This window comes from Coregonus lavaretus, assembly GCF_964263955.1.
Source record: "Coregonus lavaretus genome assembly, chromosome: 14".
Classification (NCBI taxonomy): Eukaryota; Metazoa; Chordata; class Actinopteri; order Salmoniformes; family Salmonidae; genus Coregonus; species Coregonus lavaretus.
Window position 1 is genome coordinate 14,793,971 of NC_140001.1, and position 144,179 is coordinate 14,938,149.

A 144,179-nucleotide genomic window follows, 5' to 3' on the forward strand; every position below is an offset into this window, starting at 1 on the left:
GAGTTCCATCTTGGTTTCATCAGACCAGAGAATCTTGTTTCTCATGGTCTGAGAGTCTTTAGGTGCCTTTTGGCAAACTCCAAGCGGGCTGTCATGTGCCTTTTACTGAGGAGTGGCTTCCGTATGCCCACTCTACCATAAAGGCCTGATTGGTGGAGTGCTGCAGAGATGGTTGTCCTTCTGGAAGGTTTTCCCATCTCCACAGAGGAACTCTAGAGCTCTGTCAGAGAGACCATTGGGTTCTTGGTCACCTCCCTGACCAAGGCCCTTCTCCCCCGATTGCTCAGTTTGGCCAGCTCTAGGAGGAGTCTTGGTGGTTCCAAACAGCTTCCATTTAAGAATGATGGAGGCCACTGTGTTCTTTGGGACCTTCAATGCTGCAGAATCTTTTGGTACCCTTCCCAAGATCTGTGCCTCAACACAATCCTGTCTCGGAGCTCTACGGACAATTCCTTCGACCTCATGGCTTGGTTTTTGCTCTCACATGCACTGTCAACTGTGGGACCTTATATAGACAGGTTTGTGCCTTTCCAAATCATGTCCAATCAATTTAATTTACCACAGGTGGACTCCAATCAAATTGTAGAAACATCTCAAGGATGATCAATGGAAACAGGATGCACATGAGCTCAATTTCGAGTCTCATAGCAAAGGGTCTGAATACTTATGTAAATAAGGTATTTCTGTTTTTTGTTTTATTTTTATTATCAAAAATGTATAAGAACCTGTTTTAAAGCTTTGTCATTATGGGGTATTGTGAGTAGATTGCTGATTAAATGTTTTTATTTAATCAATTTTAGAATAAGGCTGTAACATAATAAAATGTGGAAAGGTCAAGGGGTCTGAATACTTTACGAAGGCACTGTATATACAGAAGTATGTGGACATCCTTTCAAATTTATGGATTTGGCTATTCAGCCACACCCGTTGCTGACAGGTGTATAAAATCGAGCACACAGCCATGCAATCTCCATAGGGAAACATTGGCAGTAGAATGACCTTACTGAAGACCTCAGTGACTTTCAACGTGGCACCGTCATAGGATGCCACCTTTCCAACAAGTCAGTTTGTCAAATTTCTGCCCTACTAGAGCTGCCCCGGTCAACTGTAAGTGCTGTTATTATGAAGTGGAAATGTCTAGCAGCAACAACGGCTCAGCCGCGAAGTGGTAGGCTACACAAGCTCACAGAACGGGACCTCCGAATGTTTGGGGAATGCCCTTTCCTGTTTCAGCATTACAATGCCCCTGTGCACAAAGCGAGGTCCATACAGAAATGGTTTGTCGAGATCGGTGTGGAAGAACTTGACTGGCCTGCACAGAGCCCTGACCTCAACCCCATCGAACACCTTTGGGATGAATTGGAAGGCCAACCGCGAGCCAGGCCTAATCGCCCAACATCAGTGCCCGACTTCACTAATGCTCTTGTGGCTGAATGGAAGCAAGTCCCTGCAGCAATGTTCCAACATCTAGTGGAATGCCTTCCCAGAAGAGTGGAGGCTGTTATAGCAGCAAAGGGGGGACCAACTCCATATTAATGCCCATGATTTAGGAATGAGATGTTCGATGAGCAGGTGTCCACATACTTTTGGTAATGTAGTGTATGTCAATACCACGGGAGTCCTCTTCCATTTGGGGACTTTACAGTCCTATTGACCATGAAAAGGTAGGCTCTCTCCCCCTCAGTTATGCACATCAACAAGATCAACAACTAATGCTAGCCAGACCAAGATGAGCTAAAATATAACGAAGGAACATTAGATAAACCCCCTCAAACTTTTTCAGCTAGCTGACCGTCAAAATTGAGCACTGATAAACGATGGGGAATTGTAGCCTACTCGTCCTTCTGCAGCTTTCCTGCCTGGCTAACCAAGCACCCAAGCTAACTGGCTAAAGTTGGCTAGCTTGCTAGCTAGCTACTTCCATACACAAATGAGAGAACACCTCACTCTGACCATTTTACATGCCATAGCAGAGCTGGTTGACATGTTATCTAGAGTGTTCGTGACTAACTATTGTTTTGCCTACGTTTACTGACACCGGTCATATTCAGCAGGTGTTGCGTAAATTCATCAGTTATTCTGTGCTCTGGCACACTCAGACGAGAGTTCTCTGAAATCGGAGTAGATAGCCAGAGTGAATTACAAAAATCAAGAGATATGCTAATTGGATGACAGTCGTTCAAGTTCTTGCTAGCTAACCAAATGGCACCTGCATCTCAAGCTGTGTATACCCGCTGAAAAACGATATGAGGGGGAAAAGTCCGTCACTCACCCACTCCTCCAATGACATGACATCCTCCTATTGTTAGCTAGATAGCTAGCTAGCTGTTAGGCTCTGTGTTGTTAGCTTGCTACATAAATAGATATGCTAGCCTATTAGCCACGTTATGACTGACTTGTGATCATTGCCCTTGCTTGTTTGAATTTATTGACATTCCCAGCCTTAGTTACATTCGTCTGGTTTTGTCCAAAATATTAAGTCATTTAACCTCTACGGGATCGGTGTCCCTATACCGGGACAGTTGCTGCTCAATATGCGATATGTGACAAGAATGGCGTTGTAAACAACAGCCAACTTTCCGGGACATAGACATGTCTTATATGGGCAGAAAGCTTAAATTCGTGTTAATCTAACTGTAGAGTCCATTTTACAGTAACTATTACAGCAAAAAATACCATGCTATTGTTTGAGGATAGTGTACAATAACAAAACACTTTTATCACGGCAACTGGTTTGATACATTCACCTCTAAAGGTAAATAATGTACTTACATTCAGTAATCTTGCTCTGATTTGTCATCCTGAGGGTCCCAGAGATAAAATGTTGTGTAGTTTTGTTTGAAAAATCAATATTCAAATGTAGGAGCTGGGTTCTACAGTTTGACCCCACTGCTGTCTCTGGCTCCACACCCACCCCCGCCCGGCCATCTAGAGGTGTGAAGGTTAGTGTCTTTTCTGTAGGGAAGCTAATGATCCATCATGTATGACATTCCTGGGAGTGTGTAAACTTTAATTTTTTATTACCATAGCATTTTTGTATGTTCTCTATAGTTATGTACATGAAAATGTATACATTTACCAATCCTGGCAGACTTATGTAGTGTAGTGATGTAATTCTTCACTGGATCAGTCTGAAACTTTGCACACACACTGCTGCCATCTTGTGGACAACATCTAAATTACACCTAGAATCCTACATCACTATCTGGCCTTTCTCTTGCATTTCAAAGATGATAAAAAAATAAAAAAATGATAATAGAAAACGCATGTTTTTTTGTTTGTATTATCTTTTACCAGATCAAATGTGTTATATTCTCCTACATTAATTTCACATTTCCACAAACGTCAAAGTGTTTCCTTTCAAATGATATCAAGAATATGCATATCCTTGCTTCAGGTCCTGAGCTACAGGCAGTTAGATTTGGGTATGTCATTTTAGGCAAAAATTGAAAAAAAGGGTCCGATACTTAATTAAACTGAAAGTGCATCCCGAATGGAGGCGGCAAGCAATGTACCAGGCCAGATGTGATTTACAATAGCAATATCTTTTGGACTACCAATAAATGTATTGGTGAATTATATTTATCATGCATCCATCTATTCTGCCAAAAATGCCTTAGTGTACGTCATGGAATGTTGAGTTAAATATAACCTATTTTTAAAACCTTGAATAAAGTTGATTTTGTAGCATAAACTGGGAATGTGATATTTTTTTACTGATATTATGATTGTCTGTTTGTTTCATATCTGCAAAGTAGTTAAACCGCTGTCAGTTCCACTTTAACTCTGAATGGTTAAGGTAAATGTGAAGGTTTTGGGATAGGCTTAAAACAAAAATATATTTATATCGCTGGATTTGAACATGCTACCTTTGGAACCACAGGCAGATGCTAACGCCCATCCACCATCCCCATCATCCTAGCAAAACCAAAGCCTACTTGAAGGTACCAGCGCTCACTGTTGCCCCTAGTGGCCTGTTTCCATGTCAACTCCTGATGTCCTTAGACAAGGATGGACGTGGAATACTGAATTGTATCACAGGTGACCTGCCTGGGAAAAGCTATCTGTGTGTACAGGACAAGTAAATAGTCAGCACAGAGTACACACTGTCCTCACACTGCTATATCTCGATGGCACATCATCCACACCCAAATAATCATTCACCATATTAGCTCCACACACAGACATACTGTACAGTGGCTTGCAAAAGTATTCACCCCCCTTGGCATTTTTCCTATTTTGTTGCCTTACAACCTGGAATTAAAATTGATTTTTTGGGGGTTTGTGTCATTTCATTTACACATCATGCCTACCACTTTGAAGATGCAAAATATTTTTTATTGTGAAACAAACAAGAAATAAGACAAAAAAACAGAAAACTTGAGCGTGCATAACTATTCACCCCCCCAAAGTCAATACTTTGTAGAGCCATCTTTTGCAGCAATTACAGCTGCAAGTCTCTTGGCCTATGTCTCTATAAGCTTGGCACATCTAGCCACTGGAATTCTTGCCCATTCTTCAAGGCAAAACAGCTCCAGCTCCTTCAAGTTGGATGGGTTCCGCTGGTGTACAGCAATCTTTAAGTCATCCCACAGATTCTCAATTGGATTGAGGTCTGGGCTTTGACTAGGCCATTCCAAGACATTTAGTTTCCCCTTAAACCACTTGAGTGTTGCTTTAGCAGTATGCTTAGGGTCATTGGCCTGCTGGAAGGTGAACCTCCGTCCCAGTCTCAAATCTCTGGAAGACTGAAACAGGTTTCCCTCAAGAAACCTGGACGGCAGGTAGCTTAGTGGTTAAGAGCGTTGTGCCAGTAACCGAAAGGTCACTGGTTCTAATCTCCGAGCCGACTAGGTGAAAAATCTGTCGATGTGCCCTTGAGCAAGGCACTTAACCCTAATTGCTCTGGATAAGAGCGTCTGCTAAATGACTAAAAAGTAAGAATTTCCCTGTATTTAGCGCCATCCATCATTCCTTCTATTCTGACCAGTTTCCAGTGCTGACTAACCACAGACTAGATAATAATAATATGCCATTTAGCAGACGCTTTTATCCAAAGCAACTTACAGTCATGCGTGCATACATTTTTTTTTTGTGTATGGGTGGTCCCGGGGATCGAACCCACTACCTTGGCATTACAAGCGCCGTGCTCTACCAGCTGAGCTACAGAGGACCACATAATCAGGTACAACAATCTCACTAATGGTTAGAACAAATCCACTTTTTGGCTATATCTGGTGTAATGCATCATATTTTAGCCTACATGTTGTAATTGTAAACTGTCCCTGACAAGTATATTGACTAAAATAAAGTAAAATACATCTTGCCAAAAGGCACTCCAGGAAATATGTTAATGAGACATGTATTTTAAGCTAACACAGTATTTTAAATTTGGTCATAGCAAAATAAACTATTTTGTGTGATCAACTCAGCTATATGTGTTGCAAAGGTAAACTTCAATATTTAAATTCACACAACATTGTTTTTCAAATTCAACTCACATTGAGCAGAAATCATTGGGTTAGAGGAGAATTTAATGTCAAGTCAACAATTTCCCAATTTTAAGTCCAGCCAACTTGAATATTTAAGCTACATGGACTTTTCTTAGTTGCATTTTTTACAGTATAGGTGGAGTGGAAAAGGAAGGATAAATTGGAGGGAGAGGAGGGAAAGGGCTGGGGGTAGTCGAGGACCTCTTGTCCCCATACAACCTCTCTTCTACAGAGCACCCCTGTGCCTCTCTCCATTGAGATGTTGTGTGTAGTGTGTAGTGTGTGTGTGTGTCCTAGCAGATGTGGTGCCTCCAATGCCAATGAAGGCAGTTTGACTGGAGCTCAAGAGAGACGGCTTAATGAATGTTCACAGCATCACCATGGAAACATTTGTTTGATACTTTTTAGACCAGAGAACGTGCAGTTGGCACTCTCTCTGTGTGTGTGTGCGTGTGCATCTGTGCACGCACGCGTGTGTCTGTGTCTGTGTTGGGAGAAGGCACTAGAACAAAAAGGTCCTTCAGTGTTAGAGAGGAAGTTAGAGACGCCACCTTTTGGTTGAAGTGAAAAGTCATCAGTTTACTATGAACGTGTTCCTCAATCTTTTACAGTTTCTTTTATCGCTTTAGTACTATTTTCACAAGTAATGTGGTGATGTTTTTAGGGGGCCCAGTGGGCCTGTCTAACTTAGGTGTTTTGCTAAATAATTATAATTATCTGGCTAATAACGGGGGCTTTGAGGGAAAAACATGGTCCGGTGTGTTAGAAATGACGGGGCCGATTTCTGGTCCCATTCCGCCCGTGTATGTACTAGGGCAAAAAACAAAACGTGCAACCTTGGGGTCCCCAGGACTGAGTTTGGGAAACGCTGTCGTAGGGTAAGAGTTGAGTACCCCTGGTATAGAGAAAGACAAGAACACTCCAACAGAAAGCAGAAAGTGCATTTTTATGGGGAAGGGGACTAGTCTATTGAAGCATTCCTCTGCCTTTCTGAGACTTTACTTTCTGACTGCACTTCTTTTGTAGCTTTTTAGGTGTCTTTGGTCAGTGCGGTTTGTGAGAAAAGCTCAAATCAAAGTCCACGCCACAGTACTCTCCCACCGAGCAAACATTGAACATCAATTTCAAATGCATAATTTCATTACTTGAAAATACAAAATCTTACAGACTGTGGCTTTATAATGAGACAAATACTGTGTACAAATGTATGTACTGAAAATATTAAATACATTTTACTGTATGCATCCATTTGTTTACCTTGTGACTGCTAAAAAGAGAATATAAATATTGAGGAGACTGAGAAAGACATGAAATCACCACGGCGACAACAAGAAGACGATGATAAGAATATAGATTGTCAGTGGACATGCACTGAACATTAGCAAGACTAGAGAGACAAAGAGAGAGAGAGGGAGGGATGGTCTTTTGATGGAGATTGATGTACACTGGTTATGACTGCCCTGTGCCAGGAACATAATGAGACAACTGATCAATGACCCGGTCGATGCGAGCTGTTTTGACATTGTACATTAAGCACTAACTAATTGCTAGATTGCTAAATGCTTTTAAAAAACATATCCAAGACAATCAATAATGCAATCTCACACACTCACACACACTCACACACACACTACCGCCAGGGACAGGCAAGTAGAGAGGGGTTGTTGTGGTCCATGAACAGAGTTGTGGTTTAGGACTAACTGTGATTTTGGTTGGGTTTCATTCTCAGTGGAATTGTTGATTTGGTTCACAGCTTGGGTTGACCGCCATCCATTTAAAGAGCTCAATGGAAGTGAAAGGTGGTTTAACGTTAAATGTGTGGTTGCGTGAGTGTATGAGTTCTTGATAATTGCGTACTGATGATATCGTAGGCCAGGGAAAGTGAGAACATGTTTTATCTGAGAGTAACAAGGTCAATGTGAGTAAGAGTGTGTGTGTAACATGATGAGGGACATTGTGAATTAAAGCCAGTCAATCCCTTTCCTTACAAGAAATAGGAATTGAAAAATCCTTTCATTTTTTTTACATTTTTAGTCATTTAGCAGACACTCTTATCCAGAGCGACTTACAGTTAGTGAGTGCATACATTTTCATACTGGCCAACCATGGGAAATGAACCCACAACCCTGGCGTTGCAAACGCCATGTTCTACCAACTGAGCTACAGTTGAAGCGGAGTGGTGCTTCAGTTGCTGGAGGACTCCCCCTATTTATAAATGTTTAACTGTACAAATGGCATTACAGTTCAGCTACACAGGTTGCTATTGTTGTTCAGAGGAGCACATAAACCAGCCTGTAAATAATGTGAAGTGCAGCTCGATTCAGTAGTTGATGACAGGGTGGGGGTTGTCAATTCATTTAATTGAAATTCGCTTCCTGAATGGAAAATTGCCCATTGTTTTCTATAAGGCTTGATCGAATTGAACATTTAATTTACTCCACCTTGCTTCATAGTGTGGCTGACATTTTTTGTTTTCAACATGTGAAAATCGTGTAACTTCCTGTGTTGCCGTGCCAGCATGTTCTGATCCGTGCAACAATCGATGAAGCCCCTCCCATCACGAGCCGCCCATCACGACCACGTGTACTATCTGTAACCCTCTTCATGGTCATGTTACGGTTGAGTTCCATGTGAAATTGGATCATGTGGTCACCTGGACCACTGTGAAGAAGCAGACAGAAGATTGATGCCAAGCTAAAGAAGGCTGCACACTGGAAAACCACCTAACCACTGCTGCCCTGGGAGAGGGAGGCTTCATTAAAACCCACACAAATAACACTGACCCATGGTCAGGTACAAGAGGATCACAGGAATGTAATGAAAGGAGAACCACACCTTTAGCACTGACTTGGGGTCAGATATCAAATGGATCACACAGGTTTATTCATAAAGGTCCAAAACAAGCACACAACACTGATTTGGCTCCATAATAGGCCTTACAACAATAACCTTGCTAATGTTGATGTAACATTGCTATCCCCATGTCCCCCCTCCCTTGTGTGCCTCACCCCACAGCCCCCACTCCCCAAGCTCCAAGTCGTCTCCCGTGCCTTACTTCCTCCTGTCTCCCTCCAGTAGCAATTACACAGATGAATTATTAATCATCATGATAATCAATCAATAATGCTCTTTCTATACCGCTTAATAATTGACATATCCAGAAAGAACCTCTACCCTTCGTGTGTGAATTTGTTCAAATGCTATTTTAAGCTTAAGGGTTAGGTTTAGGGTTTTGGGGTTAAAGTTAGGGTTAGGGTTTGTTTTAAGGTTAGGGTTAGGTTTCGGGAATATGGATTTTTAATGGTCTAACATTTTTACTCCCCAAAAGTCCAGAAATGTCATGAAAATAAAGCAGTGTGTGTGTGTTCATAACATAGTAAATGTTTCCAGAGTAATTATGTGATGTGTCATAATAATGAGATATTTCTATATTATGGCTCTAGGCCACATAAGCCAGAATAGAACCATGACACAGATGCAGGTTTCTCTAATCACAGCTAGACTTTCTCACTCTAACCGTCTAATCTGAGCAACAAACACATGCACAAACATCCACTGCGCCTCCCGAGTATCCAGGCTCTGTCGTAGCCGACCGCGACCGGGAGACCCATGGGGCGGCGCATAATTGGCCCTGCGTCGTCCAGGGTAGGGGAGGGAATGGCCGGCAGGGATGTAGCTCAGTTGGTAGAGCATGGCGTTTGCAACGCCAGGGTTGTGGGTTCAATTCCCATGGGGGCCCAGTATAAAAAAATAATGTATGCACTCACTAACTGTAAGTCGCTCTGGATAAGAGTGTCTGCTAAATGACAAAAAAAATTAATAATAGAGTCTAGAATTGCCCTCTCTATCTACTGTACCATCATGGTTTGTTTTGGAGGGACTGCATTGGCTCTTCTGAGGAGGGCCAGACACCTCAGATATGACAAACATCAAGACCCGTATGCATAAAGCATCTCAGAGTAGGAGTGGTGATCTAGGATCAGGCCCCACCTCATGCACGGATCAAGGGATCACGGGACCAGAAGTCTGGGTAATCAAAAATAATCTCAACACTGCCTTTTTAAACTCCTAACCAAACACTGTGATATCTAACGCAGTGAGAAGAAGACGACACTTGAACACCCCCAGGGGGAGCAGAGGCTTGTGGGAGATTAGTGATGTAATGACGGGTTCCTCTGGGGCTTCCTGTCACAACTAAACAACTGTAGGCTCAAGGAGATTTCAGCTCCAATACCAATGCCTCTATCAGACCAGCTTGCGGTAAAAACAAACATGTCCTCTCATTGACTCTAGCCGGCTTAATCATGGGGCGTCTGCCCAAGGATGCAATTCATGGGGTGAATAGTTATTTTGCTGCAAGCTGTGTGTACGAGGCCTCTGTCCCTGACCCTTCAACACTGCACCCTAAATGAGCTGCTAGCAGGACCTTTCAGACAATAATGTTAAGCTCAAACTAGGGCTCTGATTGTTGTGACTTGTTGTGATTGAAGTAAAGTGCTATTTGATTGACAACTCTGTAATTCCTTACTGAACATACTATATGTATATCACCTGTCACTCGTCCAGCAGCTACACTCTTCTTCCCTCACCTGTTATTCTCTGGCCAGTTAAAGACCTGCACATGTTTGATAGGGCTGGTGGTGGGAGTGGGTGTGAGTGAGTGAGTGAGTGAGTGAGTCAGTGTGAGTGTAAATGTGAGAGAGCGAGAGTGAGATGCTCTCTGTTACACTCAAAGTCTATCAGTCCTACTTTAACTCGCAGGTTAACTATGCTCATGAGAGGGTGTGTGTGTATGTGCGCCAGTGTCTCTCTTGGCGTCTGCTTTATCCTGAAGGTTATTGCTTTTAACTCAGACGGTGTCCATCGACATCCCAGTCGACCTGGGCAGGACCCGCTGACACAGGACTAGCCCATCAGTCGTCAGCTAATGTCCATCACTCACTCTCTCCATCACAAACATCCCAGCTAGCACATTTGGTTCCTTGGAAGTTGTGGGAACGTACGTTTTTGGTTTCCCATTGGTTCTGGGAACGAAGCCACAAGTTTACTGACCGGTAAAATTGAATTTTTTTTAAACGTTCTAAGAACATTCTCTTAACGTTACTAAAGTTTTCTTAACGTTCTCTGAACAATTTGAGAACATGGCTTTAAAAAGAACCATGAGGGAACCTGTAGGAAACGTTATGGTGAAGTACTGAAATTCCCACAGAAGAACGTTGTTTCTAATTTCAAACCAGTTGGAGAACGTTCCTAGAACATTTAAATTAAATGTAACCATGTTTGAACTTCTAGGAAACGTTCTGTTAAAGTAATGAAATACAAAGAAAATAATGTTTTTTGTCAAGTTCCTTAAATGTTCCAAAGCCAAGCAACTAACCTGCATCATTACCAGAAAGTTGTGGAAAGGTTGTATGCAAAATAACCATAATAGGACAACCACGCTCTCACCAAACTCTAAGAAACATATGGTTCTCAGAACGTTATGTGCTAGTTAGGATACATGTTCCTTTTTCTTCGCCTCTCTCTCTTTGGCACGCACACTCTTTCACATCTCAATATTTTCCTCATACTTAAATGTGAGTTTGACCTCTGGTACCCTAGACATTGGAAAGACTACAGAATAAATAACCAGCCCCTGGGTAATATCTTGTCTCATGAGTCTGTTTTGAACAGTTTTAAACTAGGGCACAAAAATACTACAGTATGTCAGTGTGCGTTTTATTATTTTTGACTGCCCTATCTATCACCAGGCCAGTGAGGCCACTGGCTATAGGGCACCACTTCCTGTTCTCCCACAATGACAACCCAATATGCCCGAGAGCGCAAGGGAGGGAGGGAAAGAGAGCAAGGGAAAGAGAGCGAAGAGATACCTACAGACACAGAAAGCGAAGAGCCCCAGCTCTTACGGTATGCACATTACAAAATCTAAGTAGTGTTTGTACTATACTGTATATGAGACAGGGAAAGAAAAGCTGCGTAAAGTCCATTCTAATGTCCTGCTCTGGTTCACTGGAAGACATAACTTCCTAGCTGAAATGGTTTGGTCAACAAAGTTAACTGTCATGACACCGTTCCCATCTCACACTACTCAGGGGCCTGTACTAGAGCTGGACGATATGGACAAAAATTCATATTGTGATAAATTGCCTGAATTTGTGCGATAACGATAAATAGAATGATATGTTTCTAACATTAATGTGCTCCACAGTTTCTTTTTTATTATCCTTTAAACTACTACTTCTAGTTTGATGGTTGTAGCCATCAATTGTCCCATTAACAATCACCCATATTAGCAAACTTATTTCATTTAAAAGGTCACATTTCTCTAGTATAGACTACTTATTGTAATGAACGATAATCAGCAAAATGCCTGCGATAAGTAATCGGTATGGTTGGTGTCGATAATTTTCGGTTTATCGTCCCAGCTCTAGCCTCTACCCAGTCCCTATCTCATTCCCACAACTCACGGGCCTGTTCCGTTCACATCCCATTTTAATTGGTCTCGAGAATTGGGTTTATCTGCATATGCATGTGAACAGGGATCGCATCGGAGGAGAGGTGGGTAGAATATAGATGGAGAGAAAATAAAACAATTTGTGAGGAGGCTGAATGAATAACACGCTGGACGGGAGTAAGTGTGTCCTAGAAAATTGGTCTACAGTTACCGTGGCAACGTGAGGTTGAAGTCAGCTCTGTTTTCCACATAACCAATTATGCACGTGAGTATGTCTGGGAGTGAAAGTGTGTGAGTGATGATTTTTTTTTTAAGCTTATGTTGACCCCCCCCCACCCAACTGGAAGAAGGTCTGATGGCCAGTTTGGCAGGGACAAAATGGACAGTTGGGCACAGACACTTATGTTAATTGCCCATGTCGTGTAAGGGCCTCAGCTTAGGCCAATAAGAGACTGTATGAGACTGAAAGCCGTGCATGGCGCCCAAGTGATTTGTGTGTGTGGGTGTGATGAACATGCGATCTTCGGGAGCAGCTGAATACCCACCTCCTTCCCCCATCGTCAGACAGAGAGAAGCCGGAACTGTAATTGGTTTGGGGGCGGAGGACGTCTTTTAGTTTTTTGTTCACCACACTTCCGAGTGTGTGATTGACACAGGGGAGGGCAGGCAGAGACAGGAAGTGGGGTGTAGGGCTGAAAGAGGAAAGAGGCTGTTGTTTGACGTTTGGCATCTCTGATTAACATTTTCCTCCACTACTCCTCCTCCTCCTACAACAACAAGGCTCTCTCAGTGTCCTGCAGCTTCTCTCTTCTCCTCCGCTGTCACTCTGCCCATCAGCGGCACAATGAGATGACAGAGAGAGGTTGACTGTATGTCCTCCAGACAGGTGGCTCTTTGGCTGATTTATTGACATGCACACTGTACAAATGAATTAATATGCACTGTCTCCAATGACTCCTTCTCTTTCATTCTAGATTTCCCTCTGTCCAATGTCATGGTGCCTGTGGGTTGTTGGCTTGGAGACACCACCCTCTCTCCATGTGTCCCCTTATGAACTCCGACCTTCTCCACTAGGCTTTCTTTGACCCCTGGAGAATGAGAGGGCTCTAGTGGCCAAAATAACTTTTCAGCATGGGCAGCGCTATTGATGGCTTCCACCATGCTTCTTCCATTTTAAAGTAGTCAAAGTAGTCAACTGGGTGGGTTTTCCTATGGCGCTGCCCATGCTATCACAGACGCTATAATGGCACAGATATAAAGCTGAGTCCACTTTCTCTCTCTATGGTCTGACCTCAGATTGGCATATATAGCCGGAGGGGCATTAGTGGTGGACACACACATCACTTGCACTCAAACAGAATCAACAAACACCTCTAAAAACACTAGAGATAAAAATAAAAAAAACATACCAAATATTCAAAACACATACACCACACACAAAACACAAGCGAAAAATCACCACTCAGGCTCAACACTCACATGACTAAATGGATAATAATACACAGCAAAATGATCCAGATATTTTCACATTCACATTTATTTAGCATGATTTCATAGCAAGCTTTAACTTATTTGTGTTACAATCGAATTAAAAAGGTTTAGCCAGTTAGCTTTTTTTACTCCCACAAACAGAGCGTTTGGCTGCCAAGCTCTATGGTGGTCTAGCATTTCCCTCTACTAAACAAACACACACACACACACACACACACACACACACACACACACACACAGGGATGCGTCTCACAAATAAAATAAATACGAAAAATAACATTAAAATAGCCATGCACTGACTGTACAAACACAACCAAAACGTAATACCTACTTTTAAAAAAGACAAGTAAAAAAAAAAAGGCATCTCTAAGCTACTCCCAGAAAGCACCATCCTTTCTAAAACTCAGTACCATTGCACTGTACGGACAACCAACTAAGCTTACAGACAGACTAGAGAAATACATGTACTTCTCAGCGGAGCAAAATAGTTCCAAAACATCAACGTCAGTTTTGGGCTGAGCTTTTGACCTTTTACTGTGAGGTGAGGATTGTAAAAGTGACTTTTCTTCTGTCCTGTACCTCTGTGTTCATGCGTATGGTATGCATGTTGTGTTACATGTGCAAATGGTTCTACTTTGCTTGCTACCTTTCTGGTATGCTAATTGTGCGCTACTGTTATTAGTAGGTCATTGAGTCATACTGTACTATTTATGCAAATACGACCAAGGTGTACATTCATCTCAACTTGTGTGTAACCATAGAACTACATATAGACATATGTAAATAGAGATGTATAAATTCTCTTTGTGTAACACTTTTGTCGTTTTCATGACAAATGGCGACATTGCACCAAAACCCTTATGTTAACGTGTTATTTGTCTAACGTGTCTACTCGTTGTGTAACACTTCTGAACAGTCTATCTAAATCTGTGTGAGATATGCAAGGCAGATATAGCATGGATGTGGTATCCATGATGCACCAAGGCCAGAGGAGTGAGTGACTTCAGAGAAAAACAGGGGGATATCTGGGGGGGGGTTAAGAATGTGTTAAGTAATGGTTGGGGTTGGGTAGTGATCAGGGGGTTTGAGCTAGGTGAGTGAGTCTCTATGGTTGTTGGACTCGGAGTCGGAGAGGTGGTTGTCGTGAGGGTCGGCGGTGTCGGGGTCGTTGTCGGCTTCGTCGCCACTCTCGGCGCTGTAGTCCACCTCCTCCATGAAGGTGTGCTCTTCATCCTCCAGCACGTACGTACTCGGGTTGCTGCTTGACAACAACACAACACACAGCCAGCCCATCATTCTAGGCAGGCTCAATGTGTGAAATAGGACAAATATAAAAACACCCTCCAAATTATTAAACACAAAGTATTTGAAAGAAAACAAAAACTATTTGACCACGGGTTTGGACAGAAATTAGGTATAATGATTTATACGATTTCAGAAAGAAATTCAGAAAGACAAGATAAAACTAGTGTCTGGCATGTAAAATGATACTAACCCAACAACAAAAATCTAATCAATCACTAATTGTGCTACGTTTTTGATAAAGACATAATTTTATGCATTGGTTTAGTGGTTTAATGGTTAAATGTCTCAGATGTTTAGTGGTTTTAGTGTTTTTTAATGGTGTGAGGTCTTTGAAAGAGGATCCCGTGGAGACCGTGGATGAGGGGGTTCAGATATTGACCTCTGCTCCCCCCCCACCCAACCCTCTCCCCACCCCAGAGAAAGGTAAAGTGGATTAGGGGAAGGGGGTGATGGGTTGTAATGGTCTGGATGGACAGAGTGCTGTCTGGAGAGGAGTATTAAGATCCCAGAGTGAGAGAGCTTGAGCCATTACAGTCCATTAGAGAAAGACTGCAAGGGCCGCACTTACACCGGACCGGCCACACACACACACACACACACACACACACACACACACACTTGCACTGTACACATAAAGTGCCTAGTGAAAGTCTACACACCCCTTGCATAGTCTTCTAATTTTGTTGCCTTAAAATGAAATCTAAAAAGGGATAACATTAGATTTTTTGTCCTACACAACCTAGCAATGTTGACAAAAACAATGGATGTGTGTCCCTGAGAGTTGTGCAAGGTTGGTAGAATATTATTCACAATTATTCACAGCTGTAATGGCCGCCAAAGGTGCTTCCACCAAGTAATAACTCTTGGGTGTGAAGACATACGAAATCAATACATCCTTATTTTGTATTTCTTAGTAATTTGGAAAATGTTTTATAATTCTTTCAAAAATGTGGAGTAGGTTGTAGGGAAAAAAACAAATGTAATTACTTTTTAGATTACATTTTATGGTAGCAAAATGTGAAGACTGTGCAAGGGGTATAGACTTTCACAGACACACACACACACCATTCCAATCATATTGTTATTATGATATCATGGTCTGATGATTCAATATTAAATGATAAAAAGCATAAAATCATAAAGCTGTGATGAGCCTATAGCCCTGAGGTCTCTAACCTGGTTACTTGATGGGCTTCAATGAGTACAGTACATTCAGAAAGTATTCAGACCCCTTGACTTTTTCCACATTTTGTTACATTACAGCCTTATTTTTAAATGAATTAAATAAATAAAAATCCTCATCAATCTACACACAATACCCCATAATGACAAAGCGAAAACAGGTTTTTTGAATCTTTCGGAAATGTATTAAAAATAAAAAACAGAAATACCTTATTTACATAAGTACTCAGACCCTTTGCTATGAGACTCGAAATTGAGCTCAGGTGCATCCTGTTTCCATTGATCATCCTTGAGATTTCTATAACTTGATTGGAGTCCACCTGTGGTAAATTCAAATGATTGGACATGATTTGGAAAGGCACACACCTGTCTATATAAGGTCCCACAGTTGACAGTGCATGTCAGAGCAAAAACCAAGCCATGAGGTCGAAGGAATTGTCCATAGAGCTCCGAGAGAGGATTGCGTTGAGGCACTGATCTGGGGAAGGGTACCAAAACATTTCTGCAGCATTGAAGGTCCCCAAGAACACAGTGGCCTCCATCATTCTAAAATTCTCTGGTCTGATGAAACCAAGATTGAACTCCAAGTGTCACGTCTGGAGGAAACCTGGCACCATCCCTACGGTGAAGCATGGTGGTGACAGCATCATGCTGTGGGGAAAGTACTGAGTAAAGAGTCTGAATACTTATGTAAATGTGATATTTCCGTTTTTTATTTTAAATAAATGTGCAAACATTTCTAAAAACCTGTTTTTGCTTTGTCATTATGGGGTATTGTGTGTAGATTGATGAGGGAAAAAACGATTTAATCAATTTTAGAATAAGGCTGTAACGTAACAAAATGTGGAAAAGGTCAAGGGTCTGAACACCTTCTGAATGCACTGTAAATACATTAACTATACATGGATAAATCAATAAATACAAGAGACTTGTAAGGAGCCACATTTATGAGGATGCTGTCATGAGGATGCTGAGGATGACAACGGACTGTGTGTTAGGATGTCAATATAAAGGAATGTATTTATGGTTGTTTGTCATTTTGTCTTGCCTTTTAATCATTATGTGTTATTGTTTTACCATCAAGGAGCACTTTGGAAACAAGCGTTTTAATTAATACTTTCAAGTGATATCCTCTGGGTCCACATTGTACATTTTGTTGTATATGTCTGTTACCCAAAATAAATTCAATTAAATTAAATGCAGCTACACTACTGTACTGAGTGTTGGCCATGCTGCAACTGTCAATCAAACTAGTGTACCATGTATGGTTTATTGTTGGTAAGCATGATTGTATGTGTGAACTGGTAAGCGTGTGAGTGAGTGAATGACCTCGTGAGCGTGTCTGTGTGTGTAAGTGTGCGTGTGAGTGAGTGACCTGGTGAGCGTATGTGTGTGTGTGTGTCTGACCTGGAGACTTTGCAGCGTGTCTCCATAAGGTCACTCTCGACGTCCAGCAGGTGTGCGCGTTTCCTCAGCTCCAGGGGGGAAGTCAGTCTCTTCAGCCTGAGCAGAGCCACACAGAACTGGGCTCCCATCTCCTCCAGCTCTCTGGTGCCTATCTGAAGACCCTGGACACGCACACACACACACACTATTAACACTTACTGTACAAACATTATATAAAAAAAACACACACACACACACACACAAGCATGCACACACACACACATTATTTTAGGGCTGTCCCTGACAAAAAAAATCTTGGTCGACCAAGAGTCATCTGTTCTTTCGACCAACCGACTGGTTGAAATTTTAAAACGTGTATTTTTCCATATATAGATACATCCTATGTGTTTTAATCAAATCAAATAATAATAATAATAATAATAATAATATGCCATTTAGCAGACGCTTTTATCCAAAGCGACTTACAGTGTGCATACATTTTTACGTATGGGTGGTCCCGTGGATCGAACCCACTACCCTGGTGTTACAAGCGCCATGCTCTACCAATTGAGCTACAGAGGACCACATATATGCACTGAGCTTGTCTGATGCTTTCAGCGCACTCTTTGATTAAATAATTAAGGACACACAAATGATTCGAGGGAGTCCGACTGCAATTGATTTGATTGTGCCGGGCCGGGCTCAGACTTGCTGTGCTGTGTAAAAAAATAATACAATAAGTGACTGTGACTAGCAACCGTTGTCTCTCTCTCCTCCCTCCTGCAGCGACCACCACAGAACATCAGTGTTAATCGCGCTGTCCGTGTTGCTGAAGCTGCAACATAATTACAGCCATTTCTGACTGAAAAGTTCTGTTACTGAAATCCCTAATTTGTTTAGGAAAAACATTCCCTATTCCCTCAACCCTTGCTGTCTTTACGTGACACGTATGCATCGCAGGCACGTGGCCAATAGTGCTTTTGACATTATCCATCACAGTCTGCTGCTGGAAAAACGTATGTGTTATGGCTTTACACCCCCTGCTATAATGTGGATAAAGAGTTACTTCTCTAACAGAACACAAAGGGTGTTCTTTAATGGAAGCCTCTCAAACATAATCCAGGTAGAATCAGGAATTCCCCAGGGCAGCTGTCTAGGCCCCTTGCTTTTTTCCATCTTTACTAACGACATGCCACTGGCTTTGAGTAATGCCAGTATGTCTATGTATGCGGATGACTCAACACTATACACGTCAGCTACTACAGCAACTGAAATAACTGCAACACTTAACAAAGAGTTGCAGTTAGTTTCGGAATGGTTGGCAAGGAATAAGTTAGTCCTGAATATTTCCAAAACTAAAAGCATTGTATTTGGGACAAATCATTCACTAAACCCTAAACCTCAACTACATCTAGTAATGAATAATGTGGAAATTGAGCAAGTTGAGGTGACTAAACTGCTTGGAGTAACCCTGGATTGTAGACTGTCATGGTCAAAGCATATTGATACAACAGTAGCTAAGATTGGGAGAAGTATGTCCATAATTAAGCGCTGCTCTGCCTTCTTAACAACACTATCAACACAGCAGCTCCTACAGGCCCTAGTTTTGTCGCACCTAGACTTCTGTTCAGTAGTGTGGTCAGGTGCCACAAAGAGGGACTTAGGAAAATTGCAGTTGGCTTAGAACAGGGCAGCACGTCTGGCCCTTAAAAGTACACGGAGAGCTAACATTGATGACATGCATATCAGTCTCTCCTGGCTCAGACTGGAATGGAGATTGACTTCATCACTGCTTGTTTTTGTGAGAGGTGTCGACGAGCTGAATGTATCGAGCTGTCTGTTTGGAATACTGGCACACAGCTCGGACACCCATGCATACCCCACAAGACATGCCACCAGAGGTCTCTTCACAGTCCCCAAGTCCAGAACGGACTATGGGAGGCGCACAGTACTATATAGAGCCATGACTACATGGAACCCTATTCCACATCAGGTAACTGATGCAAGCAGTAGAATCAGATTTTAAAAACAGGTAAAAATACACCTTGTGGAACAGCGGGGACTGTGAAGAGACACACACACAGGCACATACACACATACACATAGAAACTCACTCTACACACACGTACACATGGATGTTGTATTATAAATATGTGATAGTGGAGTAGTGGCCTGAGGGAACACACTAAATGTATTGGGTAAAGTGTTATGAAATATAATGTTATTTTAAATTGTATATAACTGCCTTAATGTTGCAGGACCACAGGAAGAGTAGCTATTTGGCTATTGATTATAGACCTAATAAAGTTGGGGTTTCCTCTCTCCTCACTTTTCATAGACAATTAAGGCATGGGCTGTCTTCTAACTCTGCTGCTGCCTCCACCGCATTGTTCACAACACCAATACGCTGGTTAACTTTGCTATTATACACATAGCAACATGGTCTAGTTTGTCCGGGATTGTCCGGGAGAGGTTGTGTTTTCTCTAAGCAGGAGGTAAGCTTGGCTTCTTTTATGGTGTTGAGTAAAGCTTAAACCATGTATTTAGATCGTAGGTAGGTAGTTGTAGTTAGGTATTGTAGGTAGTTTATTTAGGTAGTTATTTAGGTAGTTATTGTAGGTTTCCGTAGGTAATTATTGTAGGTAAGTATTGTTTACGGCGGAGCCCGGCGAAGCACGAGGCTAGCTAGCTAGCGGGTAGCTACCGGTAACGTTTAGCAACGGTGGAGAGTTGTTTCCAATGTTAATGTGCCAGCTAGCCAACGTTTAATTTTTGCTGCGTTATGAAAGGAACTAGACACGGACACGAATTATCTGTTTAGTGTGTTAACACACTACTGGTAGTTTGTTGTAACCAAGTATTGGTGCTAAACTGTGTGTTATTGGATGCTAGCATGCTAGTTAGCTATGGCGTCATAGTTAGGCATCGTGGGCTGTTGTGGGTAGTTACTGTAGGTTGGCATTGTCTTCGGAGGTGCCGGGTGTAGCACGAAGCTAGCTAGCTAGCCGTTTTTCGAACAGAGTCAACACAGTAGCCATTGTGTGCTGTACTGTGGCAGCTAAATACAATATATTTGTGCTAAGCTAGCCATCGTTTAATTATTGCTGCGTTATGAAAGGAACTAGACACGGACACGAATTATCTGCTTAGTGTGTTAACACACTATTGGTGGTTTGTTGTGACCAAGTGTTGGTGCTAAACTGTGTGTTATTGGATGCTAGCATGCTAGTTAGCTATGGTGTCATAGTTAGCTAGCTGAATAAAGTGGGTTGAGTCTATTCCTTTAAACATTGGACCGCTGTGGTTCACAACAATTCTGATTTCTAAAGGTGGAAGTTGGGAGAGTTTTTGTTCGGGTGGTTCAGTGAAACAATTATAGTTTCTGAGGTGGAAGTTTTGGTGAGGGAGGCCCTGCTCTCCCCTCTCCCAGATGTTTAGTTCATTTCATTCCGATCTCCTCTGCATTATTGTAGCCATTTGCTACAGCCTGTCAACTATGCCTCTGCCTATCCCTGTTCTCTCCTCTCTGCACAGGCTACACAAACGCCTCACACCGCGTGGCTGCTGCCTCTCTAACCTGGTGGTCCCTGCACGCACCCCACACCTGGAGTTCCAGGTCTCAGGCAGCCTCTGGAACTGCCGTTCTGCTGCCAACAAAGCTGACTTCATCCCCGCCTATGCTAACCTCCAGTCCCTCGACTTCCTGGCGCTGACGGAAACATGGATTACCACTGAAAACACTGCTACTCCTACTGCTCTCTCCTCGTCTGACCATGTGTTCTCGCATACCCCGAGAGCATCTGGTCAGAGGGGTGGTGGCACAGGAATCCTCATCTCTCCCAAGTGGACATTCTAAATTTTTCCCCTAACCCACCTGTCTATCTCCTCATTTGAATTCCATGCTGTCACAGTCACTAGCCCATTTAAGCTTAATATCCTTGTCATCTATCGCCCTCCAGGTTCCCTTGGAGAGTTCATCAATGAGCTTGACGCCTTGATAAGTTCCTTTCCTGAGGATGGCTCACCCCTCACAGTTTTGGGGGATTTCAACCTCCCTATGTCCACATTTGACTCATTTCTCTCTGCCTCCTTCTTTCCACTCCTCTCCTCTTTTGACCTCACCCTCTCACCGTCCCCCCCTACTCACAAGGCAGGCAATACGCTTGACCTCATCTTTACTAGATGCTGCTCTTCTACTAATCTCACTGCAACTCCCCTCCATGTCTCCGACCACTACTTTGTTTCCTTTTCTCCCTCGCTCTCCTCCAACACTACTCACTCTGCCCCTACACAGATGGTAATGCGCCGCCGCAACCTTCGCTCTCTCTCTCCCACTACTCTCTCCTCTTCCATCCTATCATCTCTTCCCTCTGCTCAATCCTTCTCCCTCCAATCTCCTGATTCTGCCTCCTCAACCCTCCTCTCCTCCCTTTCTGCATCCTTTGACTCTCTGTGTCCCCTATCCTCCCGGCCGGCTCGGTCCTCCCCTCCAGCTCCGTGGCTTGATGACTCATTGCGAGCTCACAGAACAGAGCTCCGGGCAGCGGAGCGGAAATGGAAGAAAACTAAACTCCCTGCCGACCTGGCATCTTTTCACTCCCTCCTCTCTACATTTTCTTCATCTGTTTCTGCTGCTAAGGCCACTTTCTACCACTCTAAATTCCAAGCATCTGCCTCTAACCGTAGGAAGCTCTTTGCCACATTTTCCTGGAAGGACTGCCCGTTCCATGATCTCGCCATCACGGTTGACAACTCCGTTATGTCCTCCTCCCAGAGTGCGAAGAGCCTTGGCGTGACCCTGGACAACACCCTGTCGTTCTCCGCTAACATCAAGGCGGTGACCCGCTCCTGCAGGTTCATGCTCTACAACATTCGGAGAGTACGACCCTGCCTTACACAGGAAGCGGCACAAGTCCTAATCCAGGCACTTGTCATCTCCCGTCTGGATTACTGCAACTCGCTGTTGGCTGGCCTCCCTGCCTGTGCCATTAAACCCCTACAACTCATCCAGAATGCCGCAGCCCGTCTGGTGTTCAACCTTCCCAAGTTCTCTCACGTCACCCCCCTCCTCCGCACACTACACTGGCTTCCAGTTGAAGCTCGCATCCGTTACAAGACCATGGTGCTTGCCTATGGAGCAGTGAGGGGAACGGCACCTCTGTACCTTCGGGCTCTGATCAGTCCCTACACCCAAACGAGGGCATTGCGTTCATCCACCTCTGGCCTGCTGGCTCCCCTTCCTCTGCGGAAGCATAGTTCCCGCTCAGCCCAGTCAAAACTGTTCGCTGCTCTGGCACCCCAATGGTGGAACAAACTCCCTCACGACGCCAGGACAGCGGAGTCACTCACCACCTTCCGGAGACATTTGAAACCCCACCTCTTTAAGGAATACCTGGGATAGGATAAAGTAATCCTTCTACCCCCCCCCCCCAAAAAAAAATTGTAAAGTGGTTATCCCACTGGCTATAGGGTGAATGCACCAATTTGTGAGTCGCTCTGGATAAGAGCGTCTGCTAAATGACGTAAATGTGCCCTTGAGCAAGGCACTTTTAACTCTAATTGCTCCTGTAAGTCGCTCTGGATAAGAGCGTCTGCTAAATGACTAAAATGTAAAAAAATGTAAATGTAAAAAGGCGGCAATTCAACAGTGCACTAATGTGTTTCAGAACCGTGGACAGCGACCACTATCCAACGCGGGATGAAAGCGCATCTGTTATAAAATAATAGTATTTTTATTAGTGTTGCACCATTGTTCTTATGTAATATAACCATATACAAATCTTAGAGTGATGGACTATGCCATCCCCATGGCCTCCACAATGATCAGTCCACTCAGACTGGCGCGAATCAGACAGGTGTCTTATACACCATTAATTATTTTTTGCTACTGCTCGACTTAAAAAATCTTGGTCGACCAACAGCCTATCGACCAAACAATCGACCAGTCGACTGGGGTCTGCCCTGCATTATTTACACTTAAAAACATATCACACACACTTGTGCAATCTCAAGTCTACAGTGGGCTTCCAGTAACATGTTTGTAGTAGAAACATGGTTGTGTTGTGGAGCGTTGTGACTCAGAGCAGAACTAAAAGAGGACACTGGCTTGGCGGGAGCATGACAAATACAACCTCAACTAAATGGGCTTCCTGCACATCTGTCCAAACACTTTCCCCATAAATACATAACCCAATCAGGAAGGATGAGGGCCAAACTGGCAACCCTAGCCTGCCCCTGGGCTCTGTAGATGTTGACATTGGCAACCCAAGTGCTGAGAGAGGGCGAGGAGCTGCCAGAGGTTTCTGCACTCACTGCACACTCACTGACAGACAGGCAGAACAACAGCTCAGCCATCATGCACACACATTTTCTTTTTACTATCCTAGTGGGGACCAAACAATTGATTCCCATTCAAAATCCTATTTTCCCTAACCCTAATTGTAACCCTAACCCCTAAGCCTAAAATAGCCCTTTTCCTTGTGGGGACAGGCAAATTGTCCTTGTTTTACCAGCCTTGTGAGGACTTCTTGTCCCCACAAGGACAGTAAAGCCACACACACAGTTTTGTACTGTGTTTAGTTTATATGATAAGCCTGATGATGCTGCTTTTTGTCACTAACAGTATGATTTACAGGACTATAGCTCCCCCTGCTGGTTGTTGGTCCACACACACACACACACACACCAGGCTGGATCGACACACACACCCACCCACCTTGTATTTGCCCTGGTCACAGCCGCAGAGTGTGCTCTCCATTGTGTAGCTGCGCTGGACTCCGATCTCCCTCCACACCACCACGCGGGCCGTGGCCTCCTTGGAGCGCTCCACCACAAAGCTACAGCTGGCCATGCTGAAAGCCGGTGCCATCTGGGACAGGATCTTAGGCAGAGTCTGAGGGACGGAGCACGGGGGAAGAGTTTGAGTGCAACACCCATAGACAATAGACAATGAGGGCATGCCTGTGTCGGATAGAGGATACGCTATGGATGGATGGATGTACTTGAGAGGATCTAAAAGAGAAACAGTCAGTGTGTGTGTGTGTGTGTGTAACTATCCACTGTGTCCGCATTGTTTCCAGATGGCCTGGTCCCTCCCTGTATGCAAATTATTTGAGAGATATTGTTGCTGAGCTGACCTGAGCAAGATTGAATAGCCATGAAAATTCCATGAAAAATTAGGAAAGCACATCTAGAGATTCTTATAAGAGGGATCACAGCTGTACTGATAGGAATCTGTTCTGATTTATCACCATGATCTAATCATCAGGGTTACATTGGCTAAATGCAATTAATATGTTTCTGAGCAAGAGCCTTAATACATTAACGAACATAAGGGAAGATCGTGTGTGATTGTGTGTGTGTGTGTGTATATGTAGGGCTGGCACAATTACCGAGCATTTCTGTGGTGACATGGACTTTAACAAGGTGATGAAAGTTTGTTGCTCCTTCCTGGAACAAGCAGGGTGTTGTAGCAAACCATAGAAATAGAATGAATAGAACGGACTTAGAACCTCTAACCCTAAAGTCATGGTTACACTCGCAATGGCTGCCTGGTATTGTGATGCAATCATTTCCATGGTAATGTAGAATGTTCATTCAAATGTTGTTAACTGATGTGGCTCATGCAATGGAATGTATTTTTTGTAACGTCAGCTGAGTTGAATCAAAAAATCACAGCACATATTGATGGGTACACTTCCTGCTTTTACTTCCTGCTTTGCTCCTATGTACACTCGCAAAAGACGCCAGTCCCACCCATTATGCCATCATTGTCTTCAATGGAGATGCCCGTTCTATACATTCTACTTCTATGGCAGCACATGCAGTCAGGACCGGAGGAGAAAATGCACGTGTTTTGCTATGCAAACGGTCATTACGGAGACCGCAGTCATTTGGCTGGCCAATTACTGTCATCCAAAATTCTATGACCGTCACAGCCCTAGGTGTGTGTGTGTGTGTGCGTGTGTGTTCTCACCCTATAACCGAGGTCTTCGTGTAGCTCACAGGATGTTGCGCTGATGTTGGTCTCCCATACGGTCTCCTTCAAACTGCAACCGTACATGAACACGTTCTTCTTCCGGGAGTGACCATGGTAGTCACAGAACACCTATACACCAGAGGGAAGGGGACAGAGATTACAGTGAATGTATGAAGACAATCAAACTTCATCAACCTGGCTTTCCTGCCACGACTATTAGGGAAAGAGACAAGGTTAAGGTAATGGCTAGGGAAAGGGTTAGCATGACAGAGTTAGCCACGTGTGACCAGCGCTGTAAGGAAGTCGGGCTATGGCACATATCGCGGGTACGGTATGTAACCGTGGGGCTCACCAGTGGCGCCCTCTGGATGGCAGCGAGGTACTGCAGCAGGCTCTTGGTGTGGTAGATGGTGGGATGTAGCTCCGGACTGGGGCTCTGCCACTGTCGGTTCAGATCCTCCCCGCTCAGAGAACAACGGTGACTGGAGGGAGAGGCAGGAGAGGGAGAAACAGGGGGGAAGAGATAGAGAGGGTCAAAAGGAAGTGAGGAGGAGGGGGGGGGGGAGATGGAATGAGAAAAAGAGAAGTTAATCAACTTGAGTTTGTGTGTGCACGTGTGTGTTATATAGTATTGGTTGGGTGTGTGTTCGTGTATGTGTGCGCACATCTTCATACGCGCATTGTGTGTGTGTGTATGTGTGTACACTTACTTGCCGTTGACCACTCCGTCAGGGTTGAGCATGGGGACTATCTTGAAGATGTATGCCTCCCTGAGACTCTGTGCCAGGGGGCTGCTGCCCATCAGAAACTCCAGGGTGCCCTTCATCACCCAGCTGGCATTGGTCTCCCCTGGGTGCACCCGCGCTGACAGGAACACCAGCGGACGGTTCCCTGGACACACACATCACACAATAAAATAGAAATACACTCAGCAGCACATCTTTAACATATTCCCCCAGTAGTCAGTGGTCAGTCAGTACTCACTGAACAGGCAGATCTGGTCGTTGCTGGTGGACTCAGGCATGGCGGTGATGGTGAGAAGGGGGCAGCTGTTTCCCCCCAGAGTCTCACACAGGACGTCTTGGCGCATGTAGATCTGAGGGGTCCGCAGCGCCTCCAGCTTCTGCAGGTGCATCTGGGCAGGAACACAGGAACACAGGAACACAGGAACACAGGAACACAGACGATAAGGAGGCTTTACACAACGGTGGAGCTCTGTTGGGCTAGTGGAGTAGTACCCCAACTAATGAACATGTTCAATCGTCAAAACTGTGAAACAATTTAGGTTTTTCCAGAGTTTATTTAGCTTTTATACCTTCAGAGTACAGTAGGGATAGTGCTATACTGGGCGGCAGGTAGCCTAGCGGTTAGGAGCGTTGGGCCAGTAACCGAAAGTTCGATTTATAATGGCAGTTTATTGATTGCGTAAACAACAACAGTAATTGTGTGAGGGCGGGGATGCAGGGTTGTGTTCCAAATAAAACAACTACAAGTGTACTTGCTCTAGTTCCTCAACAGCACAGCTAGGAGAGCTCAAAAAAGCACCTTACAATTGAAGACTCTTCTTTGTCATAAACGTGCATCTAAATTGCTTAGGAACTGTGCACTCTTTGGAGAGGTGTGTGTCCACTTGGAGATACCAGTTAGACCTCTCACTCAAACCCTTATCATTGTTTTGTCTTATGTTGCACCTACCCCACATTATCCAGGAATATTCTTACCATGTTACTGAATGTATCCGGAGTATTTTCAGATTTCGTTATCAACAAATGCGGCGAAAAGTACAGTAAATGTAAAATTCACATAAAATCAACAGTGTAATGTTTGGATTCAGTCTTGAATTCTACAGGAGAATGTCAGGCCATCCATCCGTGAGCTGATGCTGAAGGGCAGCTGGGTCATGCAGCAAGACAATGATCCAAAGCAAGTCTATATCAGAATGGCTGAAAAGCAACAAATGTAGAGTCAAAGTCCATACCTAAACCCGATTGAGATGTGGCAGGACCTGAAATGAGCAGTTCATGCTTGAAAACCCTCAAATGTTGTGGAGTTACAGCAGTTCTGCATGGAAAAGTGGGCCAGAATTCCTCCACAGTGATGTGAGAGACCGATCAACAACTACAGGAAGTGTTTGTTGCTGTCATTGTAGTTAAAGGTGGCAAAACCAGTTATTGAAAGGGGAAATTACTTTAACACAGGGGCATTGGGTGTTGCATAACTTAAATACAATAAATAAGTATCAATTTTTTTTGTTATTTGTTCACTCAGGTCCCCTTTACCTAATATTACGTTTTGGGTGAAGATCTGATAACATTCAGTGTCAAAAATATGCACACATTTTACATTTTAGTCATTTAGCAGACGCTCTTATCCAGAGCGACTAACATGAGCAATTAGGGTTAAGTGCCTTGCTCAAGGGCACATCGACAGATTTTTCACCTAGTCAGCTCAGGGATTAGAATCAGCGACCTTTCGGTTACTGGCACAACGCTCTTACCACTAAGCTACCTGCCGCTTTGATGGATCAGAAAGGAGGCAAATACTTTTTCACGGCACTGTATCTATTACCTTCAGAGTAGAGTCGGGGTAGTGGTATATAGTAGTGTAGGGGTAGTGGTATATAGTAGTGTAGGGGTAGTGGTATATAGTAGTGTAGGGGTAGTGGTATATAGTAGTGTAGGGGTAGTGGTATATAGTAGTGTAGGGGTAGTGGTATATAGTAGTGTAGGGGTAGTGGTATATAGTAGTGTAGGGGTAGTGGTATATAGTAGTGTAGGGGTAGTGGTATATAGTAGTGTAGGGGTAGTGGTATATAGTAGAGTAGGGGTAGTGGTATATAGTAGAGTAGGGGTAGTGGTATATAGTAGAGTAGGGGTAGTGGTATATAGTAGAGTAGGGGTAGTGGTTTATAGTAGAGTAGGGGTAGTGGTATATAGTAGTGTAGGGGTAGTGGTATATAGTAGAGTAGGGGTAGTGGTATATAGCAGAGTAGGTGTAGTAGTATACAGTACCTTTAGAGTAGAGTAGGTGCAGGGCTGGGCGATATGGCCAAAATATAATATTATGGTATAACGTTTTAAAAAAAAAATATGGACAGTGTTTTATGTTCTTGAATAATACAAGTTCTAAATTTGCTTTATGAGTAGGGTGTGACCCTACGGTGGCAACACATACATTCTAAGTGTTTTCAATAGGTCTTTCTCCATTCTGATTGTTTTATACTGTTCAATCCACTAACCCAATGAGAGAAGGCCACAAGTGTTTCCCTAAAAGCTGTCTGGGTTTAAACATATTCTATTGTACAGAAAGTGAATAATATAAAAAAGTATGCATTTCCTGCACTCACTTGAGATCATTTCCACACTGCCACGTAGAGCTGCACGATATGGGCAAACAATCTAGGCCTTATTTTTAACCAAATGTTGCAATTGCAATTTGACTTGTGATTTAGAACAAAACCACTAGGAAATAGAATGATTATTCTAATTCTATAGTTAGAATATAATAGTGGGCACTTTGAATACAGTGTTGTTTGACATGACAACAAATGAAAATACCAGGAAGGTGTTATTGTGACAGGGTAGGAACCAAAGTGTTGATAAGTGTTTCCTAGGGGACCCTATAATCTTTGGCAACATTGAATGTTCTCTGAGCTACTTCATGTAGCGAAAATATTATTGCTTTGCGTATCCTCTGATTTAGAAGATACTGTTGCACAAACAACATGCTAATGTACAGTGGGGAGAACAAGTATTTGATACACTGCCGATTTTGCAGGTTTTCCTACTTACAAAGCATGTAGAGGTCTGTAATTTTTATCATAGATATACTTCAACTGTGAGAGACGGAATCTAAAACAAAAATCCAGAAAATCACATTGTATGATTTTTAAGTAACTAATTTGCATTTTATTGCATGACATAAGTATTTGATCACCTACCAACCAGTAAGAATTCCGGCTCTCACAGACCTGTTAGTTTTTCTTGAAGAAGCCCTCCTGTTCTCCACTCATTACCTGTATTAACTGCACCTGTTTGAACTCGTTACCTGTATAAAAGACACCTGTCCACACACTCAATCAAGCAGACTCCAACCTCTCCACAATGGCCAAGACCAGAGAGCTGTGTAAGGACATCAGGGATAAAATTGTAGACCTGCACAAGGCTGGGATGGGCTACAAGACAATAGGCAAGCAGCTTGGTGAGAAGGCAACAACTGTTGGCGCAATTATTAGAAAATGGAAGAAGTTCAAGATGACGGTCAATCACCCTCGGTCTGGGGCTCCATGCAAGATCTCACCTCGTGGGGCATCAATGATCATGAGGAAGTTGAGGGATCAGCCCAGAACTACACGGCAGGACCTGGTTAATGACCTGAAGAGAGCTGGGACCACAGTCTCAAAGGAAACCATTAGTAACACACTACGCCGTCATGGATTAAAATCCTGCAGCGCACGCAAGGTCCCCCTGCTCAAGCCAGCGCATGTCCAGGCCCGTCTGAAGTTTGCCAATGACCATCTGGATGATCCAGAGGAGGAATGGGAGAAGGTCATGTGGTCTGATGAGACAAAAATAGAGCTTTTTGGTCTAAACTCCACTCGCCGTGTTTGGAGGAAGAAGAAGGATGAGTACAACCCCAAGAACACCATCCCAACCGTGAAGTATGGAGGTGGAAACATCATTCTTTGGGGATGCTTTTCTGCAAAGGGGACAGGACGACTGCACCGTATTGAGGGGAGGATGGATGGGGCCATGTATCGCGAGATCTTGGCCAACAACCTCCTTCCCTCAGTAAGAGCATTGAAGATGGGTCGTGGCTGGGTCTTCCAGCATGACAATGACCCGAAACACACAGCCAGGACAACTAAGGAGTGGCTCCATAAGAAGCATCTCAAGGTCCTGGAGTGGCCTAGCCAGTCTCCAGATCTGAACCCAATAGAAAATCTTTGGAGGAAGCTGAAAGTCCGTATTGCCCAGCGACAGCCCCGAAACCTGAAGGATCTGGAGAAAGTCTGTATGGAGGAGTGGGCCAAAATCCCTGCTGCAGTGTGTGCAAACCTGGTCAAGACCTACAGGAAACGTATGATCTCTGTAATTGCAAACAAAGGTTTCTGTACCAAATATTAAGTTCTGCTTTTCTGATGTATCAAATACTTATGTCATGCAATAAAAGGCAAATTAATTACTTAAAAATCATACAATGTGATTTTCTGGATTTTTGATTCCGTCTCTCACAGTTGAAGTGTACCTATGATAAAAATGACAGACCTCTACATGCTTTGTAAGTAGGAAAACCTGCAAAATCGGCAGTGTATCAAAAACTTGTTCTCCCCACTGTAGGTCTACACCATCACTGGTATTATCAGGCTGTATAGCTAATTACGTTTGCTCTGACTCACACGGAAAGAGGGAGAGCTCGGTTCGTTGTTTTGAAAGTCTATTGAAAAAGTTCTTACTACCTTTTGAGTTTGGATCCTGCGACGCGGTTGGCATCAGTTGCTGGGACCGCTACTATCTGTCCAGTGATCCTGCCGACCAAGGCCGGGTCTGAGGAGCTGCTTCGCCTAGCTGATAGCTAGCTGCCTATCAAGCTTGAGGGCTTGAAGGCAGCCCGCGACGCGGTTAGCCATTGTGGCTTGGACCGCGGATTGTCCCGTGCTTGTGGATGTCTAGACCCCTGCTGTTGTTTGTTGTTGTTGTTGTTGTTGTCTCCAATCTTTCCTACTACCTGCCCTGTCTGGAACTGCGAGGAGTAACAGCGTAACCTACGTTGCTACCATGACAAAGACCAAAGCCGGCGGGATTACCATTGAGGACAGTGGTGTCTCTCTATCACAGGTGAAGGATATTTTAAACAAACAAAAAGAGATCTACAAGCAATTGTTACAACAAGAAAATAGCTTCAAGTGTTGTGTCCAAATACTGGTGGAGTCAACTAATAAAAGAATGGACGACCTGACCAGAGAGATCTAGGACCTGATGAACAGTTTGCGGTTCTCCCATGGTCAGCTTGATGAGTTTAAACAGGAGAACGGCAAGATGACAGCAATATGTAAGTCATTGAGAGAGGACATTAGTTGTGTGTGTGAATGACGGAGAAATCCGATTGTCCCGAGGGACAATCAAGGAGGAACAACATGGTTGTGGACGGAATTGAGACCTGGACGAAGTCTGAGGACAAAGTGAGGAAAATTATCTCGGAGAAACTGAAGCTGGACCAGAGGAAGATTGAGGTGGAGCGCACCCACAGGACTGGAAAACCCACCACTGGCCCAGGTGACAGGCCCAGGCTAATAGTGGTCAAGTTCCTGAGGTTCAAGGACAAGGTAGCTACAGTGAGGGAAAAAAGTATTTGATCCCCTGCTGATTTTGTACGTTTGCCCACTGACAAAGAAATGATCAGTCTATAATTTTAATGGTAGGTTTATTTGAACAGTGAGAGACAGAATAACAACAAAATAATCCAGAAAAACACATGTCAAAAATGTTATAAATTGATTTGCATTTTAATGAGGGAAATAAGTATTTGACCCCCTCTCAATCAGAAAGATTTCTGGCTCCCAGGTGTCTTTTATACAGGTAACGAGCTGAGATTAGGAGCACACTCTTAAAGGAAGTGCTCCTAATCTCAGCTTGTTACCTGTATAAAAGACACCCGTCCACAGAAGCAATCAATCAATCAGATTCCAAACTCTCCACCATGGCCAAGACCAAAGAGCTCTCCAAGGATGTCAGGGACAAGATTGTAGACCTATACAAGGCTGGAATGGGCTACAAGACCATCGCCAAGCAGCTTGGTGAGAAGGTGACAACAGTTGGTGCGATTATTCGCAAATGGAAGAAACACAAAATAACTGTCAATCTCCCTCGGCCTGGGGCTCCATGCAAGATCTTACCTCGTAGAGTTGCAATGATCATGAGAACGGTGAGGAATCAGCCCAGAACTACACGGGAGGATCTTGTCAATGATCTCAAGGCAGCTGGGACCATAGTCACCAAGAAAACAATTGGTAACACACTACGCCGTGAAGGACTGAAATCCTGCAGCGCCCGCAAGGTCCCCTGCTCAAGAAAGCACATATACAGGGCTGTCTGAAGTTTGCCAATGAACATCTGAATGATTCAGAGGAGAACTGGGTGAAAGTGTTGTGGTCAGATGAGACCAAAATGGAGCTCTTTGGCATCAACTCAACTCGCCGTGTTTGGAGGAGGAGGAATGCTGCCTATGACCCCAAGAACACCATCCCCACCGTCAAACATGGAGGTGGAAACATTATGCTTTGGGGGTGTTTTCTGCTAAGGGGACAGGACAACTTCACCGCATCAAAGGGACGATGGACGGGGCCATGTACCGTCAAATCTTGGGTGAGAACCTCCTTACCTCAGCCAGGGCATTGAAAATGGGTCGTGGATGGGTATTCCAGCATGACAATGACCCAAAACACATGGCCAAGGCAACAAAGGAGTGGCTCAAGAAGAAGCACATTAAGGTCCTGGAGTGGCCTAGCCAGTCTCCAGACCTTAATCCCATAGAAAATCTGTGGAAGGAGCTGAATGTTCGAGTTGCGAAACGTCAGCTTCAAAACCTTAATGACTTTGAGAAGATCTGCAAAGAGGAGTGGGACAAAATCCCTCCTGAGATGTGTGCAAACCTGGTGGCCAACTACAAGAAACGTCTGACCTCTGTGATTGCCAACAAGGGTTTTGCCACCAAGTACTAAGTCATGTTTTGCAGAGGGGTCAAATACTTATTTCCCTCATTAAAATGCAAATCAATTTATAACATTTTTGACATGCGTTTTTCTGGATTTTTTTGTTGTTATTCTGTCTCTCACTGTTCAAATAAACCTACCATTAAAATGATAGACTGATCATGTCTTTGTCAGTGGGCAAACGTACAAAATCAGCAGGGGATCAAATACTTTTTTCCCTCACTGTATTTAAAGATTCTCATATATAAAAAGAAATGTTAATTTGTTTAACACTTTTTTGGTTACTACATGATTCCATATGTGTTATTTCATAGTTTTGATGTCTTCACTATTATTCTACAATGTAAAAAATAGTAAAAAATAAAGAAAAACCCAAGAATGAGTAGGTGTGTCCAAACTTTTGACTGGTAGTATATACAGTTGAAGATGGAAGTTAACATACACCTTAGTCAAATAAATTTTAACTCAGTTTTTCACAATTCCTGACATTTAATCCTAGTAAAACTTCCCTGTTTTAGGTCAGTTAGGATTACCACTTTATTTTAAGAATGTGAAATGTCAGAATAATGGTAGAGAGAACGATTTATTTCAGCTTTTATTTCTTTCATCACATTCCCAGTGGGTCAGAAGTGTACATACACTCAATTAGTATTTGGTAGCATTGCCTCTAAATTGTTTAACTTGGGTCAAACGTTTCCCAATAAGTTGGGTGAATTTTGGCCCATTCCTCCTGACAGAGCTGGTGTAACTGAGTCAGGTTTGTAGGCCTCCTTGCTCGCACACCGCTTTTCAGTTCTGCCCAAAAATGTTCTATAGGATTGAGGGCTTTGTGATGGCCACTCCAATACCTTGACTTTGTTGTCCTTAAGCCATTTTGCCACAACTTTGGAAGTATGCTTGGAGTCATTGTCCATTTGGAAGACCCATTTGCGACCAAGCTTTAACTTCCTGACTGATGTCTTGAGATGTTGCTTCAATATATCCACATAATTTTCCTTCCTCATGATGCCATCTATTTTGTGAAGTGCACCAGTCCCTCCTGCAGCAAAGCAACCCACAGCATGATGCTGCCACCCTCGTGCTTCACGGTTGGGATGGTTTTCTTCGGCTTGCAAGCAACCCCCTTTTTCCTCCTAACATAACGATGGTCATTATGGCCAAACAGTTCAATTTTTGTTTCATCAGACCAGAAAACATTTCTCCAAAAAGTACGATCTTTGTCCCCATGTACAGTTGCAAACCGTAGCCTAGCTTTTTTATGGCTGTTTTGGAGCAGTGGCTTCTTCCTTGCCGAGCGGCCTTTCAGGTTATGTCGATATAGAACTTGTTTTTGAACCTGGTTCCTCCAGCATCTTCACAAGGTCCTTTGCTGTTGTTCTTGGATTGATTTGCACTTTTCGCACCAAAGTACATTAATCTCTAGGAGACAGAACGCATCTCCTTCCTGAGCGGTATGACGTCTGCGTGGTCCCATCGTGTTTATACTTGTGTACTATTTTTTGTACAGATGAACGTGGTACCTTCAGGCATTTGGAAATTGCTCCCAAGGATGAACCAGACTTGTGGAGGTCTACAATTATTTTTCTGAGGTCTTGGCTGATTTCTTTTTATTTTCCCATGATGTCAAGCAAAGAGGCACCGAGTTTGAAGGTAGGCCTTGAAATACATCCACAGGTACACCTCCAATTGACTCAAATGATGTCAATTAGCCTACCAGAAGCTTCTAAAGCCATGACATGTTCTGGAATTTTCCAAGCTGTTTAAAGGCACAGTCAACTTAGTGTATGTAAACTTCTGACCCACTGGAATTGTGATACAGTGAATTATAAGTGAAATAATCTGTCTGTAAACAATTGTTGGAAAAATGACTTGTGTCATGCACAAAGTAGATGTCCTAACCGATTTGCCAAAACTTTAGTTTGTTAACAAGACATTTGTGGAGTGGTTGAAAAAACAAGTTTTAATGACTCCAACCTAAGTGTATGTAAACTTCTGACTTCAACTGTATATATAAACTCAGCAAAAAAAGAAACATACCTTTTTCAGGACCCTGTCTTTCAAAGATAATTCGTAAAAATCACAGATCTTAATTGTAAAGGGTTTAAACACTGTTTCCCATGCTTGTTCAATGAACCATAAACAATTAATGAACATGGACCTGTGGAACGGTCGTTAAGACACTAACAGCTTACAGACGGTAGGCAATTAAGGTCACAGTTATGAAAACTTAGGACACTAAAGAGGCCTTTCTACTGACTCTGAAAAACACCAAAAGAAAGATGCCCAGGGTCCGTGCTCATCTGCGTGAACGTGCCTTAGGCATGCTGCAAGGAGGCATGAGGACTGCAGATGTGGCCAGGGCAATAAATTGCAATGTCCGTACTGTGAGACGTCTAAGACAGCGCTACGGGGAGACATGACGGACAGCTGATCGTCCTCGCAGTGGCAGAACACGTGTAACAACACCTGCATAGGATCGGTACATCCGAACATCACACCTGTGGGACAGGTACAGGATGGCAGCAACAACTGCCCGAGTTACACCAGGAACGCACAATCCCTCCATCAGTGCTCAGACTGTCCGCAATAGGCTGAGAGAGGCTGGATTGAGGGCTTGTAGGCCTGTTGTAAGGCAGGTCCTCACCAGACATCACCGGCAACAACGTCGCCTATGGGCACAAACCCACTGTCGCTGGATCAGACAGGACTGGCAAAAAGTGCTCTTCACTGACGAGTCACGGTTTTGTCTCACCAGGGGTGATGGTCGGATTCCCGTTTATCGTCGAAGGAATGAGCGTTACACCGAGGCCTGTACTCTGGAGCGGGATCGATTTGGAGGTGGAGGGTCCGTCATGGTCTGGGGCGGTGTGTCACAGCATCATCGGACTGAGCTTGTTGTCATTGCAGGCAATCTCAACGCTGTGCGTTACAGGGAAGACATCCTCCTCCCTCATGTGGTACCCTTCCTGCAGGCTCATCCTGACATGACCCTCCAGCATGACAATGCCACCAGCCATACTGCTCGTTCTGTGCGTGATTTCCTGCAAGACAGGAATGTCAGTGTTCTGCCATGGCCAGCAAAAAGCCTGAATCTCAATCCCATTGAGCACGTCTGGGACCTGTTGGATCGGAGGGTGAGGGCTAGGGCCATTCCCCCGAGAAATGTCCGGGAACTTGCAGGTGCCTTGGTGGAAGAGTGGGGTAACATCTCACAGCAAGAACTGGCAAATCTGGTGCAGTCCATGAGGAGGAGATGCACTGCAGTACTTAATGCAACTGACTTACTTTTGATTTTGACCCCCCCTTTGTTCAGGGACACATTATTCAATTTCTGTGGAACTTGTTCGGTTTATGTCTCAGTTGTTGAATCTTGTTATGTTCATACAAATATATACACATGTTAAGTTTGCAGAAAATAAACGCAGTTGACAGTGAGAGGATGTTTATTTTTTTGCTGAGTTTATATATCTCAGTGGAGGCTGCTGATGGGACAGCTCATAATAATGGATGGAACAGAGCAAATGGAATGGAAACCATGTGTTTGATACCATTCCACTAATTCCACTCCAGTCATTACCACGAGCCTGTCCTCCCCATTTAAGGTGCCACTGACCTCCTGTGTCATATTTATTTATTCAGAGCCATATCCCTGTAATGCTTAGAGAAGATCGTATGTCAAGTGTTATTGAAGTGTTGTGGTTGCAGGTTCACCTGGCACATCTAAAAGCCTTTTATTTTGGGGTGTTGCTATAGGCCACCAAGTGCTAACAGTCAGTATCTAAATAATATGTGAAATGCTTGATAGTGTATGTGATATAACAGTGTAGCTCAGTTGGTAGAGCATGGCGCTTGCAACGCCAGGGTTGTGAGTTCGTATCCTACGGGGGGCCAGTATGAAAATGTATGCACTCACTAACTGTAAGTCGCTCTGGATAAGAGCGTCTGCTAAATGACTAAAATGTAAATATAAACAGAGAGGCCTACTTTCTTGGGGACCTGAAAATTGACTGATTTTCATCAAGCTGTCCGCTCAAGAGGAAGCTTCTCACTGTAACCAGTGCCTTTAATCTGGTTCAGGTTATTAATCAACCTACCAAGGTGTTTACAAACACAACAGGAACAAGATCATCCACATGTATTGATCCCATTTTTACTAATACTGTAGAACTTTGTTCTAAAGCTGGATCCGTACCCATTGGATGCAGTGATCACAATATTGTGGCTATATCCAGGAAAGCCAAAGTTCTAAAAGCTGGGCCTAAAATAGTGTATAAGAGATCATACAAAATATTTTGCTGTGACTCTTATGTGGATGTCAAAAATATTTGTTGGTCTGATGTGATTAATAAGGAGCATCCAGACGCTGCACTTGATTTTATCTTCCAATTATTGATAAACATGCACCTGTTAAGAAACTGACTGTTAGAACTGCTAAGGCTCCATGGATTGATGAGGAGCTGAAAGAGATGGGGCAAAAGGAATGGCTAATAAGTCTGGCTACACATCTGACTGGCTGACTTACTGCACATTGAGAAATGATGTGAAAAATAAGAAGAAACTATTGTGAAGCCAAGATCAATGATATAAAAAAAACTTGAGTACTTTAAATGAAATGGGGAGAAAGACAAATTAAACTCCATCTTTCATCGAATCAGATGGCTTATTCATCACAAAACCATTTGATGCTGACAATTATTTTAATGATTACTTCATTGGCAAAGTGGGCAAACTTAGGCAGGTAATGCCAACAAACAGTGAGCCATCGTACTCATGCATAAAAAAACAAATAATGAAAGAAAAGCATTGTAAGTATGAATTTGATAAAGTTAGTATGGGAGAGATGGAAAAATAATGACAAACCTCCTGGCATTGACAACTTAGATGGAAAGCTACTGAGATGGTAGCTGACTCTATAGCCACTCCTATCTGTCATATCTTTAATCTGAGTCTAGAGGAAAGTCTTTGTCCTCAGGCCTGGAGGGAAGCAAAAGTCACTCCGCTACCAAAGAGTGGTAAAGCGGCCTTTACTGGTTCTAACAGCAGACCTATCAGCTTGCTGCCAGCTCCTAGCAAACTGTTGCAAAAAAATTGTTTTGACCAAATACAATGCTATTGCACTGTAAACAAATTAACAACATACTTTCAGCATGCTTATAGAGAAGGGCACTCAACATGTACTGCTCTGACACAAATGACTGATGATTGGTTGAAATAAATTGATAAGAAGAAGATTGTGGGAGCTGTACTGTTAGATTTCAGTGCAGCCTTTGATTTATTGACCATAACCTGTTGAGAAAACGTGTGTTATGGCTTTCCAACCTCTGCCATATTGTGGATTCAGAGCTTTCTAATAGAACTCAAAGGGTTTTCTTTAATGGAAGCTTCTCTAATGTCAAACATGTAAAGTGTTGTGTAGCGTAGAGTAGCTCTCTAGGCCCTCTACTCTTTTCTATTTTTACCAATGACCTGCCACTGGCATTAAACAAAGCATGTGTGTCCATGTATGCTGATGATTCAACCATATAAGCATCAGCAACCACAGCTAGGGAAGTCACTGAAACCCTTAACAAAGTTGCAGTCTGTTTTGGAATGGGTGGCCAGTAATAAACTGGTCTTGAACAGCTCTAAAACTAAGAGCATTGTATTTGGTACAAATCATTCCCTAAGTTCTAGACCTCAGCTGAATCTGGTAATGAATGGTGTGGCTGTTGAGCAAGTTGAGGAGACTTAATTACTTGGTGTTACTTTAGATTCTAAACTGTCATGGTCGAAACATATGTACAGTGGAGAGAACAAGTATTTGATACACTGCCGATTTTGCAGGTTTTCCTACTTACAAAGCATGTAGAGGTCTGTAATTTTTATCATAGGTACACTTCAACTGTGAGAGACGGAATCTAAAACAAAAATCCAGAAAATCACATTGTATGATTTTTAAGTAATTAATTTGCATTTTATTGCATGACATAAGTATTTGATACATTAGAAAAGCAGAACTTAATATTTGGTACAGAAACCTTTGTTTGCAATTACAGAGATCATACGTTTCCTGTAGGTCTTGACCAGGTTTGCACATACTGCAGCAGGGATTTTGGCCCACTCCTCCATACAGACCTTCTCCAGATCCTTCAGGTTTCGGGGCTGTTGCTGGGCAATACGGACTTTCAGCTCCCTCCAAAGATTTTCTATTGGGTTCAGGTCTGGAGACTGGCTAGGCCACTCCAGGACCTTGAGATGCTTCTTACGGAGCCACTCCTTAGTTGCCCTGGCTGTGTGTTTCGGGTCGTTGTCATGCTGGAAGACCCAGCCACGACCCATCTTCAATGCTCTTACTGAGGGAAGGAGGTTGTTGGCCAAGATCTCGCGATACATGGCCCCATCCATCCTCCCCTCAATACGGTGCAGTCGTCCTGTCCCCTTTGCAGAAAAGCATCCCCAAAGAATGATGTTTCCACCTCCATTCTTCACGGTTGGGATGGTGTTCTTGGGGTTGTACTCATCCTTCTTCTTCCTCCAAACACGGCGAGTGGAGTTTAGACCAAAAAGCTCTATTTATGTCTCATCAGACCACATGACCTTCTCCCATTCCTCCTCTGGATCATCCAGATGGTCATTGGCAAACTTCAGACGGGCCTGGACATGCGCTGGCATGAGCAGGGGGACCTTGCGTGTGCTGCAGGATTTTAATCGTAGTGTGTTACTAATGGTTTTCTTTGAGACTGTGGTCCCAGCTCTCTTCAGGTCATTGACCAGGTCCTGCCGTGTAGTTCTGGGCTGATCCCTCACCTTCCTCATGATCATTGATGCCCCACGAGGTGAGATCTTGCATGGAGCCCCAGACCGAGGGTGATTGACCGTCATCTTGAACTTCTTCCATTTTCTAATAATTGCGCCAACAGTTGTTGCCTTCTCACCAAGCTGCTTGCCTATTGTCCCGTAGCTCATCCCAGCCTTGTGCAGGTCTACAATTTTATCCCTGATGTCCTTACACAGCTCTCTGGTCTTGGCCATTGTGGAGAGGTTGGAGTCTGTTTGATTGAGTGTGTGGACAGGTGTCTTTTATACAGGTAACGAGTTCAAACAGGTGCAGTTAATACAGGTAATGAGTGGAGAACAGGAGGGCTTCTTCAAGAAAAACTAACAGGTCTTTGAGAGCCGGAATTCTTACTGGTTGGTAGGTGATCAAATACTTATGTCATGCAATAAAATGCAAATTAATTACTTAAAAATCATACAATGTGATTTTCTGGATTTTTGTTTTAGATTCCATCTCTCACAGTTGAAGTGTACCTATGATAAAAATTACAGACCTCTACATGCTTTGTAAGTAGGAAAACCTGCAAAATCGGCAGTGTATCAAATACTTGTTCTCTCCACTGTATACCTAACAAAAATATATTTTTTAAACGCAACATGCAACAATTTCAAAGATTTTACTGAGTTACAGTTCATAGAAGGAAATAGGTCAATTTAAATAAATTAATTAGGCCCTAATCTATCGATTTCACATGATTGGGTGGGGCACAGCCATGGGTGGGCCTGGAAGGGCATAGGCCCACCCACTTGGCAGCCAGGTCCACCCACTGGGGAGCCAGGCCCAGCCAATCAGAATGAGTTTTTCCCCACAAAAGGGCTTTATTACAGACAGAAATACTCCTCAGCCCCACCGTCCCCCTCCTCAGACAATCCCGCAGGTGAAGAAGCCAGATGTGGAGGTCCTGGGCAGGCATGGTTACACGTGGTCTGCAGTTGTGAGGCCGGTTGGATGTACTGCCAAATTCTCTAAAACTACATTGCAGTCGGCTTATGGTAGAGAAATGAACATTAAATTCTCTGGCAACAGCTCTGGTGGACATTCCTGCAGTAAGCATGCCAATTGCACGCTCCCTCAAAACTTGAGACATCTGTGGCATTGTGTTGTGTGACAAAACTGCACATTTTAGAGTGGCCTTTTATTGTCCCCAGCACAAGGTGCACCTGTGTAATGATCATGCTGTTTAATCAGCTTCTTGATATGCCACACCTGTCAGGTAGATGGATTATCTTGGCAAAGGAGAAATGCTCACGAACAGGGATGTAAACAAATTTGTGCACAACATTTTGAGAAATAAGCTTTTTGTGCGTATGGAACATTTCTAGGATATTTTATTTCAGCTCATGAAACATGGGACCAACACTTTACATGTTGCGTTTATATTTTTGTTCAGTGGTTGTAAAGCTGGGGAGAGGTCTGTCCGTAATAAAGAGATGCTTTGCTTTTTTGACACCACAAGCCACAAAGTGAGTCCTGCAGGCTCCAGTTTGATCTTTTCTTGATTATTGTCCAGTCATATGGTCAAGTGCTGCAAAGAAAGACCTAGTTAAGCTGCAGCTGGCCCAGAACAGAGCGGCACGTCTTGCTCTTCATTGTAATCAGAAGGCTAATATTAATACTATGCATGCCAGTTTGTCTTGGCTAAGAGTTGAGGAGAGACTTACTGTGTCACTTCTTGTTTTTATAAGAAACATGAATGTGTTGGAAATTCCAAATTGTTTGCATAGTCAACTTACACACAGCACTGACACACACACTTACCCCAGCAGACATGCCACCAGGGGTCTTTTCACAGTCCCATGGTCCAGAACAAATTCAAGAAAACGTACAGTATTATCCAGAGCCATGAGTGCGCGGAACTCCCTTCCATCTTTGTGGTCCTCTGTAGCTCAGCTGGTAGAGCACGGCGCTTGTAACGCCAAGGTAGTGGGGTCGAACCCCGGGACCACCCATATACAAAAAAAAAAATGTATGCACGCATGACTGTAAGTCGCTTTGGATAAAAGCGTCTGCTAAATGGCATATTATTATTATTATTATCTTATATAGCACAAGTGAACAGCAAACCTGGTTTCAAAAAACAAATAAAGCAACACAACACCTCTCTCCCTTGTGACCTACTTGTTGTGTGTACAGTGAGGGAAAAAAGTATTTGATCCACTGCTGATTTTGTACGTTTTCCCACTGACAAAGAAATGATCAGTCTATAATTTTAATGGTAGGTTTATTTGAAAAGTGAGAAACAGAATAACAACAAAAAAATCCAGAAAAACGCATGTCAAAAATGTTATAAATTGATTTGCATTTTAATGAGGGAAATAAGTATTTGATGCGGTGAAGTTGTCCTGTCCCCTTAGCAGAAAAACACCCCCAAAGCATAATGTTTCCACCTCCATGTTTGACGGTGGGGATGGTGTTCTTGGGGTCATAGGCAGCATTCCTCCTCCTCCAATCACGGCGAGTTGAGTTGATGCCAAAGAGCTCCATTTTGGTCTCATCTGACCACAACACTTTCACCCAGTTCTCCTCTGAATCATTCAGATGTTCATTGCAAACTTCAGACGGGCATGTATATGTGCTTTCTTGAGCAGGGGGACCTTGCGGGCGCTGCAGGATTTCAGTCCTTCACGGCGTAGTGTGTTACCAATTGTTTTCTTGGTGACTATGGTCCCAGCTGCCTTGAGATCATTGACAAGATCCTCCCGTGTAGTTCTGGGCTGATTCCTCACCGTTCTCATGATCATTGCAACTCCACGAGGTGAGATCTTGCATGGAGCCCCAGGCCGAGGGAGATTGACAGTTATTTTGTGTTTCTTCCATTTGTGAATAATCGCACCAACTGTTGTCACCTTCTCACCAAGCTGCTTGGCGATGGTCTTGTAGCCCATTCCAGCCTTGTGTAGGTCTACAATCTTGTCCCTGACATCCTTGGAGAGCTCTTTGGTCTTGGCCATGGTGGAGAGTTTGGAATCTGATTGATTGATTGCTTCTGTGGACAGGTGTCTTTTATACAGGTAACGAGCTGAGATTAGGAGCACACTCTTAAAGGGAGTGCTCCTAATTTCAGCTTGTTACCTGTATAAAAGACACATGGGAGCCAGAAATCTTTCTGATTGAGAGGGGGTCAAATACTTATTTCCCTCATTAAAATGCTAATCAACTTATACGATTTTTGACATGCGTTTTTCTGGATTATTTTGTTGTTATTCTGTCTCTCACTGTTCAAATAAACCTACCATTACAATTATAGACTGATCATTTCTTTGTCAGTGGGCAAACGTACAAAATCAGCAGGGGATCAAATACTTTTCCCCCTCACTGTATGTACTGACATGCATGTGTAACTGATAGACACACACGTTAATGTTTTTAAATGCTAAGAAAATAAAAACTAGCTGTTTGCAGATGTAAGAAAGACAAACTTAAGAAGCAAAGTGAATTGTCATCAACATTGTTGCATGTGCTGCAATGACCATGCAGACTGAACGCAAGTGTCTCGTGGTTGAGAAACAACAAATGCACTCCTTGAGTGACAAGGAGCGGGGCAAGTCTGTGTGACAAGCAGCATGGAGAGAGAGCGAGCGGAGAGAGATGACTCAAGTAGCGAAGTAAAATGGACGTTACATACGGCGTATCACATTTAACAAACCAAACATTCAAATACCATTATAGAAGGTAAAGTAAAAACCCAAACCGGTCCATGTATCAATACCAGTATATCATAAAATACGGTATACTGCCCAGCCCTATGTAGGGGTATATAGTAGAGTAGGTGTAGGGGTATACAGTACCTTTAGAGTAGTGTAGGGTTAGTGGTATATAGTAGAGTAGGGGTAGTGGTATACAGTAGAGTAGGTGTATATAGTGGTGTAGGGGTAGTGGAATACAGTACCTTTAGAGTAGAGTAGGTGTAGGGGTAGTGGTAAGCGAAGTAGCAGACATCGTCCTTGTGGTTGAAGATCATGCTGAAGGTCATGGTGTAGTAGGACTTTCCCTTCTGACCGCCTGCTGCTATCGAGCTCCTGGAGAAGTGGTTTCTGGGTAAAAGGTTGAGAAGTTCACAAAAGCTTGATACAATAACAAACAGAAACCTACAAACACATTCACATTCACATGACATCAGTATCTACGGAAGTGACCAACAAGTAACCTATTTCATGGCCCTGTTCAAATACTTAATACTACAAAATGCACCCTTCCTTCCTCGCTTCCTTGAGGTAAGCACAGACCTATAAGTGATAGGATAAGTGAAAGCAAAGTTACAACCCTATTACTTTCACCACACTAACCAATTTAGATCTGTGGTTACTTCAAGGTACAGGTCGGAAGGATGCATTTCTAAAGTATTGGAACGGGCTCATTTCTCCTGACAGGTGCACTACTTGTCCAGTGGGCTGTGTGATACTGCCTCTGCTGGTGGGGTGAGGGAGGACAATCACACCTACTTGTAGTAACAGATGTCCGTTCCAGTGCGAATCCAACGGGGCCTGCCGCTAATGGCCTCCTGAACAGAGTACATTAGCACCTGCATACCTGCAGACAGTACCAAGGAGACATTCATTCCATACACACAGCAAACTGAATTAACATTTCTATCTAAACACAGAAGCTTTTGCCAAACATTATTGGCTAAATAATGCAACAAAAATGACCAAGTCAGTCAGTGACTTACCGTAGTTGAACTGGCTGTTGGACTTTTCACAGTTGATGATGTTGAAGCGATAGGGGGCTCCCACGCGCATGCCGCTCACCTCAAAATAGAACCATTGGTGGTAGTGGTTACTATTGATGTCGGAGTTTAGGACCAGGTCGTACTCAAACCTGGAACACACACAGATCACATCAGCTCAACCTTTAAGCAAACCAAATGGCCCATACATGTGGGCAAAGACACAATTGAATACAACAACTACTATTACATTAACCAGCTCCTGATGTTTTATTATATTGAATTAACCCTTTACAGTCATGGGAATTGGCCTATATGGTTAGGGCAAAATTAAGAAATATGAGAAGCATATGCATAACCATGGTAGCAATTGAAAGGGAACAGTTTGGAGATAATGGCAAAATTATTCAGTTCACCTGACAAGACTGAATCCAAACATTACACTGTTGATTTTATGTGCATTTTACATTTACTGTACTTTTCGCCGCATTTGTTGATAACGTAATCTGAAAATACTCCGGATACATTCAGTAACATGGTAAGAATATTCCTGGATAATGTGGGGTAGGTGCAACATAAGACAAAAACAATGATAAGGGTTTGAGTGAGAGGACTAACTGGTATCTCCAAGGGGACACACACCTTTCCAAAGTGTGCACAGTTCCTAAGCAATTTCAATGCACTTTTATGACTCAAAAGAAGAGTCTTCAACTATAAGGTAAACATTTTTTTAGCTCTCCTAGCTGTGCTGTTGAAGAACTAGAGCAAGCACACTTGTAGTTGTTTTGTTTGGAACACAACCCTGCATCCCAGCCTTCACACAATTACTGTTGTTGTTTACACAATCCAAAACCGGTCCATTATAACAATCGCAATTTGGGTCAGATGGGCATGATTTCAAAGCTTGTTCTATAGACCCCTTTCTGTGTTTGCAAACATTGCCGCATGAGGGCGATGTGCGCAAGTTGGTTGCAGAACAAGGGGAAGTTCTTATAGAACGCCAGCAAAAATGCCTCTATTTACATGTTGGATTATTTAGGATTTTAAGGCTCGTATGAATGTCCTGCTTAATATAATGTTTGCGTCATCGTCGCAAATCATTTGCATTATACTTTTTAACAAACTTTGACTTCAACCATTAAAATGGCTCTTTGTAGCAAAAGCTAGCCAATGAGCGTTAGCATTCTAGCTAACAAGTGCATCCAAAATGGTTATTTTGCAAAGACCACAACCAAATACACTGCTCAAAAAAATAAAGGGAACACTTAAACAACACAATGTAACTCCAAGTCAATCACACTTCTGTGAAATTGTCCACTTAGGAAGCAACACTGATTGACAATACATTTCACATGCTGTTGTGCAAATGGAATAGACAACAGGTGGAAATTATAGGCAATTAGCAAGACACCCCCAATAAAGGACTGGTTTTGCAGGTGGTGACCACAGACCACTTCTCAGTTCCTATGCTTCCTGGCTGATGTTTTGGTCACTTTTGAATGCTGGCGGTGCTTTCACTCTAGTGGTAGCATGAGACGGAGTCTACAACCCACACAAGTGGCTCAGGTAGTGCAGCTCATCCAGGATGGCACATCAATGCGAGCTGTGGCAAAAAGGTTTGCTGTGTCTGTCAGCGTAGTGTCCAGAGCATGGAGGCGCTACCAGGAGACAGGCCAGTACATCAGGAGACGTGGAGGAGGCCGTAGGAGGGCAACAACCCAGCAGCAGGACTGCTACCTCCACCTTTGTGCAAGGAGGAGCAGGAGGAGCACTGCCAGAGCCCTGCAAAATGACCACCAGCAGGCCACAAATGTGCATGTGTCTGCTCAAACGGTCAGAAACAGACCCCATGAGGGTGGTATGAGGGCCCGACGTCCACAGGTGGGGGTTGTGCTTACAGCCCAACACCGTGCAGGACGTTTGGCATTTGCCAGAGAACACCAAGATTGGCAAATTCGCCACTGGCGCCCTGTGCTCTTCACAGATGAAAGCAGGTTCACACTGAGCACATGTGACAGACGTGACAAAGTCTGGAGACGCCGTGGAGAATGTTCTGCTGCCTGCAACATCCTCCAGCATGACCGGTTTGGCGGTGGGTCAGTCATGGTGTGGGGTGGCATTTCTTTGGGGGGCCGCACAGCCCTCCATGTGCTCGCCAGAGGTAGCCTGACTGCCATTAGGTACCGAGATGAGATCCTCAGACCCCTTGCGAGACCATATGCTGGTGCGGTTGGCCCTGGGTTCCTCCTAATGCAAGACAATGCTAGACCTCATGTGGCTGGAGTGTGTCAGCAGTTCCTGCAAGAGGAAGGCATTGATGCTATGGACTGGCCCGCCCGTTCCCCAGACCTGAATCCAATTGAGCACATCTGGGACATCATGTCTCGCTCCATCCACCAACGCCACGTTGCACCACAGACTGTCCAGGAGTTGGCGGATGCTTTAGTCCAGGTCTGGGAGGAGATCCCTCAGGAGACCATCCGCCACCTCATCAGGAGCATGCCCAGGCGTTGTAGGGAGGTCATACAGGCACGTGGAGGCCACACACACTACTGAGCCTCATTTTGACTTGTTTTAAGGACATTACATCAAAGTTGGATCAGCCTGTAGTGTGGTTTTCCACTTTAATTTTGAGGGTGACTCCAAATCCAGACCTCCATGGGTTGATACATTTGATTTCTATTGATCATTTTTGTGTGATTTTGTTGTCAGCACATTCAACTATGTAAAGAAAAAAGTATTTAATAAGATTATTTCATTCATTCAGATCTAGGATGTGTTATTTTAGTGTTCCCTTATTTTATTGACCAGTGTATAATCTTAGCGACTGTTCAAGCAAGAATTAAAACATAATTGTAAGCGTATGAGAACCCCAAAAAGTTATTTTGTTTAGAAGTATTAAAAACATAAATCTAGGCTGTTGAATGGGCGCAGATGGTGATGGCTTTCTTACTGCCGCCAAGAGTCGCGCGCATCTGTACCTGATGTCAGTGTCGTGTACTGGAAAAGGGTCTATTGCCAACATGACTAGCTAAGTTATAAAATACGATATTACAGTGTTAAGCTTTCATAAGGTAATTCAGAGAAACAGATCGTAATTTGTGTGAATAGAAATGAGTCAATGCTTTATTATCTAAATGTTGAAAGTGCGTGGTCGATGGAGAGAAACAAAATGGTGTTGTGGAAAATAACCACTATACTTTATTAAAAATCAAAGGTCTTACAGAACTTTTGTTGCATCAAGAATGACTTTATTTTTAATTCAACAAAGCCAGGTCAATCTGCAGATTGGAACCCCCTCTTCTTCTCTCCCTCCATCTTATATAGTGCCCTCTTCAGTTTCCCGCTCTTTTATTGCTCCGCCCACTTCCTTTGTCTCTGAGGGCGGCTAAATTCGACTTTCATTAAGTTCAGAGTACTACAATCAATCAATCCTTATCTTGCAAAAACACTCATGGTTAGTTTAAACTCTGTTCAACCCAGGCTCTTTTCACTGTGTTTGAAGATAGAAACAAAAGGCCCAAGCCAGTTTCAGTCTCTGATATAATAAGACAACCATGGATCTAAGTAAGAGCAAGCAATCTGACCCTAGTGTGCGTCTGTATGTTGTTGTTTGTATGTGGATGCTTGTACTGTAAAAAATACCCACCCAAAAAAACAAAGGAGTCATGAGTGCATTCAGGTGCGTGTGCCGCAGCACATTTTCTTAACGATAAACAAACAGGCTCATTCTGTTCAGAACAACCCAGGGTATGACGCCATGTCATCTTGTAACTGTACATCAAACATAGTGATAATAAACATTGACACTGTATAGGACATGGTTTTATGAGATGGAAATGTGAAGTGCACATTTGGACTCACGAATAATTGGCTTGCTTTTACGACATAAAAGCAGTATTTATTATAATCCTCAACGTCTCATCTTTCAAAATACATAGTCATCTTAATTTACAGCATTTCCCCCTCACTCCAACAACAAAACATTTGCAAAAGTTGCCCAATTAGCGGGAGGGATCGGGGCATCATCTTGTCGCGCTCTGTGCTCAAGTTCAGAATGGCTGTCAGTCAAAACCCATACAGCGCTGTGAAGCGCAGAGCCAGAGCTCTGACTTCATGTATAGCATGCTACTGTACAGCCACTACGTTCCAATTTAAGTGCCCAAATCTGCCATTTTGAACCCATATATGAGTGTAAAGGGCTACATTAATAAAAAAAAATTAACAATGGGATACAATGGACACAACACTCACTTTCTGACTTGAACTGCTTTCCTCAGGTTGCCAGACTCAAACTGAGAGTTGAACTTCAGAGATTCGCCGTCGTCAACCACTGGACAACTGAAACACACAGGGCCCACACCGTGAGACACACACACCACACACAAACACTCCTAGTTCCCTGGACTGACGATGTTGCTCACCTCTGTATGTCCAAGTCGTAGACCACTTTATCCAGGATGTCGTTGGGGTGGATCAGTCTCTCAATGTCCTGGAAGATCTTAGTCCTGTAGGGGGGCAGAGGACTGAGTGACATCATCATCAAACAGCAGCAGCAGGGGAGCCCACTCTGACAAAACACTCCAACCCTTCACTCAGACGAGCCACCCAACTACCGGAAATCATCTTTAGTGGAAAGACGAGACACTAAGCGATTTGACTGTTGGCAATGAACCAGCAACCGTCAGGCTACTGTTCCAGCTCCCTAATGTAAAACAACAGGGGGGGGGGGGGGATGCCAAACAGACATATAGAACCTAGATCAGTGTCTAGGGGTCTCACCTCTGCACGCCGTAGACCCTCTCCAGGATGTGTTCTCGGAAGGTGGGCGCCACGTGGCCAAAGTAGTCCGGGTAGGCCACCTCGGAGTACTGTGGCACAGAGCGCGTGCTCTTCACCATCTCTACATACAGGTCAGGGTCGTGGAGCGGCAGGAGCAAGGCCGTGTCCGGCACCTCCAGCACTGCCCCCTCACCTCCCTCCTCCTCAGCCCACTCCTCCGCTAACATCTCCTGTCCCCCTCCACCCGGTCGGGCAGCCACACCCCCAGCCAGTAGGGGGGGCTGTCTATTGTGCCTGTTGACCCCTCCTCCTCCACCCCCTCCCCCGCCCTGAGGCCCAGCCCCATCCAGGGACACCCGTTCCAGCCCCTGCACCAGCTCCTGCTCCAGCCCCGCCCCAGGGTGGGGTCGGGTGTGGGTGTGGTCACAGCAGCCATCTTGGTCCTTGGTGATGTTGATGGTGTCCAGGTCCAGGCGAGGGACTGGGGCCGGATGGGGGCACTCCCCCTGAAGGGTGGCAGCAGTGGGGTGTTTCGGGGGCAGGGCCTGGGAGGTGGGAACGATGATGGGGCGGTGAGACTTGGGAGCTGCTGGGGTGGCCGTCACACCTCTCTTTGGGTTGTCAAAGTTAAACACCTGCATAGACACAAAGGAGATTGAACTTCAGGACTACAGGCAGCTTTCTGATCACTTACCACAGTGTGGTCCCCAGGTGAAAAACACACTTCTGCAAGTTTTAAGATGGAATGTTGAACATGGGGGCGGCAGATAGCCTTGAGGTTAGTGCGTTGGGCCAGTAACCAAAAGCAAAAAGTAAGGGGGAAAAAGTAAGGAACATGTTTGTCGGCCCTGCATTAAAGACCATAATTGGTTAAAGAATAAAAAAGTATACCAGTTTCATTTAAGGACCAAAAGATTGACAGCCGTCCCATATAGATTGCAAAATAGTTGGGAAGAGATTTTTGACGTACCGATTCCATGGCACATGGTTTATGAGCTGATACGCAAAATTACGCCGCATTCAAAACGTATAATTTTTCTATTTAAATTATTATACAAAATTCTTGCAACCAATAGAATGTTATTAATATGAGGGATACAACCTTCCCAGCTCTGCAGATTTTGCTGCGAAGAGACAGAATCATTAGATCATTTGTTTTGGTACTGTCCATTTGTAGCTTGTTTTTGGTCACAGGTCCAGAAATGGCTGAAGAATTGCAATATTTACCTGGAGCTAACCCTGCAGATAGCACTACTGGGTGATCTGAAAAGTCATAGTCAATTGATCAATAATATAATAATACTTTTAGCAAAACATTTTATTTTCAACTTACAATATGTAGAAACAATAAGAATAGAAAGGTTCAAACTTTTGTTAAAAATCACAGTACAGTTGAAAAATATATGGCAAATAGAAATCCAATATGGATGGTGTTAAGAGATAGATGGGAGGGGTTGAATGGAGCTGAAGGTTGGGACTAATAACAAGATAACTAATGTAAAACATACTGTGTCCATAATATGCATGTTAAAAGTTAATTTGTGGAATTTCTTTCCTTCTTAATGCGTTTGAGCCAATCAGTTGTGTTGTGACAAGGTAGTGGGGGGTATACAGAAGATAGCCCTATTTGGTAAAATACCAAGTCCATATTATGGCAAGAAAAGCTCAAATAAGCAAAGAGAAACGACAGGCCATTATTACTTTAAGACATGAAGGTCAGTTAATCCAGAACATTTCAAGAACTTTGAAAGTTTCTTCAAGTGCAGTCGTAAAAACCATCAAGCGCTATGATGAAACTGGCTCTCATGAGGACCTCCACAGGAATGGAAGACCCAGAGGATAAGTTCATTAGAGTTACCAGCGTCAGAAATTGCAGCCCAAATAAATGCTTCACAGAGTTCAAGTAACAGACACATCTCAACATCAACTGTTCAGAGGGGACTGTGTGAATCAGGCCTTCATGGTCGAATTGCTGCAAAGAAACCACTACTAAAGGACACCAATAAGAAGAAGAGACCTGCTTGGGCCAAGACACACGAGCAATGGACAGTAGACCGGTGGAAATTTGAGATTCTTCAAAGTAGCCACCCTTTGCCTTGATGACAGCTTTGCACACTCTTGGCATGCTCTCAACCAGCTTCACCTGGAATGCTTTTCCAACAGTCTTGAAGGAGTTCCCATATATGCTTAGCACTTGTTGGCAGATTTTCCTTCACTCTGCTGTCTGACTCATCCCAAACCATCTCAATTTGGTTGAGGACGGGGGATTGTGGAGGCCAGGTCATCTGATGCAGCACTCCATCACTCTCTTTTTTGGTAAAATAGCCCTTACACAGCCTGGAGGTGTGTTGGGTCATTGTCCTGTTGAAAAACAAATGATAGTCCCACTAAGCGCAAAACAGATGGGATAGCGTATCGCTGCAGAATGCTGTGGTAGCCATGTTGGTTAAGTGTGCCTTGAATTATAAATAAATCACAGATAGTGTCACCAGCAAAGCACCCCCACACCATAACACCTCCTCCTCAATACTTTACGGTGGGAACTACACATGCAGAGATCATCCGTTCACCCACACTGCGTCTCAAAAGACACAGCGGTTGGAACCAAAAATCTCAAATTTGGACTCCAGACCGAAGGACACATTTCCATCGGTCTTATGTCCATTGCTCGTGTTTCTTGGCCCAAGCAGGTCTCTTCTTCCTACTGGTGGCCTTTAGTAGTGGTTTCTTTGCAGCAATTCGACCATGAAGGCCTGATTCACACAGTCCCCTCTGAACAGTTGATGTTGAGATGTGTCTGTGACTTGAACTCTGTGAAGCATTTATTTGGGCTGCAATTTCGAGGCTGGTAACTCTAATGAACTTCTCCTCTGCAGCAGAGGTAACTCTAGGTCTTCCATTCCTGTGGTGGTCCTCATGCCAGTTTCATCATAGCGCTTGATGGTTTTCGCGACTGCACTTGAAGAAACTTTCAAAGTTCTTGAAATGTTCCGGATTGACTTACCTTCATGTCTTAAAGTAATGATGGACTGTCGTTTCTCTTTGCTTATTTGAGCTGTTCTTGCCATAATATGGACTTGGTATTTTACCAAATAGGGCTATCTTCTGTATACCCCCCACTACCTTGTCACAACACAACTGATTGGCTCAAACGCATTAAGAAGGAAAGAAATTCCACAAATTAACTTTTAAGAAGGCACACCTGTTAATTGAAATGCACTCCAGGTGACTACCTCATGAAGCTGGTTGAGAGAATGCCAAGAGTGTACAAAGCTGTCATCAAGGCAAAGGGTGGCTATTTGAACATATATTTTGATTTGTTTAACACTTTTTGGGTTACTACATGATTCTATATGTGTTATTTCATAGTTTTGATGTCTTCACTATTATCCTACAATGTAAAAATAGTAAAAATAAAGGAAAATCCTTGAATGAGTAGGTGTGTCCAAACTTTTGACTGGTACTGTATATGTGGGATTGGAAGTGATGCATACAATTACATTGTCGCTGGTTCGATTCCCAGAGCATACAAGGTCAAAAATCTGTCGCTGCGCCCTTGAGCAAGGCACTTCACCCCAATTGCTTCAGGGGCGCTGGACAATGGTAACCCTGGCCGTGACCCTAATCCCTGCGGGTGTCTCAGGGAGCGTTGGGATATGCAAATAACACATTTCCATTACACACTTATTATTAAACTAAAGACACAAAAACGTGTACTGCATTACCTGGAAATCCTCTGAGAGCTCCATGAAGAATCTCTCATAGATCTTCAGCTCTTCAAACGGCCTGCTATGGGTCTCTTTGGGTCGCAGTTTATTGATGTCCGTTTCTATGTCATCATTCTGCAGAGGGGAGAACGCATCATCAAACACCTCAAAAAGCAGGAACAGGATCCCAATGGAAAACAGTGTATTAGATTGTATTTACTTCAACCTCAGAGAGAGAGAATGTGGTCAGAGAGCAGCTGTGGTTGTGGTCAGTATATACACTGAGCAAGAGGACAAATATATTAGAGTGTCTAGTTTGAGAAACAGATGCCTCACAGGTCCTCAACTGGCAGCTTCATTAAATAGTACCCGCAAAAAAAAAAGCCATATCTCAGACTGCCCATCTTAATCTTTTATTTTTATTGGCCAGTCTGAGATATGGCTTTGTCTTTGCAACTCTGCCTAGAAGGTCAGCATCCCGGAGTCGCCTCTTCACTGTTGACGTTGAGACTGGTGTTTTGCAGGTACTATTTAATGAAGCTGCCAATTGAGGACCTGTGAGGCGCCTGTTTCTCAAACTAGACACTCATGTATTTGTCCTCTTGCTCAGTTGTGCACCGGGGCCTCCCACTCCTCTTTCTATTCTGGTTAGAGCCCGTTTGCGCTGTTCTGTGAAGGGAGTAGTACACAGCGTTGTACGAGATCTTCAGTTTCTTGGCAATTTCTCGCATGGAATAGCCTTCATTTCTCAGAACAAGAATAGACTGACGAGTTTCAGAAGAAAGGTCTTTGTTTCTGGCCATTTTGAGCCTGTAATCGAACCCACAATTGCTGATGCTCAAGATACTCAACTAGTCTCAAGAAGGCCAGTTTCATTGCTTCTTTAAATCAGCACAACAGTTTTCAGCTGTGCTAACATAATTGCAAAAGGGTTTTCTAATGATCAATTAGGCTTTTAAAATGATAAACTTGGATTAGCAAACACAACGTGCCATTGAAACACAGGACTGATGGTTGCTGATAATGGGCCTCTGTACGCCTATGTAGATGTTCCATTAACAATCAGCCGTTTCCAGCTACAATAGCCATTTACAACATTAACAATGTCTACACATCAATTTGATGTTATTTTAATGGATTTTTTTTTGTGCTTTTCTTTCGAAAACAAGGAAATTTCATAGTGACCCCAAACTTTTGAATGGTAGTATATATATATATATATATAGATAGATACAGTGGGGGAAAAAAGTATTTAGTCAGCCACCAATTGTGCAAGTTCTCCCGCTTAAAAAGATGAGAGAGGCCTGTAATTTTCATCATAGGTACACGTCAACTATGACAGACAAATTGAGCATTTTTTTCCCAGAAAATCACATTGTAGGATTTTTTATGAATTTATTTGCAAATTATGGTGGAAAATAAGTATTTGGTCACCTACAAACAAGCAAGATTTCTGGCTCTCACAGACCTGTAACTTCTTCTTTAAGAGGCTCCTCTGTCCTCCACTCGTTACCTGTATTAATGGCACCTGTTTGAACTTGTTATCAGTATAAAAGACACCTGTCCACAACCTCAAACAGTCACACTCCAAACTCCACTATGGCCAAGACCAAAGAGCTGTCAAAGGACACCAGAAACAAAATTGTAGACCTGCACCAGGCTGGGAAGACTGAATCTGCAATAGGTAAGCAGCTTGGTTTGAAGAAATCAACTGTGGGAGCAATTATTAGGAAATGGAAGACATACAAGACCACTGATAATCTTCCTCGATCTGGGGCTCCACGCAAGATCTCACCCCGTGGGGTCAAAATGATCACAAGAACGGTGAGCAAAAATCCCAGAACCACACGGGGGGACCTAGTGAATGACCTGCAGAGAACTGGGACCAAAGTAACAAAGCCTACAGTAACACACTACGCCGCCAGGGACTCAAATCCTGCAGTGCAAGACGTGTCCCCCTGCTTAAGCCAGTACATGTCCAGGCCCGTCTGAAGTTTGCTAGAGTGCATTTGGATGATCCAGAAGAGGATTGGGAGAATGTCATATGGTCAGATGAAACCAAAATATAACTTTTTGGTAAAAACTCAACTCGTCGTGTTTGGAGGACAAAGAATGCTGAGTTGCATCCAAAGAACACCATACCTACTGTGAAGCATGGGGGTGGAAACATCATGCTTTGGGGCTGTTTTTCTGCAAAGGGACCAGGACGACTGATCCGTGTAAAGGAAAGAATGAATGGGGCCATGTATCGTGAGATTTTGAGTGAAAACCTCCTTCCATCAGCAAGGGCATTGAAGATGAAACGTGGCTGGGTCTTTCAGCATGACAATGATCCCAAACACACCGCCCGGGCAACGAAGGAGTGGCTTCGTAAGAAGCATTTCAAGGTCCTGGAGTGGCCTAGCCAGTCTCCAGATCTCAACCCCATAGAAAATCTTTGGAGGGAGTTGAAAGTCCGTGTTGCCCAGCGACAGCCCCAAAACATCACTGCTCTAGAGGAGATCTGCATGGAGGAATGGGCCAAAATACCAGCAACAGTGTGTGAAAACCTTGTGAAGACTTACAGAAAACGTTTGACCTGTGTCATTGCCAACAAAGGGTATATAACAAAGTATTGAGAAACTTTTGTTATTGACCAAATACTTATTTTCCACCATAATTTGCAAATAAATTCATTAAAAATCCTACAATGTGATTTTCTGGAAAAGAAAATCTAATTTTGTCTGTCATAGTTGACGTGTACCTATGATGAAAATTACAGGCCTCTCTCATCTTTTTAAGTGGGAGAACTTGCACAATTGGTAGCTGACTAAATACATTTTTTCCCCACTGTAGATAGATATATATGAGAGAGAGAGAGATGTATGTACAATGATTATAGCATTCATAATTGCACTATGCCTCAATAAAATGTAAATTACAGGCTTATGTTTAGGGCATTGTTACAAAAAACTGATATCCTCAGAGAAATAACTGGGGGTCAGAGCCACTGGAGCCAATCAGAAGTGGACAAAAAAATTGCTTTTAATGGACAAAAAAATTGCTTTTCTTTCGAAAACAAGGACATTTCTAAGTGACCCCAAACTTTTGAACGGTAGTGTATGTTTGCATGTAGTCATTCTGCGGTCAGTCAAACAAGGTGTGGTTTAAATTATAAGGCTGCGTTCATGGTCACTGTACCCCAGCGTGGTTGTTCTTCTCCTCCTCCTCGTTCTCCGTGTCGTTCTCGGCCTCGGCATCCTCATTATCGTCGCTATCGTCCACCACATCATCCACTAGAAAGCACAGGGAAACAGGCAGGGTTGGCATCAATTCCATTTCTAATCAGTCAATCCAGGAAGTAAACAGTTTACTTCCTGAATTGACAGAATTGAAACGGAATTGACCCAAAGATTAAAGGCGTAACCTGACTGGTTACAGGGTCTAGCGTTTCCAAAAAACTAAGATCATCTTCAGTACCAAGACAATCTTAAGTCCATTGGTAAGCAAACGATGAACAATGATCTCAACGCTAAAGAGGATATTTATGATTTTTGGAAACTCAGCCCTGATTGGTTGGTTGGATTGTGCACTAGATGAGAGAAGAGAAAGGTGATTGTGAGAATAAGCAGCCAGGAGTGAGATGAGATGGGAGGGATAGATAGAGAGATAGAGAGATAGAGAGAGAGAGAGAGAGAGAAGAGCTGGTGTCTTGATTGGCCAGCCTGCAGATGGCTTGTTGAGTGAGGTGATGTCAATGAACAACTGTAAGTAGTGTGAAAGTTCTCGAGTTACAGATCCTTAATGTAGGAGAGGGTGTATTATACTGTTAGTAGTGTGACAGATTGAGGAGTGTGAGTCAGTAGTGGTTAGGCTGCTGCTATTTATTGTGACAAGTCTTACCCCATGGGGGCTTGGTGTAGAACTGGTAAATGGGGACTCCTGAAAGGGACGTGTAGAGCGTGTGAGTTAACTGTGTGCAATGACCATTGGGGTGATTTAAGAGGCTCGCAAGTATTGTGAGTATAGAATGTGTGTGTGTTTGAGCCTCACCCCCCGGGGGCTGGTTGTAGAGCTGAGCGACTGGCCCTCCTGCAGGTACATGAAGCAGCTGGTGGTGGAAGACACTCTTGATGGTGGGCAGAGGGAGGCGGTTCTTGGGGAAGCACTTCCTCATGATAAGGCTGGAAGTGTTGATCAGAGGGTCCAGAGTCCTCACCGGCAGGCACTCCTAAAAACAACACATCACCATCATTATTATTTATCACCATCATTAATATTTACCATTATCATGAACATTATCATCACCATAATCATCAGTGTTGGTGTAATGTAAAGGTGAGACTCAAGGTGGGGGTGTTGAAGCGAGAGTTGGGGCTAAGGCTAGGGACATAGACAGAGGGTGGCTGAGTCTAAGCTCAAGTTTTGGTAATGTTGTCACCCTACTCACAGTGGAGGTGTTATAGAGGATCCTCATCCCGTCAGCATCGATGAAGGCCTTGCGGCCCAGCTTGCTGTTGGTGATGTTCTTCAGGCAGCCCAGGACGCCCTTGCGGATGAGCATGTGGCGGTGGCACGTGTCGTTGCGGTGCCAGTCCTGGTAGATGTACAGCAGGACGGGCACATGGACCACCGCCCGCCGGGCGTTGGTCTCTGAGGGAGGGAGTGTTGGATGGATGGGGAGGGAAGGAGGGATGGAGAGAAGGTGTGAGGAAGCGAGGGAGGGAAGTAGGGAGCGAGAGAGAGAGGGAGGGAAAGACAGATACTGGTTGATAATAGCCACTGACAATAGCACTGTTATTGAAAAACCATGACAGGACATTGTCCTAAACACTGCAGAGTGAGAGCAGTACTTACTGGATTTGAGCAAGGCCCCCAGTGTGTCCAGGGATACTCTGTTGAGTAAAAGACAGCCAGAGAAAGGGGTCAAAAACAGCAGCACACACACCATTCATCCTCGACACACATACACACACCACTTACTTCAGCAGACTGGTGTTCTTTTTGCTGTAGGGTCCGATGATTTTCAACATGAGCTCCACCACTCCATTCTTCCCCAGGGACACAGCGTTCACAGCTGAAGACAGACAAACCTCAGTGCCCTCAACAATACCACCAGAAAGAAGTTGGCTGTAGTTGAAGCTATACTACAATAGGTTGGGATAGTAACTGTCAGTCAGATGTATGGTTCCTATGGCAACAGTAGGTTGGGTTAGTAACTGTCAGTCAGATGTATGGTTCCTCTGGCAACAGTAGGTTGGGTTAGTAACTGTCAGTCAGAATGCTGGTTCCTACAGTACATGTAAGGTCAGTTTAGTAAGTGTGGGTCAGACTCACAGTTGGAGGAGTAGACGCGTAGAACCAGCAGACAGGGCAGCAGCAGCTTGTGGTTCTGCAGGTTTTGTTTGAGCAGGTTCACAGTGACGTTCAGAGCTCCGTTCAGACGGGCTTTCACACCAAACTTCCTGTCTGAAGAAAGAAAGACAGACGTGAAGGGGTGTACGTGCTAGAATTGGTGTGTTTGTGGTATGGATTTAGTTTATGGTAGAAGTTTGAATGACAATGTTGAGGCTCCTGGTACAGTGGTAGAGTACCTTCACATATAGTGTGTGTGTGTGTGTGTGTGTGTGTGTGTGTGTGTGTGTGTTACCTTTTGGTCCAACCTTGGCCAGGACTGAGTGGAGCTGCAGCATGACCTCCTCACTGGGGGGAGACTCTTTACTGGCACTAAGGACCAACTGCAGCAAGATGCCTGTGCCACCCTTGGACACAAACACTCCAATCCTGCGCCCCCCACCTGGGATAGAGAGAGACACACACACCTATTACCACAGCCTTCACAAATTGATCAATCACCATTTCAATTTTCACAAGTCAACTGATCACCGTCAGTTTCCACAAAATCAACCTATCAGTTCAGTTGTCATTGGGCGCAGTTCACACAGACCATCAGAGAAAATCTAGACTAATCTCAACTGGATTCCATCAGTCTGGCAGTGTGACCAGGCAAAAAACAGACAATGAACAAAATCCTGTTTTAAAGTTTTTTGAAAGATTCTTGGTCAGTCTCAGATGTTGTCAGAGTTTGTGTGAACAGGTTCCAAAGTTCTACAATCTGACAATCTAAACCAGCTGAAATGAGTCTAAACTTTCTCAGATGCTCTCTGTGAACTCAGCTTTAGAGTAAAAACCTACCCAATCAAAGCACTGTTTCCACCCAAGACAATTGACACTTGTAGAATCAGAGCGCAGGACACTCAAACAGAACACAGTTTGCCCCAATTATCCAATTAAAGAGCGGTTACCACTTACCCACGGTTAACAGCTCATTCAGAATGTACAGAATGTTCAGGATAGTTTGCAGATCCCTTGTGTTCTATCAAAAACAGAGAGCATGCTGGGTATTACCAACACACTCAATAACATGTGAGCATGGACAAACATATTCATACATGTGTGCACACACATTGACAGACACACAGCCATTCGTGCACACACCACCAAATCTACGCATACCTACGTATTCACACACAAACCTTCTCCCTTAGGATTCAGTCTCTACAAATAGGGAGTGGCTTTTCCCCAACTCATAAATTGATCTGTCATCAAGTGGTATATAAATACATGGAGAGATATAACTAGACGGGGAGATTTAAAAGCCATTGCCAAAACCAAGTGTGTGCCATGTAAACTGCATCTCAGGGAGGACTATTATTTCCAATACTTTTAGGATACCATGACATTGATAGTCCTTGTTATACAGTGAGGGAAAAAAGTATTTGATCCCCTGCTGATTTTGTACGTTTGCCCACTGACAAAGACATGATCAGTCTATAATTTTAATGGTAGATTTATTTGAACAGTGAGAGACAGAATAACAACAAACAAATCCAGAAAAGCATGTCAAAAATGTTATACATTGATTTGCATTTTAATGAGGGAAATAAGTATTTGACCCCTCTGCAAAACATGACTTAGTACTTGGTGGCAGAACCCTTGTTGGCAATCACAGAGGTCAGACGTTTCTTGTAGTTGGCCACCAGGTTTGCACACATCTCAGGAGGGATTTTGTCCCACTCCTCTTTGCAGATCTTCTCCAAGTCATTAAGGTTTCGAGGCTGACTTTTGGCAACTCGAACCTTCAGCTCCCTCCACAGATTTTCTACGGGATTAAGGTCTGGAGACTGGCTAGGCCACTCCAGGACCTTAATGTGCTTCTTCTTGAGCCACTCCTTTGTTGCCTTGGCCGTGTGTTTTGGGTCATTGTCATGCTGGAATACCCATCCACGACCCATTTTCAATGCCCCGGCTGAGGGAAGGAGGTTCTCACCCAAGATTTGACGGTTCATGGCCCCGTCCATCGTCCCTTTGATGCGGTGAAGTTGTCCTGTCCCCTTAGCAGAAAAACACCCCCAAAGCATAATGTTTCCACCTCCATGTTTGACGGTGGGGATGGTGTTCTTGGGGTCATAGGCAGCATTCCTCCTCCTCCAAACACGGCGAGTTGAGTTGATGCCAAAGAGCTCCATTTTGGTCTCATCTGACCACAACACTTTCACCCAGTTCTCCTCTGAATCATTCAAATGTTCATTGGCAAACTTCAGACAGCCCTGTATATGTGCTTTCTTGAGCAGGGGGACCTTGCGGGCGCTGCAGGATTTCAGTCCTTTCCGGCGTAGTGTGTTACCAATTGTTTTCTTGGTGACTATGGTCCCAGCTGCCTTGAGATCATTGACAAGATCCTCCCGTGTAGTTCTGGGCTGATTCCTCACCGTTCTCATGATCATTGCAACTCCACGAGGTGAGATCTTGCATGGAGCCCCAGGCCGAGGGAGATTGACAGTTATTTTGTGTTTCTTCCATTTGTGAATAATCGCACCAACTGTTGTCACCTTCTCACCAAGCTGCTTGGCGATGGTCTTGTAGCCCATTCCAGCCTTGAAAATAGTAGCGCCAGCACTGTTTGGTTTGGGATGGCACGATAGTGTGAAAGGGGTACTCAACGATATTCCCTGTCATGAATGTGTTGGTCTCCTTATGCCCTCTCCTTATTATGTTGTGGTATCGTACAGTAGCAGAATATGGAGTTCAATTATTGACATGTGAGTTCAATTTTTGGCACTAACTTAACTCCATAGTGGAATGGGACGGGAACTCACCTCCAAAGTTGCCAGGATTACCTCCATGCCACTGGAGCCCTTGGACATGATGTCCTTCCGTGTCTTCTCTGTAACACAAAGAGGGACCTTAGTTACGTTACGTTTTCCTGCACTATGTTAGTGTTTACAAATAGGCTACTGTAGTACAAATAATCATCATGTTGGCCTTTTTACCATGCCATTTCTTAATCAAATAGCAGAATTCATGTGAAAATGAGTAGTACTGTATTAGCAAATATAAAAATAACATACAACGCATTCGGAAAGTATTCAGACCCCTTGACTTTTTCCACATTTTGTTACGTTACAGCCTTATTTGAAAATTGATTTTTTTTTTTTTATTCCCTCATCAATCTACACACAATACCCCATAATGACAAAGCAAAAACAGGTTTTTAGAAATTTGTGCAAAAAAAACAGAAATATCACATTTACATAAGTATTCAGACCCTTTACTCAGTACTTTGTTGAAGCACCTTTGGCAGCGATTACAGCCTCAAGGTTTCTTGGGTATGATGCTACAAGCTTGGCACACCTGTATTTGGGGAGTTTCTCCCATTCTTCTCTGCAGGTCCTTTCAAGCTCGTGAGTTTGGATGGGGAGCGTCGCTGCACAGCTATTTTCAGGTCTCTCCAGAGACATTCGATCGGGTTCAAGTCCGGGCTCTGGCTGTCAACTGTGGGACCTTAAATATACACACAGGTGTGTCCCTTTCCAAATCATGTCCAATCAATTGAATTTACCACAGGTGGACTCCAATCAAGTTGTAGAAACATCTCAAGGATGAGTAATGGAAACAGGATGCCCCTGAGCTCAATTGAGTCTCATAGCAAAGGGTCTGAATACTTATGTAAATAAGGTATCTGTTGTTGTTTTTTTATAAATTTGCAAAAGATTCTAAAAACCTGTTTTCACTTTATCATTATGGGGTATTGTGTGTAGATTGATAAGGATAAATATTAATTTAATCCATTTTAGAATAAGGCTGTAACGTAACAAAATGTGGAAAACATCAAGGGGTCTGAATACTTTCCGAATGCACTGTATAGGCTTATAAATAACATGTACAGTACATTAGACGTGCTAAAACATGAGCCCTCCAGCTCTCCATTTACAGAAATGCTCAAATCCATCTCCTGTTGCAGTAGAAGGGTGGAACATACTCCTCTCTCTCTCTGTCTGTCTGTCTGTCTGTCTGTCTGTCTTAGCCTGCCACCAGGGGTGTAATTTACGTGAGGGCAATGGGGAACATTTGCCCCCCATTATTAGAGAAAGAGGCAACATTTTCTTCCCCAATGATATGTTGAAGTCAAACCTATGCCTCTGCCTGCCTGCCATAGATTCTCTCTAAAACACTAACCACACGGATGGAAAAGAAACTCCAGCAACCTTTCCGTGATGACGGGGCTTCACACACACACACACACACACACACACACCATCGGAGCAAAAACTCAAAACCACAACTAAAACTCATGTGTGCCCAAATGTATACCTTCAGGCGTAGAAACCAACAGAAATAACCAGGAACACAAACAAAATAGGGCTTAGTCAACAGCACGCAGGGCAGCTCATATCCCGTGAAATAGAGTCATTTTGCTGGTGTTGATGCCAGCCACACCACCTGGACCAATAAATGTTTGATGGAGCAGACCTAATGAACACCAGGATGAATGGGAATATGGAGATGAAAAGTGTGAAACATCCCCCCTCTGATTTATAGGCTCATAAATAAAGCACACGTCACAAATCAGGTTTCAGCACTGGGGCAGCCAACAAGCTCAAACACAGACCAGACGTACACCCACACAGATGCACCGCTCATGGATGCACACACACACGCGCACACGCCCTGGTGCATAATTCATCTTCACAAGACCTGGTCCAGTCTCTCATCTACGCCCCCGCGCACACACGCTTCAACAGTCAGCGGCTGTGCGAAAAAGTGACCTCTAAAAACATTTGTCATACCAGACTTTTTAAAGCTCTTCGAAAACAAAAACAATACTTCACAGTTGAGCCTGAAAACAAAATAAGAATGCAAATACCTATAAAAAAAATGCATCAAGTAAAATAAACTTCATGGTTCAAATCAAATGTTACTATTGATGTGATGATGACCGTGTGACATTCCAATGGCTTCACTGTAAGTCTTGTATTAGGCTAGTAAGGAACTGTATTATGGGCACCAACTACCCAGTATCATGGTATTCATGTTGTGTTATCTGCACAAGAAATAACCAATACAAGGGTTTTATTGGTTATTGAAGTAATCTACTGGATAATAGAATACAGTGGGCTTTACACTGACTTATTGGCTGGCAAGGTGAACCGTAAACGCTTCAGAAATCAGTTAAACTTTTCACAACTTTCTTTTATTAACAGAGTAGTGATTTTATTTTGTGCAAATACAAGATTTGCAGATTCTATAGAAACCTTTGTTTCGTTGAACAGTAGCCTAGCTGCACAAACTGCTCAAAGCAGTAGCTAGCTGTAGTAGATCTAACAGTGTTCTGCACTACAGGGGTTGCATGGTGCTGCAGAACTGTAGTACTTTTCTTCCTCGTCCACCAGTCTCAGTCCCATTCCTTACCTGGGGAGGTGGAGCGCTCTGCGGGGGCCACCAAGCGGCTAGATCTCCCGGTGTAGCTATATTCCATCTTTCCCAGAGGTAGGATCCCCCCAAACAGCCTGGAGTACACTGAAGCAACTGCCCCCAAGCCCAACCACCAGACCAGACCAGGATAGAACACAGCTCTTAGTACCTCCCACTGCACGTGCACTCTAAAAGTCCAGACCTAGAAGGCTACTACACTACCCAACCTCCACTACCTACTCAGCATTCAAGCCCAGACAGACGGACCGACGGACAGGCAGACCAGGCTGTGTTCCAGCAAGGTGCCCTCCTATGCAGACAGCAAACATGATACCCAGGCATGGATAGAAAGATAGGAGGCAGTTGCCCTTTTGTCTCTCTCTCCACCCCCCCCTCCCTCCCGATCGATAGTTACATACCACAATATTCCTTTGGACGATTTACATCGATACTTTGACTCCAAATGTTGTATTTGTTTTGATAGGTAGCGTTAGCTAGCGCTAGTCGGCTGTACCTGTGCAAAAACTCAGTTATTTTTCATCCTATAGCTTGTTCATCTTCTTTTTAAATAGCGAGACAACATGTTTTCAGCACTTATTTCCATGACTGATAAAAAAAAAAAAAAAAAATCTCATGCTCTCGCATCTCTCTGCAGCAGACATATAGAGAGCAATACCTTTGGAACATCATATTGCAATAAAATGAGTAGTATGAAATTGCCAGTGTTTCCACTGCAGTCATTTATCTGTGGTGCTGCGCCACGGCAGAATCGTTGCCACCACGCCTATAAAATATGTTTATTTAACATTAAAAAAGATTTATGCTAGAACAGTCCACATTGACTTTGTCAGCAAACAAAACGAGTAACGAATAGAAGATTCTGACTACCCCATAGTAGAATAGTTTAAATCTACAGTATTTACCTAGTCGGATTGTTGTTGTGTGTTCTATGCGAGATAAATATTCCTCTTGAGGCGCATTCAAGTTACGAGTACCATAGGGAGGGAAACGTGCAGTCAACGCACAACAATTCTTGCAATCACAGGGAAAACAGCAGTTTTAATGGCCTTTATTAAAAAGAGGGGGATCCCAGCTTTCCATTCCTACTTGATTTATTTCTCAACTCCTAAATATGCGCGAACATTTACATTTTAGTCATTTAGCAGACGCTCTTATCCAGTTAGTGAGTGCATACATTTTCATACTGGCCCCCGTGGGAAACGAACCCACAACCCTGGGGTTGCAAGCGCCATTCTCTACCAACTGAGCTAGAGGGGACAACATGGGTTAAAAACGCCACCCTACCTCAAAATAGACTTAAATTGTGATGAGACAGATTACATTTTTAGTTGAGCAAGAGTAGTGGCAATGAGGGAAAGTGTTGGGGGAAGAAATGGTGACATGAGGTTTCTGTGAGTACAGGCAGGGGGCGTGTTACCCAGGGGGCGTGTATTCACTGTGTTTATGAACGCTTTTTGAGAAATAAAATTCATCAGTAGGATGTTAACTAGTCAAAACTGTTGCCACAAAGTTTGAAGCACAGAATCGTCTAGAATGTCATTGTATGCTGTAGCATTAAGATTTCCCTTCACTGGAACTAAGGGGCCTAGCCCGAACCAGGAAAAAAGCCCCAGACCATTATTCCTCCTCCACCAAACTTTAGTTGGCACTATGCATAGGGTGGCAGGTATCATAGGGTGGCAGGTGGCATAGCGAAAGGTTGCTGGTTCAAATACCCGAGCCGCCATGCTGTAAAATCTGTCGATGTGCCCTTGAGCAAGGCACTTAACCATAATTTGCGCAAGAGGTGCTGTACTACTATGGCTGACCCTGTACAACACCTGCACCTATCAGGTGTATGTGACAATAAAACATTTATTTAATTTTAGTTATTATATGCATGGTCCAATATGTTAAAATAATTTAAACAAATAATTGTACCAATATGTTATTGGGTTCATTATTGGGTTCATTTCTGTAGGTGGAAATTATATTTTTTATATAATTTTATTTTTATTCATTTTGGAGTATAATGTCCTTTTAAAAAGTCACCAGAACTGAGCTTCAGTCCTTCTAAATAATAATAATACTAATATGCCATTTAGCAGACGCTTTTATCCAAAGCGACTTACAGTCATGCGTGCATACATTTTTGTGTATGGGTGGTCCCGGGGATCGAACCCACTACCTTGGCGTTACAAGTGCCATGCTCTACCAGCTGAGCTACAGAGGACCACAGAGGACCACATTTTTATGCTCTACATAAAAATATATATATTGGGAGGGAACAATCTAATCGCAATACATATAGAATTGTGAGAATTGCAATACATATCGTATCTGCACCGAATTATCGCAATAATATAATATTCTGAGGTCCCTGACAATTCAAAGCCCTAATGATGACTGTGTGAAACAGGTCTGGATGTCTCCCAAGTGGGGCTGGCTGTGTCAGGGTGTGGCCGGAGGCCGAGCCCAAGAAGAGCTGTAGCCTGTCGTGCGTGCAGAAGTCAGGACCACAGAGATTTATCACTGCAAGAGGGACGTCCCACCGAGAGAGACACGCTCACGTTTCAACATGCACTGCTGCTCTGATTTCAGCTAGAAATGAGACAGCATTCCCTCTCTAGAAGACTATGTTTTCGATTGAAAACCTATTTGAACAACAACAACCAAATAGATAATGTGATGACCTTCAATGAATCCAAAAGTGATGAAGCGTGACTTCTACAGGCTACATCAGACATTGGAAAGTCTGTGCTGCCCATGTTCAAAGAAGCAGATTTTAAACAAAAGGTGTAATACAAAAGGGCTGAAAGCCACGTTTTGCTAACTGGCTATGAGCTTAGAATGAAGAACTTGATCCAGCCAAGTGACCTCTACATCAGTGGAGGCTGCTGAGGGGAGGACGGCTCATAATAATGGCTGGAACGGAGCAAATGGAATGGCATCAAACACATGGAAACCATGTGTTTGATGTATTTGATTCTATTCCACTAATTCCGCTCCAGCCGTTACCATGAGCCCGTCCTCCCCAATTAAGGTGCCACCAACCTTCTGTGCTCTACATCTAACTCAGATCAGCAATCTGAAGCTTGGCACGACAAACCAATCCATGTGTCAATGCTGATCTTGAAGTGATCTTCAATCAATGTTGACGTCCAGTTCTCTCCTTTCCATTTTCAAAGTTTCAACTTTGCTCTAGCTCAACAAACCTAGCACCACTGGTCCACCACTGACCCTTGTCATCGCAACAGATGTATATATATGCATGTGAGTGTCTACAACAGAGCTGTGTCATGCGAGTCTCTGACATTTGTATGTCTAGCTATGCCAGTTATCTCAATAGCAAAAGGCCAATGTGTTTTTTGTCTAAACAGTATCACATTGCTGACTAATGTGATGGGATCTCACTTTCTCCATCAGCTGTTGACCCAGCAGTCATCACTCTTCACTCAGAATGATGTGATACACCAGATTAGATGTAAGGCTTTTTGATATTTTTTTTGTGAAGCAGATACAGTATATCGACATGCAAATGTTTGTTATTCACTCAAACCAGGAACTGTGTGTGTGTGTGTGTGTGTGTGTGTGTGTGTACACTCGATGGCCTTCCTCAGTGCAGTATGTCTGGGAAGATTCACTGAGGGGTGCTGGCTGGGTAATTATAAACTGATTGAAACAGCTTTTCATCAAATGTCAGATTCTCTGTGACGTACAAGCCAGCAGGGGGGTGGGAAGGAGGAAGGATTGAGAGGAACTCACGTCGGGGAGGGAGCGGGGGGAGGGTCAGGTATCACTCCCAATGGGGCAGAAAGCTGAGTGTTCACTGGGTGGGGGTCAGGGTGGGGGGATCCAGTTACAGAGCTAACCGTCCCTCCGCTAAAATGTTTCCACTACTAAAGACATGCAACATGCCATCCTAGGACAACCACCCCAAACATCTACCCACTAACGCCCCAACACCCCTTTCACCCTCGTAAATCTCCCCTGGCCAACTGAAACACATACCAATTATTGTCCCCAAACATCTACTTAGCCGCCCAAATACCTTTTGACCTATTCACACATCCTATAGGCTGTCACGTGACCACTGTCCTCATCTACCCAGACACGCTAAAGATAGGCTACATAACAGGACAGTAAGTGTGGGCAGTTCTACATCAACTTTATTGACTTCCAGTAGGCTTTTGACAGCATCCACCACGAAACCAGGCCTATTATGGTTCTTCTAAGAAAATGACTGTAAAAAAATATCCACCTTCTCCGAAGAATCATGAATGTCATATTTTGGCCAAACACAATATCAAACACCAACCTCCTCAGACAAACAAAGCAGAAAGCTGTGGACACAATACTCAAAAGACACAGATAGTGCTGGTTTGGACACGTTCAAGGAAGAACACATACCCAATTCCAAGAGTTGAGCCATCCACTGGACTCCAGAAGGAAGGCCCAAGACAACATGGTGGATAACCATAGAGAATGAGCTACAACAACATCAGCACTAGAGTTGAGGTACAGAGGAGAAGATGGCCAAGACAATCTTTGTTGATGCTATTTGCACCAGCTGGCTTAACAGGGGTGAGTGAGTGAATGTCATGTATGCATAATACTGTAATGGGTTTGAGCTTAAGGGAGGTGCAGCCATGAGAAGAACACAAATAATGTTGAAGTGTTGTTATAAGCCATTGTTGGGGATTTGCGATACAGGTAGAGGTTTGGTGCAAGTGAAATGCAGCCACAAAGAAGGTACAGATGTAGGATCTTAATTTGAGCCAGTTTGCTAGAGCAGGAAAATAATCCTGCAAATCAAATCAAATTTTATTGGTCACATGCGCCGAATACAACAGGTGCAGACATTACAGTGAAATGCTTACTTACAGCCCTTAACCAACAGTGCATTTATTTTTGACAACAAAAGTAAAAATAAAACAACAACAAAAAAAGTGTTGAGAAAAAAAAGAGCAGAAGTAAAATAAAATAACAGTAGGGAGGCTATATATACAGGGGGGTACCGTTGCAGAGTCAATGTGCGGGGGCACCGGCTAGTTGAGGTAGTTGAGGTAATATGTACATGTGGGTAGAGTTAAAGTGACTATGCATAAATAATTAACAGAGTAGCAGCAGCGTAAAAAGGATGGGGTGGGGGGGCAGTGCAAATAGTCCGGGTAGCCATGATTAGCTGTTCAGGAGTCTTATGGCTTGGGGGTAGAAGCTGTTGACAAGTCTTTTGGACCTAGACTTGGCACTCCGGTACCGCTTGCCGTGCGGTAGCAGAGAGAACAGTCTATGACTAGGGTGGCTGGAGTCTTTGACAATTTTGAGGGCCTTCCTCTGACACCGCCTGGTATAGAGGTCCTGGATGGCAGGAAGCTTGGCCCCAGTGATGTACTGGGCCGTACGCACTACCCTCTGTAGTGCCTTGCGGTCGGAGGCCAAGCAGTTGCCATACCAGGCGGTGATGCAACCAGTCAGGATGCTCTCGATGGTGCAGCTGTATAATTTTTTGAGGATCTGAGGACCCATGCCAAATCTTTTCAGTCTCCTGAGGGGGAATAGGCTTTGTCGTGCCCTCTTCACGACTGTCTTGGTGTGTTTGGACCATGATAGTTCGTTGGTGATGTGGACACCAAGGAACTTGAAGCTCTCAACCTGTTCCACTACAGCCCCGTCGATGAGAATGGGGGCGTGCTCAGTCCTCTTTTTTTGCAGCAACAGGAAATGTGAATTATTATTTGGATTATATAATTAATGGACATTTTTGTAGGGGTTGATACATTTTTCATAAGGTAAAATCAAGTCAGACATTTCTAAGTGAAAATTACAAACTTCAGAAGCCTCAAATACATTACAACTTTAAAAAGTTATACTGCAACAGGGTGATCAAATTAAGATCCTACATCTGTAACACAAGTGCCTCAACTTGACTTGCTTGAGTTGTTCCACAAAGACATGCGATACAGATATGATCAGATATGTCTGTGATACAGATATGATAGGGTGCAGCTATTATCAGGCTGCATTGCAAGCAATCATTCAGTGTGAGAAATTCCACCGGAGCAGACTGGCAAAATGCGATCAGCTTAATTATACTTTTTTGACCAAGCGTTTATTAGAGGCCGGCGTTTCTTTGCTAAAATGTTAAATTATACCCAGCTATTACAAGAGACAGGCACTTGTTGGAGACTCTGCGTTTAATGGAAGTTTTACGGTTTGCTGACTCAAATATAGGATAATATTTTCCCATTAGCCTTTACGGCATAGTTTCAGCTACTATATGGTCAATGAGTAACCTGGCTAGCTAGGCTCAGCTAGGCTCAGTGAGTGTGAAAGGGGTTGTATAGGCTAGTAATCTTCTCACCCTGTGTCTGGATGAGGTGGAGGATCTTGGCAGTGATCTGCCTGGTGATCTCAGGGTCCGCCAGCATGGACTCCCCGTTCAGCTTCTCCAGCTGGCCCAACAACATCAGCACCCTGGAGTTACTGGGAACGCTGGGAGAGAGAGACAGAGGTTTAATACTTGACACATACCCAGGCATGATCAGCCCATGTTCTCATAAAGCAAATATTTTCCGTAGTACGCCCTAATGAACATGACCCTGCTCTGTGGTTATATTAAGCTCATGTTGGGCAGTGAGGTCAAAGGTCACATTGGCATGACAACAGCCATGGGAGAGAGAATCAAAATGTAGAAATAGACCCAATGTCTCTCATATGCCCTTATAAAGACAGAGAGAGACACACACACACACACAGACAGAAAAAAGAGAGACAAACAAACTCACATACTAAAATACAGTGAGAGTGAGATGACAGAGTGAGATACTGCCCAAACAAATACACTAACGCAGACACATGCACACACATATGCCTTTATGCACTACTAACACATTCACAGACACATTAGTTAGGCTAAAGAGCGCAGACATTCACACTAAGATAGAGTCAAACATTCTACCAAGCCCTTACAAGATGGCAAACATTATGGCTGTTTTCAGAGTTCATCGTTTATCAAAATGTAGCCTATAAATTGAGCTTTGCCATTGAAATGTTAGGCCTTCTTACTATAGGAAAAAAACGCTAATGATTACAGGTGGAGGAGCAAAAGTAGGCTTGCTTCAGACTAAGGCTAAAGTGGCAATAGGCTAGTCATTACAAGGCCCCAAAAAGTTATTGACCCCAAACAGTGAATGTTTGACAGAGGAACCCAACACAATAGCTAGGGTCAAGATGGCATCATGACAGGCCCTAGCAGGTTTAATGGTCTGTGGTGTTGCTGTCCTAAGACCATACAGTGTCACAAGACATTTAGCAAACAACAGTGTAGCATATGAGGGCAAGGGGCAGTGTGTGAGAGAGACTAAGAGAATCTGGCAGAAACAGTGTTCACACACACACAGAAAGAACCTGGCGCACTTGTGTGTGTCCAAGACAGTGGTCACTCACCCTTTATCAGTAGTCATTTTGGGCTTATTCATTTTTTCCTCACACATGTCAACATTTCACATCAACTGCAAGTAAAGAAAAGCAAGGATCAGAAATGCAATTCAGTTGTCATCCGGACTTGTGTGTTCACCTCTGGAAATCCCAGTCTATCTTTTCTATTCTCTCTCTCTCTGTTCTGAGATCCGCAATATGGAGAGATAACCCTGAACAACCCATACCAGTATATATGGGCCCCGTGTAGCTCAGTTGGTAGAGCATGGTGCTTGCAACGCCAGGGTTGTGGGTTCGATTCCCACGGGGGGGTGGTATGAATAAAATAAAAATAAAATAAATGTATGCACTAACTGTAAGTCGCTCTGGATAAGAGCGTCTGCTAAATGACTAAAATGTAAATGTACAAACTAGGGGCACGTTTTGCTCTATCAAGCTCAATTTGGGCGGCAGGTAGCTTAGTGGTTAAGAGCGTTGTGCCAGTAACCGAAAGGTCGCTGGTTCTAATCCCTGAGTCGACTAGGTGAAAAATCTGTCGATGTGCCCTTGAGCAAGGCACTTAACCCTGATTGCTCCTGTAAATCGCTCTGGATAAGATTTTTTTTTTAAATGTTTTGTTAAAACAAAAGTTAAATGGCTCCAGTGTCAGGAAACAAAAGAGCCATGACTATGTGATTAAGACACTTAAGGTAATCAGAGCAAAATCATGACATTACATTTTAGCAGACGCTCTTATCCAGAGCGACTTACAGTTAAGTGCATACATTATTTTTTTTATACTGGCTCCCCGTAGGAATCGAACCCACGCCATGCTCTACCAACTGAGGTACAACCCTGCCGGCCATTCCCAATTGTGCGCCGCCCCATGGGTCTCCCGGTCGCGGACGGCTACGACAGAGCCTGGATTCGAACCAGGATCTCTAGTGGCACAGCTAGCACTGCCTTAGACCACTGCGCCACTCGGGAGCAATAGGAGCAAATCACTAGTAAAGAGAGAAGCAGTATTTGACCGGGGTCATTAATGAGTTATTACCATTCATTATGTAATTGATTATTTTTTCAAGTGTGTAGCCTATCACATGCACTATTCCTGGATATGAAATTGGAGGCCATCATTTTATTCCAACAAGGATGTAACTAGTGGGCCTACATGTACAGCCGATGCAGTGCATGCCTGTTGTTGTTAGCCCAGCTATCTAGCTAGCTAGCTTGGCCCAATTGATGTAGCTAGAAGGGCCTAATCAAGCTGAACAACGTCATCTGGCCAGGCTGCCTATCTGCCAAATTTGTTGTAGATCTTCATTGACAACAACAACACTAGAGTTAACACAACGGCGAAACCAGCTAGACAGCTAACTAGCAGTGACCGACTGGTTTACGAGATAACTGTCTGGCTAGCTAAGGACTTCACAGCCCACACTGCACCTGATCAGTCAGTGTCCATTCAGTTTGCTAACTAACGTTAACGTAGCTAGATAAATTAGCGTTCCTGCTAATTTGGCTGGCTAGCTAGCTAGACATAAATTTGTAAACAATGACATGTTCTTAGCTATGCAAAATACTTTTTACGAACCTATATTGAAAGGAATTGTTGTCCCATTAGGGCGAGTCAATTCATAGAGATTTGTGTAGCCTGATGTTATGATACCAACCCCCTACTCGGTCGGAGAAATTAGGGTTCGGCCCTTGATTTGGGCTGTAGAAATTAGGGCTATCGGCCCTTGACGTGAACGGGAAAAAGCGATAATCGAACAGTAATCTGCACCGCTCGGTCATGTTGTCAACAAGGCAGCATGATGCATTTTTCAGAAACATACAACATCTCTTTTCCATAAAATATATGTTCGAATTTTCAAAGTAGTTTTAATTGGGAAGGCAAATAGACTTTCTATCACCGTCCGGTGTGAAAACACAGAATCCTACCAGAGAGGAAGAGGCAAAGCGAGAAGTTTTACTCTGCCCAAAATCTGTCCACGAAAATAAACCCACGAAGTGAGGATTTTTTGTATGGAGTTCAATTAAAGTGTCGAATTTGGTCAACAACAAATTGAATTGCTAATTTGTTACATTAGGCTTATTTGATCGAATATAAGTTTCGAATTGTTACAAATGCACTGATAAGTGGACGCACATGGCATTTCGGCAACTTCGAAAAAAACTACTTTATATCAAGTTGTGCCTGTTGTCATAGAGATAGAGGACTCATCATGGATATAACCCGTTTTAGCATTGACATTGCCAATGAGGACTTCCACCATTTTAAAGTAGTCAACTGGGTGGGGATTCCTATGAGTTGATTCCTATGGGTGGGGATTTCTATATGTTTATTAGCCAATGAAGAAGAAAATTGACTACTTTAAAATGGAGATAGACTAAATGGCACTGCCCATGCTGTCACAGACGCATAGCCTCAATATCATAGCTATCTATCTCTATGGCCTGTTGTTCACACACATATCTGCCCTCTCATTGGTTAAAATGGTCCCACCTGATCTCGCCTCCTCCCGCCTGCCTTCCATAATTGAGGACATGTATTTCCATCGTTAGAGCGGTCACTTGACTATCTTGTCAATATAATACACAGTCTTTGATGGTACTCATCCACGTGCTTAACCTACATCTCTTTTGTTTTGATCCGACTTCGCCGTCGGCCATAACAGGTCACCTGGCTGAAACCCGGCAGGCAGCCCGGTTCCAAAACGAATGCAATCAACGCTAACCCGCTTCACCCGGGGCATTAATAGAACTACCTCAATGTCAAAAAGAACTGCCAGGAGGTGTGAACAACGCGAGAATGCGAATGTGTTTTTATACCGGACGCAAATTATGACTAGGAGCAGCTCTGATGCTGCGTTCAAATGCTAGTTAGAACGAATAAACTCGGACATTTCCGACTTGCTGGTTCGTTGAACGCGGGACTTGTATAACTACATCCAGTTAGCAAGTCGGAAATTTCAGAGTTTCCTAATTCCGACTAGCATGTGAACGCGGTACAAATGAATGCTGGTCATAAACGCGGATCAAACATCACATACACCATTAACAAAATAGGGGGCAAAACCCCCACACTGGCCTGAAATCAGCACCCAAAGAGAACCTCCAAGCATATCCGACCCGATTGCTTACAGCTGTACTAAGGTCGGACAGCATTCCTGTGTATACTGTGGAGCCAAAATGGCGCTGAAAACCTACCTCAATCCAGGGATGAGTAATGCAATGTACTCCGAATTGTCCCATTATCCCAACTGTTACACTGAGAAGATTGAAGGACTGCAAGAAAATTAGCAGTTGTTCAATCTTCTTGGTGTAACAGTTGGGATAATGGGACAATTCGGAGTACAACGCATTTCCCTCTTCCCTGGACTGAGGTACTCCTGAGTGGCGCAGTGGTCTAAGGCACTGCATCGCAGTGCTAACTGTGCCACTAGAGATCCTGGTTCGAATCCAGGCTCTGTCGCCGCCGGCCGCGACCGGGAGACTCATGGGCGGCGCACAATTGGCCCAGCGTCGTCCAGGGTAGGGGAGGGAATGGCCGGCAGGGATGTAGCTCAGTTGATAGAGCATGGCGTTTGCAACGCCAGGGTTGTGGGTTAGATTCCCACGGGGGGCCAGTATAAAAAAAATAAAAAAAATGTATTCACTAACTGTAAGTCGCTCTGGATAAGAGCGTCTGCTAAATGACTAAAATGTAAATGTAGGTACGTTTTTTGAGCCATATCTTGCAGCGGCTCCTGGGTGTCTTAAAGGTGCAATATGCGAAAATCGCTCCGCCATTTCCTGGTTTGCGAAAATTCTAATAGTTTGCCTAATTTCAGTTTGTGACAAATCGCTGTGAAATATATTTTCAATAACCAAAAATATTGTATTTTCAGCTGTTTGAAGCTGGTGTACAAAACCGAAAATATAAGAAGCAAAAACTAGGCAATGATGCCATTTATCTACTTCCCCAGAGTCAGATGAACTAGGGGATACCATTTGTATGTCTGTGTCCAGTATGAAGGATGTTAGAGGTAGTTTTGCAAGCCAATGCTAACTAGGGTTAGCGCAATGACTGGAAGTCTATGGGTATCTGGTACCCAAAGTCTATGGGTATCTGGTACCCATAGACTTCCAGTCATTGCGCTAACGGCAGTTTGTAATTGTGCTAGTTATATCACATTTCTATGTGAATTTGGTAGGGTCACCACAAAAGTTACATGTTGCAGCTTTAATATATACAGGAATGCTGTCTGACCCTGGTGCAGCTGTAAGCAAGGGGGTTCGGATCTGCTGGCTATTGCGATAGCTAGCTATTCTGTGGGACTGCATGTCCCAAGGTGCAATGTAATACCGTCATATTTGCGCTTTTTCCCAGGCTCGGACGTCTATCTACCAGCGCTAGCAGTTAGCAAGGTATGTAGCTATGTGATTTTACAACGCAAAGATCTCTCCAAATGTCGCTCAAATATGCCAAATGTTTTATGCAATTGCGTAATGTATATTATATTTCAGTTGTGTGATATGTATGATTCAACATTTGTGTTGATGCAGAGACCAAACTAGCTAACTACAGTATCGTCAATATTAGCTAGCTCGTCTGGTTTATTATGCTCCAGCTAGCAAAGAACCTTAGCAAAGATATTTAACATAACTAGCTATTAACACTGGCTAGCTAGTGAAATGACAGCAGACTCAGTGCCTCATTACAAATGGCGGTTAGCTAGTTATCGTATTGAATGAATCCTTCACAGACCTCACAGTCAGCTCAGACTGGCACAAAGGATAGCCTGCTGAGTTCCCCTTGGATCCTCCCTCGGTGACAGAGTTCAACTGCTGTACCCCATCAGAACCCAGAATATAAACTTGTTTTACTCCAATGATGTTTGTAAATAACGTAAATGTAAACGAACACTGTATAGCCTCAACACATGGGTACAATTATACATTTTATATCATGGATGGTCAGTCCTTCAATCCATAGCTCTATGAATTTGAGAGTGGTTACATTTCTCCAGCCCCCATCCCTTAGATTTTGCGAAACCGGGGAGGTCGCTTTGTTATTTTTTCAGTTAAGGATTCTAGCTGTTTTCTGGCCATTTTACGAATTAACTCAAATTCCTTAGTCGCTCTACACGTCAGCATGTTCATCCCTCAAAGGAGTCTGATCTTAATCTATTGGGTGACACACTAAGTGTTCTATTTCTTTCACACCATGCTACTCTTCAATTATGAGTACTATTAGTTGGAATCAAGGAAGTCTCAAATAGACTGCCTCAATCCAAAATATAGCTCTGTCATACATTCATAGTTGCATTCATATTTGCTTTGACACAGGAATAAGGGCTATGCTTACGTTATGCCTTATTGAACATCCACACTGAAGTCAGAAGAGAAGTGTGTCATGTATCTACTGGTTTTACTTTCAGCATTAACCATGGTGATGAAGTCATCAGTAGAGGATGACGATGGGGGATGGGGACTGGGCGTCCCAGAGAAGATGAGGAACAATGCAAACTGGGTGGACATTACACATGAATTTAAAGGGGCATGCAAAGGTAAAAACTGTGTGTGTCTGTCTGTGTGTTCTCTTACATGTGTTAACAGTTTTTCAGGATGTGCTGATGATGTGAGTTGTGTCTCAGGGTTTTTTTATACTTGCTCCTCTCATTTGTTTGCTGACCAGTTCTGAAATGCCTTCCCTGGTAAATGAGGTTTCTCATCAAAAGATTAGTGTAAATCTGCACAACCAGTAAAAGAAAGCCCAATACAGTAAAGTCATTCCTAATGTAGACCCAGTGTTTTCAGCTCTGTGGGAATTTGGCGCCACCAGTCTGAAATGCAACCTGAACCCCATTGACATCAACACATGACTAAGTAAAAATTAAACTTAAGTGGAACTTAGGATTCACACCTTAGTCAAACTCCTGTTTGAGGATGAGTTCCTGTGTACCTCTTCATACATACGGGTGTTATACACTGTACTACTGTAACACAAATATACTGCTCTGGCTTTTATCACTATAGTTCAGATGACTGAGTACTTTTGCATTTGTTTTCTCATGTGTTGTATTTACAGAGCTCAACCTTGGGGAGTTGCTCCATGACAAGTTGTGAGTATGAGTGTTTCTGTTTGTTTCACACACTGTTTGTTCTATGGACCATTAGTTGAAATGTGTTGTTTTAGTGAAATACTGAAGTGCTTGCAGTCTGCGTCATACATGCATACTGGGTATCTATCACTAGACAACACACACACACAGCTTTAGGTCTTTCTAATGGCACCGTCTTCAGCAGGTTTGGCCTGTTCGAGGCTATGTCTGCCATTGAGATGATGGACCCCAAGATGGACGCAGGGATGATTGGCAACCAGGTCAACAGGAAAGTCCTCAACTTTGAACAGGCAGTCAAGGTATGGCTCTGATTCCTGGAGATTCAGACTGTGAAATGAAAATGTTGGTCTTATGTTTAACCTTTAGGTAGGTGCATTATAGTCCATAAAGACTCTCCCCCTCCTCTCCCCTCGCTTTCATATCCTTCTTTCCCTCGCTGTCGCTCGCTCTCTCTTCTGTTTTTTTGTCTCTCTCCTGTCTTGCTCTCTCTAGGATGGTGCCATCAGAGTAAGGGACCTCAGTTTTCCTGAGCTGATTGGGATCATGGACACCTGTTTCTGCTGCTTGGTCAGTTGTATTGCCTTATCAATACCAAACTGTATCAACCAACTATGCATAATAAGTATGTTTAAGTTGTGTGTATGTGTAGATCACCTGGCTGGAGGGCCACTCCCTAGCCCAGACAGTGTTCACCTGCCTGTACGTCCACAACCCCGACCTGATCGAGGACCCCGCCCTCAAGGCCTTCACTCTGGGCATCCTCAAGGTATGCGACATCGCCCGCGAGAAGGTCAACAAAGCCGCCGTGTTCGAGGAGGTAAGCCATTTGGTCTCTTTGGGCTTTTGCACTGAACACATTCACACTCTCTCACACACACACACACACACACTGTCACGCCAAAGAAATTGGCAAGACACTACCAACAGATCTGGGACCAGGGTAACACACACTGTCTCTATACCTCCTATAGTCCCGTCTATGGGACACAGTCAACCTACAGTGCATTCGCAAAGTATTCTGACCCCTTGACTTTTTCCACATTTTGTTACGTTACAGTCTTATTCTAAAATAGATTAAATTGTTTTTTCCCCTCATCAATCTACACACAATACCCCATAATGACAACGCAAAAACACGTTTTTAGAAATGTTAGCAAAACAAAACACATAACATTTACATACGTATTCAGACCCTTTACTAGTACTTTGTTGAAGCACCTTTGGCAGCGACTTATCCCGAAGCCACTCCTGCGTTGTCTTGGCTGTGTGCTTAGGGCCTTGTCCTATTGGAAGGTGAACCTTCGCTCCAGTCTGAACCTTCGCCCCAGGTTGTCATCAAGGATCTCTGTACTCTGCTCCGTTCATCTTTCCCTCGATCCTGACTAGTCTACCAGTCCCTGCCACTGAAAAACATGCCCACAGCATGATACTGCCACCACCATGCTTCACTGTAGGGATGGTGCCAGGTTTCCTCCAGACGTGACGCTTGGCATTCAGGTCAAAAAGTTCAAACTTGGTTTCATCAGACTAGAGCATCTTGTTTCTTATGGTCTGAATCCTTTAGGTGCCTTTTGGCAAACTCCAAGCGGGCTGTCATGTGCCTTTTACTGAGGAGTGGCTTCCGTCTGGCCACTCTACCATAAAGGCCTGATTGGTGGAGTGCTGCAGAGATGGTTGTGCTTCTGGAAGGTTCTCCCATCTCCACAGAGGAACTCTGGAGCTCTGTCAGAGTGACCATTGGGTTCTTGGTCACCTCCCTAACCAAGGCCCTTCTCCCCCGATTGCTCAGTTTGTCCGGGTGGCCAGCGCTAGGAAGAATCTTGAAGGTTCCAAACTTCTTCCTTTTAAGAATGATGGCGGCTACTGTGTTCTTGGGGACCTTCAATGCTGAAGAAATGTTTTGGTACCCTTCCCCAGATCTGTGCCTCGACACAATCCTGTCTCTGACCTCTACGGACATTTCCTTCGACCTCATGGCTTGGTTTTTGCTCTGACATGCACTGTCAAGTGTGGGACCTTATATAGACAGGTGTGTGCCTTTCCAAATCATGTCCAATCAGTTGAATTTACCACAGGTGGACTCCAATCAAGTTGTAGAAACATCTCAAGGATGGTCAATGGAAACAGGATGCACCAGAGCTCAATTTCGAGTCTCATAGCAAAGGGTCTGAATACTTATGTAAATAAGGTATTTATGTATTTATTTATTTATTTTTTGCAAAAATATCTAATAACCTTTCTCTTTGTCATTATGGGGTATTTTTATTTAATCAATTTTAGAATAAGGCTGTAACGTAACAAAATGTTGAAAAAATCAAGGGGTCTGAATACTTTGCGAATGCACTGTATGTCCCACTGTTCCTCCTAGGTCTTCTGATCTGAAACAACACATAGTTTAGTTCAAGGAGTAATATTTAAGATCCTGTTCTATGTCCTGTCTCTAGGAAGATTTCCAGGCCATGACGTACGGCTTCAAGATGGCCAACAATGTGACAGACCTGCGGGTTACAGGTGATGTTCATGTGATGGCTTAAGTCGGTGTTGTGTTCCATGTTTGGCATTGCAGGTATAAAATAATAATGTAGTGCTGTGTGTGTGCCAAGTTAACTTTATATATGTCAATGGCACCAACAGGTATGCTAAAGGATGTGGAGGAAGAGTTACAGAGGAGAGTTAAGGTACATGCATACTACTGTCTTCACCATCCACTAACACCTGAACTCTCCCTCATATCAAGGTCTAAATTCTTAACTCCTCACAACCGGTGAGAATACATCTAACAACTGAACACGACTAGACTCTGGCAGAGTGACGAATTAATGTCTCTTATACTTACTTATCTGAGATGGCCGCTATTGTATACAACTCTTTGTACCACCTACATAACTCCACAGCTCGTCCGTCATACGTTGTCTCCTCTTCCTCTCTCTCTTTTCCCTCTGTCATTACCCTCTTTTTTTCTCTCCCCTTCATCTCCTGTAGAGCACACGCAGTCGCCAGGGTGAGCAGCGGGACCCAGAGGTGGAGTTGGAGGTAAGACTATCAGTCACTCTGTCCCTATGAGTATACCAACCAGTCAATGGAAGAGGTCAATGGAACTCAACCCAAACAATGGAAATGCCATGAAAATGCATGGGGGAAAGATCCCGAATCTCCTCATTGCCCCCCCAGCAAAATGGGCCTACATTTAGGCTTGTTTATATGTGTATTTCACACTATGTTGAGGTAAAAATCTGAGTATAATGCTTATATGGATGTCAACCCCAATACATGTTCATGTCATCGACACCAATCAACTGCATTGCAGTTAAAAACTACTTTGACTACCACCACCGATTTCTGTATGTTAGCTATGCTACCAGCTTATACGAACAGGACTTCGCATTTAGCTGTCACTTCTTCTAAACCTGAAAAGGAACTACTTCTAAATGTTATGCAGCGAAAACAGCCAAATAGGACTTTAGTAACCACATTGTGGGTCTATTGCAAAACATCAATAATGACGGATTTGACAAATATCTATCCACTTTGTTAGATTTGTTGAATGTTTGCCAATCCGGCATCCTCCTTCTATCCCCCACGGTTTGCATTCCATTGACCTCTTTACCGCATCTATGGCCCAATCTCAAATCGACCCCTAAACCTTATGCCCTATGCTCTTGTGGAGATCTAAGAGGATTTGATAGGTGTTCGTAATATGGTGAAAATCCCACCTATTCTATCAGAGGACAACTTATAACCTTATCTCTACATCCAATTCTATCAGGGTGCATAGGCTGTAGTGTAGGGGTCAATTTGGGATTAGCAAAATCTATTACCTCTGCCTTCTGCCCTGCCCAGTCCACCAGAGTGTGGGAGTGAGGCAGCCTTTCAGTGAGACAAGCCTGGAATTTGCAACTGTTAAAAAAATAACAAATCCCCCAAAATGGAGAGGTCTCTGGGTGGTCGGAATGAACATTTTACGACAGGGCTAAATCTGTGTGTCCCTAGTGCCTACAAAATACTGAGTGTACAAAACATTAGGAACACCTTCCTAATATTATTAACAATTAGTCCGGGCATGGACTCTACAAGGTGCCGAAAGCGTTCCACAGGGATGCTGGCCCTGTTGACATCAATGCTTCCCACAGTTGTCAAGTTGGCTGGATGTCCTGTGGGTGGTGGACAATTCTTGATACACACGGGAAACCTAGCAGCGTTGTAGTTTGTGATAAACTCAAACCGGTGCGCCTGGCACCTACTACCATAACCTGTTCAAAGGCACTTAAATATTTTTTCTCGCCCATTCACCCTCTGAATGGCACACATACGCAATCCATGTCTCAATTGTCTGAAGGCTTAAAAATCCTTCTTTAACTTGTCTCCTCCCCTTCATCTACACTGATTGAAGTGGATTTAACAGGTGACATCAATAAGGGATCATTGCTTTCACCTGGATTCACCTGGTCAGTCTATGTCATGGAAAGAGCAGGTGTTCCTAATGTTTTGCACACTGTATAGTGTGTGTTTGCAAGTGTGTGTGTGAGAGACACTGTGCGTGACTGTGTTAACCTGTTTCCTTGCCTCCTTTCTCAGCATCAGCAGTGTTTGGCACTTTTCAGTCGGATCAAGTTCACACGCCTTCTACTGACAGCACTGATCGCCTTCACGAAAAAAGAGGTAACTCAAATCAAATGTATTTATAAAGCCCTTTTTACGTCAACAGATGTCAAAGTGCTTATACAGAAACCCAGCCTAAAACCCCAAACTGCAAGCAATGCAGAAGCGGTGCCGATGTAGAAGCACACCACACACTTTTAGCTTAGCTTTACAAAAAAATGAATAAATGGTTGATTTATTTGATTGAGCGTGTGATGTCATGTTGGCTCTGTCAGACCAGCTCAGTGAGTGAAGCTCAGAAACTCATGCAGCAGGCGGCAGATCTCCTCCCAGCTCTCCGCTCCAGCATCGAACATGGCATTCAGTCCCAGAACGATACTACTAAAGGAGGTAACACCCACAAACACACTCCACCATGGCACCTAGGCCCAATTTCTCACTCACTACCATAAGAGGGAATGCTTCACTCACGTAGAAAAACTTGGACTGCAAGTGAACCACTCACAGTTCTGAACCCTGACCTCGCCCCTGCGTTCCAGATCACCCGATCATGATGGGGTTTGAACCGCTGGTGAACCAGAGACTGCTGCCCCCCACCTTCCCCCGCTACGCCAAGATCATCAAGAGGGAGGAGATGGTCAACTACTTCAGCAAGCTCATCGACCGCATTAAGACCGTGTGCGAGGTCATCAATACAACTAACCTACATGGAATTCTGGTACGGGCCAATCATTTGCTGAACGACAGTGAGGGGGAAAAAGTATTTGATCCCCTGCTGATTTTGTACGTTTGCCCACTGACAAAGACATGATCAGTCTATAATTTTAATGGTAGATTTATTTGAACAGTGAGAGACAGAATAACAACAAAAAAATCCAGAAAAACGCATGTCAAAAATGTTATAAATTGATTTGCATTTTAATGAGGGAAATACGTATTTGACCCCTCTGCAAAACATGACTTACTACTTGGTGGCAAAACCCTTGTTGGCAATCACAGAGGTCAGATGTTTCTTGTAGTTGGCCACCAGGTTTGCACACATCTCAGGAGGGATTTTGTCCCACTCCTCTTTGCAGATCTTCTCCAAGTCATTAAGGTTTCGAGGCTGACATTTGGCAACTCGAACCTTCAGCTCCCTCCACAATGGGATTAAGGTCTGGAGACTGGCTAGGCCACTCCATGACCTTAATGTGCTTCTTCTCAAGCCACTCCTTTGTTGCCTTGGCCGTGTGTTTTGGGTCATTGTCATGCTGGAATACCCATCCACGAACCATTTTCAATGCCCTCGCTGAGGGAAGGAGGTTCTCACCCAAGATTTGACGGTACATGGCCCCGTCCATCGTCCCTTTTATGCGGTGAAGTTGTTCTGTCCCCTTAGCTTTCTTGAGCAGGGGGACCTTGCGGGCGCTGCAGGATTTCAGTCCTTCACGGCGTAGTGTGTTACCAATTGTTTTCTTGGTGACTATGGTCCCAGCTGCCTTGAGATCATTAACAAGATCCTCTCATGTAGTTCTGGGCTGATTCCTCACCGTTCTCATGATCATTGCAACTCCACGAGGTGAGATCTTGCATGGAGCCCCAGGCAGAGGGAGATTGACAGTTATTTTGTGTTTCTTCCATTTGCGAATAATCGCACCAACTGTTGTCACCTTCTCACCAAGCTGCTTGGCGATGGTCTTGTAGCCCATTCCAGCCTTGTGTAGGTCTACAATCTTGTCCCTGACATCCTTGGAGAGCTCTTTGGTCTTGGCCATGGTGGAGAGTTTGGAATCTGATTGATTGATTGCTTCTGTGGACAGGTGTCTTTTATACAGGTAACAAGCTGAGATTAGGAGCACTCCCTTTAAGAGTGTGCTCCTAATCTCAGCTCGTTACCTGTATAAAAGACACCTGGTAGCCAGAAATCTTTCTGATTGAGAGGGGGTCAAATACTTATTTCCCTCATTAAAATGCAAATCAATTTATATCATTTTCGACATGTGTTTTTCTGGATTTTGTTGTTGTTATTCTGTCTCTCACTGTTCAAATAAACCTACCATTAAAATTATAGACTGATCATTTCTTTGTCAGTGGGCAAATGTACAAAATCAGCAGGGGATCAAATAGTTTTTTCCCTCACTGTATATCTGTAAATACTACAATAATTTTGACAATACTATTGTACTTCAACATTACTGTAATATTACATTCTGACAATACTTCTGTAATGGTCTACCTGTTGTTCGAACATTTGTTAAAGGTTGTAGTAATGTCGTTTTAATGTTCTGCTTTCAGGACTTTTTCTGTGAGTTCAGTGAGCAGTCCCCCTGCGTCCTCTCCAGGTCTCTGCTGCAGGTAAGGAACATTCTCCCTCATGATTGGTGCATCTGTACAATTCTCTGGTCCAGTTCTGATGAATCCCCTCCCTGTCTCTAGACAACGTTCCTGATCGATAATAAGAAAGTGTTTGGGACCCAACCAATGCAGGACATGATCAAAGATGCTCTGAGGTACTTCGTCAGCCCACCAGTGCTCTCCTCCAAGTAAGTCATTGAAGATTGGAGTGCTTCTTTCTATGGCCCTACCTTCAAATGCTTTAGAAATGCATCCTTCCTTCCTAGAAGTCATTAGAGATCTGAATTGGTTTGAGTGGTATTTGTAATATGGTGGCAATCTTGCTTTCACCTATCAAATACCTCAAGGAAATAAGGAAGGATGCATTTCTGAGGTATTAGAGTTCAAGCTCTATCTCAGTCTTTTGAACTGACTGTTCCCTGCGGTGCCTCTGCAGGTGCTGCCTGTATAATAACCACCAGGCCAAGGACTACATTGACTCCTTTGTCGCACACTGCTCGAGGGTAAGTCACCTGGCTGTGTTCCAATACACCTTCTCTATATTAATGCCACAATCCTTCATTCGTTTTTGTCCAGCCCAAATGGCACCCCCTCCACTTGGTTAGCTATAAAGCTGAGGTACATTTAACCACTCAAATGCATACATTAAGCTGTGGCTCTGACCGTCCTTGAGATCAACATGATAGTTGTAAACATAATTTGAAGCTGTTTAAAAAAATATATATATATTGTTTTCAAACAATGGACTAAAACAACCCTGGTCGGTTTCCCTGCAGCCCTTTTGCAGTCTCATCCAGATCCACGGACACAACCGCGCTCGGCAGAGAGACAAACTAGGCCACATCCTGGAGGAGTTTGCCACACTGCAGGATGAGGTGAGTGAGAATGCATTGCTGTTTAGTGATGTAAATGATCTTATGTGTGTGTGGACGCGCTCGACTGTATGTTGCTGTACTCCTGTGGTTGACTGATGCGGTGTGGGGACGCCACCTGCAGGCAGAGAAGGTGGATGCGGCGCTGCACAGCCTGCTGATGAAGCTGGAGCCCCAGAGACAGCACCTGGCCTGCCTGGGGACCTGGATCCTCTACCACAACCTGCGCATCATGATCCAGTACCTGCTCAGCGGCTTCGAGCTGGAACTCTACAGCATGCACGAGTACTACTACATCTACTGGTGAGGAGTGTGTTCCAAAGTGCCGTAAGAAAGTGTGTTCCATGTGTACACTTGACTGATGTGTGCGTGCTGTAAGAAAATATGTTCGGTGTTCACTTGATTGAGGTATGCTTGACTGAGGTGTGTGTGTGTGTAGGTATCTGTCAGAGTTCCTGTATGCGTGGCTCATGTCCACTCTGAGTCGGGCGGACAGCTCTCAGTTGGCTGAGGAGCGCCTCCTGGAGGAGCAGCAGAAAGGACGCAGCAGCAAGAAAACCAAGAAGAAGAAGAAAGGTCAAGGAGGTCAGGATCAAATCATACATTATTTACATTGAATTTAATCCATCTGGTACTACACTGCCGCCCCATCCATAACTCGCTCCTCAATAAGAATGTGTTTTCACCGGCAGCTCGCCCCCTCAGCAGAGAAATCACCATGAGCCAAGCCTACCAAAACATGTGTGCTGGCATGTACAAGGTAAGTGTACACAGACTTGTCCTAAACATGTTACGTGTACTACAGAAACACTGAACTCCTGTCTCTGGTGCAGACTATGATAGCTCTGGATATGGACGGGAAGGTACGGAAGCCCCTGTTTGAGTTGGACAGCGAGCAGGTGCGCTACGAGCATCGCTTTGCCCCCTTCAACAGCGTGGTCACTCCCCCGCCAGTCCATTACATCCAGTTCAAGGTACAGTAGTGTTACCAACCGTCGCTAGCTATGATTGTGTGCATGCGTCTGTGGTGCATTCCAGGTTGACTTAAATTGCAGACATGCTGCACAGAATCTACATGTTATAGCGGAAATAAAAAGACTACCTTTAACGTCACCTGTGCCTCTCGATTTATGTCGGCTGTAGGAGATGTCTGATCTGAAGAAGTACAGTCCTCCTCCCCAGTCAGCTGACCTCTACATGGCGGCCAGTAAACACTTCCAGCAGGCCAAACTGATCCTGGAGAACGTCCCCAGCCCTGACCCAGAGGTCAGCAAGCCCTTTAACCCCTAATAGTAACAGAGGTTGTGCCTTAAGTTTGTGGGTCTACGTTTTCGTTTTTTAATTTCCATTGCTGGTTGTTGCAGGTGAATCGCATCCTAAAAGTGGCCAAGCCCAACATTGTGGTCATGAAGCTACTTGCCGGCGGGCACAAGAAGGAAACAAAGGTAACAACATAATGCCAGGAGCAAAACATGCCACAAAATATTTGGAAATTGAAACATTTCTGGGGCATTATTGTGATTCAATGGTACTCCCCATCTCTAGGTACTACCGGAGTTTGATTTCTCCGCTCACAAGTACTTCCCTGTGGTCAAGATCATCTGAATCCGAGCCCTGCATTACTATGACAACTCAAACCCAGTACCCATCTCCCTGACCCATGTGTGACTTGTACACCTGAACGGAGACCAACTTTTTCCATCTGTGTAATTGTGGTCGCTATGATAGGACAGAGGGAGACAGTGTCTGAAGTGGGTTGACCAGGACAAGATCATCCTTTACCCAATTGTCATTTTGGTCCTGACCCACAAAGGACTACAAATACCAGACATCCCAAAGGACAGAATAACTACAGCCTTCACAATACCAAAAACAAACTTGTCTATGGTATTAAAATGATTTATTTTGTCATCCTTCTGTCCTACATTTCCTCAATAAAATCAGATTATTTAACAGTTCAGTAAGCAACACATCCATTGTAACAATCTAAATAATAGAAGAAGTGTCCATTGCATAAAATCAAACCTATCCACATGCTAAATGTTCTCAATAACCATCATTTCCATTTGAGTCTGCTATATAAAAAAAACATTTGTATCTGAAACATTTACAGTAGTGGGTCTGCCTGGTACACCAAGGATGCACAGAGGCCACTTTTACCAACAAGTTACAAAAGTTTTGACTATGCAGGGTTGAATTTCAAATGATAAAACAAAAACCTTATTCAAGTGTCCAAGTTCACATTGTCACACAGCATGACATAACTCATTTTCTATTGGTTTATGAAACTACGGTAAGAGATGCTAAATGTAACTAACTGCACATTACGTCACTATCAAGACTAAAGAGTGAATCACAATCGCTGATTAGATGAGTAATCGGAGTACATTTCTCTAACAGCATGATCTGGGTTGTTATCACACAAACTATCATTTCACACACTTCCTTCATGGTTATAGCAGTTCTGAGATCCAAAGTCTGTTTTCCCGACAAAATATACATTCACTGCAGAAGACTTGAGTATATTAAGGCAAACTGTGAGATGCTTTCACTGGAAGAGCTGAAGAGTGTTTTGCACAGACGGTAGTCTTGACAACAGTTCTGTTGAGGAGCTGCAGTCCCTTCCTGGTTCTGTAGTGGATTGTGAAAGGAGGAGGGTCTTAGCTCCCATCTTTCTCCAACCACCTAACAAGACCAAACATTAGATAATTATATCACTAAAACAGACTGTGTGTGTGTGTTACCTCAGAACTGAGCTAGCTCTGCCTGTTTGTCAGCCTCAAACTCTCCCTCATTCTCATCGTCTCCGTTGTAGTCCGCCAGCTCCTCCTGCATTTCCCGTTCAGCCTCCTTATCTACGAGTGAACATATTAGCATCATTACTATACATTAGAGATGGGACAATAAACCGAATATTAAAACCGACCATACCGATCACTTATTGCAGGCATTTTGCTGACATCGTTCATTACGATCAGTAGTCTATACTAGAGAAATGTGAAGTTTGAAATTAAATACATTTGATAATATGGGTGAGTGTTAATGGGACAATTGATGGCTACAACCATCAAAGTAGTAGTTTAACGGATATTTTAAACCTGTTGTGTACATGAATGTTAAACTTATCGTTCTAATTATCATTATCACATCAATTCAGGCAATTTATCACAATATGGATTTTTGTCCATAGACCCCCCATCTCTACTATACATTAACCTTCACACACACACACACAGACCCACTGTAGGAGTGTGACCCACCTATGTTCTCAGCCATCTGGTTCCGTTTGTCCGGGTCCTCCTCAGGATCCTCCACCTTCTCCTGACCAATAGGAGCCTCCTCTTCCTTCCACTGGCTAAGCTGAATGTCATCAGCACCAGGGTCAGCATCTGGAGGGGAAAAAGAAGATTGGCGTCCGTTTCCATTTCTCACATCTTTGACTCTGTAAAGGCAAAAACCTTGCCTATGCTATGTTTCACTATTTCCCATTTTAGATACTTTCACACAATGTATAATATTTTATAATTATGGCAGGGCAAACTGGCTTGTCCTCCCTGGACATCTGGTATGGAGGAGGTTGTACAGTTTCTGAGATGGTGGGTGCAGGGTTGAGGCTGTGCGAGTCGTACCCTCTATCTGAAGCTCTCCTCCGTGTGTGTCCATCACCTCCAGCTCCGTGTCCTCAGTCGTCAGGTTATTTTTCTGGGGCTTACTAGCCCCCTCGGCCTCCTCTACAGGCCCTGGTTGGTCCCCATTAGCATCAGTGGAGGGCAAGGACTCTTGCGGGGATAGTGCAGGAGCGTCGAGAGCTAGACAAAGAGCAGCATCCAGTTAGCATCAGACAATATACACATCTGATGCTAAAACTACTAATTAAATTCAAGACGTGTTGTACTTCCCTAAGGGGTAATGGTGAATATGACTGTGGTATAATGGTATGGTGTGTATGTAATGTCATGTCAAAGATGAGTTGATAAGAAAGTGGGAGAGCTGGTATGAAATTGTCTTATTGGCCCAGATCCTGCCACCCTTTGAATGAGAGGAGCAGCCATCTTGTCTTGTACCTTTGTCTACTGCGATCTCATTGGTCTCCAGCTCTGAGGCTTTGAGGTCCGCTGCAGGACCTTTGGCCACTGATGGTTCAGGGGCGTGGCCGTGGACAGGAGTAGTCTTCGTGTCGTCCAGTCCTGCCTTCCCAGGCCCCTCTTTATCTGACACGCCCACCTCAGTGGAGCCAATTTTCTGTGTGGAAGCTGCATTTGTCTGCAGAAAAAAAAAAAAAAAGTTATAAAATTCAGACTGGTCAGCCAAGCTATATTGTTTGATGTTCAATCAATTTTCAATCAATTTTATTTTATATAGCCCTTCTTACATCAGCTAATATCTCGAAGTGCTGTACAGAAACCCAGCCTAAAACCCCAAACAGCTAGTAATGCAGGTGTAGAAGCACAGTGGCTAGGAAAAACTCCCTAGAAAGGCGAAAACCTAGGAAGAAACCTAGAGAGGAACCAGGCTATGAGGGGTGGCCAGTCCTCTTCTGGCTGTGCCGGGTGGAGATTATAACAGAACCATGCCAAGATGTTCAAAAATGTTCATAAGTGACAAGCATGGTCAAATAATAATCAGGAATAAATCTCAGTTGGCTTTTCATAGCCGATCATTAAGAGTTGAAAACAGCAGGTCTGGGACAGGTAGGGGTTCCATAACCGCAGGCAGAACAGTTGAAACTGGAATAGCAGCAAGGCCAGGCGGACTGGGGACAGCAAGGAGTCACCACGGCCGGTAGTCCCGACGTATGGTCCTAGGGCTCAGGTCTCTCAGTTGGCTTTTCATAGCCGATCATTAAGAGTTGAAAACAGCAGGTCTGGGACAGGTAGGGGTTTCGTAGCCGCAGGCAGAACAGTTGAAACTGGAATAGCAGCAAGGCCAGGCGGACTGGGGACAGCAAGGTGTCATCATGCCCGGTAGTCCTGACGTATGGTCCTAGGGCTCAGGTTCTCAGAGAGAAAGAGAGAACGAGAGAATTAGAGAGAGCATACTTAAATTCACACAGGACACTGGATAAGACAGGAGAAGTACTCCAGGTATAACCAACTGCTGGGTTCTTCAATGTTCAGGGTATTTTAACAGTTCTGGATAGATAGATACAATGGTGAACTGAACTCAGTACGTCGGATTATGGAAATTGTGTTGGGACTATTGCCAGGCAGCCACTGTTCAGGGTCATGTTGGGTAATGTTGTGAGTCAAATCCCTGGATGTACTTAATGAGTGAGCCAGTTAATGGGGGATAGGTAAGGTCTACGACAGGGTTCCCCAACTGGCGGCCCGCGTGCCAAATGGCTTTCTTTGGCTCCCCAAGTAGAGCAAAACATTCTATATTATAGATCAAAGTAATTTTTATTTTGGAAATCTGTTCAAGTATTCCCACGCATAAATAGATACACGTGATTGTATACAAATGTAAGCAAGGGGTGAAATTATATATATTTTTGTCATACCTGTCTGGGCTTCTTGCGGTCAATTTGCAGTCTACAAATGTTCCGGCCCCCCGACCCTTCGCTCAGGAAAAACATCGTCCCACAGCTAAATCTAGTTAATGATCCCTGGTCTACGATGTGAGCGTTGAACATGGTTACTGGTTTACCTGGGAGGAGACTGCTGGGTTCTTCATCTCCAGTTTCTTTTGAACTTCCTGCTTGGCTGCAGCCACCTTTTCAGCACAGTCCTCCCTCTGTGCTAGTATCTGAGTGTTACACTGAGTCCTATACACAACACACGTTATTACCTGCACGTTAAGGTCACATAACAGACCCTAAAAGAGTGATACATGATTGTCTGTCATACACCCTCCATAAATGGCTGGACTGTGTATAGTAGAGGGCCTTACATGTCATAGGTGAGTTTTTTGTTCAGGGTGTTCAGATTGCCTTGGCAACTCTGGAACTCTTTCTGAACTTTACCCAGGTCTTCATTTAGCACATTTAACTGACCTGCAGAGAGACACATTCACAGGTAGTATTAAGTCCTGACTAGGGGGTAAAAAAGGCTGATAAACACTGGTGGATATTGGAGTGAGATTTCACAACACTGAAGACAGAAAAGAGACAGCCATCTTACTTTTCAGGTCCTGTATTGTTTTGGTACTGGAGGATATATTTATCTGCTGGCTTGCCTAAAGGAAACAGACATTACTTGTTTTTACTTGATCTGTGTGTGTACCCAGTAGGTGCTCAACAGATGGTCACAATTCCCTTTCCATGCTGCCATGGTATCACACCTTTGCTGGGAATTCACACACTCAGTAAACAATAGGACCCACAGATGAAGGAACCTATCTGAGGGAGGGAAACTCAAGACAGGCTACCAGCAAGGTGACGTATTCAGTATGGTCAACTCAGTACAACCCTTGATCACAGAGAAACTGATAGTACTCTCAAGATTACGTTTAGAGGCCCCCATCCTGGCAGTGTAGTTTTGTGTTTTTTACATTATTAAGCCAATTTCCTGCAATTCTACATGGAGCTGAGAGAAATGTTCAAAACTACAAAGTGAATTTCCTGCAATTGTATGCATCTTACCATGGAGCTGGGAGAACATATTTGACCGTGGTTAATGCTGTGTTCTTTTGCTCAAACATATCAACACTGCTAAATTCCTTGTTTTTGGAATTTTCTATTCTCCCTGTCTAACTTCATTTAAGTTTACACTGAAAGCGTTTTCCATTTCCATCCTGAAATATATATTATAGTTTGGATTTAGGCGGCCCGCCCAAGGATTTCAATGGCAGAAAAATCCCTAGCACTGATTCAATGATGTTTAGAATATACAAATGTGTTGATCACACTTTACATGATTGCGTTGTCCTCAGGGTTGTAATGTGTGTGTTGATGAACTATTTTGTGTGTGCACGTTAGAAGTGGTGTTGTGCCCAGGTGTGTATTATGCGTCCATCTATGATGCAGTGCTCAGGTGTGTGCTGGTTCCCAGGTGAGTACACTCCAGTACAGTAAACTACCTTTTCCTGGCTACAGGTGTTGTGGACTCCCTCCAGCCTCTTGTTCAGGCTCTGCATGCGGCTGCTCTCCTCTTTCAGCCGCTGAATCTCTTCCTGGAACTCGTTCTTCTTCACCTCCACTGCGCCACGCTCCGACGCCGCCCGACGCATCTGCGCTTCCAACTCGTACAGCTTTGTCTGCCCGCCACCACAGCACACACATGGTGTCACAGGGTCAGAGTAGCATCATTCAAAACAAAGGCTTGGAGAATCAAACCCTGTTCTTTAAACACTTCAAATGGCATACAAAAATAACTTACTCATTCTGCCCTCTGTGACATGGCCCTTTTCCTAGTCACATACTTCAGCTTACTTTCTACATTCATTACTCTAAACAGCTTGCCTTTCTCCATACAACTGCTCCATCTGGCTCGGCCTTGTTTCCAATCCTCTTCAAAAACACAAACTGTAACCCTGGGATTAGTTTATGCACACACGCACTTCAGAGGCGGCGTTCCCTAACGGAAATATGCAAATACTGTATATGCTACAACACAACACGGATCTCACTAGCTCATGCTTGGTTTTGCCCAGCTCCTTGCTTGTTCTGTTTCATTTGCTTCCACTGTAAACGACACAGATTAACAATCTTGGGTTAGTTATAAATATATTTGATTAAAGATCGAAACACACACCTGTAACTCCAAGTTCCGTGAGTTCGACACCCAGTAGTTGAAACCCAGGACGAGGACACAAGCGATCAGAGCACCAATCATAAGAGGAGGAGTCCGCCCCCCTCGACGACCATTACCCAACCCCCCCATGGCCTCCTGAAGACGAGAGAGAGCGAGAGACATTGGTTAAACACCTAAAAAAAACTGTACCCTAGTGACCACAGGGTGTAAAATCTATCATGCAGTTCAGTGAAAGAGTTAAAGGGATACTTCAGGATTTTGGCAATGAAGCCCATTATCTACTTCCCCAGAGTCAGATGAACTCGTGGATGTCTCTGCGTGCAGTTTGAAGGAAGTTGTTAACTAACGTTAGCCCAATGACAAAGTGTATGGTAACAGCTAGCAGTCATTGCGCTAACACTAGTTAGCATTGGCTTGCGAAACTACCTGACTTCCTTCATACTGGATGCAGAGACATAAAAATGGTATCCAGGAGTTAATCTGACTCTGGGAAAGTAGTTAAGTGGCTTCATTGCCAAAATCCTGAAGTATCCCTTTAAGTCTGTGAGTCTACAGTCATTTGTGGGTGTGCTGTGAAACTGGGTTGGGTGTGAAATGGGTTTGGATAGACCTTTAATACATTTACATTTTAGTCATTTAGCAGACGCTCTTATCCAGAGCGACTTACAGTTAGCACATACATTATTTTATCGAACCCAATACATTAGCTGTGTTGTGCTAAGGTGTGTACTGTACACTACCAGTCAAATGTTTTAGACCCAACTCATTCAAGGGTTTTTCCTTTATTTTTTACATTGTAGGATAATAGTGAAGACATAAAAACTATGAAATAACACATATGGAATCATGTAGTAACCAAAAAAAAAGAACAAAAAAAAGTGTTAAACAAATCCAAATATATTTTATAGTTGAGATTCTTCAAAGTAACCACCCTTTGCCTTGATGACAGCTTTGCACACTCTTGGCATTCTCTCAACCAGCTTCACCTGGAATGCTTTTCCAACTGTCTTGAAGGAGTTCCCACGTATCCTGAGCACTTGTTGGCTGCTTTTCATTCACTCTGCAGTCCGACTCATCCCAAACCATCTCAATTTGGTTGAGGTCGGAGGATTATGGAGGCCAGGTGTTATGATGAGGTTCTGGTATGGAGAAGTTCAGGATGTAAGAGAGAGCAGTCGACACTCAGCTGGAAGTTTGATTTACATTTATTTCAGTACTGGATCATAAGACGAACGTGCTTTGCCTCTTATCATATGACTGACTTCCTTACCACATCTTTCAACTTATATAATGCCCTTCCAACCTACTTTTATCGTACCCAGTTGATAACTATTACTAGCTGCCACTCACTTCCTACATATCATTCCTCTCCTTGGTGTCATCTGGCACCCTAGCCAGGCCGTTCTATCATGCACCAATCCTAAGATTAGCACCAGTGGCCCCCAATCTATCTTGACACACTGACCCTCGTGATACCACTAACACATGGTGTGTCCTTATCCTCTCCACATACAGCTTATGAGTTGCACATACAGTACATTAATGAATATTGTATCACAAATCATCATATCACCAGGTCATCTGATGCAGCACTCCATCACTCTCCTTCTTGGTAAAATAGCCCTTACACAGCCTGGAGGTGTGTTGGGTCATTGTCCTGTTGAAAAACAAATGATAGTCCCACTAAGCCCAAACCAGATGGGATGGCGTATCGCTGCAGAATGCTGTAGTAGCCATGCAGGTTAAGTGTGCCTTGAACTCTAAATAAATCACACAGTGTCACCAGCAAAGCACCCCCACACCATAACACCACCTCCTCCATGCTTTACTGGAACCAAAAATCTCCAATTTGGACTCCAGACCAAAGGACAGATTTCCACCAGTCTAATGTCCATTGCTCATGTTTCTTGGCCCAAGCAAGTCTCTTCTTCTTATTGGTGTCCTTTAGTAGTGGTTTCTTTGCAGAAATTCGACCATGAAGGCCTGATTCACACAGTCCCCTCTGAACAGTTGATGTTGAGATGTGTCTGTTACTTGAACTCTGTGAAGCATATATTTTGGCTGCAATTTGAGGCTGGTAACTCTAATGAACATATTCTCTGCAGCAGAGGTAACTCTGGGTATTCCATTCCTGTGGCGGTCCTCATGAGAGCCAGTTTCATCATAGCTCTTGATGGTTTTTGCAACTGCACTTGAAGAAACTTTCAAAGTTCTTGACATTTTCCGTATTTACTGACCTTCATGTCTTAAAGTAATGATGGACTGTCATTTCTCTTTGCTTATTTGAGCTGTTCTTGCCATAATATGGACTTGGTCTTTTACCAAATAGGGCTATCTTCTGTATTTCCCCCCTACCTTGTCACAACACAACTGATTGGCTCAAACGCATTAAGGAAATAAATTCCACAAATTAACTTTTAAAAAGGTACACCTGTTAATTGAAATGCATTCCAGGTGACTACCTCATGAAGCTGGTTGAGAGAATGCCAAGAGTGTGCAAAGCTGTCATGAAGGCAAAGAGTGGCTATTTGAAGAATCTCAAATATATTTTGATTTGTTTAACAGTTTTTTGGTTCCTACATGTGTTATTTCATAGTTGATGTCTTCACTATTATTCTACAATGTAGAAAATAGTAAAAATCAAGAAAAACCCTTGAATGAGTAGGTATTTTAAAACGTTTGTCTGTAAGTGTATTGTGCGTCTGCCTCTCCTCAAGTTAGTCAATGCAAATAACTGGTACAGGAACAGCTTTATTGTCAATATCACTTGTTAGTATCCGGGACTATTAGGGACCTGATAATGCAAGACAAGAGATGAGACTAAATAACCTTACTTGCATGAAAACAACTCAACTGGAAGAGCATGCAACTCATGAGTCATGCTTCATGATTAACAAATTACCTACCTCTGTCAAACCATATCTATGTAGGTAATGATAGCTATCCGATTAGCTAGCTAGCAATACTGCTAATGGGGCATGCTCAAGTCACAGTAATGTCAGGAGAAATAAGCCACTTCCCCATACTGAACAAAAATATAAACACAACACAAGCTGAAATAAACAATTCCAGAAATGTTCCATACGCACAAAAAGCGTATTTCTCTCAAACTGTGCACAAATTTGTTTACATCACTGTTAGTCAGCATTTCTCCTTTACCAAGATAATCAATCCAACTGACAGCTGAGGCATATCAAAAGGCTGATTAAACAGCATGATCATTACACAGGTGCACCTTGTGCTGGGGACAATAAAAGGCCACTAAAATGTGCAGTTTTGTCACACAATGCCACAGATGTCTCAAGTTGAGGGAGCGTGCAATTGGCACACTGACTGCAGGAATGTCCACCAGAGCTGTTGCCAGAGAATTGAATGTTAATTTCTACGTCATTTTAGAGAATTTGGCAGTATGTCCAACCGGCCTCAACTGCAGACCACGTGTAACCACGCCAGCCCAGGACCTCCACATCTGGCTTCTTCACCTGCAGGATCGTCTGAGACCAGCCACCCAGACAGCTGATGAAACTTTGGGTTTGCACAACAGAAGAATTTCTGAAACCATCTCAGGGAAGCTCATCTGCATGCTCGTCGTCCTCACCAGGGTCTTGACCTGACTGCAGTCCGGCGTTCTAACCGACTTCAGTGGGCAAATGTTCACCTTCGATGGCCACTGTCACACTGTAGAAGTGTGCTCTTCACATATGAATCCTGGTTTCAACTGTGCCGGGCAGATGGCAGACTCTGGGGTCGTATGGGCGAGCAGGTTGCTGATGTCAACCTTGTGAACAGAGTGCCCCATAGTGGCGGTGGGGTTATGGTAGGGCAGCCATGAGCTACGGACAATGAACACAATTGCATTTTATCGATGGCAATTTGAATGCACAGAGATACCGTGAAGAGATCCTGAGGCCCATTGTCGTGCCATTCATCCGCCGCCATCACCTCATGTTTCAGCATGATAATGCACAGCCCCATGTCGCAAGGATCTGTACACACTTCCTGGAATCTGAAAATGTCCCAGTTCTTCCATGGCCTGCATACACACCAGATGTGTCACCCATTGAGCATGTTTGGGATGCTCTGGATCGACAGTGTGTTCCAGTTCCCACCAATATCCAGCCACTTCAGACAGCTATTGAAGAGGAGTGGAACAACGTTTCCCAGGCCACAATCAACAGCCTGATCAACTCTATGCGAAGGAGATGTGTCGCGCTGCATGAGGCAAATAGTGGTCACACCAGATACTGACTGGTTTTCCGATCCACTCCCCTAGTTTTTATTTTATTTTTAAGGTATCTGTGACCAACAGATGCATATCTGTATTCCCAGTCATGTGAAATCCATAGATTAGGGGCTAATGAAATTATTTAAATTGGACCGATTTCCTTATTTTTTTAAATATTTTACCTTTATTTAACTAGGCAAGTCGGTTAAGAACAAATTCTTATTTACAATGACGGCCTACACCGGCCAAACCCGGACGACGCTGGGCCAATTGTACGCCGCCCTATGGGATTTATATTAACTGTAACTCAGTAAAATCTTTGAAATTGTTGCGTTTATATTTTGGTTCAGTGTACATACTACAAGGACAGTAAACCAACCAGCTCAGCTAGCCAAACAGCGTACGAACCATCCTGAACTCGCGAGCTTACATTATGTTTCTAGTCACGGTATCCGCAAGATCAGGATGGTTCGTACGAGGCTAAGCGCCTAGCAATAGCTGATTAAACTCAACGATATTTGGGTTATTGTGTGGCCTAATTTATTGGTCGCTAGTTAGGTCAGATTAATCTGATTTGTTTAAAGTAATTATAAACACTGGTCAGACATGATTAACAAGCCCATTTTTGAATAGTTGGCAGGACAGACAAATTAGTTACCTAACTAGTTGTGGCTAAAACAGCAAACATTAGTTAGCACTTAGCATGATGTAGCCTAGTTAACGACGTTAGTAGCTAGCTAGCTATAGCTACATTATTATATCTGGATATGGTTACAACTTTAGCTAGCTAACGATGATATTTTGAATCAGTGAAGTGTATTCTGAAATGTGAGGGTTACACAGAGCAAATCTCAGGACATCAACATCTGAGTCTGCCTCTGATAAATGACTATGTGCCTCCGATTCATGTAGCCAACCGCTATGCTAGCTAAAAACAGTTTAGGCTAGCTAGGTGATGCCAAATCTTACCTGGAAGCTGCTTCACTGTTCAAGCAAGGATATGTTTTGACAGTGAATTGTCCGTCCTCTTAATGAGCTAGCTTCCAGACTCTTTACATAGCTAGTTCAATTAATATTCAGGACAGTAGCAATCTGATTTCCATTGTCGTCGGGAGGAAGCTGTGACTTTCAGCTGGCCTGCTTGAAAACGCGGAAGTGGAGTCAAACGATGCCAACACTGCAACAAAGGTTAGTGCTATTCAATATCCTTAGGACGTCCATAATCTACTTAAATGGGGTAACGTCAGAGTTGGTACGTACCAAAGATCCTGCAAAAAGTAGCAGGCAGCCACCTTTGGTAGCACGATCAGCCCTTCTCTGCAAGTAGTAGTCCCATGGAATTTGTATACAAGCACCAACGTTGGAGACAAACAAAACAAGAAAATGGCATGGATGCCAAATTGAAAGGACATACTTTATCAACTGCACCTTTAGTACAATCATGCACTTGTTCTAATGTGACTTTAAAACATATTTACCTTTCCTCCCACAAATTCTGAGGAGAACTACACTTCTGGTTTTCATTCTACCCCTCTAATCAGAGACGCCCTTTTCACTCTACTGCTCTAAACCATAGAAATAGGTCGTGTTCCCCTGCTCAGACATTGCTGATGGCCTGAAGCATGCCAGATCTTACAATGCCTGGATAGCAGTAGTGCGAAAAAGTACCCAATTGTCATACTTGATTAAAAGTAAAGATACATGGATAGAAAATGAATAAAGTAAAAGTCACTCAATAAAATACTACTTCAGTAAAAGTCTAAAAGTATGTGGTTTTAAATTTACTTAAGTACAGTGGTGGAAAAAGTGCTCAATTGTCATGAGTAAAAGTAAATGCTATTTATCACATTCCTTATATTAAGAAAACCGGATGGCAAAACATTTATTTATTTTTATTTATGGATGGACAAGGGCACACTCCAACATTATTTACAAACATGGTGTTTGTGTTTAGTCCGCCATTTTATCAGAGGCAGTAGGGATGACAATGCCTTGTATTGAAAGGTGCATGAATTGGCCCATATTGCTGTCCTGCCTTAGCATTCCAAATGTAATGAGTACTTTTGTGTGTCAGGGAAAATTAAAAAGTACATATTTTCTTTAGGAATGTAGTAGAGTAAAAGTTGTCAAGTATAAATAGTAAAGTACAGATAGGTATTTTATGTATCAGCTAACAATATCAAGGTACGTCACATTCCCCTGGTCAGACGTTGCATGCATCAGCCAATGGTTGCGTGCCACGTCATCAACTGTGCAGTCGGGCACCAGATTGCTAACATATAATGTGGCTTAGCTGATATGTAAAATACCTATTCAGGCATAAGATCTGGCATGCGTCAGCAACGTCTGAGCAGGGGAACATGACCCATGTTATAGAAATCTGGTGCCCGACTGCACAGTCGATGACATGGCATGCAACCATTGGTTGATGCATGCAACTTCAGAGCGGGGAGCGCGACCCTAGACTGCACTATTAGCTGAACCAAACCAACCGAGCCTAGGTGTACTCCGCTGGCCTGGTTAAGCATCCACCATAATTGCTGGAACTGTGCCGGAAAGGGCAATGTGAAAAGAAAATGTCCAAGCCAGTAAGGTTCGGGCGGCACCTTAAGGTGAAAAGGGTACAGGTGGGCACTAATAACCACCAGGTAGAAATAAAAACCAGAAGACCAAGTGGGCTTGTTTGAGTGGTAAGGCTAAAGCAACCAACTGCAGAAAAAAAGTTGAGGAATTAAGTCGGGGGAGGTGCATTTGTACAATAAATTGAGTGAGAGCCTCAAATATCACAGTCATTTGTATATATCAGAGATCTATATATAATGATGAGATGCTCATGTCTCTGCCCTAACAATGGGAGTCGTTGTCCCAAAGGCGGGAAGGCTGGCGACAAGCTTAGGTTCAATATAAGCCCATAGAAACACAATGGGCTTATTTTGGACAGATATTGGCAAGAGTGAAACCTCTCGCTTCGCCTCTTCCTCTCTGTATATTTACACTGTATACATGAATCACAGCGATGTTGGTTCCTGCTTCAGTCATGTTTTTGGTCACATTCGCGTGGGTCAAACAAAAACACCCTAATGATTGGTTGATAATAGAGCCTCCCACAATGCATGCGATGGGTGCAGAAATAAGTTGTTGAAGAGCAACTGTAGAAACTTGCAGTCAAAACTTCATGACCCTTAATCACATGATTCATGTAAAGTTCATATAGTCTACATGTAGGCGCAAGTCGGAAATGTTTTATCCCCATAATGCAACACACTTTGAAAGGCGGTGACCAACGATGGCCACAGACTTGACAAAAGTGATCCGCTCGAACCCGCCCATTGTTTTTGCCCCCAGGAATAGCCCTGTAGCATGATCAAGACTGATTTTTCCCATAACCTTTTCTAGTGTAAACTGACAGAAATACTTACGGTTGAACACTGTAAACAAAGTATTGTGCCCTACAATCAAGGTATTTTTAAACGAAATGTATTGTAGAAAATATATCCATATATTTACAAACATTATAAAAGAGTCACAGTTAAAAAAAAAAAAACTAAAAAGCCACAAAAGACTAAAATCACATTTCAGATTTGGCCACACAAGAATTAGGCATCATTAGCACAATAACCTTTTTATAGTGCTCCGATTTGGCACCAATGCCACAAGAAAGGTAAACACAGATATAAAATGAAAATATAAAAAAGAAACACTCAAGTGGCAGAGTTGTGGATTCAGAACCCATCATCAGACTCGCCACCCAGGCTCCCCAGAGAGCGGATCTGTTCCAGCATCGCAAACTCTGAATATAGTTTCACTTCTGAGCTCCTGACCCTACCCTGCCCCCTCCAGAAGCCTTCAACCCGAATGACCCAACAGATTCCACACGGTCACTCCTGTCACTCAGACTAGACCTTACAGAGCCGTCAACATGCCAGCCGTTACTATGGAAGCCGTCGCTGTGGATGGAGCTGTAGGCATGGGAGCAGTTGCTGTAGTTAAAACTGTAACCATGTGAGCCATGGCTATGATTGGAGCCGTTGCTATGCTTGGAGCCATTGCCATTACTGTGGTGAGAGACATTACGACCGCGGGAACCTTTGCCATAGGAACCGCTACCCTGAGAGTCATTGCTATGGGAGCCTTCGGCATACGAGTCATTGCCATGGGAGCCGTTGCTATGGATACTGTGCTCAGACCCTGACACCAGTCGCCCCTCCGGTTGTGAGGGAGAGGGAACCCTCTGCTGATTCTCTCCACCAGGCTTCTCCACACAGGGCTCACTGGCAAATTCACTAGCAGGGACAGGGGGCACTTCCTGTAGATCACCCTCTGGCGAGAACCCTCTGAGAGTGGCTGGAGCTCCGGGGGTGCATCCGTTGGGCTGGCCCTCTGATGGAGCACTGGAGCTGTCGCCTCCCTGGAAAGACAACCCAGAGAATGAGACTGAATAGGACCCAAGCTACTGACAGATATTCACCACCGACAGACTCAGAATCGACACTGCTTAACACTTGAATATCTACCAAAGAAACCCCACCCTTAACGACAATCTTAGTTCATACATACTGTACACCACCCACACCCAGACTGCACTGAGACTGTATTTACAGAGGGCGCCACATCAACCTTCTCTCTCGTGTCCTGGTCCCCTGACCCGACAAGAGGCCGTCCAACAGTGGAGGACAGCTGGGGTCGCCCGAGTGGGCCAAAGTCGGACTGGTCAATCCCTGCCATGGAGGCCAACTGGCCCAGTCTGAGAGACATAGCAGAGCATAGAGTATGTGTTAGAATACACAGGATATACACTGGAGAAGGAGGATAATCATTACACTACAAGTAACATCCCCTCACATCTAAACCCTCTAGTCTAGAAGTAAGCCTCAATATTTGTCCCATTGAGGTGAAACTCCACACATTTGAGGAGAAACTGTCTATTTATTTATTTACTGAGGAACTTAGAGAACCCGCCAATAAAATAATTAGCCAGTCACAAGGCTTACCCAGCATCCTTGAGCAGGTCCAGGAAGGCATGGAACTTGCTGAAGGAGCTCTCGATGCTGTCCAGAACCGCGTCGTCCTCCAGAACACAGGAGGGGCCAGTAGCAGGAGCATGCAGTGCCTCCGACAGGGAGAAGTTGATACTGCGCAGCCGAGCGTTCTCCAACTCATACTGAACAGACAGAGCAGTTGATCGACAATTAACACACACCCACACGATGAGAATAAAAAAAGAAGGGGCATAGGTTACATACAGTACCAGTCAAACGTTTGGACACACCTACTCATTCCAGGGTTTTTCTCAATGGTGTAAAGTACTTAAGTAAAAACTTTTACTTCACTACATTCCTAAAGAAAATATTGTACTTTTTACTCATACATTTTCCCTGACACCCAAAAGTACACATTACATTTTGAATGCTTAGCAGGATGGGAAAATTGTCAAATTTACACACTTATCAAGAGAACATCCCTGGTCATCCCTACTGCCTCTGTTCTGGCGGACTCACTAAACACAAATGCTTTATTAGTAAATTATGTCTGAGTGTTGGAGATAGCCCCTGGCTATCCATACAGTGGCTTGCGAAAGTATTCGCCCCCTTTGGCATTTTTCCTATTTTGTTGCCTTACAACCTGGGATTAAATTTTTTTTTTTTTTAAATGGGGGGTTTATATCATTTGATTTCCACAACATAAATGTGTGGAACAAAATATTTTTTTGTGTGAAACAAACAAGAAATAAGACAAAAAAAACAGAACTTGAGCATGCATAACGATTTCCACCAGTCTAATGTCCATTGCTCATGTTTCTTGGCCCAAACAAGTCTCTTCTTATTATTGGTGTCCTTTAGTAGTGGTTTCTTTGCAGCAATTCGACCTGATTCACGCAGTCTCCTCTGAACAGTTGATGTTGAGATGTCTGTTACTTGAACTCTGAAGCATTTTTGGGCTGCAATTTCTGAGGCTTGTAACACTAAGGAATTTATCCTCTGCAGCAGATGTAACTCTGGGTCTTCCTTTCCTGTGGCAGTCCTCATGAGAGCCAGTTTCATCATAGCGCTTGATGGTTTTTGCAACTGCACTTGAATAAACTTTTAAAGGTCTTGAAATGTTCCGTATTGACTGACCTTCATGTCTTAAAGTAATGATGGACTGTCATTTCTCTTTGCTTATTTGAGCTGTTCTTGCCATAATATGGACTTGGTCTTTTACCAAATAGGGCTATCTTCTGTATACCACCCCTACCTTGTCACAACACAACTGATTGGCTCAAACGCATTAAGAAGGAAATAAATTACACAAATTAACTTTTAACATGCCAAGTGCATTCCAGGTGACTACCTCATGAAGCTGGTTGAGAGAATATAATATAATATGCCATTTAGCAGACGCTTTTATCCAAAGCGACTTACATGCCAAGTGTGTGCAAAGCTGTCACCAAGGCAAAGGGTGGCTACTTTGAATAATCTTTTTTGGATTATGATTCCATGTGTTATTTAATAGTTTTGAAGTCTTCACTACTATTCTACAATGTAGAACATTTTTAAAAATAAAGAAAAACCCTTGAATGAGTAGGTGTCCAAACTTTTGACGGGTACTGTACATGTATGTAAATCATACCATCTTCTCACAAAAACTGTAGAATATTGTATACTCTGCATCTTAGTCTTACTAGTACAAAGGTTGGGATGACAGTCCGTACCTCCATGAGACAAGTGTCTGCTTTCACTCTGGCCCTCCTTTCCTCTGCTAGTCTGAGCCGACACTCCTCCAGCTCCACCTGTAGGAAAAACAGGGGAACTGCACTCCATCACTGTCAAACCAAAACAACAGTGTCTCCCTGTCAGTCAGTGGGAGAGCAAACATGCCTGGTGTTTGTGAGGCTTGTCAATCAGGATGCACCGCAGTTGGAAGTAATCCCTTTTCAAAACGCCCCTCTAAGTACAGTATGTGCACTGTGTCTGCTACCATATAGGCTTTACCTGTACACGTCTGTACTGTCTGACAGTGATCCTTTCATGAAGGCTAAGTGCCGACGGGCTTTTTGTCTCAACCGCTTCCTCCTCTCCCTCCTCCTCTGACTCAGTCTCCATTGTGACCTTGACAGTGGCAGCCCCCTGATGAAGACCATATATTTGACATCAACAGATCTATCTAGGGGACCATTGGACATGAACATATGACCACAACACAGGTCAGACACATAGGGATTACATGTGGCCAGAAAGTGTCAGAATTAGTTTAACAGTGTGTTAGACAAATAGATTGCTTACCTCAAAGCTCTGCTCTGCCACTGTATTACCTGGAGGAAGTCCTCTGTCAAGATAGGACATGAAAAGAAGAGGATATTCATCCACTCATGAAGGACAATGGAAGTTGATTTTAGTCTTTAATATTGAAATTAAGATAAATAAAGGTGTTTCATCTTGTAGGAGGAAGATTCCTGTAGTCGTTCTCCTCGACGACTGCCCTTACCTCTGTCGTCCAGCACGTTCTGCAGTGCGCCATGGGATACACCTGCTGAGGCTGGGGTGTGGCTGCTGGGCAACAACTGGACTCCGCCTACTGGCCGACGACAACCTGCGAGGACCTGGGCAGGACCATATGTGGTCAACACCAGCAGGAAATGAAATGAGGTCGGCAGTTGAAAGAATGTGATTATTAATAGAACAGAACATCACAGGGTCCACTAGTAGGGCAATTACATAGGGAAGGTTAATCACAACACGATATGAAAGTGGATACGTCACACACGTCAAACTGAAAACATTACATACACTGGTAGCAAGCAAAGAGAGAGGATGCCATAGGGAACTAACTATAAATAAGTTAATTGTTTAATTCCACAGTTAGCCAGAGTTAGTTACATGTATTTACTGTTGGTTAGCTACCGCTATTAGACTTTTAGATACCAGGTAACCGTAATGCTACTTCCTGGCTCCAGAAAGGATGTGGTGGCTCTAGTTACATTTAGCCATTTGTGACATATCCACTGTCATAGTGTATAGGACCACAGGGTGACTGTGTGTTTGGAGGCTTAGTATTGAGAGAGCCTGATGGCTAAGGGAGAGTTAACAGTGACCTGGGTTGTGTTCATTATGGCACGCAACCAGAAACAAAATGAATGTTTCTTATTGGACAAGTCTAGGTGGGCCCTCCGTGTTGCAGTCCATTGTCTTCCGTTTGGTGCCTATAATGAACACGACTGTGGGCACTTCTTCGCAAAGGTCAAAGAGAGAATGCCTTGGAATCACATACAGCATACTGAATGCAGCTCAACGGCATCTGTTCACGTTGACTGACATGGCATCCATGAACAGTGTCTTATTTATTAGATTTACAGTTTAAGAGAGAGTAGATGATCAAATGTACCTATCCTAAATGTTGCTTTTCCTCTAGCTGTATTTCCCAGTATTCTTCTCTTAAGGCTTGGAGGTTTCTGTGAGTCTTTGAGGGCCGGGGGCTTGATCCAGGAGTACTACAACATAAAACATGGAGCACATACTACTGAGAAACTACCATCATCAACCCTGAGACACTAGATACTCACACACATCTTCACACATGTATAATGCAGTATGTATTGTACCACTTTGCGTTAATCATGGACACACAGCTCCCAATGTTTCCTTTAATAGCCAGATAGGCCAGGAGCAGACATATCCATACCTGAGAGGATTGACCATTAGCATTCATGAGAACTCTTTTGATCACGGACTTCACCAGGTCATTGTCTGTGCGAGGAGGAGAGGAGTAAGAACCACTCGTGTTAAGCCTATAACAAACTCTCAAAGGAAAAAACAGCAACCGAGTAGATATGATCATTCTGATATGTCTACTTCCAAAATATACCCTTTTGACAGGTGCCGTGAGTAAAACAATCCCATCCACTCAGAGCAGTGGAAGTTGGAACTTACCCACTAAGGGGTTCCTCCTGATATCCAGGACACAGAGAGTGGTGTTGGACTTTAGAGCCTCCAGCAGAGACCGTGTCCCATCGTTGGATAAACCACACTTCTGCAGATCCACGGCTAGGAAAACAATGCAAAACTACAGTCAATACCACCCATTACAAATAAGTTTTGATATGGTGTTCCCTAATGAACACGACCCTGGATTCAAGCTCAAGGAAAGGTCCTGAAAAACGGACTTAAGAGGGTCAATGAGAGACTGAACGTGTCCTCTGACCTTTGACCCAGAGGTCCTCAGCCAGTTCCTGTGAGAGGGCGGCCGCCCCTCTGTCTCCCACCAGGGTGTTGCAGTTGAGAGTGACCCGGCGGAGGCCTCCCATGCCCTCGAATTCAGGCCTCCTGTACCTCAGAGACTCGGCCCAGGCTGCACTGTGCCTCCGCATGGCCTGATGCTGCAATGGAGGGGAGAGGTTAGTCAACTGGAGCTCACACACAACCCCAAACACCACACAATAAGGGATGCACGATTCTACCCATGCAATTGTTGAATGTGTAATGATTTCAATACAGATCTTCTGAGTCACAGATGGTAGCAAAGGAACAATGATGTACACTCAGAATACCAAACATTAGGTACACCTTCCTAATATTGATTGCACTATTTGTCTTGCCCATTCACCCTCTGAATGGCACACATACACCATCAATTTATCAATTGTGTCAAGGCTTGAAAATCCTTCTTTAACCTCTTCCCAGCCACTACACTGACTGTAGTGGATTTAACAAGTGACATCAATAAGGGATCATAGCTTTCACCTGGATTCACCTGGTCAGTCCGTCATGGAAAGAGCATGTGTTCTTAATGTTTTGTATACTCAGTGTATATAAACCCTGGATTGCTGGCCATTATGAGGCTTTGAAGCCACCGGTCAGCCATATTGGCACTCCCCAGTAGGAGCAGTCCTCCATAGGAATTAATGGAATTCTTCAATTAAATGTATTAAAAAGGACAAAATTACATGTAATAATGTTGTTGTTGTTGTTTTAGTGGAGACAGAGTAACATTAGTTCTCTAAAAATGATACTTTAAGGAAAATGTGTGCATTTGGAAAGTATTCAGACCCCTTGACTTTTTCCACATTGTTACGTTTTATTTTAAAATGGATTAAATATTTGTTTTCCCTCAATCTACACACAATACCCCATAATGACAAAGCTAAAACAGGTTTTTAGACATAAAAAAAAAAACGGAAATATGAAATTTACATAAGTATTCAGACCCTTTACTCAGTACTTTGTTGAAGCACGTCTTCTTGGGTATGACACTACAAGCTTGGGGGGGGGGGGGGGGTTCCCATTCCTCTCTGCAGATCCTCTCAAGCTCCGTCAGGTTGGATGGGGCGCGATGCTGCACAGCTATTTTCAGGTCTCTCCAGAGATGTTCGATCGGGTTCAAGTCCGGCCTCTGGCTGGGCCACTCAAGGACATTCAGAGACTTGTCCCAAAGCCACTCCTGCGTTGTCTTGTCTGTGTGATTAGGGTCATTGTCCTGTTGGAAGGTGATCCTTTGCCCGAGTCTGAGGTCCTTGAGCGCTCTGGAGCAGGTTTTAGGAGCAATTAGGGGAGAGTGCCAACCAGCAGTGCAGGCGACATAAATGGAGCACCGTGGCACACCGCGGGAGAGAAAAAGTGAGGCAGGGAGTGAGCCTACAGACGGGAACGAAGCTCCCGGGGCACGGAACTGAATACGAGGCGGCAGCCCAGAATATGGACCGAGCCAACCCTAAGTTATTTTGTTGTTTCGTTTATTTTATGTTGCCCAGTAAAGGCGTGTTTTCTGACTAGAACCTCCCTGTCTCCATCTCTGTGCGCTCAAACCCAACACCCCAAGGTTTACCACAGTATGTATGAAGGTATATACTGTATACATACACACACATTTTCCTTAAAGTATAATTTTTATATATACGCATACAGTGAGCTACGAAAGTATTGGGATAGTGACATTTTTTGTTGTTTTGCCTCTGTACTCCAGCACTTTTGAAATGATACAATGCCAATGAGGTTCAAGTGCAGACTGTTAGCTTTAATTTGAGGGTATTTACATCCATATCAGGTAAAACTTTAGTCTGTAACTTTCTCACTCATCATTATTCACGATTCATTCAGGACTATCCATAATCATGGTAGCATTAATGTAGAAGTGTTTAGAGACATATTCTAAATACTAAACTTTTGACTACTTTAATACACATAAGTGAATTTGTCCCAATACTTTTGGTCCCCTAAAATGGGTGGACTATGTAAAAAAAAAAAAAAAAGTGCTCTCATTTCTAAAGGGTCACCCAATATGGATTTAAATACCCTCAAATTAAAGCTGACAGTCTGCCATTTAACCTCAGTCATTTTATCATTTGAAATCCAAAAGTGCTGGAGTAGAGCAAAACAACAAAAAATGTGTCACTGTCCCTATACTTCTGGAGCTCACTGTATACTGAACAAAAATATAAATGCAACAATTTCAAAGATTTTACTGAGTTAAGGTTCATATAAGGAAATCAGTAAATTGAAATAAATTAATTAGTCACTAATCTATGGATTTCACATTACTGGGAATACAGATATGCATCTGTTGGTCAGATACCTTAAAAAAAAAAAAAGGGCCTCGTATCGCTGTGCACACGACGCCATACACGTGGCCTGCGGTTGTGAGGCTGGTTGGACGTACTGCTAAATTCTCAAAAACGATATTGGAGGCAGCTTATGGTAGAGAAATGAACATTCAATTCTTGGCCAACAGCTCTGGTGGACATTCCTGCGGTCACCATGCCAATTGCACACTCCCTCAAAACTTGAGACATCTGTGACATTGTGTTGTGTGACAAAACTGCACATTTGAGTGGCCTTTTATTGTCCCCAGCACAAGGTGCACCTGTGTGATGATCATGCCGTTTAATCAGCTTCTTGATATGCCACACCTGTCAGGTGGATGGATTCTCTTGGCAAAGGAGAAATGCTCACTAACAGGGATGTAAACAAATTTGTGCACCAAATGAGAGAAAGTGTTTTGTGCGTATGGAAAAATTCTGGGATCTTTTATTTCAGCTCATGAAACATTGGACCAACACTTTACATGTTGCGTTTATATATTTATATATACTGTATATTTATTTATTTCACATATCATTTAAAAGTATGCATTACATTTTAGTCATTTAGCAGACGCTCCTATCCAGAGCGACTTACAGTTAGTGAGTGCATACATAAAAAAATTTTTTTCTTCATACTGGCCCCCCGTGGGAATCGAACCCACAACCCTGGCGTTGCAAACGCCATGCTCTACCAACTGAGCTACATCCCTGCCGGCCATTCCCTCCCCTACCCTGGACGACACTGGGCCAATTGTGCGCCGCACCCTGGGTCTCCCGGTCGCGGCCGGCTACGACAGAGCCTGGATTCGATCCAGGGTCTCTAGTGGCACAGCTAGCACTGCGATGCAGTGCCGTAGACCACTGCGCCACTCGGGAGAAGACCCATTAAGGTGTCTAATAGAACAAACGTGGCAAAAAGTAATGTAGACATTAATAAATGCATTTCTACAGCCAAAATACTTTTTACAACAGTGGGGAGTGCCAAGATGGAGGCACAGTGGCTTCAACACAGCGCCCCCTATCTGTCATCTAGTGTATGTATAAATAATTGCAAAGAAAGGGTTGGTGAGAGCAAGCTCATAACAGAGGTCCAGTACCTTGATGATGTTGGCCATATGCTCTGCTCCTCTCCAGGTCAAATTGCAGCCTGTGAAATCCACTGTCTTTATAGATGGAGAGTACTTCACACTCTGGCAGATAGCTGAACATTAGAAAACACAAAATCAGACAAAACAGATAATGTGGTCATAACTTGCACACAAGAAGACATTTTCTCCTTTTCCCAGTCCTTCGTCTTACTCACCTTCTAACCCCTCGTCTGCTATAGGACAGTGAGCCAAGGAGAGATTTTCCAAAGAGACACTTTTGGCTAAACCCTGGAGTAACAACAAACTAGTATTAGTGGGTGCCCTGCAGAACCTTAAGTTGGTTCAGGTGAATGTGCCTCTGCAACTTGCTACCTTGGTAAGAGTGATAAGGTCTCTCTCTCTAAATGGAAGACCATGGAGTTGGAGGGTCTTGAGGTTTGGTGAAGCGGTCAGACACTCTCTGAGTGCTTTACACAGTTTGAACGTCATCTCCTTGGAGCGGATGGCTGGAATCTTCTTCCTATTGGCCGACCTGTACTTGTCTGAGATGGGTAAAGAGAGGAAAACAGAGACCGTACAAGGAATAAGGACAGGTTATAAAGCAAAGGGATCCTACTTCAAGTTTCAAGTTGTTTAGCCTACTTGATGTTTACCAGGCTCTCCAATGCTGAGACCGATTTGGTAGCAGCTTCTGACTGCAACATGTTGTAGCTGTTTATTGATGGTCAGAGTGTTGAGTATGGGTGTCCAATCTGTCAGTTTGAGCCGATCCCCATTAAAGTCAAGCATCCCTTGACTCAGGTTTGCCTTGACTGCTGGCAATGGGACTGAGTCCTGCATAGCGCATGCATTATCATAATATGCCTCGAAGTCTTGGGCACCTCTGCGCCGAATTTGGACAGTGTCCAACATTTCCAATCTAGTGGCAGAAAAAACAGAGTTAACTTAAAGGATGCAATATGGAGGTTTAGGAACTTGTCTGCATCAAATTGTGGCTTAAATGTTTATTTATTTAATATCATAGATAATATTAATACATTTTATTTAATGAAACTAGCTACATAAATCCTTAGGTTTAGGCAAACCAGAATGTTGAGTAAAATTACATTTAAACTTAATCTACCTGTTGTCTGTGCGGTTTGTCCTTCAGCTGCTTGAAATTTTAGACAAATTATCCACAGGAAAGTATTGTTTACTCAACTTTTTAGAGAGCTGGTAGGTATATGGTTCGGTTCAGCACAGAGGTAAAGTTTTTATATTGGATATTTGGTTCGCTCCTCAATAGCTATTGAATCAAGCATACCATGACATAGCCCTTGTTCATGACTCTCAGTTCCATTATATTACACATACTGTAAGAGTCATTGGACGAAGGCGTCTTCTGTAGGGGGGAGTTCTGTTAAGAGCCGCAACGCTCGGTCTGAACATTAACACGCAATCTCTTGCGGTACGGTTTTGGAAGCATAAGGACCTTATCTTTCATATCAGCGAGAAATTATTTTCAAAACACTAAAAGGTTAAATTGATACACACCTTTTATAGGGTTAGTGTTCCCACATGGCCATATTTCCATGTTACAGCGCTTTATGGAAACCAGACGGAAGACAGAGTGGACTGACTACCTGTACTAATTAGCTATCTGCGTCTCAGAACACCTGTGTGTAAACGGAAGATAGACGCAACAAACGTGTTGTCACTGAAAAATACTGTCGGCTGCAAGTGTGTTATAACCGTGTACAGGAAGTGTGTATTTTGCGTTTGTGAAATTATTTTGATGTGATATGAAAGCAGAGGGATTTATGTTTCTAGAACCGTACTGCAATTTATAATAAATTCACTTTTAGGTGGAGTAGTTGGCTGTTTTGGCTTCCAGAGCCAATTCGCCCTTTAAACAGAACATGTAAGGTCCTTGGACTAAGGAGTAATGTTAGGCTTCTTTAGTCCAATATTGGGCTAGCCATGACAATGATATTCTGAATGAGGGGAGGGTGGAGAACAATTTACACTTTCTTTGTGTGAATTTTTCAATTTAAAAAAAATGTTTTATTCGGATTTCAATCTTCAAAAAAGGTGTGGATTGTTCTCCATCCTCCCCTTGATTCAGAATATACCATTTTCATTGTCATGGAATGCTTAGTTCAATAGTTATTGGTGAGAGAGAACAGAATATCCAATATAAAACTAACTGAACCATATACCGGCTCTCTAAAAAGTTGGTTTAACAATACTTTCCTGTGGAAATGTTGTCTGAGATTTCGAGCAGTTGAAGGACAACCCACACAGACAACCGGTAGAGTAAGTTTACATGTGATTTTATTCAACATTCTGGCTTGCAAGGAAAATGGCATATTATATTATTAAAATGTATGTAGCACTAAAAGAGAATTACTACTTTATATAACAACTTTATAAGATAAAGAATATTATAAGGTGGAGCACATTGAGAAATGGTTGGAGCTTAAGTAAATGAATGTCAAGAACAATAGCCTACTGGTAAAAAATACACAATTAAATGTTAAATAAATCATTATTTTGATTGTATGATTCTTGTTTATTTACTGGTGCTATTGTTCAAGGATAAAATTTTGAAATGTAATGTTTAATAAAAGTCACTGTATTTGTGTTGTATTGCACAAACAAATTGCACTGTACAGGAAAAACGATTGATTGTGTATCCATAAAACCAGGGTCCAGTCTACTCACTAGAGTCAGTAGAATACAAATCAGATGAGTTTGAACAAACAGCTAGGTCATAGGAAGTGTTGCTGGACTTTACTGTGGTTAAACAGCTTAAGAATGGGGTGCCTGGACACTCTACAGTACAAATATAGCACTGTACAGGAAAAAAACTAATATTTGTGCCGATGTAAAAGTGGGTGTGGAGTACTTAGTAGGGTTTGTAGAATCTATATATGGTGTCATTTCATGGGGCTCTGAGTAATACGGAGTGTTGCTGGCCTTTTACTACGCCCATTACATTAATGGTAACGGGCGTAGTAGACAACATATTGGCTTATAGAGAATATATAGATTCTACAGACCCTACTGAATACTCCCCACCCTACTTTTAGATCGGCACCCAAAATAGTTTTTGCTCTATAAGCCAATATGTATTCCATTTACAGTGATTTGCATTGTGGCCAATGGAATGGTTGGAGTAAAAGTTCAGTAACACTCCGTATTATTCAGAGCACCATGAAATGACACCATATATACATTCTACAGACCCTACGGAGTATTCCCTACAATACTTTTACTGCGGCACCCTGAATAGTTTTTGCTCTAAAAGCCTATATGTATTCAATATACAGTGATTCGCATTGGGGGCATTTAATTGACCTTTGAACATGTTTTAAAACCCAAATGTAATGCAAATGTCACTTAAATATGAACAAATATGAATCATTGTTAATGTGTACACAATTATTTTTCATATATATCATGACTACAGGTTATTGTCACCTTTCTACTATTACCTTGGGACTTTTATTGTGAAGATATCCGAAATTCTGTGACTTTTTTAATGTTACTGATGTAGCTAGCTTATAGCTAATTAACTTGCAAGTGGGCTAACTGGCTAATAATAACTAGCTAGTTAGCTAAATAAAATACATCAACCTTGGCTAGCAGCACATTGTAGAGTACACAGGCTGGTGGTAGCTGGCTACGTTAACGTTACAACACAGATAGCCTTTGGTTACAAGCTTCAGTTCAGATGAGATGCCATCCAACGTTACTACTAGTCGCTAGCCATGACAGCTTGCTTGCTTGCTAATGTTAGCTAGCTGCAGAGTAGATAGTGAACAGTTAGCCAGCTATGGCCCCAGTTAAACCACAAGCTATCACTCGTAAACATACATTCACATTTCATTGTTGTAATGTCTTATGATTATAAAGCTAGCTACCAAGATACACAACATGCAACAACTCACCTGTTAGTTTCTCTAGGTGTTATTGTTTCCTTGGTTTCCTAACCGCGCCAACAGTCAAGACCGTGCAAACCCACCTCTGTTCCGCCAGCAAGAATAACGGCTGGTGTACATAAGCAAGACCTAGCAAGAATAAGACCGTGACCTCGGCGATTTTCTTTCAAAATAAAAGTCCCGCAATGACGATGGCAAAAAAGAATACAAATGGTCGAAATTCGTAACATTTTATGAAGAAATGTTAGCAGACTTGGAATATTGTTTAACAATATAAAAAAAAGAATAACGTTAATCGCTTTTATAGCACAAATAATATTATAGCATTTACATTGTTGTTAACAGCATTAAAAAGTAATGATCACTGAACAAAAATATAAACACAAAATGTTGGTCCCATGTTTCATGAGTTGAAATAAAAGATCCCAGAAATGTTCCATATGCACAAAAAGCTTATTTCTCTCAAATGTTGTGCACAAATTTGTTTACATCCCTGTTAGTGAGCATTTCTCATTTGCCAAGATAATCCATCCACCTGACAGGAGTGACATATCAAGAAGCTGTTTAAAAAGCATAATAATTACACAGGTGCACATTGTGCTGGGGACAATAAAAGGCCACTCTAAAAGGTGCAGTTTTGTCACACAACACAATGCCACAAATGTCTCAAGTTTTGAGGCTGTGCAATTGGCATTCTGACTGCAGGAATGTCCAACAGAACTGTTGCCAGAGAATTGAATGTTCAATTGTCATGTGAAATCCATATATTAGGGCCTAATGAATTTATTTAAATTGACTGATTTCCTTCTATGAACTGTAACTCAGTAAAATCTTTTAAATTGTTGCATGTTGCGTTGATATATGTGGTAACAGTAATACAAATAACAAAACGTGATTTAGAATGCCGCTATTAATAATAATAGTAATAACAATATGAATAATATAATAATAATAATACATTTTAGTAAACACTTTTAAATCCCATTGTTAATTAGCCCACTCATATTGCACAATGTTCAGTACGTTTTTCATATTGGACATACTGCACATTGTGTCGCAGTAAAAGGGGGTCCATTCAACTCAGGAGCACCTCTAGTTTCCAAATCCACTGAGTTTACACCCAGAGGAGCGTATATACGCTATACTTCATATGAATTTAACATAACCTATTCATTTTGAATGACGAGCATAAAATAATACTTCTTATGCATTATTATTATTATTATTATTATATTTGTATATAAATTATCAAAAAATTATCATTATTTAAATGACTAATGAGATCAAGGAAGTCATGAACTTGAGGAAAATCTACTTTTATGAAACACCTGTTGAGTAATGAATGACTCATCAAATTAATTAAGTAATCTTAACAATTGTACTGGAGGGTTTATTGAAATACAATCTTTATGGACGTATTTTGAGGTTTTGGGTCTCTATAGTCAGGATGTGATGATACTGGAAAATAATTATTTGATGTACTTTTCCAAGACCAGATGTGAAAGAATAATCATCTGTTGAATGCTATATGGTGCATGATTCTCAGATATTTCATTTTGTCTTTCAGGAACTGGAAGCCTGGGACCTTTGAGACGTGATGTTGCTCGCCAAGGCTATTTGCTGAAATGACAAACAGAACCAAGTGGAAGTTGTGTTGATATTCTTGTAAATATATTGTTTAAATTCATAAGCATTAGCCTACTTAAAATAAGACAGTAAAAGCCACAGGGCTTGAATAAACATGAGCCTAGTTGCATGGCTCAATAATAGGAGGTTTTAGTCCCTTGCTGGAGGCCACTGGACACAGATATTTAGCAATTTGAGCACTTTAGATTACCCTTGAATATAAGTGTAACATATCATTCAGTTGGTATGTAGTTCAATTAAACAAACAAATTATATGTGTATGGCAATTCTCTTTCAGTCATTTGTCAGAGACAATGACCACAGAAACGCCCAACCTCGGAAGGATCAGGCCTTTTCCTGTTCATAATATAACAACAGAATTTAAAACACAGGGGCGATGGTAGTGGTGCCTGATTAATCTGACCTGTGTTCAAGACAGAGGAAATGTGGTAAGAAGGGAAATAACTATTAACAACATCTGTGCACATTTTCTTAAAAGGATGATTACCCAATGTATTTGTGTTTGCTTGATAATCTGTCATGAACCCTGCGTCCTGAGTCTGTTCCTGCCTGTGTTGCCGTTTTTCTGCTCTGAATCTCCTGTTTCCTGAAGGTTCCTGAACGCACCCTGTCCGGTTGCCGGGCGACGTTGCTAGGCGGGTGATCTCTCGATTACCCGCACCTGCTTCTCATCAGCTTCGGCACACCTGGTCCTGATCATCACCCCTTCATAAACTCTGACCTGACATCCATTCCCTGCCGGATCGTTAGCCATGAACAGTATGTTTTGTCAGCGTATCAGCCTCTGAGTTACTAGCGTTAGTTTTGTTGTTTTGCACCTTGTTGGCCTGCCGTGTACTTACCTCCGTTTTTTTCTGTCTACAGTCATTCTCCCGGGACCTTCACCCAACCCCTGCCTGGTTGTCGGCGGCTGCCGTGCCATCATTGGATCTGCCACTTCATCTCCGCCGCCCGCTCCGTCTCCTGGATTACTCTGCATCTTTTTTGAATCTGTTAATAAATACTCACCTTCGTTCAACTCACCTCGTCCTGGTCTGCTTCTGGGTTCTGTCGTAGTGAACCGTGACATAACCATTACTTTCCTCGTAAAATTTGAAATCTAGTGTTATAATTCTACATTAATATCTAAAATGTACCATGCAGACTGATGAGAATAAAATGAATTACCTGGACTTATGGATCATCAAAGAGAATGATGCATTACATATAGACTTATACACAAAGCCCACAGACCGCAATACCCTGCTACGTGCAGATAGTATGCATCCCCTTCCCCTCAAGAATGGTCTACCATATAGCCAGTTATGCAGGGTTAAACGAATCTGTGGCCACCAGTCAGATTTTGACAGCAATGCTAAGAAAATGACAGATACATTCAAAATGAGAGGCTACAAGGACAAAACTCTCAATGCTGCAATGATGAAAATATCTCAAAAACCAAGAGAGGAATTGCTAAAAACTAAACGAAAGAAGAAAAACAACGCAACAGTGTTTTGCACTAAGTACACCAAGTATTCGGAGAAAATGAAAGAAGTCCTGAAAAAGCACTGGCATATTCTGCAATCAGACAAAATAATTGCACACCTCTTCAAGGAACCCCCACTGGTGGTATATAAGCGTGGTCGCAATATTGGGGATAGCTTAGTGAGATCTGACTTGACACCTATTCTAAATGGGAACTACAAATGTGGCTCATGCGCACAGTGCAATAGCACAACAAAAACATCCTCCTTCAGACACCCACATACAGGTCGAAAAATCCCTGTTAGGGGTATCATCTCATGCAAGACTATCTCATCACCTGTACATGTGTGAAAGCCTACGTAGGACAAATGAAAAGACAATTAAAACAACGCATAGCTGAACACCGCAGCTCAATCAGGTGTAAGAACACTGACTATCCAGTAGCAGCTCACTTTGTTGAAGCTAACCATCCCATCTCCTTCCTCAAATACACAGGCATTGAGCATGTTGCTCTACCAAGGAGAGGAGGTAACATTGAGACCCTACTACTACAGAGGGAGGCCTACTGGATATCCTATTTAAAAACATTGGCCCCTAGTGGTCTGAATATTGACTTTGATCTCAGGCCCTTCTTATGACCAATTATATTTTTTGTGAACAGGTACTGAAAATGAATGTATTCTTTCTACAGTTTATCAGCGTACACACAATATGTTCCCCCTGTTGATGATGCTTATTATGCATTATGGTTGAACCAAAAGATTTACATGTAACACATTTTTTTAATGACATTTGAAATATTTAAATATATATGTGAAATTAAATGAAACAATGTAAATTATGTTGATGCTAATGTTATGCTAATGATAACAATGTCATAATATATTCAATATGCTGTGGGCTATTGTCTTTTAACAGTTTCGCTTAATTCATTCTGATTAACCTAGCAATTACGACACAGCCCTCAGTCACTGTTTGTTCAAGCATTCATGACATTACCCTGAAGAAGGCACAGTGATGCCGAAATGCTGGTGGTTTCTTACCCAATAAATGACTGGGAGTTTATACATAGTGTGCGACTCTCTTTATTTGTTTTTATAGCTTACAGTTTATTCCCCGTTAGTCAGCTCCTCTACACTAAATAATGTTCTCTGGGTGTGCGCCAGCTCATACTTTTTATTAGATAATTCTACATGTAAAATTATTTGCTCTGTAGGCCTACTTTATTTTGGAGCAGTAACAACCCAGTAACAAACATAACCAAAACCAAAGGAAACATCAACGAGGTCATCAAGCACTAGTTCTATTAACTTTCAATCTATGTAGCTATTAATATCATGACCACGCTAATTATCCATTATTACCTGCATGCAGAAATCATATGTTTTTTCAGTGCTGGTACTGAAGCCTATTCCAACCTGTATTATATTTAGGAAAGGGGGGCTAGAACCAAAGCATGGACCAGTGAAGCTCTTTTAACATGGCCATTCAAACAGTTATAAACTGCCTTCGCTGCTCATTTAATTACAATTTGCATATTAGAAGTACTCTAGGAAATTAGTGCAGTATCCTGTCAATCACCCCACAGACAGGAAGCACAGCAGTGCCCTATGATTTTAGTAGCTTCCATCATGCAAATGTACACTATAGTGCATTCGGAAAGTGTTCAGACCCCAATACTTTTTCCACATATTGTTATGCTACAGCTTTATTTTAAAATTGATTAAATTGTTTTTCCCTACACACAATACCCCATAATGACAAAGCAAAGACAGGTTTTTAATAAATTTTTGCAAATTTATGAATAAAAAACGGAAATATGACATTTACATAAGTAGTCAGACCCTTTACTCAGTACTTTGTTGAAACACCTTTGGCAGCGATTACAGCCTCAAGTCTTCTTGGGTATGACTCTACAAGCTTGGCACACCTGTATTTGGGGAGTTTCTCCCATTCTTCTCTGCAGATCCTCTCAAGCTCTATCAAGTTGGGTGGGGAGCGTCGCTGCACAGCTATTTTCAGGTCTCTCCAGAGATGTTCGATCGGGTTCAAGTTCGGGCTCTTGTTGGGCCACTCAAGGACATTCAGAGACTTGTCCCGAAGCCACTCCTGCATTGTCTTGGCTGTGTGCTTAGGGTCGTTGTTCTGTTAGAAGGTGAACCTTGGCCCCAGTCTGAGGTCCTGAGCACACAGGAGCAGGTTTTCAACAAGGATCTCTCTGTCCTCTGTTAATCTTTCCCTTGATCCTGACTAGTCTCCCAGGCCCTGCCGCTGAAAAACATTCCCCCAGCATGATGCTGCCACCACCATGCTTCACCGTAGGGATGGTGCCAGGTTTCCTCCAGGCATGACACTTGGCATTCAGGCCAAAGAGTTCAATCTTGGTTCCATCAGACCAGAGAATCTTGTTTCTCATGGTCTGAGAGTCCTTTAGGTGCCTTTTGGCAAATTCCAAGCAGGCTGTCATGTGCCTTTTACTGAGGAGTGGCTTCCGTCTGGGCACTCTACCATAAACGCCTGATTGGTGGAGTGCTGCAGAGATGGTTGTTCTTCTGGAAGGTTCTCCCATCTTCACAGAGGAACTCTGGAGCTCTGTCAGAGTGACCATCTGGTTCTTGGTCACCTCCCTAACCAAGGCCCTTCTCCCCCCTTTGCTCAGTTTGGCCGGGTGGCCAGCTCTAGTAAGAGTCTTGGTGGTTCCAAACTTCTTCCATTTAAGAATGATGGAGGCCCGTGTAGCTCAGTTGGTAGAGCATGGCGTTTGCAACGCCAGGGTTGTGGGTTCGATTCCCACGGGGGGCCAGTATGATTTTTTTTTTGTTGATGCACTCACTAACTGTAAGTCGCTCTGGATAAGAGCGTCTGCTAAATGACTAAAATGTCAAATGGCCAATGTGTTCTTGGGGACCTTCAATGCTGCAGAAATGTTTTGCTATCCTTCCCCAGATCTGTGCCTCGACACAATCCTGTCTCGGAGCTCTACGGACAATTCCTTTGACCTCACGGCTTGGTTTTTGCTCTGACATGCACTGTCAACTATGGGACCTTATACAGACAGGTGTGTGCCTTCCCAAATCAAGTTGTAGAAACATCTCAAGGATGATCAATGGTAACAGGATGCACCTGAGCTCAACTTTGAGTCTCATAGCAAAGGGTCTGAATACATATTGTAATAAGGTATTTCTGTTTTTATTTTTAATACATTTGCAAACATTTCTAAAAACCTGTTATCGCTTTGTCATTATGGGGTATTGTGTGTAGATTGATGAGGATTTTTTTTTCATCCATTTTAGAATAAGTCTGTAACGTAACAAAATGTGGAAAAAGTCAAGGGGTCTGAATACTTTCCGAATGCACTGTATATACAAAGGTATGTGGACATCCCTTCAAGTTAGTGGATTTGGCTATTTCAGCCACACCTGTTGCTGACAGGTGTATAAAATTGAGCACACAGCCATGCAATCTCTATAGACAAACATTGGCAGTAGAATGGCTTTAGTGAAGAGCTCAGTGACTTTCAACGTGGCACCTTTCCAACAAGTCAGTTCGTCAAATTTCTGCCCTGCTAGAGCTGCCTCGGTCAACTGTAAGTGCTGTTATTGTGAAGTGGAAACGTCTAGCAGCAACAACGGCTCAGCCGCGAAATGTTCAGCACGTAGAAATCTTCTGTCCTCGGTTGCAACACTCACTACCAAACTCCAAACTGCCTCTGGAAGCAACGTCAACACAAGAACTGTTCGTCAGGAGCTTCATGAAATGGGTTTCCATGGCAGAGTATTTGGCGGATGCCAGGAGAACGCTACCTGCCCGAACGGATAGTGCCAACTGTATAGTTTGGTGAAGGAGGAATAATGGTTTGAAGATGTTTTTCATGGTTCGGGCTAGGCCCCTTAGTTCCAGTGAAGGTAAATCTTAACGCTACAGCATACAATGACATTATAGACGATTTTGTGCTTCCAACTTTGTGGCAACAGTTTGGGGACGGCCCTTTCCTGTTTCAGCATGACAATTACCCCCTGTGCACAAAGCGAGGTCTATACAGAAATGGTTTGTCGAGATCGATGTGGAAGAACTTGACTGGCCTGCACAGAGCCCAGACCTCAACCCCATCGAACACCTTTGGGATGAATTGGAATGCCGACTGCGAGCCAGGCCTAATCGCCCAACATCAGTGCCCGACCTCACTGATGCGCTTGACTGGAAGCAAGTCCCCACAGCAATGTTCCAACATCTAGTGGAAAGCCTTCCCAGAAGAGTGGAGGCTGTTATAGCAGCAAAGGGGGGACCAACACAATATTAATGTCCATGATTTTCGAATGAGATGTTCGACCAGCAGGTGTCCACATACTGTTGGTCATGTAGTGTATGTATCATTCTGTCAATAGCTTTTGGGTAATAAGAGCAGGTAACGGTATCCCACCAACCGCATGTCTATTCCACAGGTTATGGGACTAGGCCTAGGCCTAGGCCTACTTTGGAGGACACTCCCTACCACTGTCCGACGTCACCGGCCAGGAGTGGATGTCTCTGTAATAAAAACACATGGAGAGTTGAGGACAGGGAAAGGCTGAGCGAAAAACGTATTTTTTTCCCAACTTTATTATAGGCAAACGTGTAGCAGAATAATCGAAGTTTCTCTCTTTTTGAAAGCACACGGATGACGCGTTTTTCCGTTTTGGGAAGTAGGCTAAACATGATATTGGTGCGTTTGTTCTTGTGTTTTCTTTCGTCGGAGAGAAATAACAGTATTCCTGCCTAGCGGATTGGAGTGTAAATCCGCCATATTCGTCCTTGCCACGCCTGGGAGTCGACCTATTGGAAATAAAGCGGACACGTTTATTCATGTATTTTCTCATCGAATGGATTATGGGACTATAGGACGTAGGATACGAAGACATGCTTTAAAAAAGATGTGGAGAGTGACTGGACAAGAATGAGAATGCTTATCACATAGAATATTACGGATGATGTTTTAAACGGTTCTGATGATCATATTTAGAAGAAATATCAGACTACCCAATTAGTTTGACTGACATTTAGTTAACTCCCCGAGCCACTGTTTGCTGACTGACAGTCGGTCAGAAAGCGAAACGAAACGGGGGGAGGGGGGGCAACAATTTCTCAAATAGCCTATACATTCCCCCCCCCCCCCCAGGCAATGGCACTTTATAACGCGTCCATGTTTTATCTGCAGCTGTAATGGCGTGATTTGATATCCGTTAATTCTTATAATTTATCGCAACTGGAATCTGCGTAGTGCATAAAGAAGCACGAAAAGTGATTTTAAAAGAATGACCCTAGACTCCATAATGGCGTGTTGCCTCAGCGAGGAGGCGAAAGAATCCAGGCGGATCAACGACGAGATCGAAAGACAGCTCCGCCGTGATAAGAGGGATGCTCGCCGGGAATTGAAGCTGTTGCTTCTCGGTAAGCTAGTGGTGATGATGATATGCAAATAAAGGCCAAGATTCCATTTGGGTGGTGCTGTGCGAGCTACTCCTGAAAACCAGCCTGTAACTTTGTAGCCAGCCACACATGCCAAATTGTAGCAGTTCTCTCAATTTCAAGTGTTCCAAAGCCATTTTATTTGAATATTGCTACCATTTAGACTTTTAAAAACTCGCACGAACCATCCAACTATTCATTTCAATAAGTAGTAACTAGGATTATAGACTTGTGGTCTCCGTCTGTTTACTGACTAGGCCAAAGTCTAGGCGTTTTATTGGTAGCAATTACAGGGTCTAGAAATCCTGAGCTAAACGAGTGTTTACCTGCACTACATATAACACATGTAGATTTTCCTGAATGTTTCGAGTCGGAACGTTTGGCCCAACAATCTGTGCCCACGCCTCTGAATTTGAAAGCCTTTTTTTTAAAGGTACAGTCTAAAATACGGTAATCTGTTCAATGGTCATTTCAATTCCTGACATTTAACCTACCTATTGACTCATGAAGAATATTACTTATAGATTCCTAATGCTTAGCGCAACTGTCTTTTTCTATCACACCCCCAAAATATAAAGGTTTATTAGTGTTTACAAACTAGAAGACCGTAAGCAAGAAATAGGCCAATGGCTTTAAACATATTTTGAAGGTATCATGTGGATGTCATGGATTGTCAGTCCTTGCATCTAGAGCGCTGTCTATGAATTTGGGAGGGGTTACATTTCCCCTGCTCCATCCCTCAGCTGGCTGTATAGGCCTATATCATAAAAAGTGACAGGGACCACGTTTGGTTAATTATTGAATCCTAGAATGTAGCTTTAAAGGACCATCTTTTACTAAGTTACTATTCATCACCTCACCTCACAGGTGCATGTGTTTTAAGGTCCCTGTTTGATCCGTTTTTGATATAGGCCTGGCATACTGTATGATGAAAGTTACTTATGTAAAAAGACTGGGTTGTAAATGGTACTGGATTTGAAAGGGGCAGATGTAATCAAATCAACTCCTAGCTGCCTGAACTGCCTGAACTGAATGCCAGCTCTCATAGGCCTACGGACATGGGTCAGTAAACTGGATTTTCCTCACATTTGCTACAGGGCAGCAACGACGCAACAAATCTTTGAAATGCAGTATTGGTAATTCACAGAAAAAACAGGTCATTGTGAGAGGTCATTACTAACAGTGATCGTTCACTTTAGTTTTATGGGTGTATCGAAGTCCAACAGTTGTTAAACGTCTCTGTCCCCAAATGGGTTTGGGGAATGCATATACAGTGAACTTTAGCATCATTGACATTCTTTAAGAATAATGTAGCTCAGTTGGTAGAGCATGGCGCATGCAACGCCAGGATAGCAATAGTGTCCAACTGCAGCTCACAATTCAGGGCGTTCCTGCATCCTCAAGCATCCCATTGTTTCCTGCATGAAGCCCCCCCCACACACACTTTTTAAAGTATTATCAGTTTTTTTCGCACCTGCCTAACGCAGTCCTCCTTGCTAACTAGCGGGAGCGACACCAGTAGACAGTGTCCTTTGCTCCCGCCTGCCGAACACTTGCCTTTGCAGTCGATAACAGAACTGCGTGAAAACAGTGCCCAACAGACGGGGGCGAAGGACACTGTCTACCGGTGTACGGCAAGCTAGCTCCTTCTTCTGTGGGGTTTTATCGGTGAATGGCATCCTACGTTCTTGTGCATTAACGCCACCTACTGTACTGGCACGCCCCCGCCTCCCGCCTGTCCTAATTTAAAAATTTACCAATAGAAGTATAAAGAGGGGTTCTTGCAGATGCTGTCGTGCCCTCTTCACAACTGTCTTGGTGTGTTTGGACCATGATAGTTACTCGTTTTCATGCATTTACATTTTACATTTAAGTCATTTAGCAGACGCTCTTATCCAGAGCAACTTACAGTTAGTGAATACATATTTTTTTATACTGGCCCCCCGTGGGAATCGAACCCACAACCCTGGCGTTGCAAACGCCATGCTCTATCAACTGAGCTACATCCCTGCCGGCCATTCCCTCCCCTACCCTGGACGCCGCTGGGCCAATTGTGCGCCGCCCATGAGTCTCCCGGTCGCGGCCGGCTGCGACAGAGCCTGGATTCGAACCAGGATCTCTAGTGGCACAGCCTTAGACCACTGCGCCACTCAGGAGTCACTCATGCACATGTTTTCATTGAGAAATACTGCACCAAATATCTTAGTTAGATGTGAAATTGCCCGACTAAGATTTCCTCGGCAGAAACGTCAAAATTAATGACAGATTTCTTAAATTATCTTATATTAATTCAGACGCTATGGCGTCTGAAAATGGACAAACAGAACTATTGCGTTTTTTCTCGTTTTTCAAGTGAAGGTCTTTTTAAGGGAGTAAACGAGCACACTCGTTCGGTTCGCCTAGCCGACTTCGACTAGCCGCCAACCGAACTGAAGCATACTGACGCATTACCTAAAGTATCTTGATGGGAACACCCCTAGAGCTGTCTGTTTGTGAATTCCGGTGGGATCCTGGGTAACATGTATTCTATCACATACATTGGACAGTCTGGTGCAAGTCTATAGGAGATTTCAGATGCATAATAAAGAACATCAATATTAGAATGGAAAGCGCTATAAATTAAATGTATTATGTTAGGCTACTTCATTATTATTGTATTTATCCTTTACCACAATTTTTGTTGTCTACAGCTACACGTCATCATAGAATGTAGATGCACAATCCACAGTAAAAAATACAAGCAGTGATGTAATATTTCCACATTTGCGTTAGTTCCCTAAAAAATGACTTGTCTCAATGTTATGATGTAATCCACATGAGAGAAGCTGGTAGAGTGATGGGGAAGACTGCTGCCTTGATACAGTCCAGCCTTATGCTACGTTCGTAACCAAGTGGGAATTTACCTCATACGACTAGGAAAAACGACCCTCCAACTGGTAATTACTAGTGGGAAACTCGTTGATCATCCCTGAGCTCCGACTTCTCCCACATGCGGACCTCTGATGTCACCTACTAAGGAAATTACTTCGGTAACAGCATTTTCGGCAGTTAAATGTAACAACAAAACAGTATTTATAAAAAGCCATCTATAATGTGTTTTTTTAACTCTATAAATTGCTTACAAACTTGATAGCTGTACATTTAGATCATGGTTTACGCATCTTGTTGGACATTAGTCAATCAGCATTTTTCAACGACTTCAAAGCACCTGAATGCATCCAACTGGTATTTACGACTTCACAACTGGTAAACTCCCACCTCCCACTTTTTTACGAATGCAGCATTAGAACACATTAGTATTGGTCTCTATGGTTTAGGCCTGATTTACCTGCTGCTCTGTTTGTGACAATTACATCTCTGCTATATAGACAGTGGGGTAAAGTACTTAAGTAAAAATACTTTAAAGTACTACTTAAGTAGTTTTTTGGGGTATCTGTACTTTACTTTACTATTTATATTTTTGACAACTTTTACTTTTACTCGACTACATTCCTAAAGAAAATAATGTACTTATTAATCCATACATTTTCCCTGACACTCAAAAGTATTTGTATTTTTTATTTATTTAACCTTTATTTGACTACGCAAGTCAGTTAAGAACAAATTCTTATTTACAATTGAAGGCCTACCAAAAGGCAAAAGGCCTCCTGCGGGGATGAGGGCTGGGATTAAAAATATAGGACAAAACACACATCACGACAAGAGAGACACCACAACACTACATAAAGAGAGACCTAAGACAACAACATAGCATGGCAGCAACATATGACAACACAGCATGGTAGCAACACCACATGACAACAACATGGTAGCAACACAACATGGTAGCAGCACAAAACATTGTACAAACATTATTGGGCACAGACAACAGCACAAATGCAAGAAGGTAGAGACAACAATACATCACGCGAAGCAGCCACAACTGTCAGTAAGAGTGTCCACGATTGAGTCTTTTGAATGAAGAGATGGAGATAAAACTGTCCAGTTTGAGTGTTTTTTGCAGCTCGTTCCAGTCGCTAGCTGCAGCGAACTGAAAAGAGGAGCGACCCAAGGATGTGTGTGCTTTGGGGACCTTTAACAGAATGTGACTGGCAGAACGGGTGTTGTATGTGAAGGATGAGGGCTGCAGTAGGTATCTCAGATAGGGGGGAGTGAAGCCTAAGAGGGTTTTATAAATAAGCATCAACCAGTGGGTCAAGTACTCGTTATTTGAATGCTTACCAGGACAGGGAAATGGTCCAATTCACACACTTATCAAGAGAACATCCCTGGTCATCCCTACTGATGATCTGGTGGACTCACTAAACACACATGCTTCGTTTGGAAATTATGTCTGAGTATTGGGAGTGTGCGCCTATCGATCCGTAAATTAAAAAAACAAGAAAATGGTGCCGTCTGGTTAGCTTAATATAAGGAATTTGAAATGATTTATGTTTGATGCTTAAGTATATTTGAGCAATTACATTTTACTTTTGATACTTAAGTATATTTAAAACCAAATACTTTTAGACTTTTTTTGTGCATTGCAAAAACAAATATATATTTGTATTTAAAAATAAATAAATACATTTACATTTAAGTGTAAACTTAAACAACTAAAACCAAATAGAAAGTATGTAGAAAAGATAAGGCACCTATATATTTTTGAGAACTTACAATCAACAAAATAAAAGCTAGATAATCAGGCCCCCATTGATTTTGTTATAATGTTCGAGCATATGAACACAGCATTAGCCATGTCAAAATGTATAGAATTGCTGGAAATTTGCTTAAAAACTGCAATATTCTCTCAGCTCCATGGCAAAACGTATAGAATTGCAGGAAATTTGCTTTAAAAATACATTTCCTAACTTTCCTTTTAGCTAATGGGACGCAGTCTTCTAATAGGACTGTAAAGCATCATAGTAGCCTTGATCCTACAGTGTGACATTAGATATAATATCCTATAGATATAATATACTCCTTGAGTACATTGAGGTTCCAGAGAGGGATCTCTGCTGTCGATTGGTAGCCTAACAACTATTATTATTATCAATCCTGGGTCATATTCATTAGTGCACAACTTAGCAAATTATAGCAAAACATTTTTGCAATGGAAATCGAAAATAAGCGTTTCTTATTCTGGTAGTCCCTCCCTGTTTCAGTTAAAAATATATATATTTTGTGCCCAGTGAATACATTTAGGCTCTGTTGAGGACCTCTGTCAAGGATCTCTTCAGGATCCAGATCTAGAGCTCACATCACAATAGTTATTGTATCCATGGAGATGTTGTTCTTGGTCACTGACCAGGCCAAGAAATCTAAGGAGCTGGCAGGAGCAGCCGGGAAAGGAGATCTAGAATGTGTGTGTGTATCTACAGTGGGGCAAAAAAGTATTTAGTCAGCCACCAATTGTGCAAGTTCTCCCACTTAAAAAGATGAGAGAGGCCTGTAATTTTCATCATAGGTACACGTCAACTATGAAAGACAAAATGAGAAAAAAAAATCCAGAAAATCACATTATAGGATTTTTAATGAATTTATTTGCAAATTATGGTGGAAAATAAGTATTTGGTCAATAACAAAAGTTTTGTCAATACTTTGTTATATACCCTTTGTTGGCAATGACACAGGTCAAACGTTTTCTGTAAGTCTTCACAAGGTTTTCACACACTGTTGCTGGTATTTTGGCCCATTCCTCCATGCAGATCTCCTCTAGAGCAGTGATGTTTTGGGGCTGTCGCTGGGCAACACGGACTTTCAACTCCTTCCAAAGATTTTCTATGGGGTTGAGATCTGGAGACTGGCTAGGCCACTCCAGGACCTTGAAATGCTTCTTACGAAGCCACTCCTTCGTTGCCCGGGCGGTGTGTTTGGGATCATTGTCATGCTGAAAGACCCAGCCGCGTTTCATCTTCAATGCCCTTGCTGATGGAAGGAGGTTTTCACTCAAAATCTCACGATACATGGCCCCATTCATTCTTTCCTTTACACGGATCAGTCGTCCTGGTCCCTTTGCAGAAAAACAGCCCCAAAGCATGATGTTTCCACCCCCATGCTTCACAGTAGGTATGGTGTTCTCTCATAATTCTTTGTCCTCCAAACACGACGAGTTGAGTTTTTACCAAAAAGTTATATTTTGGTTTCATCTGACCATATGACATTCTCCCAATCCTCTTCTGGATCATCCAAATGCACTCTAGCAAACTTCAGACGGGCCTGGATATGTACTGGCTTAAGCAGGGGGACACGTCTTGCACTGCAGGATTTGAGTCCCTGGCGGCGTAGTGTGTTACTGATGGTAGGCTTTGTTACTTTGTTCCCAGCTCTCTGCAGGTCATTCACTAGGTCCCCCCGTGTGGTTCTGGGATTTTTGCTCACCGTTCTTGTGATCAATTTGACCCCACGGGGTGAGATCTTGCGTGGAGCCCCAGATCGAGGGAGATTATCAGTGGTCTTGTATGTCTTCCATTTCCTAATAATTGCTCCCACAGTTGATTTCTTCAAACCAAGCTGCTTACCTATTGCAGATTCAGTCTTCCCAGCCTGGTGCAGGTCTACAATTTTGTTTCTGGTGTCCTTTGACAGCTCTTTGGTCTTGGCCATAGTGGAGTTTGGAGTGTGACTGTTTGAGGTTGTGGACAGGTGTCTTTTATACTGATAACAAGTTCAAACAAGTGCCATTAATACAGGTAACGAGTGGAGGACAGAGGATCCTCTTAAAGAAGAAGTTACAGGTCTGTGAGAGCCAGAAATCTTGCTTGTTTGTAGGTGACCAAATACTTATTTTCCACCATAATTTGCAAATAAATTCATAAAAAATCCTACAATGTGATTTTCTGGATTTTTTTTCCTCAATTTGTCTGTCATAGTTGATGTGTACCTATGATGAAAATTACAGGCCTCTCTCATCTTTTTAAGTGGGAGAACTTGCACAATTGGTGGCTGACTAAATACTTTTTTTCCCCACTGTAAATGTGAATAGGGCTGTAATAGGTGATTATGGCTTTTGGTTTGTTTGTCGAAGTCCTGACTCTGGGTCAGATGTTATCCTTGTCTGGATATAGTGCCTCGCACTTCTTCAATTACCCATGTCTTCCTTCCTTCCCCCTCCTCACCTCTCGTGGTCCTCTGTAGCTCAATTGGTAGAGCATGGCGCTTGTAACGCCAGGGTAGTGGGTTCGATCCCCGGGACCACCCATACGTAAAAATGTATGCACACATGACTGTAAGTCGCTTTGGATAAAAGCGTCTGCTAAATGGCATATTATTATTATTACCTCTCACCCCTCTCCCCCTTTATCAGGTACTGGAGAGAGTGGGAAGAGCACCTTCATTAAACAGATGAGAATCATCCATGGCGCTGGCTACTCAGAGGAGGACAAGCGCAGCTTCACCAAGCTGGTGTACCAGAACATCTTTACTGCCATGCAGTCCATGATCCGCGCCACAGAGACCCTCCGGATCCCTTACAGATATGAGCACAACAAGGTAAGGAGGGAAGGAGGGAGAGAGAGAATGGAAGTGTGTGTATGACAGTGACAGTGAGAGTGAGAGAGGTGTGTTAGCGAGCATAAGGAGGAGATTACGCAATCTTTCATGGAACAGTCCTCCACAATCACATCCTGTCTGTTTTGGAACTTCCTGTGTCTTCCTGTCACTCTCAACCAACCCCCTTCCATGTCATCCAGCCAAGGGTTTGTGTGTGAGAGAGGAAAGTCATCTGGTGTACTACTGAGGTCTTATTTCTCGGTTTCAGTTGTCTGCGTAGACATATGAATTCCTCTTTGATTAAGACTGGTGCCCCTTGTCGTAACCCTAAACCTAATTCTGCCTATTTGTTTGATCAAATAAAGTGGTGCTATCCCTTTCCGGTTACAAAAAAGTTGGGTCTACAGGAAATAAAGTCACCTCTAGAGCTGCAGGTAATTCCACATGAAACTGGCCAATAGAGGAACTGAGACCTATCTGTTATCGACTGGCCATGTCTCATATGAATCACTAGGCTTGGTGTGACATCTGACCATGCAGTCTCAGATTGTTATTAGAGGATAGGATGGTTCGCTTATGTATGTTCAGTGGTTTATCTGTTGTTCTTAAGTGTTCATATAGTCTTATATTGATTAAATCACAAGTGGCCTGTATTGTATATGAAGCCTGTGGTATATTCCTGTTATGCTGGCTTAACGATTGGATACTTTCAACAAGGGGCAGTAGCATGTCATTTCCAGGTTGTCACAAGGCAAAAACAATCTCTTCCTTTTTGGGTTTTGGTGTACAAGGTACAATAGAAATAAGTCATGAGGTGAGGCCAGATAAGGAAGTGAAGACAGTCATGTCACGTGGGGGAATTCCTTTTCCTTTTTCTAAATAACATTAGAACATGATACTGCTGGAGTTGGGCTATGTGGTAGCTTCATATTAGGCCCTAAGAGTCATCTGTGGAACGGCATATAGTGAAAGAAATAGGCCACGTTCTAGGTTCTTTAGCAGTGCATCTCAGAAGATTCCTATATCATATTAATTGGCTTCCTGAGACGTTAATTAAACACCTCTCCAGGAGTAATGGGATCTGATCATCTGTGCACTACGATTGCAAAGTAGACCACCTGGAACGCGGCAATACTCACCAACTGTCAAGATTGCCTGCCTCTGCCTGGGTTATGATTTAGTCCCATTTCAGACACACAGAACCTTGAATTGATACCATTTAATTTATATGTTTGTTTCTGTCGACTGAAAGTCTAACCTGGAGGAGTGTCTTAATCAGTTTTTTCCTCTCTCAGGGCAACGCTAACGTGGTCCGAGAGGTGGACGTGGAGACAGTCAGCACGTTTGCGAACCCCTACTTAGACGCCATCAAGTGTTTATGGAATGATCCAGGCGTCCAGGAAGCTTACGACAGGAGACGGGAGTACCAGCTGTCGGACTCTACCAAATAGTGAGTAAATGAGATCTCTAACTCTACTTGTAAAAGCTTAAAAGAGACAACTTCAATGGTCACGATGTTGTAAATACTGTGCTTTATCTATGGTCAACAAATAGTTAGTAAATACGAGATTTCATGGTCGAATGTTCCCTAGGCTGCCAACTTAAAATATCAGACCGTGTCTTTGGTCATGTTTTCGATACTTTCATCTATTACCATCACATTCCCCTCCTCCCGGTCAGTGGGCACTCACATACTTTTTTTGTCTCCGTAGTTACATGAATGCTCTGGACCGGATCGCAGAGGCCTCTTATCTTCCCACCCAGCAGGATGTGCTGAGGGTTAGGGTCCCCACCACAGGCATCATCGAGTACCCCTTCGACCTCCAGAGTGTCATCTTCAGGTATGCCAACCATCAAGCTCACTGGGATATTCTATTCTAACAAAGCAACAATGGAATAGAATGACACCCTGAGATGAAGGATCGTCTCAGTTCTCACACTAGCCACTGATTATATGTAGCCTTCCACTTCCATATTGGTGTAGTGGGGAGAACAGACCAGTGGGTGGAGCTCTACCAATTGATGTTATATTCTTGAGGTATCTACACTCAGTGGCCATCTAGTACCGGGTCGGACCCCCCTTTGCCTCCAGAACAGCCTGAATTCTTCGGGGATGGAAACGTTGCTCAATTAGTATCAAGGGACCTAACGTGTGCCAGGAAAACATTCCCCACACCATTACACCATCGCCACCAGCCTGTACCGTTGATGGAGCCATGGACCCATGCTGCTTACGCCAAATCCTGACTCTGCCATCGGCATGATGCAACAGGAACCGGGATTCGTTGGACAAGGGGATGTTTTTCCACTCCTCCATTGTCCAGTGTGGGTGATCGCGTGCTCACTGGAGTCGCTTCTTCTTGTTTCTAGCTGATAGGAGTGGAACCCAGTGTGGTCGTCTACTGCAATAGCCCATCCGTGACAACGATCGGCCAGTTGTGCGTTCCGAGATGCTGTTCTGGACACCACTGTTGTAGTGCGCTGTTATTTGTACGATTCTCACGATTCTCCTTTGACCTCTCATTAACGAGCTGTTTTCGCCCACAGGACTGCCACTGACTGACAATGTTTTTTGTTTGTCGCAGCATTCTCTGTAAACCCTAGACACTGTTGTGCGTGAAAAGCCCAGGACGCTTCCCGTTTCTGAGATACTGGAACCTGCGCGCCTGGCACTGACGACCATACCACGCTCAGTTGCTTTGGTCGTTAGTTTTGCCCATTCTAACATTCAATTGAACAGTAACTGAATGCCTCGATGCCAGTCTGCCTGCTTTATATAGCATCCCAAGGCCACGTGACTCACTGTCTGTAGGAGTGAACCATTTTTGTCAACGGGTGGTGTACGTAATAAATAGTGTATAGGACAGGCTTACAAGTTCACTGAAACAATGATCATGTAGCAAACACGAATAGGACCTACAGTATATTTCCATGCCAACTCTAGTGGTACTCAAGTCATCTGCACTTAACGTTGCTCCTCTGTTCCTGTGACAGGATGGTGGACGTGGGGGGTCAGAGGTCAGAGAGGAGGAAGTGGATCCACTGCTTTGAGAATGTCACATCCATCATGTTTCTGGTGGCACTCAGCGAGTATGACCAGGTGCTCGTAGAATCCGATAACGAGGTGAGCGTTTTTGTTAACAACTGTACAGTATGTCTATCACACACACACAACAGGGCCGGTGTTATGGGCGGGCCTTAGGGGGTCTAGCCTGCCCTACCGTATCTCCGTGCCTGTCCAAATAAAATATTTAAGTATTAATCATTTTTGACGAGCGCCGACAGAAAGACTCATGAATCTCAGATAAAGCATCAAAGTGAGCTAAACAGCGCCCCTCTGTCACAGTATGTGTAGCCCATGTATCTGATGCTGTCTGGCCAAAAAGGATTATGGCATGTCATACTCTTTTTGGCCATACAGCATCAGGTACATGGGATACATATAGTAAGACAGAGGGGCGCTGTTTCGCTCGCTCAGATGCTTTCTCAAATCAAATCAAATCAAATGTTATTTGTCACATACACGTGTTTAGCAGATGTTATAGCGGGTGTAGCGAAATGCTTGTGCTTCTAGCTCCGACAGTGCAGTAATATCTAACAATTTCACAACATATACCCAATACACACAAAACTAGTAAGGAATGGGATTTAAGAATATATACATATATGGACAAGCAAGGACAGAGTGGCATGGACTAAGATACAGAAGAATATTATAGAATAGAATGCAGTATATACATATGAGATGAGTAGTGCAAGATATGTAAACATTATTAAAGTGACTAGTGTTCCATTTCTTAAAGTGGCCAGTGATTTCAATAGGCAGCAGCAGCCTCTAATGTGCTAGTGATGGCTATTTAACAGTCTGATGGCCTTGACATAGAAGCTGTTTTTCAGTCTCTCGGTCCCAGCTTTGATGCACCTGTACTGACCTCGCCTTCTGGATGATAGCGGGGTGAACAGGCAGTGGCTCGGGTGGTTGATGTCCTTGATGATCTTTTTGGCCTTCCTGTGACATCGGGTGCTGTATGTGTCTTGGAGGGCGGGTAGTTTGCCCCCGGTAATGTGTTCGGCAGACCGCACCACCCTCTGGAGAGCCCTGTGGTTGTGGGCGGTGCAGTTGCCGTACCAGGCGGTGATACAGCCCGACAGGATGCTCTCAATTGTGCATCTGTAAAAGTTTGTGAGGGTTTTAGGTGATAAGCCACATTTCTTCAGCCTCCTGAGGTTGAAGAGGCTCTGTTGCGCCTTCTTCACCACATTGTCTGCGTGGGTGGACCATTTCAGTTTGTCGGTGATGTCTACGCCAAGGAACTTGAAGCTTTCCACCTTCTCCACTGCGGTCCCGTCGATGTGGATAGGGGGGTGCACCCTCTGCTGTTTCCTGAAGTCCACGATCATCTCCTTTGTTTTTTTGACATTGAGTGAGAGGTTATTTTCCTGACACCACACTCCGAGAGCCCTCACCTTCTCCCTGTAGGCGGTCTCGTCATTGTTGGTAATCAAGCCTACTACTGTTGTGTCGTCTGCAAACTTGATGATTGAGTTGGAGGCATGCTTGGCCACGCAGTCATGGGTGAACAGGGAGTACAGGAGGGGGCTGAGCACGCAAATGCCCGTTCAAATGATTCGTTCTGGCGCCGGCCCTGACACACACACACACACACAAAGTACACCTATTTGACTATTTAGTTAACAGCAGCACTTTGCATGAAGTTACATAATTTGACAATAGGACTCCCAATAATATCCAACAAAGCAAGTTAATTACAGGTCTCTGAAACATTGTACAATTCGGTCACTCAAATTACATTATTCCAATTGGCAAAATAATGTGAATATATCTGTGGCAATGGTCTTCTTTCTCAACTATGGTGTACAACAGACAGGGGTATTAGAGGCACACCTCTGCACTTCTGAAGGTGAAAGGCTTTTCCTTATTTAAAAGAATGGAAATAAGACAGCTAGACCTCCCTTTCACTTGGAAATCAGCTGTTTTGAATACAGCCTCGGGGCAACAGAACTTCCTTAAGAGAAGCTGTTTTGAATACAGCCTCGGGGCAACAGAACTTCCTTAAGAGAAGCTGTTTTGAATACAGCCTCGGGGCAACAGAACTTCCTTAAGAGAAGCTGTTTTGAATACAGCCTCGGGGCAACAGAACTTCCTTAAGAGAAGCTGTTTTGAATATAGCCTCGGGGCAACAGAACTTCCTTAAGAGAAGCTGTTTTGAATACAGCCTCGGGGCAACAGAACTTCCTTAAGAGAAGGCATACCATCTGTTTGTTCCCAGCAGTTTCCAGCATGCTCTTGGCTTTTCCACTGTCTCAGTGTCCTTGGGGAAAAACATCTGAGAGAGACCGTTAAAACATCATTAATGTTTATGGTGACGATACAATATAAACAGCATAAGACCAGTTGGTTGGATGTAAAGCTGTGACATTTGACCGTTTTGTCACCTGTACTTCAAACCTGCAGCTCAAACCTCCATGCAAATCTGAGAATTAGAAGACCTGAAAGATTGCTTGTGGAGCACCGCACACAAATGAGCAGAGATTTGTGACAATACTCTTGTCTAAATGGATATGACATCATAGAATGGACTTTGTGGGTACACTTAATGTGCTTTAGGTGCTGTGTGTGTGTCTAGCAGTGAATGTAAAGGTTAAAAGAAAGTACATAGCAGCCCAGTAGTGAACTGAAAAGGCATCTGAAGGCCATCCTCTCTCTCTCTCTCTCTCTCTCTCTCTCTCTCTCTCTCTCTCTCTCTCTCTCTCTCTCTCTCTCTCTCTCTCTCTCTCTCTCTCTCTCTCTCTCTCTCTCTCTCTCTCTCTCTCTGTGTCTCTCTGTGTCTCTCTATCTGATTTAAAACCTGTACTTAACGGGATAGTGTAGCTAAACTATCCCTTTAATGAGAGCAGCTGGACTTAACAAACTGTGTTCTTCTACCCTCGTTTCTCTCTCAGAACCGAATGGAGGAGAGTAAAGCTTTGTTCAGGACCATCATCACATATCCCTGGTTCCAGAACTCTTCCGTCATCCTCTTCCTCAACAAGAAGGACCTCTTGGAGGAGAAGATCACGTACTCCCACCTGGTCGACTACTTCCCGGAGTTTGACGGTGAGTGGCCTCACTTTACGTAAAGCCTGTGGGTATAATGGTTTATGAGTTGTTAAAAGCATTCATGAGCCTTTATAATGTGTAATAACAAGGCTTATAATATATTAATGTCTCTAACATAGGTCCCCAGAGAGATGCCCAGGCTGGCCGCGAGTTCATCCTGAAGATGTTTGTGGACCTGAACCCAGACAGTGACAAGATAATCTACTCCCACTTCACCTGCGCCACGGACACGGAGAACATCCGCTTTGTGTTCGCCGCCGTCAAAGACACCATCCTGCAGCTCAACCTGAAGGAGTACAACCTGGTGTGAAACCATAGAGTTAGAATATTAGAAGGGACTTCTTCAGCATGAGCGCAGCAAGGCTGGGGCCCAGAGACCTTTCTCCAACTTACTCACTGTCAAATCTGTGAAGGGAAAAGAAATGGTTGCATAATATTAATTTATTGCCATTGTTGACCCTTTTCTTTTTTCTATTTAAAAGAGAACATGATTGAAGAGTTTAGAGGGTTTGAAGGTTGCTGTTGGATATGTACAGCACAGTTCCTCCAATTATTAGAATTGTTTTTAGCAAAACAATTTTAAAGACACTCAATGTGGCGGCTGGGTTCTGTCCAACGCCTCTGAACTTGATTCCAAGGTGCTCCCGCCTTTTTGTTTTTGATTCAACCTAGTCGGTCCATTCCACCGCCAGCCTGTGGCGAATTAACACATAGATTCCTCCGAAAGGGTGAAAAGTGTTGATACTGTGATTTCTTAAAATTGGGCTGTATAGTGAGGGAGCACCATGATGATCATCGCCCTTCGCAGGCCCCAGGGTCAGGAGTCAGTTATTTAATGGACAGTGTTGTACCACGCTTTTTAAGGTCCTATTTATTGCCGATGCCAAAAGGATGTAGCGTTAACTCGAGGCACCCTTTCGCGCTGTTAACTAGAAAGAGTATTGGAGGCAAGACAGGACACAGCCTTTTGTACTAATTGTAAGTCGCTCTGGATAAGAGCGTCTGCTAAATGACTAAAATGTAAATGAAGGCACCAAGAGTTTACCATGCGCATGAGTGACCTTTTTAAAGTGTTTCACCCTGTTTTTGGTTAAACTTTTCTCAACCATCTTGTATTAATTGTTGAATGCCAAAACCACTTGCTGAACTCCGCTAGTGACCGGCTGTGAGTATGTGGACGGATGTATTCCATAGGCCCCTTTTTATTCAAGTCTTGGGTTTAGTACTCCTTACACAGTATGAAATTGTTATTTTATTTTGCCCAGACAGAGGCAGGGACCGGGGGAATGGAGGACCTTGCTCTACTGATGGGTGACACAGAGTCAGTTGTGAGAATCTGCCTTTTAAAGGGGCTCTTCTCTTGTAGCGGTGCTGCTAGTCTTCTGTCACTGCCTGGACTTAGCTGGGCCACCGCAAATGCAGATATGGCAGCCAATCATAGCGCTGATGTCTCAAGTAGACTGAGCAATCGCAATGCAGCTGTGTCCTTTTGATTGTCCAATCACAGCCTGGCTGGCTGACTGTTTTAGTTTGTTAGCAGGGGAGATGATTAGCTGTTTCCCATGTTAAAGGGGACGGAGCATTGAGCACAATTTGTACCAAAGTAATCCTCACCTCTGATTGGCTCCAGTGGCTCTGACCCCCAGTTATTTCTCTGAGTATATCAGTTTTTTGTAACAATGCTCTAAACATAAGCCTGTAATTTACATTTTATTGAGGCATAGTGCAATTATGAATGCTATAATCATTATACATACATCTCTTTCTCATATATACACTGCTCAAAAAAATTAAGGGAACACTAAAATAACACATCCTAGATCTGAATGAATGAAATAATCTTATTAAATACTTTTTTCTTTACATAGTTGAATGTGCTGACAACAAAATCACACAAAAATTATCAATGCAAATCAAATTTATCAACCCATGGAGGTCTGGATTTGGAGTCACCCTCAAAATTAAAGTGGAAAACCACACTACAGGCTGATCCAACTTTGATGTAATGTCCTTAAAACAAGTCAAAATGAGGCTCAGTAGTGTGTGTGGCGTCCACGTGCCTGTATGACCTCCCTACAACGCCTGGGCATGCTCCTGATGAGGTGGCGGATGGTCTCCTGAGGGATCTCCTCCCAGACCTGGACTAAAGCATCCGCCAACTCCTGGACAGTCTGTGGTGCAACGTGGCGTTGGTGGATGGAGCGAGACATGATGTCCCAGATGTGCTCAATTGGATTCAGGTCTGGGGAACGGGCGGTCCATAGCATCAATGCCTTCCACTTGCAGGAACTGCTGACACACTCCAGCCACATGAGGTCTAGCATTGTCTTGCATTAGGAGGAACCCAGGGCCAACCGCACCAGCATATGGTCTCGCAAGGGGTCTGAGGATCTCATCTCGGTACCTAATGGCAGTCAGGCTACCTCTGGCGAGCACATGGAGGGCTGTGCAGCCCCCCAAAGAAATGCCACCCCACACCATGACTGACCCACCGCCAAACCGGTCATGCTGGAGTATGTTGCAGGCAGCAGAACGTTCTCCACGGCGTCTCCAGACTCTGTCACGTCTGTCACATGTGCTCAGTGTGAACCTGCTTTCATCTGTGAAGAGCACAGGGCGCCAGTGGCGAATTTGCCAATCTTGGTGTTCTCTGGCAAATGCCAAACGTCCTGCACGGTGTTGGGCTGTAAGCACAACCCCCACCTGTGGACGTCGGGCCCTCATACCACCCTCATGGAGTCTGTTTCTGACCGTTTGAGCAGACACATGCACATTTGTGGCCTGCTGGAGGTCATTTTGCAGGGCTCTGGCAGTGCTCCTCCTGCTCCTCCTTGCACAAAGGCGGAGGTAGCAGTCCTGCTGCTGGGTTGTTGCCCTCCTACGGCCTCCTCCACGTCTCCTGATGTACTGGCCTGTCTCCTGGTAGCGCCTCCATGCTCTGGACACTACGCTGACAGACACAGCAAACCTTCTTGCCACAGCTCGCATTGATGTGCCATCCTGGATGAGCTGCACTACCTGAGCCACTTGTGTGGGTTGTGGACTCCGTCTCATGCTACCACTAGAGTGAAAGCACCGCCAGCATTCAAAAGTGACCAAAACATCAGCCAGGAAGCATAGGAACTGAGAAGTGGTCTGTGGTCACCACCTGCAAAACCAGTCCTTTATTGGGGGTGTCTTGCTAATTGCCTATAATTTCCACCTGTTGTCTATACCATTTGCACAACAGCATGTGAAATGTATTGTCAATCAGTGTTGCTTCCTAAGTGGACAGTTTGATTTCACAGAAGTGTGATTGACTTGGAGTTACATTGTGTTGTTTAAGTGTTCCCTTTATTTTTTTGAGCAGTGTATATATATATATATATATATATATATATATATATATATATATATATACACTACCATTCAAAAGTTTGGGGTCACTTGGAAATTTCCTTGTTTTTGAAAGAAAAGCTATTTTTTTCTCTCCATTAAAATAACATCAAATTGATCAGAAATACAGTGTAGACATTGTTAATGTTGTAAATGGCTATTGTAGCTGGAAACGGCTGATTGTTAATGGAATATCTACATAGGCGTACAGAGGCCCATTATCAGAAACTATCAGTCCTGTGTTCCAATGGCACGTTGTGTTTGCTAATCCAAGTTTATCATTTTAAAAGGCTAATTGATCATTAGAAAACCCTTTTGCAATTATGTTAGCACAGCTGAAAACTGTTGTGCTGATTAAAGAAGCAATACAACTGGCCTTCTTGAGACTAGTTGAGTATCTGGAGCATCAGCAATTTTGGGTTCGATTACAGGCTCAAAAGGCCAGAAACTCGCCGGTCTATTCTTGTTCGGAGAAATGAAGGCCATTCCATGCGAGAAATTGCCAAGAAACTGAAGATCTCGTACAACGCTGTGTACTACTCCCTTCACAGAACAGTGCAAACTGGCTTTAACCAGAATAGAGGAGTGGGAGACCCCGGTGCACAACTGAGCAAGAGGACAAATACATTAGTGTCTAGTTTGAGAAACAGACGCCTCACAGGTCCTCAACTGGCAGCTTCATTAAATAGTACGCGCAAAACACCAGTCTCAACGTCAACAGTGACGAGGCGACTCCGGGATGCTGACCTTCTAGGCAGAGTTGCAAAGACAAAGCCATTTCTCAGACTGGCCAATAAAAAGAAAAGATTAAGATGGGCAAAAGAACACAGACACTGGACAGAGGAAGATTGGAAAAAAGTGTTATGGACAGACAAATCGAAGTTTGAGGTGTTCGGATCACAAAGAAGAACATTTGTGAGACACAGACCAAATGAAAAGATGCTGGAGGAGTGCTTGATGCCATCTGTCAAGCATGGTGGAGGCAATGTGATGGTCTGGGGGTGCTTTGGTGGTGGTAAAGTGGGAGATTTGTACAGGGTAAAAGGGATCTTGAAGAAGGAAGTCTATCACTCCATTTTGCAACGCCATGCCATACCCTGTGGACAGCGCTTGATTGGAGCCAATTTCATCCTACAACAGGACAATGCACCAAAGCACAGCTCCAAACTATGCAATAACTATTTAGGGAAGAAGTAGTCAGCTGGTATTCTGTCTATAATGGAGTGGCCAGCACAGTCACCGGATCTCAACCCTATTGAGCTGTTGTGGGAGCAGCTTGAGCGTATTGAACGTAAGAAGTTCCCATCAAGCCAATCCAACTTGTGGGAGGTGCTTCAGGAAGCATGGGGTGAAATCTCTTCAGATTACCTCAACAAATTGACAACTAGAATGCCAAAAGGTCTGCAAGGCTGTAATTGCTGCAAATTGAGGATTATTTGACAAAAGCAAAGTTTGAAGGACACAATTATTATTTCAATTAAAAATCATTATTTCGAACCTTGTCAATGACTACATTTGCTATTCATTTTGCTATATTTCCTATTCAAACTAATTTCATGTATGTTTTCATTTCTAAGTGACCATAAACGTTTGAACGATAGTGTATATGGCAGCAACCATGTTGGCTTTGTAATCATTCATTTTCTGGCAGATTGAATGTGCGGTATTGAAAATATGTATCTATGTAATTGTATTGAATGTCTAATATATGGCTAATTAATTTGAAGAAAAAAAAATGTTTTAAGAGGAGAATGTATATTTTTTTGCCAGTTCATTTCTTAACAAAAAACCAAGTGCAGTTTTAGAACTGCATAATGAGCAATCAATATGATCTAAAGGAACAGTATGCCAGAAGCTGCAATAGCTTTTGTTAATTCACTTTTGAATGAAAAACTTGTATGAAAAGAGCACTTGTCATGTAGGAGTGACCTCATCACGCATTCTCCCTCTGCTTTATTTCTTTGACTACATTTCATAACTAGTTTCTAAGTATTACTTGATGAGGGCCCTGTTTGAAAACTGTTAAAATGCTTCATTCCTGCCTTTCCTCATTGGAGTAATCACTGATCTAGCATGATTGGATATTTTATTGCAATACCACTGGTCACAGACGTCAGTTCAACGTCTAGTTTTGATTTACATTTGGTTGAGTTGTCAACTAACGTGAATTCAACGTGAAATCAACAAAAAACACCACCATGTCATTGGATTTAGGTTAAAAGTTAGGTGAAAAAAAGACATTCTCTTACATTGATGACTTTTTTCGAATCCAATCAGTTTTCCAAGTTGATTCAACGTCATAACATTGCATTTTTGGGCTGAAATGACTTTGAAACAACGTTGATTTAACCCGTTTTTGTCCACTGGGATCCCACTTCCAGATCAATGATTACTCCAAGGAAGGAAAGCAGGAAGGATGTATTAAAGTATTCAAACAGGACCTTGGAGACAGCGCTCTGCAGTTTCCCCATTTCCCAAAGTCCTCCCCACACTGGGACTACTGTGTACCGTTGGGGCTTATTGTTCAGGGGCCATTTAACCTAATACTGCACCCCCTGAAGTTTCTTATATTCACGTTTAAGACTGAGCTGTGACCAGGCAACGGTTCCGATGCCCAGTAAGAGCAAGCCGTTCGCCTCTCAAAAACACCTTCCAGGGCCTCCTGGCGTAGCGGTCTAAGGTACTGCATCGCAGTGCTTGAGGCGTCACTACAGCCCCGGGTTCGATCCCAGGCTGTGTCACAGCCAGCTGTGACCGGGAGACCAATGAGGCGGCACACAATTGGCCCAGCGTCGTCCGAGTTAGGGGAGGGTTTGGCCGGACGGGATTTCCTTGTCCCATCGCGCTCTAGCGACTCCTTGTGGCGTGCCGGGCACCTGCAAGCTGACTTCGGTCGCCAGTTGGACGGTGTTTCCTCTGACACATTGGTGCGGCTGGCTTACGGATTAAGCGAGCAGTGTGTTAAGAAGCAGTGCGGCTTGGCAGGGTTGTGTTTCGGAGGACGCATGGCTCTCGACTTCCGCCTCTCCCGAGTCCGTAGGGGAGTTGCAGCGATGGGACATCACTGTAACTACCAATTGGATATTGGGGAGGCAAAAAAGGGGTAAAATAAATAATTATAGAAATCCACCTTTCAGTGTCTTTTTGCCGTCGAGGGTCCACGAAAAACAACCCTAGATTAGAGCCATCCCCTAGTCTATACATGCTTGAACCTATCCTGGGTTGTGTTCATTAGGCACACAACAGAAAACGTTTTAGAACGTTTTGCAACAGAAAAGGAGTAGGGGCAGGGGCTAGGGAATGGGAGGTGAGGGTGTCTTTTTACCGGGCACTTGATTACCAGAGTGGGTGATGGGTTCGAATGCAGGTAGGGGATCAAATGTGGTACTTGCCACAATAGCACGTGCGCCACGCTCACAATATGCTAGGCACACACATTTGTTTGAATAGATTTGAAATCCAGTAGAGGAACGTACATTAATAGAAGCTTTTGCGTTTGTTTTGATGGCCAATCATCAGAATGTACAATGTATTTATGAACTACATAAAAGTGATAGAAAAAAGTTAACATGTACATACATTGTGTGAGCTGTGCCTCCTGCTCTTATTTAATTAAGGAACACTTCATCAAGACCGCAAATAAAGGGATGGAAAGCTAAATGTATATCTAACACACACACACACACACACACACAGTGAGCGTAGATGGATGCCATAAAGGGTGGCAGATAGCCTAGCGGTTAAGAGGGTAGGGCCAGCAACCGAAAGATTTCCATTTGCACAAAAAGCTTATCTCTCTCAAATGTTGTGCACAAATTTGTTTACATCCCTGTTAGTGAGCATTTCTCAATTTCCAATATAATCCATCCACCTGACAGGTGTGGCATATCAAGAAGATGATTAAAAAGCATGATCATTACACAGGTGCACCTTGTGCTGGGGACAATAAAAGGCCACTCTAAAATGTGCAGTTTTGTCACAGAACACAATGCCACAGATGTTTCAAGTTGAGGGAGCATGCAATTGGCATGCTGACTGCACGAATGTCTACCAGACCTGTTGCCAGAGAATGTAATGTTAATTTCTCTACCATAAGCCGCCTCCAACATTGTTTTAGAGAATTTGGCAGTACTTCCAACCGGCCTCACAACTAGGGCTGTTATGGTGACCATATTCTGCCACACCGGCAGTCACGAGTCATGACAGCAGTCAAATTCCATGTGACCGTTTAGTCACGGTAATTAGGCTTCTCCAAGCTCTGATGCTGGTGATGGTCATTTAGCCTACCAAACTTGCTAACTGCCTGGTACTCAGCACTCTATTGTCCCTCTAATCACTTTGACATCAATGCAAATGTCATCGAAAATCTAATCAAACACTTCATGAGAGCCCATGAGCTCATGTTGCGCAACATTTCTATAGGCTATGGAATTGCGTGAGGAAACAGAGTGATGGCCTCTACTAAAAAGAGGAGGATCCCATCAGCTTTCTATAGACTAGGCCTACTATATTTATTTCTCAACTTTCCTAATATTAAGCACATTGCTTCTCTTTACAACAGGAGTATAGCCTACCTGGCTGGCATGAAAATGAACCACGGGAAAAGCGCATCCATTCGCTATTTAAGTGCATACAGTGAGGGAAAAAAGTATTTGATCCCCTGCTGATTTTGTACGTTTGCCCACTGACAAAGAAATTATCAGTCTATAATTTTAATGGTAGGTTTATTTGAACAGTGAGAGACAGCCCAGAACTAGACGTAACATACTGTACTAAATGTAAATCCGGGACACTCAAATTAGTAAGACATGTTACGTTTCATATGGTATGTATTAATTTGTGGATGTCCATCATCCATTTCGTATGATATGTTACGAATTACAATTCGTATGATATGTTATGAATTGCAATTCATACAATATTGTCACATATACTCCCTCTCCGGCGTTCAAGGTCACCGGTCCTGGGATTCATTATTACGAGCACCTGCACGTCATCATCAGGCACACCTGGACTCAATCACCTTCCTGATTACCTTCCCTATATATGTCACTCCCTTTGGTTCCTTCCCTAGGCGTTATTGATTCTGTTCCTGTGGTTCATGTTTGTACGCTACTCGTGTTTCTTGTTTTGTTGCATG

General features: G+C 43.3%; 5 protein-coding genes across 7 annotated transcripts; 2 read left to right on the top strand and 3 right to left on the bottom strand.

Moving 5' to 3' along the window:
* Window positions 1-13,465: 13,465 nt before the first annotated feature.
* agtpbp1 (ATP/GTP binding carboxypeptidase 1) lies at window positions 13,466-72,810 on the bottom strand. Its single transcript, XM_084176264.1, has 27 exons — window positions 72,719-72,810; window positions 71,155-71,219; window positions 70,070-70,200; window positions 61,110-61,177; window positions 59,263-59,326; window positions 58,601-58,747; window positions 58,288-58,419; window positions 57,934-58,027; window positions 57,808-57,845; window positions 57,401-57,603; window positions 57,004-57,181; window positions 56,854-56,892; window positions 56,152-56,246; window positions 52,990-53,106; window positions 49,265-49,899; window positions 48,907-48,990; window positions 48,737-48,823; window positions 44,486-44,634; window positions 44,259-44,346; window positions 43,706-43,850; window positions 26,273-26,423; window positions 25,999-26,179; window positions 25,641-25,770; window positions 25,286-25,417; window positions 24,026-24,202; window positions 17,332-17,492; window positions 13,466-14,695 (listed from the first exon to the last, which is right to left on the bottom strand). Exons 2-27 carry the CDS (start codon window positions 71,199-71,201, stop codon window positions 14,527-14,529), a joined length of 3,642 nt encoding a protein of 1,213 aa, XP_084032390.1. The 5' UTR covers window positions 71,202-71,219; window positions 72,719-72,810; the 3' UTR covers window positions 13,466-14,526.
* Window positions 72,811-75,489: 2,679 nt separating this feature from the next.
* Window positions 75,490-86,997, top strand: naa35 (N-alpha-acetyltransferase 35, NatC auxiliary subunit). 2 transcript variants are annotated; one of them, XM_084176545.1, is made up of 23 exons: window positions 75,490-75,537; window positions 76,551-76,679; window positions 77,201-77,234; window positions 77,416-77,533; window positions 77,727-77,801; window positions 77,884-78,051; window positions 79,679-79,745; window positions 79,869-79,912; window positions 80,217-80,267; window positions 81,810-81,893; window positions 82,109-82,223; window positions 82,373-82,551; window positions 84,108-84,167; window positions 84,249-84,355; window positions 84,604-84,670; window positions 84,944-85,042; window positions 85,164-85,342; window positions 85,479-85,624; window positions 85,732-85,799; window positions 85,873-86,013; window positions 86,183-86,305; window positions 86,404-86,484; window positions 86,585-86,997. In XM_084176545.1, the coding sequence occupies exons 2-23, from the start codon at window positions 76,559-76,561 to the stop codon at window positions 86,642-86,644; spliced, it is 2,187 nt and encodes a 728-aa protein (XP_084032671.1). In that variant the 5' UTR covers window positions 75,490-75,537; window positions 76,551-76,558; the 3' UTR covers window positions 86,645-86,997. The 2 variants fall into 2 exon arrangements, with proteins under 2 accessions (XP_084032671.1, XP_084032672.1); XM_084176546.1 differs by having other exon boundaries at window positions 77,419-77,533.
* Window positions 86,925-98,162, bottom strand: golm1 (golgi membrane protein 1). Of its 2 annotated transcripts, none has more exons than XM_084176547.1 (11): window positions 97,925-98,162; window positions 92,731-92,865; window positions 92,057-92,233; window positions 91,159-91,213; window positions 90,929-91,031; window positions 90,686-90,803; window positions 89,104-89,302; window positions 88,669-88,848; window positions 88,300-88,428; window positions 87,784-87,894; window positions 86,925-87,670 (listed from the first exon to the last, which is right to left on the bottom strand). In XM_084176547.1, the coding sequence occupies exons 2-10, from the start codon at window positions 92,857-92,859 to the stop codon at window positions 87,785-87,787; spliced, it is 1,200 nt and encodes a 399-aa protein (XP_084032673.1). In that variant the 5' UTR covers window positions 92,860-92,865; window positions 97,925-98,162; the 3' UTR covers window positions 86,925-87,670; window position 87,784. The 2 variants fall into 2 exon arrangements, with proteins under 2 accessions (XP_084032673.1, XP_084032674.1); XM_084176548.1 differs by having other exon boundaries at window positions 86,925-87,724.
* Window positions 98,163-100,423: 2,261 nt separating this feature from the next.
* On the bottom strand, window positions 100,424-113,609 carry cep78 (centrosomal protein 78). The gene is made up of 16 exons (XM_084176544.1): window positions 113,527-113,609; window positions 110,248-110,513; window positions 109,967-110,136; window positions 109,810-109,882; window positions 109,604-109,707; window positions 106,133-106,307; window positions 105,862-105,975; window positions 105,614-105,678; window positions 105,317-105,422; window positions 104,420-104,534; window positions 104,218-104,260; window positions 103,927-104,061; window positions 103,647-103,724; window positions 101,947-102,116; window positions 101,573-101,699; window positions 100,424-101,363 (listed from the first exon to the last, which is right to left on the bottom strand). Exons 2-16 carry the CDS (start codon window positions 110,504-110,506, stop codon window positions 100,758-100,760), a joined length of 2,340 nt encoding a protein of 779 aa, XP_084032670.1. The 5' UTR covers window positions 110,507-110,513; window positions 113,527-113,609; the 3' UTR covers window positions 100,424-100,757.
* A 7,534-nt stretch (window positions 113,610-121,143) lies between these two features.
* Window positions 121,144-137,808, top strand: LOC311141632 (guanine nucleotide-binding protein G(q) subunit alpha-like). Its single transcript, XM_084177023.1, has 7 exons — window positions 121,144-122,055; window positions 129,359-129,543; window positions 130,839-130,993; window positions 131,256-131,384; window positions 132,538-132,667; window positions 135,508-135,661; window positions 135,784-137,808. The coding sequence occupies exons 1-7, from the start codon at window positions 121,920-121,922 to the stop codon at window positions 135,972-135,974; spliced, it is 1,080 nt and encodes a 359-aa protein (XP_084033149.1). The 5' UTR covers window positions 121,144-121,919; the 3' UTR covers window positions 135,975-137,808.
* The last annotated feature ends 6,371 nt before the right edge of the window (window positions 137,809-144,179 follow it).

Bases quoted from the DNA above. Each gene is read 5' to 3' on its own strand.
- golm1 (XM_084176547.1), bottom strand. From the start codon at position 92,859: ATGGGGGGGTTGGGTAATGGTCGTCGAGGGGGGCGGACTCCTCCTCTT. The intron at 91,032-91,158 runs GTAAGATGGCTG...GTCTCTCTGCAG, and splicing joins AACAATACAGGACCTGAAAA to GTCAGTTAAATGTGCTAAAT. The intron at 87,895-88,299 runs GTGGGTCACACT...GTTCACTCGTAG, and splicing joins CCAGATGGCTGAGAACATAG to ATAAGGAGGCTGAACGGGAA.
- agtpbp1 (XM_084176264.1), bottom strand. From the start codon at position 71,201: ATGTGTGAGGAAAAAATGAATAAGCCCAAAATGACTACTGATAAAGG. The intron at 26,424-43,705 runs GTACTGTATTCC...GTTCCTGCCCAG, and splicing joins ACACCTACTCTACTCTAAAG to ATGCACCTGCAGAAGCTGGA. The intron at 17,493-24,025 runs GTGGGTGGGTGT...GTGCGTGTCCAG, and splicing joins GTGACCAGGGCAAATACAAG to GGTCTTCAGATAGGCACCAG.
- naa35 (XM_084176545.1), top strand. From the start codon at position 76,559: ATGGTGATGAAGTCATCAGTAGAGGATGACGATGGGGGATGGGGACTG. The intron at 82,224-82,372 runs GTAACACCCACA...CCTGCGTTCCAG, and splicing joins GAACGATACTACTAAAGGAG to ATCACCCGATCATGATGGGG. The intron at 82,552-84,107 runs GTACGGGCCAAT...TTCTGCTTTCAG, and splicing joins CTAACCTACATGGAATTCTG to GACTTTTTCTGTGAGTTCAG.
- cep78 (XM_084176544.1), bottom strand. From the start codon at position 110,506: ATGTTGGACACTGTCCAAATTCGGCGCAGAGGTGCCCAAGACTTCGAG. The intron at 106,308-109,603 runs GTACTGGACCTC...CCTCCATTGCAG, and splicing joins ATATGGCCAACATCATCAAG to CATCAGGCCATGCGGAGGCA. The intron at 104,535-105,316 runs GTACATTTGATC...GGTCCTGCCCAG, and splicing joins AAAAGCAACATTTAGGATAG to GTCCTCGCAGGTTGTCGTCG.
- LOC311141632 (XM_084177023.1), top strand. From the start codon at position 121,920: ATGACCCTAGACTCCATAATGGCGTGTTGCCTCAGCGAGGAGGCGAAA. The intron at 131,385-132,537 runs GTATGCCAACCA...TTCCTGTGACAG, and splicing joins CTCCAGAGTGTCATCTTCAG to GATGGTGGACGTGGGGGGTC. The intron at 135,662-135,783 runs GTGAGTGGCCTC...TCTCTAACATAG, and splicing joins CTACTTCCCGGAGTTTGACG to GTCCCCAGAGAGATGCCCAG.